Raw genomic sequence first — 136,116 nt, forward strand, 5'->3', positions numbered from 1 at the left:
CTCTGCCTCCCGAGTGCTGGGATTAAAGGCGTGCGCCACCGTGCCCGGCTGTAGGCTGATTTAATTCAGCAGTTTCCCCCGCCCACTTCCAAGCCAATGTCTCTCAGCACCTATTGATTTTTGCTCATTAGCATTTAAAGATTTTAAATTAATAAAGTACTATGTAATTTATCTCTGGGGGGGTCTTGGTTACCTCTTTCTGTTCATTAGTCATTTTCTTTAAAGTCCTGTTAGGTCTTTCTACAATTGTCCTGTAGGAGTGTAAGATAGATCTGTAAAAAACATGTGCTGGGGCATCATCAGCCTCCATCCGCAAAGGCATCTTTAGTATAGCCATCAGCTCTAATAAATATGCAGTCTCAGAATTATAATATTCTGAATTCATGACAAAAGGCCATTGAAGTCATGAGTATGGATCTGTGGTGTGGTGCACATACTTTAATTTTTCCAACTCCCACAAAATGAAACACACACGCTATTGTGTGACGTCACTCTGTGATGTCATACAATATGATTTCCCTGCCCCCACATTGATAAGCAGAATCTGTATTTTCAACTCGGTATATTATCCTTCATCTAGTAACTGATCCTTGGCGATACAAATATAATTTCCAGTTTGATTATGTTGGTTCATAGCTGAAGAGCCATTCTGTAGTGTCATCATAAGGGGCCACTGTAGGCTTTAGATTGGAGTCATCTGAAGATTCTTTATTACGGCTTAAAGCATCCTCCAACCTCTCAGCTCTATGCCCTCTAATCTAGCAATCCATTCTTAGGCCTTTCCTTACTTACGTCTACTTTATTCTGACCTTTCTTTTTAAAAGTCTTCTGTGGAGGTTTTAGATACAGGGTTTCCCTGCATAGCCTTGGCTGTCCTGGACTCGGTCTGTCCTGGACTTGGCTGTAGACCAGGCTAGCTTCGAACTCACAGAGATCCACCTGCCTCTGACTCCCTGAATGTTGGGATTGCAGGCCTGTGCCACCATGCCCAGCTACCTGGGGAGTCCTTAAAGGGGCTGGCCACAGGAGACTTGCCTCAGCTGCTCTGCTTGTCCCAGCACCAGGAAGCTTCTTGCTTGTGGCTACTAGAGCTTTCTAGTCTGGCTCCCATGGCTTGAACTCTTGGCCTAATGCCTGAATCTAGTGTCCAGGTCTTGGATTTCCCTGCCCCCACATCGGACGCCATTTAAAATGGGATTGTCTATGGCGCATCTGCTCCCAATAAAGATGCAGAGACTTTTGATGTACTATGGAAACTTGGCCTTAGCTTAGGCTTGTTCCGTATCAGCTCTTATCTTAAATTAACCCCTTATGTTACTCTACTTCCTGTCACGTGGACCCGTCACTTCTCACCTGTTTTTCCCACCTCAGACTCCTTCCCAGAGTTCCTATCTCTGCGGGAAGTCCTCTCTCTCTCTCTCTCTCTCTCTCTCTCTCTCTCTCTCTCTCTCTCTCTCTCTCTCTCTCTCTCTCTCTCTCTCTCTCTCTCTCCTGCCTTTGCTATAGGCCGTTCAGTTCTTTATTAAACCAATGAGAAGATCAGGGAGGTGAATGTTTACAAAATACAATGCAGCCAAAGCAGAACAAAACCGAAGTCTGGCCTGTGCTCGGCTCTCTGCTGGTACAGAAATCAGCGCGCGTGCCGCGGAGACACTCCTTACGCAGCGCACAAACACGTTCCTGCGTGTCTCTGAGCATATATGGTTATTTTGGGGGTACCCTTCAAGGTCTTCGACGATACCCCTGACAGTCTGAGGTCAGCCCCTGAGAGCACGCGGAGGAGCCCTCCCCTGCACCTGCCGTCTCTGCAGAAGAATCCACTTCCTCCAGAACAGAGCGCTCATATCATGAGCAGATCGGAGCTATCTGGAGCCTGGGGGGAGGGGGTGGGAGGCTCTGGTCACGTCATTGTGTCTGACGTCAGTGGATCACTGTTGTGAGTGCTGGTTCATCCGCATGACCATCATGAGCATCCTGTGAAGGGCTCGCAGGCTGCTGATGCAGGACCCAAACTCCAGAGGCTAACTCCAGCCCCTAGGGCGGCTACCAGCATAGGCCAGGCCCCTGGTCCCTCCCCGTGCTGTGCTAGGATTCCTGTGTCCCTCCACGTGGGTAGCATCCCTGAGGCGGGGACCAGGACAGAGTCCACATGAGCTGTTTGACCCCACACTGCCAGACCACTTTCTTCTTCAGTGTGTCTGTCTCACCGCAGGGTTGGGTTCGGTCCACAGCTCAACACGGTCTCCCTCAAGGATCCCCATCCGGTCCTCACACTGCGACGCTAGCCGCCTCGCCAGCCGCCTCGCCGCCCCCCACCCCGTCCCCCAACCGGTGCACACACCAGCCCAGCTCGCCCTGGCCCTGGCCTCGGCTGGCTCCGTGCCCTGGGCAAGGCCTGTTGGGTTGGTTCCCTGCCCACACTGCCAGTTTCTCCTTCAGCTTCCTCCTAGCCAGCTGCTCCTCTTCTCGGGCCATAGGGTCTTAGCTGACTGGCCAGGAACAGCTCCTGGCTGCCTGCCAGGTATTTACTGGCCATGTCCCCTCCCCTAGCAGGCCCCTACAGCTACTCTCCAACAGCCGGCTACACGAACTTCCGGTGAGCCTCTAGGGGAGGTTAGGAGCTTGGAGAATTATAGCAATCTCTGGCAAACTAACTCCTAGCTATGTACCAAAGCCTCAGCCTTAATGCGTCCTCCTCTAGGACTAGGACCCGGTCCCTTTTTCTCTGGTCCATCTCCGTGGGGGAGGGGGCGGCTCCTGCTCAGATGCCCCCTGAGTCCCCGCCCTGGGGACTGGTCATTGAGTGAATATTTGCAGAAGCCAGCAAAGGTCAGGAAGTTGGTGGAGGGGAAGCTGTGGGCCAAGGAGCGCAGGGTGAGGTCACTGGCTCACAGCAAGAGAGAAGTGGGCCACGGAGGCCCTTCCTCCCCTCCTGAGAGCCTGAGGCTGGTGGAGGGCTGGTCCCTGCCATTCCCTCCACCCTTTCCTCTTCCCCCAGGAGCGGGGCGCACAGGTGGAGGGAACCAGGTCAGTGGCTCGGTGAACCCCCATCCCGGCCCCTAGACACCACGAAGGCCGGCAGGTGACACCAGGAGGTGAGACTCAGAGCCTAGGGCACAAGACTCCAAGTGGGGCTGTGGGCTGGTTGGCAGTGTACAACAGGAGGGTCGGCAGGGAAGGTTGCCGGGACAACCATCACATGGATATGTTTGTGTCTTGGCCAGCGACAGTGATGCAGATGGTGGGGAACCTGGGCAAGTGTGTGGGAGGCAGGCCAGCCTCATCCTGGGGAATGCTTGGGAAGCACCCATTCTGCAGATGAGAAGTTGGAGGCTCAGGGACCAGGGACTCACAGGGACTTATAGGGAGAGGGAGCCGGTCAGGGGCTGTGGGTGTCCATGTCAGAAGAGCCTCAGCTGGTTGAGTTGTATTGGGGCTCACTTTGTAGACCAGGCTGGCCTCAAACTCACAGCGATCCCCCTGCCTCTGCCTCCCGAGTGCTGAGATTAAAGGTGTGTGTCACTATGCCCAGCATGGACATATTTTTAAAATCCACGGTATTCAACCGAAGTATTCCCACAGGTTGCTAGAATTGGGGCCGGCACTGGAGCAAGGATGCTGTGGTGGTGTCTCCCGCTGCTGTTGACCCTGCTCCATGAGTCAGCGAGTCAAGACCTAGCCTGCATGGTGTCCTCAAGCGATGTGGACTGGACCCAGACATTCAATGACACTTGCCTCAATTTCAGTGGCCTTGGGCTGTCCCTGCCAAGGAGCCAGCCCCTGAGGGCCACCTACGCACAAGTCCTGGACCTGTCTAGCAACGGTCTGCAGGCCCTCCCAGGCATCTTCTTTGCCAACCTGGAAAACCTGAAAACTCTGATTGTCACCCACAACCCGCTGGCCAGCGTGGACCCGTTGCTGGCCCTGCGCTGCGACCTGGAGGTCCAGGCTGACTGTAGCTGTGGGCTGGCCTCCTGGCACGCCATTCGCCAGGACAACTGCTCAGAGCAACAGCTGCTGCTGTGTCTACACCCGGCCACTGGCGCTCCACAGAACCTTTCCACCTTCCTTCAGGCCAGCTGTCCCCCGGGCTTGGCTCTGGAGGCCATCGGTGCCCTTGTAGCAGGGACTGTCTTATTGGTTCTGGCTGTCGGTGTATCTCTGCTGGTCTGGAGGCTTCATCGACGTTGGAGAACCAGTGAGGTGGGCCTCGGCAAAACCCAGAATTCACAGGATGCCCCTGGATCAGTGACGGGCTTCCTGCCACGGTACAGCAGCCGGCAACCTAGCGCTAAGGTCCCGGACACACTGCCGGACAGCTCCACACTGGTCTATGAGAATGTCTTCATTGGCCAGCCGGCTGAGGACTGCTCATGGTCTGCACCCGGGTGAGTGACCACAGATCTTTGTCCACAGTGGGCAATTACTCGGCTTCAGAGGGCCTTGGAGGCCCCGCCCCTGTCACTGCAGCCCACAGGTGTCAGAGAGAGTCAGGGCACCACTGTGCAGTCAGGTGGAGAATTTCGCCTGGGTCTTGTGCGTGCTGTGTGCCTTTCTTTGGCCCAGCAGCTTCGGGTCTCTGTTTTGGTGAGGACTGCAGGCCTAGCCTAACCTCCAGGGGTTGGGAACGGCCTCAGGGGCCAGGTCCTAACTTTGTGAGCTGCAAACTCAGTTTGTAGCTCCGGAGGAGGCAGGTGAAGTGGGACTTGGTGAACCCTGACTCTGGGGCTGTGTGCATCTCCATGCTGTGGGAACATAACCAGCTTTTCCCCGAGACACATGGGATGCCCTGCGTGGTGGCACAAGCCTGCTCTCGGGAGGCAGAGGCAGGTGAATCTCTCAGTTCGAGGCCAGCCTGGTCTACAGAGAGAGTCCAGGACAGCCAGTGCTACACATTAGAAACACTGTCTCGAAATATTAAAAAAGAAAGAAAGAAAGAAAGAAAAATAAAAAGACTGGATAAAGGCTCCAGTCTTCCCAGACCAGTGGGGTAGAGGCATCTGGAGTTTGAGGCCAGCTGGCCACATGAGTCTGCTCAAGAAACAGAGGCCAGAGGGGGAGAGAGAGACAGACAGACAGACAGACTTGGGGAGTTTGTGGGTCAGACACTGGGGCAGCGGGCCAGGAAGAGGGGGGCCTGGAAGCTGAGGCAGGAGATTTGGGTAACTCAGCTGCTGGGAAGGAGGGAGATGCAAATGAGATGCAAATGCTGAAAAGAGGAAGGGACCTGGAGGGGGGGGTAGGGGAGGAGATGGGGAAGGCGGGTGACTTAAGTTCAGCCTCTCTGTCATGGGACTGAGAGATGGCCTCCATCCTGGGCCCTGCTGCGCTTTCAGAGGACCAGGGTTCAGTTATTCTCACAGAGCCTGTCACACCGTCTTCTGCCCTCACAGAATGATAATAATGAAAAACTGTTAAAAAAAAAAAAAAGACGGGGTGGGGCTGTGTGGGGCTGTGTCAGGGCTGGGGCGCTCACACAGACATCCCCCTCCCTTGCACCATCCAAATGGAGGGAGGAGGCAAGGAGGGGTGGAGAGGTGAGTGGAGGGGGTGGACGGGAAAATCTGAGTTCAGGGCTAGCCTGGGCTACATGAGATCCTGTCTCAAAACAAAACAAGCCCGGCGTGGTGGCACACACTTTTCATCCCAGCACTAGGGAGGCAGAGGCAGGAGTATGTCTGTGACAGCCAGGGGCAGCCTGGGCTACACAGTGAGGCCATGTCTCAGGAAGAAAGGAGGGAGGGAGAGAGAGAGGTGCAGGGGTGGGGGCGACTGCTGCCTCTGGGCCTCAGTCACCTGCCCTGACATCCATTCCTCTCCACAGGAGCCCTGCCGGGGACAGCGACTGCTACATGAATTACACAGGTGCCGACCTGGACTCTCAGCCTGTCTACTGCAACCTGGAGTCCCTGGGGAGGGCCCCACGGGACGACGAGGACTGTATGGACCTGGGTCACTGAGTCCGACCTGTGGGGACAGACACTGAACCCCAAGACTGCCCCTGCAGCCCCCACGCACCTCTCACACTAAACATCAGAGGGGCCACAAAGATCCCGAGAGCAGGACAGTCCGGAACTGAACCCCTCCTCAGTGTGCATGCAGCTGGTGCTCGGGGACACATGGTGGTGCTGCTGGCTCTGAGCACAGGCCTGATGGTGGTTTCCAGAGTCCGATCTCCATGTGGATTGCCGAGCTGTTTGCCTGCACCCACCAGCCCCTGAGATTCCCCACCGGGCCTCCCTGCTGTCCTGCGGGCCCCCAGGGATTCCCCTCCTGCCCCCTCCCCTCCCCTCCCCTCCCTGCCCCTGGCCTCCAGGTCTGCATCCTGGGTCTGGGAATGCAGCCTGGGTGGTTTTCCCTGCCTCTTCTTGTCCCTCTTTCTTCCCTTCTGTCCTCCCTACCTGGGCTCACTGCTCACCAGTCAGAGATACAAACCAATAAATAAAACAGGACCGGAGAACACTTAGGTCCCTTCAGAGCTGTTCCTAGTTCTCAGCTTTACTGCATCGCCTCGGGAGGGGTGGGGTTAAGGTCGTTCGCCACCACTGCCGGCCTTAGAGACCACCTTCGACCCAAATCTTTTGGTTTTCTGAGACAGGGTTTCTCCGTGTAGCCCTGGCTGTCCTGGACTCACTTTGTAGACTAGGCTGGCCTCGAACTCACAGCGATACACCTGCCTCTGCCTCCCGAGTGCTGGAATTAAAAGCGTGCGCCACCATGCCCGGCTTTGACCAGATCTTTAAGCAGGAAGACCTGCCTTTCATTTGGACCACACCTTCTGCTGGAAATCTGTATGTGGATGCGGAAGGAGGAAGCTTTTGCTCTTTGCCTGCTTCCTCTGCCTTGCTAGCCTGTCCGTGCCTCACTGACTGACGTGAGAGCCTACTTCTTCAGGACTCCCACTGAGATGTCAGTGTGAAGACGGAGCAGCTCCTGGGTGCATGGACTCTCCACAGCGAGCACTGTTGGGTTAGTGGGCAGCTAAGTCACTCAAGTCACGCCCCGCCCCTTTCACTCAAGCCCCGCCCCCGTCCCCTTCTATAAATTCTGTCAACGCGGAGGGCAGCTTGCCACCTCTGAGGAGCCTATCAGCATCCCCTGACACAGGTGGGCTAGCTCAGTGTATTCACGAAGTTATGATGCCTCAAGCTGCTCCGGGTCCTGCTGAACCCCCACCTGCGGAGGCACCCCCTAATTCTGCATGTTAGGCCTGGTTTTGGAGGAGGACCAGGAAGAAAGTCCTTCGTTTTCAGGGTACAGCTCATTCTCAGGGGAAAGCAAAGCAGGCCTGAGGCATACATACTGCATGCTGGCTGCGCCCTACGCTCCACCACAGGTGGTTGGTCCCCCCCACATCAGCTGTCAATCAAGAAGATCCCCTCCCCCGCCCCGGGATAGCCTGGTGGGGTGTGTCCTCTGTTCCTCTTCCCCAGGTGGCAGGAGCCTAAACTTGCCTCCTGGAGCCTCATTTTCAAGGCCTTACCCTCGGCCCCGCCCCTCGCCACCTCAGGACCTTTGTGTGTCCTCACTTCTAACCCCAGCAGGTTCACCTCACACATCCCTCCTCACGTGACTTCTATTCTAAACCATCTAAGTCACCCCAGTCAGTTCACTGATAAAGGTCAGGAGAGGAGACACTTCTGCATGTCTCTGTGGACTCCGCAGTTCTCTCTCTCTCTCCTTCCCTCTCTCTCTCTCTCTCTCTCTCTTTCTCTCTCTCACACACACACACATACACACAGAGGAGGAATGTTTCTCCTGGATGGTAATGTATGGGTGAAACTTCCCCACAAATTATTGTTTCTTTCTTACTGTTTTCATATGAAAGACCAGAGGCAGCATTATCGTGGAAGCAATTGCTGGAGCCAGGAAGGGTGTTGACCTCTTCCTTGTCAGGGCCAGCAAAATTTTTATGAAATCATGAACTTGATGACCTTGGGCGTCTTATATTTGAAAAGGTGACACCACCAATGGGAGGGCCATGGGAGAGTGACTGAGGTGGAGCCAGGCACTGTCCTGGAGAAAAACTTCAGAGATAGTTACAGCGGCACAGCCTGGACACGTCATAACTCTTTAAAAGGTTTTGTGTGCTTCTTAAATTACACTGTATGGGGGCTGGAGAGATGGCTCAGTGGTTAAGAGCACTGCCTGCTCTTCCTAAAGTTCCTGAGTTCAATTCCCAGCAACCACATGGTGGCTCACAAACATCTATAGTGTGATCTGGTGCCCTCTTCTGGCCTGCAGGTGTACAAGCGGGCAGAGCATTGTATACATAATAATAAGTAAATCTTTTTTAAAAATTACACTGTATCAGGGTGGGCGGGGCTATCAAGGATCCTCCCACCATGCAACCATCTGAGTTCCCGGGAATTGAACTCACATCATCAGGCTTGGCAGCAAGCCCCTTCACCCTCTGAGCATTCCCTCGTCCACTCGGTCCTTCAGCTGATCCCTTGGGGGTCACTGAGGCTTAGGAAGGCAGGTATGCTGCTGAGGTCAACGAGACGCCCCATAGAAACCAGGCTCACGTTTATTATTAGCAGAGTATTTAAATAAATACACAATCCATCCACCCTTCCCGACCCCAATAAATTAATAATATGAATAAATACAAATATAAATAGCGTCCTGGAGGGGGGGGGGAGTGCAGGTGAGGGGCGCGACCCGGCGCTCATGCGCAGTGGCAGCCCCGGGCCACCAGGTCGTCGTAGGTCTGCAGCGACACGCCGCCGCTGTCGGTCCTGTGCATGAGCACCACCGGGGTGTAGCCAGAGGGGACGCAGCACGGGGCCGGCACCCGGTCGGGCTGCAGGCCGTGCAGGCGCGCTTTGATCTGCGCGTGCGTGCTGGCGGAGCGGTAGAGGTGGGGGCACTCGCCCACGCACATGCTCAGTTGCAACTGGCGCGGGGACAGCACCCAGTCGCTCCAGCCCAGGTCCTCGAGCGTCGCCTGCACGGTCTGCAGGTGACAGCAGCGCCCGGGACCCAGCGGGCACGAGTCTCTCGGGCGCGCGTGCGCGCTGCGTCGCCCCCTGCCGGCGGCCGCGCGCAGGTGCAGTTCCAGCCGCGCACCGCCAGAGGGCAGCACGGCCGCGTCGGGGGAGGGCGCCAGGCGCAGGCGCAGCGCGGGGCCGCGGGGCTCCTGGAGGTTGAGCGCGCGCCGCAGGGGCCCGGTGACATCCCGGGGCCGGGACGACGGCGTCAGCTGGAGCAGGGCTCGGTGCACGCGATAGGTTTCGGGGAGGCCGTGGGTCAGCGACGACCGGTTCACGCGGAGCAGCAGGTGACCGTGGGACCCCAGTCGCACTGTGGAAGGAAGCAAAGAGCCGGTGGGTCACTTGGGGTCCCGGCGCCAGTGTGCCTGGAGTGGGTGTGCCCGGAGTGGGTGTGCCCGGGGCCGTGTGCCCGCGTGCGGATGTGCCACTCCCGCCGGCCACCGGGCCTTTGCACAGGTGTCAAACAAAAGCTGCCCTGACTGCCCTGGTACTCGCTCTGTCTACCAGGCTGGCCTCGAACTTAGAGATCTGCCTGCCTCTGCCTCCCGAGCGCTGGGATCTGAGGCGTGCGCCACCGCTCCTGGATTAACTGCCCTCCCTGAACGTGGGAAACGGAGGCAGGAGGATTGCCCTGAGTTTGAAATCAGCCTGGGCTACAAAGTTCCTATGTCAAAAAAGAAATCCCGAGAGAAAGTTAATTAAATTGCCAGCAGGTTCTCGCTGCGTAGCCCCAGCTGGCCCCGAACTCATGGCAATTCTCCTGCCTCAACTTCAGGAGTGGTCGAGGGGCGCACACCTTGTCGGAGACCGCGGCAGGTCGCTCGGAGTCATGCAGCGCCTGGGGTGGGTTAGTGAGGGGTGTGGCTCAGCCGGCCTGGCCCCGCCCCCAGGCCCGCCCATCCTTGCGACTGTCACTTGCTACTGTAGCAGAGTCTTGACCAGAGATTGCGTCAGAATCCTGGACCAGTTCTTGCAAGTTCTTTCCCTCTGGCCCTCGTCCACGCCTCCTCCATCCAGGACCCTCCATCCTCCCCCAGGTGCCCCTCCTGTCCCGTCCACCGCCCCCCACCAAGCGCTGTGCACCTTCAGGAGTCACCCTGACCTCTCTGGACGCCTTTTGTCCAGCTCGGGTCTGAGGTCCCAACCTACTCTGCACGAGGGACTGCTGGCCGCCCAGGTGGGTCTTCCTGCCCATCACAGCTGGGGAAACTGAGGCTCGGGGGCTGGGCCGAGCCTCGTGGACTTGAATGTGTTGGTTAGTGGGGAGGGGAATGGGCCCCCAGATACCACTCACCTTCTGGAGTGAGTATCCGGACAGCCACGTGTGGAGTGGGTTCTGAGTTCGAGTCTGTCCGGCTCCGGTTGGCCTGCAGCCGGCTCAGCAGGTCCTGGAAGCGACCTCGTAGCTCCCGGGAGTCGAGTTGCGTCTCCGGGTGGGAGCGTCGCGCCTCGGGCACCGCCAGCGCGTCCCCTGCGGGCGGCCACGACAGCAGCAGCAGCAGCAGCAGCAGGAACAGCAGGAACCTCAGCTGCGAACCGCCTGGAGGCTGGGCTCGGGGCGCGGGCTGAGCCATGTCGCTGGTGTCCCGAGGGTGGCTTTGTGCTGAGCCCTCCGCCGCCGCCTTTATACCCACTGGACTCTGCCCGCCCCGCCCCCGTGTGCGCTGCCAACTCGGGTGACCAGGCTAATCCGGCCCGGGAATCCCAGGCTCCGAAAAGGGGTGGGGGGGCGGTACCTCTCGGGTCAGGAGGGAACCCGCCCGGTCTGGTGACCCGAGTGAGGGCTGACCGTCCCCTCAGGACATGTGATGGAGTCCAGAGTGAAGTTCAAGTGTCTTCTTCCTTCCCCCTTGGGACCAAGGCGCTCGCCCTCCTCCCCCCACCCCCATCAAAGGTAGAGATTAAACAAAAAGAAAGAGCAAGTCTGGGCAAGTCACCTTATGCCTCAGTGTCCCCGGAATAGACTTTACAGCCTTGACGGAAGAGCGGGCATCCTGCGCCTACTCAGTGCCCTCTGCGCGGCTCCTACGAACCCTTCAAAACCCGCAGCCACAGCCCCTGCCCTGAAGCCCTCACTAGCTTTGCCTGTCCAGGATGACCGGGTGCTCGCACACGCAGGCCCCTGCCGTCGGCCCAGAGCTGGCTGCCCTGCGCCCGCCTCAGTCTCCCCAGTTTGCTGTGGGCCAAACAGGAGACGCGGGCCCCTGGGTGTGGACTGTGAGCACGGTGGTGTCAGGCTGGAGCTGGCGGCGACAGTGGTCAGGGCCTCGGCGTGAGACAGGAGCGAGCAGCGAGGGCTCCGTGTCCCGCGTGCACGTGCTGCTGCGTGGCCTCTGATCCACGCGTGGGGTCACTCCGGGCCACGACGGACCAGGGGACTCCACGTCCCAGCCCGCCGCCATCCCCTCGGCCCCACTGGCCTGGTGCAGGACGGGAGGTGCAAGCGAGGAGGTGGGGGGGTTGGGGGAAAAGGGGGTGAGGGTCATGAGAGGGGGTGACCCGGACCTCTCCCCATCCGACCCCCAAGCTCCGCCCATGCAGACCCTGGCCCCTGCCCTCAGGCTCGCAATGGCGTTCTGAGGTCACTGCGCTGGGCACGGAGTGGGTGGCCTGGTGGGCACCCAGCGGTGGGGGTGGGGTTCATCTCTGACTCGTTTTCCCCAATTTTAGGCGTCAGGGTCAGGTTCTGTACCCTGGGTGAGCTGCGGATGTCTGCAGGAGCCGTCCTGGGCCACACTGTGGAGCCTCAGTTTCCCCTTCTGTGAAAGGATGCTTTGGTCTACATTTTCAGCGTGGGAGTGAGGACACGAGGTGGGGTTAGGCACTGTCCCGCGAGATTCTGTGGGACCCCGAGGATCTAAAGAAAAGAGGGGCAGAGGATCGCGAGTCACAGGTGGGGAAACTAACGCTGGGATACGGATGGCTGCGTAGATGGGGGATGTGCCCGTGGGAGTGGCAGGAGGGTCCGCGGGGCTCACGGGAGGTTATAAAGGAGGTCTGCGTGGGAGCTGCGCGCTGCCTTGCTCTCCCCGGCCGCTCCTTGCATGGACCCTAGCGGTGCGGCCCGGCGCCCCCTGGCGGCCGCAGCGGAAACGCTCAGATCCACGCGTGGAGCCACGCACGGGGCTGTGGCTCTTGGAGGCTGAGGCGGATGCCGGGGACAGGTCTTCTGTTCCTCACCTAAGCCCGCAGGCCGAGGCTGCAGCCCAGGTTGCCCCCTGCAGAAGACAAGGCGTCAGCAAGGTTTAGATCTGGGTTCCCCCAGGCTCTCCCCACAGCACACACCCGCTGCCGTCCGTGGGGTCACCACAGGCTGCTCCACAGGTGCTCTGGAGACCGCAGTGTGGCCTGAGTACACAGAAGGCGCTCAATAAATGCACCTGTGCGATTTGATGCAATCTGGACTCAGCTGTTTGTCAATAGAGATCCAGGCCCAAAGGCTCAGGTCCCTGTCAGGGTGTCTTTTGGGGGCAGTAAGTCCCCCCAAGGAACACGTTATGTCAGAGGCCTCGGGAAAGTTCCTCCTGCCCCGTGGCCCTCTCACTCTGTAACCTCAAGCCCACAATCCTCCTGCCTCAGTCTCCCGAGTGTCGAGATATCAGGCGTGAGCCACCAAGCTCTTTATCTTGCTTTATAGTAGTCCACCCTCCCTACTGAGTGGTTGCTCGGCCCATGAACGGGCGTCTGTCTCTTTAAGACCAGGACCAGTCAGCCATTTACTTTATTCATGGAATGCTCTCCAGAGGGCCCCAGAGACCCAAGGCTCCCCCACTCTCCGGTAAGCATCGTCACCCCTAAACAGAGATTTCTGGTTCACGAAATCCTGGAATGTGGCATCGTGCCAACTTGGCTTCCTTTCCCCAAAATCTTTGGCTGATGACCTCATAGCCGGTCCCGGGACCGTGCAAAGGAGTGGGGTGGCCCGTTGTGGGCAGCCAGCCAGCCATGACCTCAGCGGGCCAGCACCCTGACTTCCTCTCCAGGAGCAGTGCTCCTGGGTCCCGAGACCACACTGGGGCAGAGGTGAGCGCCCAACCCCCCCCCCACCCCCCCCCCCCCCCCCCCCCCCCCCCCGGGCTAGCAACACTGAGAAGCACAAGCCTGCACAAACCCTGGCGCCCTCGTGATCCCAGTAGATCAATTCAAAATGTCATGGGAGTCTCCAGAGGACAGGGTGACCTGCTGTCCTTCTGCCGTGATGACCCGGGAGTGAGATGGTCCTGGGCCAGCTATCTCTGCTTGGAGCGGAGTCGATGGCACTGCAAGCCCCAGGTTCACCAACCAAGATGCATCATTATTAAATTCTCAGCAATGTTTCTTTTCTTTTTCTTTTTAAAAAATATTTTATCTAACTTTAATTTATGTTCGTTGGTGTGAGGGTGTCAGATCTTAGAGTTACAGGCAGTTGAGAGCTGCCATGTGGGTGCTGGGAATTGAACCCAGGTCCTTTGGAGAATAGACAGTGCTCTTAACCACTGAGCCATCTCTCCAGCCCCAGCAATGTTTCTTTTTGTTCTTGTTTTGTTGTGTTTTGTTTTTCTAGACAGGGTTTCTCTGTGTAGCCTTGGCTGTCCTGGACTCATTCTGTACACCAGGCTGGCCTTGAACTCACAGCGATCCACCTGCCTCTGCCTCCCAAGTGCTGAGAATAAAGGTGTGCACCACCACCGCCTGGCTTTCCCCCCCACCCCCTCCAATGTTTCAAGCAGTCAGAACTCAGATAGGTTTGGGCAACCTTCAAGTTGAACTCCTATTCATCTCTTAAACCCCACTTCCGGTGCCCTGTCTTCCTATATAAGCCTTGGCATCCTGAGCTGTGCCACTTTGATGCATGACTGAACTTACTGAAATTGTTTTATTGTTCTCAAGCACGTGAGACAAATGTACTATTTTATGTCATACAGACCTCTTCCTTCTTGGGTTCTAGAATGTTCTATTCTCGCCCTGCCCCCCTTCTCGGAAAAAAGCATAGACGCTCACATCATCTCTGCCCCCGACTCCACTGCCAGGCTCCTCCAAGGCTGGTACCCTGGTCCTCCTGGCTTACTTGCCTGCACTGGGCAGGCCCCCCCAGAGCGACACATCAGCTGGCGTTGTGTGTGCACGTGCGTGTGCGTGTACCGCTCGGCCTCTGCCAGCCAGGCCTCCATGAGTGGGAGCCTGTCCTTGCTGTGTTGGATGCATTAAGAGGGAAAATGCTGTGTCATGAGGTGACGAGGAACCCTCTCCTGCCGCTGCTGTGAAAGCGCCCAGGCGTGTAAAAATGAACAGCAACAGGAAAACAGCTCCTGGGAATGGAGGCCAGAGGACTGAGGCTCGGTCAAGGTCATGGAGCCGCATCAAGGCTAGTTTTTAGGCACCTTATGACATCTTGGCTCAAAATAGAGACAGAAGAGAAGGCTGGGGCTCGCTTGACCCAGCGCCTGGAGCTCCATTGGGATGGTGCTTGTAGCTAGGTTGGTTGAGTGCTTAGGTCTTGGTAGATGTTAGGTCTCAGGCCCTCCATACGCCTAGGTGGCGTACATGACTTCTGGCCAGTAGACAAAAGCCAGCACTCCTCTGGGACTTGTGAAACGGGTCTTCTGTCCCCAAAAGGAGCCCCTGCCCTGAGCTACCCTCCTATACTCCATGATTTGTCCACCCCAGCTTTGGCAGACAGCCCTGGCCGTGTACCATCGATTGCTATTTCTCTCTGGACCCTTCCAGATGTCTCTGGATATATTCTCCCATTACCCACAGCTAAACCTTCCCTCTATTAATGGAGCAGCCGTTGGGCTGCAACTTCTGTGCTGCACCCCCTCATTTGGGGTATACAGTGTTTAGAGCTCAGTTGCCTAGGAATTGCGTGGTACTTGCGTAACATGCGCAAGGCCATAGGTTTTATCCCCAGCACCAGGAAGGTGACGCAGGGGGATGAGGAGTCCATGGTGACCCTTGCACATTAAGGGAGTTGGAGGCCAGCCTGCCCGACTCAGAACGATGTCTCAAGAAAGAGAAGTCAGAAGGTGGTGGTGAGGGTCCCTGGTGGTCCCATCCTGGGTTGTTGGGAAATTCACATTATTTGTGTGCATATGGGAGTCGTGCGTGCACATCTGTGCGCCGCATGCGTGCTGCTGCCCAGGCAAGGCGTAGGCGCCGGGTTCCTCAGAGCTGGGTAACACGTGTGGTCTCTGGGACTTGAAGCCGGGTCTTTGGGAGAGCAGCGGCTCAAGCAGAACAGCATGTCTCCACCCCTCCCGTGGGCGTGGCCCCGTGACGGATGGACCGGATCAGGACACAGGACACAGGTTCCCAGCATCCTCGGATACCCTTCGCGCCTCTGCGGCCGTTGCACATGTCCTTGGTGCACAGACAGGCAGCAAAACATTCATCCTCACAAAGTAAATCTTTAAAACATCTAAAAGGCAGAGAAAAAGACACAAAAGTCCTTCTTGCCTGGGAGTGTGTTGGTGCTCGGGATACTGAGGCAGGGGCATGGCTGAGAGGTCAAGGCTGGGCACAGCTGGCAAGAGAGGCACCTGGACGCCGGGCTTTTTATAGTTTTGGCGTTCAAGGACACTCTGTGGAAATATTAACTCATCCTGGCAGCGGAGCAGAGATGTTCGTGACCAAACTGGCCTCTGCGGCCTCGAAACCTGTCTGTGAACGTGGACACTAGTGAGTCTGTGAACGTGGACACTGGTGAGTCTGTGAACGTGGACACTGGTGAGTCTGTGAACGTGGACACTGGTGAGTCTGTGAACGTAGACACTAGTGAGTCTGTGAACATGGACACTGGCGAGTCTGTGAACGTGGACACTGGTGTGTCTGTGTACGTAGACATTAGTGAGTCTGTGAATCAAGACACTAGTGGGTCTGTGGTCATGACATTAGTGGATCTGTGGACGTGGATATTAGTGGACATCACAGCCTTGAGAATACATCTGAGAAGGCCAGAGGGTTCAGGGAGATGTGCATCCATGCCTGGGCTCAGCCCCTGCAAGTGTCCTCTGACCTTGAATTGTCCCTCATGGCATGTTTACCCCCAAATAGATGTAAGGTTTGTAAGTTGCAGCTCAGCTGGCAGCATATTTGCTTAGCTTGCACAGGCCCTTGGGTCCAATCCTCTGCCTGCGTAAAGTGGGTGGGTGGTTGGTGCACGCCTGTCGGCCATCCCTGGGGAGCAGACTCAAGAGGCTCATCCTCAGCAGACGTGCTAAGGGCTGAGAGCATGTGCTGCTCCTTCAGAGGACACGAGTTCGATCCCCAGCCCCAGGACAAGGGGCTCCCACACATGCTGTAACCCCAGCTCCCACCGATCTGACACCGCAGGCATCTGAGGGCACCTGCGCTCGTGTCTCCTGTGCAGAAATCTACACAGACACACAAACAAATCCAAATAATAAAGATAAGTAAATAACAACAGACATATAGGCGATCTGTAGTCGGTGCACTCGGACTGCAGGGAGAAAATGAAGGCTCAGCCTGCAGCAGTCGATCTCTCCCTTTTACACTGAGACATGGGGGGAGGGCGGGGGGGTTGTCTCATCATGTAGACTAGGCTGGCCCTAATGTCACAGAGGACCCCCCCGCCCCCGCCACCCCCTGTAACTCCATGCCTGGTTTAGCTGTTGTTTTTCCCAGACAAGAATCTTGATATACAGTCCAAGCGTGGTTCAAGTTCGCCATCCTCCTGCCTCAGTCTCCTGGGAGTTGGGATGACAGATACCACCATGCTCAGCAGTATGTCACTGCCATTACTCCCCCCCCCACACCCTTTTTTTTTTTTTAACCGTTATGTGTTTATGGTATGGGGATGCGCGTCCACAGGGCACATGCCTGGAGTTGGTCTCGCTGGCCCAGTCTCACCGTGCAGAGCCGGGCTGGGGCTGGAGGTCGCTGGGCCTGACACCCTGGATTCAGGCCCTCAGGAACCTGGAGTGTTGAACACACAGGGTTGCTCCCTCCAAGGGAGAGACGTAGAACCTGTTTTCCTGCCCAGAAGCTGGGAGCAGATGTGACTAACAGCCTGGTGACCTTCGCTCCTCGGAGACCCTTATGTGTGGGAAAGAATAAGCCTTGTCACAGGTGGGAGCAGTCTTGGCGGGCCAGAGAGACACCTAAGGACCCGTCCTGTGGAACGGCTACCGGAAGGTTCACTCTTTTGTCCCTTTAACCTTTTTCCTTCTTGTATAAGCTAGTTGGGTTGTATAATAAAGTTTAATTGCTAAGAAACAGAATCAACACTTATGAGTTCGTTTTTCTCAGTCAGTCTGTACAACCCATCTTTGTGAAAGTGTCACATATACTTTATGAAGAGTTCCGATGTAGTCAGGCCTGGTCGTTACTTAGTTCATGGTGTGCCTTATTGTGCACACGGAAGTGAATTAATTACCACCAGGAAAATTTTCGCCAAATTTGGTGGGGTTTTTGGGGGGCAGGGTTGGTTGAGACAGGGTTTCTCTGGGTAGCCCTGGCTGTCCTGGACTCACTTTGTAGACCAGGCTGGCCTCGAACTCACAGAGATTCCCCTGCCTCTGCCTCCTGAGTGCCAGGATTAAAGGAGTGGGTCACCATGCCTGGCACCAAATTGTTCTTAAACATGCCTAAAATGAAGCACTCTGGATCGGACTCTCAAAGTTTGGGCCGACACCGTGGGCTACTGAGTCGTAGAGAATGAGGTTACCCCCCTACTCCCCCAGATCGTTACTGTGCTGTGGTCACAGATACCCCACAGTCAGCAAGGTGAGAGAGCTGACACGCCCAGAGCGTTCTATCTGGCAAAAAGGAGTGTCTACACTTCCCTCCAGAACATTCTGTAGAGGCAATCATGGCCATAAAGCAAGTCCTAGTGAATTTAAAAATAGCAAAACCTGGGAAACATACTCTCTGGTTTCAACTGAATGAAACTAGCAGAGGGCGTGGCAGCGCACGCCCAGCACCGCACACCCCGCACCGCACACTTGGCATGGAAAATCTGACACTGCACACCCTGTACCACACCCAGCACCTGAAACCCGGCATGGAACACCTGGCACTGCACACCCCTCACCACACACCGGACACTGCATACCCGGCACCCAGCACTCCCAGGAGATGCAGATTTCAAGGTTATCCTGAGCTATGTAAGGAGTTTGACACCAGCCTGGGCTACAAGAGACCCTGTCTCAAAAGGGGGGGCGGGGCGGTGAGAATAGCTGCATTCCACAAAACCTGCATATTACATGCGGCACTCGAACAGTGCATCTAAAGAAATCACAAGGTAGTGTGGGAAGGACTTAGTCAGCCATGGATGAAAAAACTCAGTCCAGCTGTGTTGCCACAAGCCTTCAGCCCTCAGCATTTGCAGAGGCAGAGGCAGGAGGATCTCTATGAGTTCAAGGCCAGCCTGGTCTACAAAGTGAGTTCAGGACAGTCAAGGCTACACAGAGAAACCATGTCTCAAAAAACCAAGAACCGGGGCCAGAGAGATGGCTCATTGGTTAAAGCCCCGACTGCTCTTCCAGAGGACCTGAGTTCAATTTCCAGCAACCACGTGGTGGCTCACAACCATCTATAATGTGCTCTGATGTCCTCTTCTGGCCTGCTGGTGTACGTGCAGATAGAGCACTCATACCTGAAAAAGAAATATATTGCCATGTGTGGTTGCGCACACCACTTGGGAGCCAGAGGCAGGGGGATCTCTGAGTTTGCGGTCAGCCTGGTCTACGCAGTGAGTCCAGGACAGCCAAGGCTACACAAAGAGACCCTGTCTCAAAAAACCACTAAATAAATAAATGTTTTAAGAAGAAAAAAAGAAAAATCTGTATTTATGGCAAATGCAGAGCTGGGGCAGATAATCAAGAATCTGCGTAGTTGGAAGAGAGAGTGCTCACAGCTCAGGAGAGTGCTCACAGCTCAATAGAGTGCTCACAGCTCAATAGAGTGCTCACATCTCAGGAGAGTGCTCACTGCTCAGGAGAGTGCTCACAGCTCAGGAGAGTGCTCACATTAACTTCAAGGGCAGCCTGTGCTACATGAGAACCTGTCTCACAAAACAAAAATGTTGAATTTCAAAAAGTGTATTTACAGTAGCCGGAAAGATGGCGCAGCACTTACGTGAGCTCACAGCTCCCTAGACACCCAAATTCAGTCCCCACCATCTGGTCAGGTAGCTGCCTGTAACTCCAGCTCCAGTGGACCCACCCACAGCCTCTGGAGGGACTCATATACACACAGAATTACAAACAGAATGGGTCTCTTTTAAAGTCTTGAGATAATAAAGAAAGAGCTAGAATCACTAATCAGGAATCTCTCAGGACCAGGCACGGTAGCACACACCTTTAATCCCAGCACTTGGGAGGCAGAGGCAGGCGGATCTCTGTGAGTTCGAGGCCAGCCTGGTCTACAAAGGGAGTCTAGGACAGACAAGGCTACACAGAGAAACCTTGTCTTGAAAAAACAAACAAACAAATAAATAAAAATCCCAAACAGAAATTTGTTTGCTGTTGAACTCTACAAAACTTTTTTGGAAGAACTAATGTCCGTGTTTTTCCACCCTCTCTCCAGAGTCAGCACTGACATATTCTTCTTTATTTCATTTTCTATGAGATAGGATTTCAGAAAGTAGCCCAGTCGGATTTAGAACTAATCATCCTCCTGCCTGAGCCTCCCGTGGGGTCACAGGTGTGGGCTGCCATGATTGTACTTATTCTCATGCCAGAAAAGGCACGGGGTGGCATGGATCTATGGACCAGCGCCCCCATCCATATGAATGCAAACCCCCTAACCCAGCCACCAGCACACCGCAGCGACCCCCCTAACCCAGCCACCAGCACACTGCAGCGACCCCCCTAACCCAGCCACCAGCACACCGCAGCGACCCCCCTAACCCAGCCGCCAGCACACTACAGGACCCCCCCAACCCAGCCGCCAGCACACCGCAGCGACCCCCCTAACCCAGCCGCCAGCACACTACAGGACCCCCCCAACCCAGCCACCAGCACACCGCAGCGACACCCCTAACCCAGCCGCCAGCACACTACAGGACCCCCCCAACCCAGCCGCCAGCACACCGCAGCGACCCCCCTAACCCAGCCGCCAGCACACTACAGGACCCCCTCAACCCAGCCACCAGCACACCGCAGCGACCCCCCTAACCCAGCCGCCAGCACACCGCAGCGACCCCCCTAACCCAGCCGCCAGCACACCGCAGCGACCCCCCCAACCCAGCCGCCAGCACACCGCAGCGACCCCCCTAACCCAGCCGCCAGCACACGCAGCGACCCCCCTAACCCAGCCGCCAGCACACTGCATTCAGCAGCTGGATTAGCCTGTGCCCCAGTATCGGTCACCCCAGGAATTCAAGAGTGAGTCATTGTTGAAAAGCGAATTCCGATAACGAGCCACGAATAACACGAAGCGAGAAAGCATGTGATCACCTTAACTGATGCAGAGAGGCAGGTCGTAAAATCCAAAATTGTTTCCTGTTTTAAAAAAGTACATTCAGTTGGGAAAAGAAGAAAGTCCCATTCATAGTGTAAAGCACACTTACGTCACCTGGTGATAGTGGGTACTGACTCACCAGCACCTCACAAAGCAGAGTGCTTGTAACTCAGTTGTTAGAGTCCTTGTGACTCAGTTGGTAGAGTGCTTGTAGCTCAGTTGATACAGTGCTTGTAGCTGAGTTACTAACATGCTTACTTATTGCTCTGTTGCTGCAGTACTTGTGGCTCAGTGGGTAGAGTGCTTGCCTGCATTAAGCCCTGGCATCCATCCCCAGCGCTGCAGAAACCAGTCTCGGTGGCCACACCTGTCATCCCAGCAATTGAAAGGTGGATACATGAAGGTCAGGAGTTCAAGGTCATTCTCAGCAACAGAGTGAGTTGTGGCCAGCTTGGGCTACATGAGACCCTGTCTCACAGAAGAAGAAAAAATATCTGAGCGGCCGTAAATGAAAGCCAGAGCGGCGTGAAGGATTGTTTCCTCTGGAGGAAGAAGCACTGTGACTCTTTGTCACCCTCACACGGAGCTTGATGCCTAAGCAACTGGACAAGAAAATAAACAGATACAACAGAACTGGAAATGACTGGGCTCAGTCTCCATCCGCAAACTGTAGAAAACCCCGGAGATTCCTCAATAGAAAATACTTACAAGTCACACGTCCTGTGTGGAATATATTTTAAAAACCTCCGATTACTCAGCAACAGGAACACAAATAGCATCAGGACTGGAGCTAGATAGATGAGTGCAAGGACCCAGACTCCTGCTGAGTTGGCACGCCCCCAGCCCCTCACTGGGGTACTCTAGGCAGGGGCTCCACCCCTGAGCCACGCCCCCAGCCCCTCATTGGGGAATCCTAGGCAAGGGCTCCACCCCTGAGCCACGCCCCCAGCCCCTCACTGGGGTACTCTAGGCAGGGGCTCCACCCCTGAGCCACGCCCCCAGCCCCTCACTGGGGATCCTAGGCAGGGGCTCCACCCCTGAGCCACGCCCCCAGCCCCTCACTGGGGTACTCTAGGCAGGGGCTCCACCCCTGAGCCACGCCCCCAGCCCCTCACTGGGGTACTCTAGGCAGGGGCTCCACCCCTAAGCCACACCCCCAGCCCCTCACTGGGGTACTCTAGGCAGGGGCTCCACCCCTGAGCCACGCCCCCAGCCGCTCATTGGGGGGATCCTAGGCAGGGGCTCCACCCCTAAGCCACACCCCCATCCCCCCTCACTGGGGATCCTAGGCAGGGGCTCCACCCCTGAGCCACGCCTCCAGCCCCTCACTGGGGGATTAGAGACAGGGGCTCCACCCCTGAGGCACGCCCCCAGCCCCATTTTCAAAAGTTTTGTTTGAGTTAGCAAGTTAGCGGGTCTCATTGTGGTAGCCCTGGCTGGACTTGAACTCACAGAGATCAGCCATTCTTTCATTTTTTTTTTTTTTTTTTTTTTGGTTTTTCGAGACAGGGTTTCTCTGTGTTTCCTTGGCTGTCCTGGACTCACTTTGTAGACCAGGCTGGCCTCAAACTCACAGCGATCCGCCTGCCTCTGCCTCCCGAGTGCTGGGATTAAAGGTGTGTGCCACCATGCCCGGCCTGCCATTCTTTTATAATTTATCTGTTTTTATTTTATCTGCATTGGTGTTTTGCTTGCATGTATGTCTGTGTCCAATCTTGGATTTACAGACAGTTGTGAGCTGCCACGTGGGTGCTGGGAATTGAACCTGGGTCCTCTGGAAAGCAGCCTGTGCTCTCAACCACGGAGCCACCAGTCTATCCCCCATTTTCAGAAGTTTTAAGTGACTGAGCATCTGGTCACTCTTTTCTTAGTCTCAGGAAATACACTGTTTACCTCATCTCTGTACTTAGTTTACTCTCTTTGCTGTAACAAACTCTGCGAAGACTGCGGCTCGGTGGCCTTGTTCTTGGCAGTGGGACTGAGTTCTCCAACAGGAAGGGAGCTCAGGCTTGCCCCATCCAACTCCTCGCCCCCCAACCCCGAGGTGGGGTGGCAGCTGGGAGTGACTCAGCCAGGACTCCTCTGGAAAGTGTCAGCTGAGCCTCCGCAGGTCCACACGTGCCTCCCGCGGGAACCCTCAGCAAAGCAGGGCCCAACACCTGCCCGGACCCTGGTTCCCATGCCCGCCCCTGTACTCTTGTACCCACCCTGTGCATTTATGAAGTGCCTGCTGGATGCTGGGCCCTGGGTGAACTCAGACATAAACCTCACAGGCAGTTGTATGTTCAGCAGTCACCAGGGGAAACTGAGGCCCACAGCTGGGTAGACCCTTACCTGGGTCACGTCACATCTTCACCTTGACTACCAGGGTTCTCTCCGCCCTCGGTGTCCTCATGGTAAAGAGGACACCATGAGGCCGGGCAGTGGTGATACACGCCTTTAATCCCAGCAGTTGGGAGGCAGAGGCAGGGAGATCGCTGTGAGTTCGAGGCCAGCCTGGTCTACAAAGTGAGTCCAGGACAGTCAAGGCTACACAGAAGAGACCCTGTCTCAAAAAACAAAACAAAACAAACAAAGAAACAAAAGAGAGAGAGAGAGAGCATACCATGAAGGCTGAGGAATCAGGAGTTCGAAGCCACCCTTAGTTATGTAGTGATTTGTAGGCTAGTCTGGGTTATGTGGCCCTGGTCTCAAAACAAACACCAAGAAAAATAATCAGAAGATGGAGAGACAGATCAATGGCTCACTGCTGCTCCTGCGGGGGACCCAGGATCAGTTCCCAGCACCCACGTGTGGAATGACTGACAGGAATTGGTTCAGGACCCCAAAATCTAGTTTTCCGGACAAAGGAGGTTTGTCTGTCCCAACGGGCAGGGAATAAGAGACAAAGGCAGGAGACCAGGGACAAGGGGAGGAGGATTTGTCCCATAGGACAAAGGACTCAGGATAGAGAAGGAGGTGACACAGGACAAATGCCGGTTTATACAGGTAAAATGAGAAAGCCCGTGTTAGGACCAGGTGTTTAATTTTAACTGGGCACTTTAATTAGGGAGCCAAAGGGGACTTTTGATTACTGGACTTCAATACTTTGATAGCTGGTTCTTGGCAGTCATAGTCGGCCTCAGGAGGAGGAAGTGGCCCAAATAAGGAAATAGACCTTGGGGGCCAGCTCTGTTTTGTTTTGTGGTTTTTCAAGACCAGGTTTCTCCGTGTTAGCCCTGGCTGTCCTGGACTCACTTTGTAGACCAGCCTGGCCTCGAACTCACAGAGATCCACCTGCCTCTGCCTCCCAGGTGCTGGGATTAAAAGCGTGTGCCACCACTCTCAGCTCAATGTAACGGTTTTTAAGCAGGCAGAGGGAACGGGGCAGGAGAGCAAGGCCAGCCATGCTCCCAAGATTTATTCCATATGGAAAAAAGAACAAAGAGGCCCAGAGCACCCCAAGCCCTTCTCCTAAGTTTATGGTTAAGCACAGATCAAGAGTGGACAGGAAAGCCGGGCGTGGTGGCGCACACCTTTAATCCTAGCACTCGAAAGGCAGAAGCAGGTAGATCACTGTGAGTTCGAGACCAGCCTGGTCTACAAAGAGAGTCCAAGACAGCCAGGGCTAACACGGAGAAACCCTGTCTCGAAAAACAAAAAACAAAAATAACCATTGAGATGTAACAAGAATAAATTAATTTTAAAAAATTAAATAACAAGGAAAAAAAGAAAAACAAAAAACAAAACAAAAAGAGTGGGCGCGACCACAGGCAGCGGTCCTCCGTCCATCACCTCGCCTGACGGGATGCGGAACTGTGTGGAGTCTTTGCCAGAGGTAAGTAAAGCTCCCTCTTTGGCTGCTTTCAGCCGCCTCCTTGCAGCATGAGACTCCTGGGGAAATCCTAACATCTTGGGGTCCCTGTTTCATATTCTGATAGGGGAGGGAAGGGCACAGGTGTCCTTTAGACATCTGCGTCTCTGCCTGGGTGTTACCCTGGCCCGTGAAGTTTTTGGCCAGTGTCCCCACAGCTGGAAATGTCACCAGGTCCCCGGCAAACCCACCGCCGAACCGCCACATCCCGTGTCCCCACCACGGAGTGTTAGCTTATGATTTCCTGTGACTATAAAAGGTTCCAGCATGTGACAGGAATCCGTGTTCCCAGGTCAGGGTCACAAGCTCTCACTTGGCAAGACACCATCCCATTTCTTCATTCTTGTCACGCCAAGGTTGTTATCTGACCAAGGAAATTGGGGCCCTGTGGGTCCCCGGTGGGACTATAGGAGACAGGAGGCTGAGGCGGGGCTACCACTCCGAGGTTCTCCAGACCCTTAGAATAAGGCTGGGCCCCAGGGGAGCCTGTGTGAGGCGGGGGTGTGGGGCAGGGAGGAGTCCGTTCCAGTCTACTCCTAAAAGTTACACGCGTTGATTTGCTCCTTTGATCCCAGACCCTCCAAGGCTGAGCCAAGACGACAGCTCCGCTCCGGCAGTTGGAGGCCAGCCTCGTGGGCCACAATAGCAGGACTGCAGCTGCTTGAGCCTGGAGTGAGTCCCCAGTCGGTGACATCGGACACACAATGACGGGTTTCAATAACTTTATTGGTTTCTGGGCTAAAAGGGTCTCCCAGAAAGCAGCCTGGCCGACCTTCTCTTCCCGGGGCTTCCAGACACCCGGTGGGGGTGCTCGGCAGGAGCTCTGGGGTCAAAGAGAAGGCACGCTGGGCTACAGGAGCCTCAGAGGACCGACAGCCCCCCATCAAGAGAATAAAACACCTGAGGTACTAAGAGGGTCCCTTAAACCAGCCATAACCCTAACCCTAGGTGGGCCAAACAGGAAGTACTTCCTAAGGTGTGGCTGTGGCAGCTGTGAGCAGGGTCACCCCAGGCCTTGGGGGCGAAGAGCCTGGTGCCACCCAGCATTAGTGAAACCTATTAAAAAAAAAAAAAAAAAAAGGCAGGGAGTGGCAGGGGGGCCAAAGAGGCTTCAAGGGCTACAGAGTGAACCAACCAAAAAAATTAAAAGGAAAAAGCGACCCCCACATCCAGCTCTCTGTGAGTGTGAAAGCCCGAGCCAGCCGCAGTGTGACAGGGAACCGGGCAACTGCGAACCTTGTCCCACGCCAGGATGGCCCTGATGCCTGGCTCCTTCGCACAGGCAGGAATGCCCCTGCCTCCCACAGCAGGGGAGGCGAAAGTGTTTACGAAGCTATGCAGGGTATCTACCTGTCTCATTTTTCAAGATTTATTTTACTTTTAATTCTGTTTCTGTGAGACTGCCGCTGTGTCTGGGGAAACCAGGAGGAGGTGCTTGGTCCCCTCAAGCAGGAGACATGGCACATGTGAGCCACCCGGTGTGGGTGCTGGGGATGGAACACAAGTCCTCTGCAGGAGCAGCCGGAGGTCGGGGGTGGGGTGGGGTGGGGGATTATATTCCAGGCTGGCCTCAAATTCAAGCCCATCTGCCTGCCTCCACCTCAAGTGCTGGAGTTACAGTAGACAGCACCCAGCTCGGGTTCCGTCTCCTTTCTTACTCTTTAAAAGCAAACAACCCCCCCCCCCAACACACACACATTTTATTTTGTAGGTCTGTGATGTGCACACGTGCCGTGACAAGTTGGGAGGGCAGAAGACAGCTTTTGTGGGTCAGTCTCTCCTTCCACCTTCTGGATCTTGGGGATCAAACCCAACTTTTAGGTTTGGTGGCAACTTAGTATCCGCTGAGCCAACCTGCCCAGGCTTCTTTCTTACTCTCTTTTTCTGTTTTGTTTTGTTTTGTTTTTTGTTTTTCAAAACAGGCTTTGTCTGTGTAGCTTTGGCTGTCCTGAACTCACTTTGTAGTCCAGGCTGGCCTTGAACTCACAGCCATCCACCTGCCTCTGCCTCCCGGGTGCTGGGATTAAAGGCGCGCACCACCACCGCCCGGCTCTTACTCTCTTCTTGATGGTCTTTTTAAAAGGCAAAGTCTCCTGTAGTCCGGTCTCTGAATTGCTATGTGCGGGGAGGCTGGCCTTGAACTCCTCATTCTCCTGCCTCCAGTGCCCGGATGATGTGCCAGACACCATCTGTACACCCTGGAGATCCCGGCACGGAGCTTGTGACCAGTGTTCCTGAACCGGGGGACAGGCACTGCCATTAGCGACACTTAGGATTTGCCTTTTCAAACCCAGACACTGAGCTGGGTTCCTCCTCCTACCGTTGCGTGCCCTGTCCTCTAGCCCAGACACTATGCTTGGGGAAGGGGGCACGTTTCACCTAACATAGATCCCCCCCTTTTTTCTCCCCCATGCCTGTGGATGCAGAGAGATGGCGGGCTGCAGGGGGCGACCTGGGTCTGCATTTGGCCTGCTATGAGCACTCCCACAGGGACCCCCGACAGGGCCCTTGCTCTTTCTCTCAAGGCTGAGTGTGTGCTGAATAAGGCTTTGTCTCTTCGGTTCCCAGAGGGACTTCTGGGCTCAGACACTCCGAGGGGTAGGGAGGTCAGCGCCGTCTAGACAGAGGGAGGGAAGGGGCAGGGAGGAGGCGCTTTCCCTGCACACAAGCGAGGTCACCCTCGGGGCGAGGGCACAAGCAGGCCTGTGCACACAGCAGCTGGCCTGGCTTCCAGCCCAAACTTCTCACACAAAAGCACCTTGAATCTGCTTTTCCACCGCCCCCCCCCCCCCCCCCCCCCCGGCCTCCCTTTCCTGAAGGTTTTCACACCAGCCATGAGCAGACAAGAGTGGAAGGTGAGCTTCACCATTTTCGGGATGGGGGAGGCAGAAGGAATTTAAGGTCGCCCTCGGCAACAACCTGAGCGTGAAGCCAGGCTGGGCTACACAAGACCTTACCTCAAAATAAAAGAAAAAAAAATTTTTTTTCAAAAGATCTGGGCCCCACTGTGGTGATCCAGTCTCAGCTCCCTGCAGCCTTGGGGGCACTGGAGGAGCCCAGGGACACAACCTGTTGGTCCGAAAGCTACATTCCCACGCCAAGCTGACAGCGCAACTCAGACACTTCCTCATGCTGGCCGAGATCGCAGACACCATCGCTGTCGCTACATGTGTCCCTGGCTTCAACCCTATCCCAGCATTACTTCCCTTCATCCACCACTGGCCGGGCCTGGCTGTCTCCTTAACTTCACTTCAGTAAGAGCCCCGCCCTACCCCCTGAAGCCCCGCCCACAGGAGCCCCGCCCACAGGACCACCCTCACAGCCCCGCCCACTCTAATCTCCTTACCTAAAGTGAGAATGAATGGAATAGGCAGCAGGGCTGGGGGTGACCTGGTCCTCAAGGGTCAATGTGGCCAGTCTAGGCTGCCACCTGGCAACTACAGACATCCTCCCCCATGAAGAAACAAGGGAGAAAAGGTAGAAAAATAAAAAATGCTTGGGCCAGGGAAGGGGGTGTTTAATGGATGCCTAAATATATATATAGGAGACCAGCGCCATGTCCTGGACCCCCTCAGCTCAGCAGAGGGAAATGGAAGACGGCACACACAGCCTCTAGGGTGACCAGAGCGGAAGTCCTGCCTCTGAGCAGAAGGGCGCGATGCTCCTGGTGCAGGTGCCCGAAAGGGACTGTGGTTTGCAGCGCAGTGGTTGCACCTCCCAGTCCTTGGGCCCTTACCCACCCCCACCCCCCTTACCCGCTTCCGGGGTCCTGCCTGCGGCGACTCTGAGGAATTTGAAAGAGGCGCTCAGACAACCTGCTAGGCTGAGGTAGGAGGATTGCCACAAGTTGGAAGGCCAGCCTGAGCTACGGAGTTCAGGTAGAGATACCCTGCCTCAAAACACAAACATCGAGCAAAGCTGTGGGAACAGAAACTGGATGCAGTGGCACATCTGTGTCACCTCAGGAGGCTGAGGCAGGAGGATCCAAAGGTCTACGGGATGTCTCAAAGACCCAGTGCTCGGGAGGATCCCTTACTCCTGAGCCCCCATCCACAGAAGAGCCACACTTGTGCTCAGCCAGGAAGTGGGGGGTGGGGTGGGGTGGGGGATCAGCTCTCCCTTTGGGAGGGGCTGCAGAGCCCTGGTTTTTTAAACAGCTGACCACACCCACAGTGTTTGCGGGCACAGCAATCACCCCAGGGAACTCCCACCCTTGAGATTTGGAAGGAGCACACAAGAATGCGGCTTGAGGAGCAAGGGACATTTGAGCTTAAAAGTAGCCGGGCCGGCAGGCATAGCGTCAGCCCTGCGCTGGGCAGTCCGAGGTAGGAGGGTCAGGAGTTCGAGGTCAGCCTCACCTACACAGTGACTTGGAGGCTAGCCTGGGCTACATGAAACCTGTTTCACAAACAACAAAAAGACCCAGAGATGAGAAGTAGCCCCCAGAATCAAGAGCCAGCCAATCGCACTTGGGGACAGTGAGGCTTCCCTCCACAAAACAGAAGGTGCCGTCCAAAATATACATGGCTTGCGGTGGCAGGGACTGTACTTTGTCTTGGACGGACCCAACCCCGGCGGACAGCACCTCCCCCCGCATGAAAGTTCAAAGTCAGCTGGAGACAAAGGCTGGCTGGAGTCCCAGGCACACTTCCAAACACAGTTCCCTGTGGCTGACACAACATGCAGGGACATGCCTGGGCACCACAGCCTCTGGTCCCAGGTCCCTAAGGGGACACTAGAAGCTGTCTGTTGGAGAAAATCCACAGATGCCAGGTGACGGTTCACACCGTGAGGGTCCCAGGTGGGCCACGTGTGGTGGCACTTAGGAAGTCGAGGAGGGAGGGATCAGGAGTTCAAATAAGGCCAACCTGGATTACAGAATAAGTTCAAATGGCCAGCCTGGGCTACCTGAGTCCCTGTCCCAAAAAAACGACAACAAACATTCTAAATTTTAGAGTAGAAAAAAAGAATAAAAAATAAAAAATAAAAATAATAAAACAAAAGAAGAAAGGTCACAGCAGGGTCAGCTCCCCACAGGCACCAGAGGCCACTCTGGCCAGGTCCTTGGTGGCCTAGCAGCCCGCTCTTCCGAGCAAAGGAGACCCACTATGGGGACCCAACGTATGACGGTATTTTCAGGGCAGAAGGCAAAAAGAGGCCCCAGGAGAAAGAAAAGACATTTGTTGGACCCGCCTGAAGTTTTAACAATGGAAATATAAATTACTCTGTTCCCTAATCTAGACTGGAGAGGTGGGGGACACGGGGACAGACAGAGACAGAGAGAGGAGAGAAAAGGCAGCCAAGTCCCAGGTGGCTTTGCCAGGGACGTCCAGGGTTTAGGGACATGGAGTAGAGCCAAACTCCTTGACAATAGTTTGTGAGACCCCGGCCAAAGGGAATGCTCCAACGTCCACAGACCTGGAAAAGCAGTGTGTCAGGGTCACGGCAGCGGCATGGCAGGTGGTGTGGGCCACCAGTCTCTGGCCATCTCACCCTGGCCCTGGCCTCCCATCACAGCAGCTGTGTCCCCAGACAGAGCGCTCTCCATCCACCCGCCTGTGGTCCGGCAGGAGGAGTTGGGACCTTCCACAGGCGCAGCTGTGTCCTCTCTTATGGCCCCCAGGTGTGCTTGGCTATCAGTGCTCGTGGCAACAGCTGATGTCGCCCTCTGCCTGCTCCAGGACGCCCAGCATCTCCTCAATGATGGCCCGCAGTGCCCGGCCGAGCTGATTGGCGTTGTAGGGCTTGCCCAGCGGGGGCACGTGGACGAAAGCTGAGCGGCCTCGGCCCTGGTAGAGCGAGGTGTAATAGGTGAAGTCACATAGGTACCTGGGGAGGGGGGGCAAGGACAGACTGTGGTCACAGAGCCGGTCTCAGGCCAAGGCCACCCCATTCTCTGCAGAGTCTTTCAGAGCCTGAGCTAGGTGCGCAATGGGAGGTGTGTGGGGAATCAAAGGGTCAGAGGAATGTGGAGGACCCTGGCAGCTTTCTGTTTCCTTGTTTGTTTCTTTCTTTTTCTTTTTTCTTTTTTTGGTTTTTCAAGACAGGGTTTCTCTGTGTAGCCTTGGCTGTCCTGAAGCTAGCTCTGTAGATAGACCAGGCTGGCCTCGAACTCATGGAGATCCACCTGCCTCTGCCACCCGAGTGCTGGGATTAAAGGTGTGCACCACCACCGGCCTTCTAAACACTTATTTTGCTAGGCATGATGGCGCACACCTTTAACCCCAGCACTCAGGAGGCAGAGGCAGATGGATGTCTGGGCTGAGGAGGACACCTGCTGTGCTACCCGAGACTCACTGCTGTGGCGGGGAGAGGGGGTTGGGGTGGGGTTGGGGGAAACCCCATGGGGTGCCCGGAAGCCCACCTGCCAGCATCCTGGGAGATGGTGACAGACACGTCCAGCCCCAGAGTGGTCACCCGTTTGCACACGGCATCCATGTCGATGATGGAGTCGATGCTCTCCGGGCCGTCCTCCACACAGCACTGCGAGCCGGGGCAGAAGCGACAGTTATCCAGGCCTTTGTAGCCTTTGTTGTGTCCACATTTCTCCAGTGTCACTGTGGTGGCCATGCCTGACACCCCGACATGTACCACAAGCTGGGGACAGAGGAGGGGCGGGGCTTAGCAGGAGCAGACACCCACCCACACAGAGAACGAAAACCCAGCGAGCCTTGTTTGTTGTTGACACAGAAAGAGCTGTTCCAAAGCCGAAGCTGGGCTGCGTCTCTCTCTCTCCTGGCGGCCTGTCTGCTTCCCGCCCTGGTGACCCTGGGAGACTGAGCTCGGCCCTCCCTCCAAGTCAGACACTGGCTTTTATGGGTGGCGCTGGCCACGGGGGGCCCCCTGGCAGTGACAGTAGTGGCTAAGCTGGTGGGGGCAGGAAGCGCCCCTGCGCCCGCTCACCTGGGGGCTGTGCTTCTCCCACAGCGCGGGGATGAGCCTCTGCACGGTCTGGTACTCCACGGGGATCTCGTACACGTGCAGGTCCACGCTGTCCCCGAGGCCCAGCTTCTCCAGTTCCTGGGACAGAAGACAGGGGGTGTGAGAACAAACATGGGGGGCCACAAAGACCTTCAGACAGCTCAGCGAATGGGGTACATGCACGCTGGTCACCCCAGTACTTGGGCGATGGCGGCAGGATCAGGAGTTTGAGGTCCTCTTCAGCTACATAGAAAGCTACGAAGGCAGCCTAGGCTACACGAGAGCCCCCCCCCACCTCAAAAAAAGGTACCGACCGAGCATCGGAGGCCAGCAGCGACCTGAGCACTGCAGGGGCTGCTGGGAAATGCCTTGCTGCTGGAGCCTTGGGTCTTCAGAGACCCGGAAGCACCCGCTGGCCCAGGAGGACCCCTATTCATCCATTTCTGCAGCGGTAACACAGTAGGTCAGGAGGTTAAGCAAGGTACCACTATCCTATTCCTGAGGTGCCTCAACACTTGAGAAACTGAGGCAGGAGGATTACTCCTACACTAAGGCCAGCCTCCTCTATATAATGATTTCTAGCCTAGGTTACATAGTGTCTGAGATCCTGTCTCATACAAATAAGAAACAAAAACCAAAAGAAGTTTGGGGCTGAAGCTCAGCTGGCAGAGTGCTTGTGGTTGAGTGGGTAGAGTGCTTGTGGCTCAGTGGGTAGAGTGCTTGTAGCTCAGTGGGTAGAGTGCTTATGGCTCAGTGGGTAGAGTGCTTGTGGCTCAGTGGATAGAGTGCTTATGGCTCAGTGGGTAGAGTGCTTATGGCTCAGTGGGTAGGGTGCTTGTGGCTCAGTGGGTAGAGTGCTTGTAGCTCAGTGGGTAGAGTGCTTGTGGCTCAGTGGGTAGAGTGCTTGTGGCTCAGTGGGTAGAGTGCTTGTAGCTCAGTGGGTAGAGTGCTTGTGGCTCAGTGGGTAGAGTGCTTGTGACTCAGTGGGTAGAGTGCTTGTGACTCAGTGAGTAGAGTGCTTATGGCTCAGTGGATAGAGTGCTTATGGCTCAGTGGGTAGAGTGCTTGTGACTCAGTGGGTAGAGTGCTTGTGGCTCAGTGGGTAGGGTGCTTGTGGCTCAGTAGGTAGAGTGCTTGTGACTCAGTGGGAAGAGTGCTTGTGGCTCAGTGGGTAGGGTGCTTGTGGCTCAGTAGGTAGAGTGCTTGTGACTCAGTGGGAAGAGTGCTTGTGGCTCAGTGGGTAGGATGCTTGTGGCTCAGTAGGTAGAGTGCTTGTGACTCAGTGGGAAGAGTGCTTGTGGCTCAGTGGAAAGAGTGCTTGTGGCTCAATGGATAGAGTGCTTGCCTAGCATGCAGGGAAGCCCTGGGTTCCATCCCAGCGCCACATAAACCAGGTGTGGTGGTGCATGCTGTTACCCCAAACACTTGAGAGGTGGAGGCAGGGAGAGCAGGAGTTCAAGGAGACCCTGTCTCAACAAACAAACATGATAAACTCAAACAAAACACCTGAAGGAACTAAAAACCAAGACTAGTTTCTTCCGGACTGTGCTGGGGCAGGGAAAGTTCGCCACCTGCTGGGTAAGCAGGGAAGGGGCGAAGGGCAAGCTGTCACCATGGTAACTGCATTTGATGGGCTTTCCAACATCACTGGTTTCAAAGTAGGAAAGCAAACACACACACACACACACACACACACACACACACACACACACACACACACATACACACACCACACACACCCAGCAGAGCAGGTGGTGTCTCTGGCATTCAAGAGACCGAGGCAAGGAGATTGCTCTGAGTTCCAGGAAAGCCTGGACTTGCCTCAAAAATCAAAATGAAGGCCGAGGAGATGGCTCAGAGGGTAAGAACCCTTGCAGCTCTCCCAGAGGGCCTGGGTTCAGTGCCTCACAGCCATGGCAGCTGGCTCCCATCACCTGTAACTCCAGCTCCAAGGGAGCCCCCGGCTCTGCCCTCACGTACACATGCTGCCCCCCAGCAGGCGTTCACAGTGCATACTTAGAATAAATCTAATTTAAAAACTCAAAATAAAACAAAAGAACAGGCCTGGCATAACATTCCATCACCCACAGGGATGCAGAGGTGAAGGCGGGAGGGTCAGGAGTTCAGGGTCAGCCTGGGCTAAATAGTGAGTGAGGTGGAGGCCAGACTGAGCTACAGAGTGAGTTCCAGGACACCCAGGGTTACACAGAGGGACTGTCTCTAAAAAAGCAGCAAACAAACTAATGAACAACAACTAAAGTAATACAGCAAACTACAGCCTCTCGCCCCAGACCCGTTCTCAGGGTTCGCCCATGAGGCCTGGCCGTGCCCAGTCCTGTGGGCTGTGATTGAGTCAGGTTGCAGATATGTGTTTAGGAGAAGCAGGAGGGGCCACCAGGGCCCAGGCACCAGGAGGAGAAGCCAACACGGTTCACCAACGTCATAACTCTTCAAGGTGTGCTCTCAGGAGAGGACAAGGCCACCCCACCCATGGGCACACACATAAAGCCACTGCGGGTGACCAGCACTGGGGACTATAGGTTTTGAAGCCGTCCCTGCACATACCCGCCATGCCAGCTCACACCCGCCATGCCTGCACACACCTGCCATGCCTGCACTGGTGCCTGAGACAGGGAAACAGGGTGTGGTCCATCCTGGGCTACTGAGTGACTATGTCCCATGCCACCTAGGCCTCCTAATCCTCCTGCCTCTGCCACCTTGTGCTGAGACAGTAGCAGTGCACCACCACACCCTGGGTATCTCAACTCCCTGAGAACAAATGTGATGGCACTGGGGTCCTCAGGAGCCTGTTAACCCTGCTGTGAATGGCTGCCCAGCCTACAGAGGCTCCTTGTGCGGTTTCCCCACAGGATCCACACTGTTCCCAATGGTAGCCCAAAGCAAGATGGACGGACAGACACATGACAGGATATTAACAAAGGTGACAGTGAGTTTGAGGCTAGCCTGGGCTACTTGAGACTCTGTCTCAAAACACAAAATGCCAGGCATGGTGGCGCACAGGAGATGGGCAGAAAGAATCTCTGAGTTCAAGATCAATCTGGTCTACATAGTGAGTTCCAGAATAGCCAGGGCTACACAGAGAAACCATGTCTCAAAAAGCGGACAGAAGACACCCAGGTTTGCCTGGGTGGTAGGAGCTCGCCCTCCGGTGGCAGCACTCAGGTATGGTCGGGATGAGCAGCCTGGAGCCTGGGGCCCTCAGCCTCCAGCAGACTCAGCCCTTTCTGTGGGGACTCTGTGGCTGACAAGGACAGTATTGTGGGGACAGAAATGCAGGTGGTAAAGGAGAAACATGTTTTTTGTTTAGATCACAAGTGGGGGATGAGAAAAAGACTTGTGAGGAGCAGGTGATGTTTATCCCCTTAGAAGTCGAACCACCGTGTGGGGGAGATTGGTTGTTAATCAGCTGAAAAACATGCTTGAACAAATTCAGGTAGGAGATATAAATGTGAGCCAAAAACAGGAGGCAGGGCCTTTGGAGACTTGGGATAGTTTTGGCTGTTCATCGCTCCACTTCGAGACGCTCCTAGAGAGAACTGCTCGAGGGAAGGCTTCGGGGCTCTGGCTCCTGCTGAGGTTCCAGGTTCTGGTTGTTCCAGGTTCCAGCAGAAGAAATCCTGCTGATTATGCCAGGAAAACCGTTCCTTGGAACTGATATCCTTACAGTTTCATTATTGTATTCTTTAATCTTCTTTTCCTATTGTTTAGGTTAGTCAAGTTATAAGTGAGATACTCTCGGTTAATAAGTTTGTAATAAAATATATTTGTTAAGAAAATTGAGCCTAGCTGGGCATGGTGGCGCATGCCTTTAATCTCAGCACTTGGGAGGCAGAGGCAGGCGGATCGCTGTGAGTTCGAGGCCAGCCTGGTCTACAAAGCGAGTCCAGGACAGCCCAGACTAACATAGAAAAACCCTGTCTCAAAAAACCAAAGAGAGAAGAAAAAGAAAAGAAGAAAGAAAGAAAATTGAGCCTACAAGGTGACGTCAACCTTTATCTGGCTCTGCCTTTTGCCCCTGGTCACATGGTTCCAACTGTCCAGGGAGAAGGGGGCCGTGAACCCCAAACCCGACTCCGTGCATCCTGGCTCAGTGCCCAGGCAGGGGGTGCAGCTGTGTCATTGTTCAGGGGCAGCTACCTGAACAGCCTGTCACAAAAGCAGGCAGGACTGCATCGGACCGATTTCCTTGACTCTCCACAAAGCCCCTCTTTGTTTGGCGAGACCCTTAGCAGGTCTGTCTAGAGTCATGGGGGCAGTAATTATCCAAGGTTATCACCAGGTCTGTAGCCCACTCGAGGACAGACTGTGCAGAGACAAGAAGCCAGAGGCAGCCTGCCTGGCCCTTGACACCTGCCCAAACCTCCTGGGAAGCAGCCTTTCACCCCAGAAAATAAAGAAAAGCTGGGAGCGAGGGCACCCTCTGTGATCCTCACACTTGGGAAACTGAGGCAGGAGAATCACCTTCAGTTTGAGGCTAGCCAAGACTACAGAGTGAGGCCCTGTCTGAAAACTAATCGATTAACCAATCAACCAAAAGAAGGAGACCCGATGGTGCCTACCTGTCATCCCTAAGCTGGGGAGGCTGAGGCAGGAGGTCAGCCAGGATGAGACCTGTCTCAAAACTTAAAAAAAAAAAAAACAACAGTAAGGTCTGAGGAGACGGCCCAGCCTGACAACCCAGGATTTAGCCTGGGGACACACGTGGTGGGAGGAGAGAAGCCGGTCCAGCAAGCTGCCCCCTGGCCTCCACATGTGTGACATTGTGACACTCCACACATACCATAAACAAATGCATAAATAAATTTTAAAAACATTTTTTTTCTGGGATAAGTTGAGGAGCAAGCAGCCTGGATCTCTGCACATCGCGGAGTTTCCCCTCGGAGCCCCAAAGCTCCAAGAGAATTCCCAGAGATTGTTTAATTGATTTTCCTTCCTATTTACATGCAGACGGTGGTGTCTGGGGCCCAGGAATCCAGACGCTGGCTTTGTGTCCACTGAGCCCGTGAAGCCTCCTGTCTGTAACTCTCACAAAGCCAGACACACAAGTCTTCAGAGACACACTGGTTCTTTTTGTCTGGGGCTCCAGGGAGCTGGTGTGTAAGCAGGGGCCCCCAGCCACACTCCCATCTGCAAGGTCCCGGGGACCTTGGGGTCCTCCATCCGGCCTGCAGAGCGCAGGTGGGGAAGGAAAGGGCGGCGGTGGTAAAGCAGCTGAGACTTCTGAGGTCTGCAGTGCGGGGAGGGGTGACAAGCAGGTGGGGAGGGGGCACGTGGGAGTCTGGGGTGAGGAGAGGGAACCCTTAAATCACACAGCTAATGGGCTAAAATTAATCCGGGCCCGGCTGCCAGCTCTGCCAGCTGATTTATCGAAGAAGCAAACGTCTGTCTCTCTCGCCACTCAATTGTTCCCTAGCCTGTCTGTCTGAATGTCCCATCTGGCCAGGAAACACAAGTTACTGGAGTCACTTCTAGGATGGGACTTTGGGAAGGGACAACCGCCCCCCCCCCCAGGCTCCCAGTGCAGAGGCTGAAGCTGAGGGTCGCTGCCCTTCAGGCTCCACAGCAGCGCTGGCTGGGACACACCCCACCTTCCCCAAGATGGGTTGGTTTTGTTTTAGCCAAGGGTCTCAGTGTGTATCCCTGGCTGTCCTGGACCTCTCTCTCTGTAGAGCACTCTGGCCTTGAACACACAGATCCGACTTCCTGTGCCTCCGGAGTGCTGGGATTAAAGGTGTGTCCCACAACAGCAGGCCAATGGTAAAGCGAGATGTGGTTCTAACACTCAGGGCTGAGGCAGGAGGACCATGAGTTTAAAGTTAGCCAAGTTGACATCTTGGCTTAAAAGGAAGAGCTTTGTTTTGGTTTTTTAAAGCAGCGAAGGATGAATTTACATCTGAGATGTTTGTTTGCAAACACATGGAAAGACACTCAGCTCCGGCTGGGCCCCCCCCCCCAGATCAGAGTTACCTGGACAGCGATCCAGCTGGCATTCACAGTATGCTCCCCAAAAGGGCCGAACCCTGAAACAGGGAAAGAGATGTTACTCTCTCTTCCCACCGCAGAGTTCCAGAACCTTGTCTCTGACAGACCCCATCCGAGTTTCTCACCCAGCCCTTCCCAGATTGCCCCACTACAGGCCGTGGCCTGCGCTTGCGGAGTGCTGGGATGCCGGGCACAGGCTGCCATGCCTGGCTTGCTTGTCCCCCTTAGGACCTCACACCTGGGAGCACCCTGAGAGACGGGAGCCTCTCCGTCTTCACTGCTTTGTGCTTCAGCCAAGACTCACCCCACAGTTAGTTGCTTTATCACTATCTGGCTCGGGCTGTCTCCCACTACTTGAGGGTTAGCTCCCTTCCATACAAGGCTACCTGGACAGCCAGCTACTTCTGGTCAGTTCAACCTTCAGGCCCCATTTCTGACCAAGATAAGACTCCCTGAGGCATTGTGGCATTTGGCTTCGTCCCCTCTGAAGACAAGGCTTCAGGGCCTGTCGTGGGCAAGGACTGAGCAGAGAGAGCGAGCTAACTTGATCAGGCCACACAGCAGCAAAGAGTGAAGGGCTTAAGTAAGGTTCAAACCCTACTTAGATGAGCTGCTCTCTCTCTCTCTCTCTTTTATTTTCAATTTCTTTTTTCGAGACAAGGCTTCTCTCTGTAGCCTTGGCTGTCCGGGACTCATTCTGTAGACCAGGCTGGCCTCGAACTCACAGAGAACCCCTGCCTCTGCTTCCTGAGTGCTGGGATTACAGGCATGCGCCACCACGCCCAGCTGGTTTTCCTTTTTTGTCTTCTCAGTTTTTAATTTATTTTTTATTTTTTACTTTTATTTTTTATTTTTTGGCAACTCAGTGGCTAGAGAGGGAGGCCAGCTCAGCTGGTTGCGGTGGTGCACGCCTTTAATCCCAGCACTCAGGAGGCAGAGGTAGGAGGATCTCTGAGAGGCCAGCCTGGTCTACAGGATAGCCTGGGCTATCTGGAGAAACCCTGTCTCAAAAAACCAAAAGGAAAAAAGAAAAACCAAAAACAGCCCACTTGGCTCTTCACAATGGATGATGGGACTGCAGGTGTGTTTTCCACAGTACCCAGAGCCAGGAGCCGAGGCAACACCTGCAGAGGCAGCAGCTGGGAGCTTCAGGCCAGCCCAGGCTACATGAGACTTCTTCAAAATAAATAAATAGAGCCAGAAAAATACCTCAGTGAGTACAATGTTGAGATCTCCAGCACCATACACAAGGACAGTGTGGTGACACACAGGCCAATCCCAGGGTGCGGTGGACCGGCAATCTAGTCCAGCTGGCAGGCCAGGTGAGTCTCAGCCTTCCCAGTGCCGCCACCCTTTATTTTTATTTCCACTTCATAACTGTAATTTTGTAACTGTTACAAATAACTGTGTTTCCCCATGGTCTTAGCTACGCACAAAGGGGTCAGGACCAGCAGGCTGAGAAACACTGCCTGAATGCATCCCAAATGAGAAAAAACTCTCTCGGAACTGAGGCAGATGGAGTCTGATAAGTGACACCCAAGGCTGACCTCTGCGAATGCGCATGCGTGTGTACACACACACACACACACACACACACACACACACACACACACACACTTCTAAGAACCTGGGTTAGAGCAACTCAGATGAAAAGGTCCCATCTGCTGCCCGTGTTAAGAGAGGGCCACCACACCTCCGGACAGCAGGTAGTGGGCACCTCATCATGGTGGCACATGGTGGCACTTGGAAAGTTGATGCTGAACAATCACCCTGTGTTTGTAGCCAGCCTGGGTCACAGAGTTAAAGCTCCAGGTCGGTGGGGCAGAGCAATAGAATGCGACCCACGCTGCAGGGGACCAGGGACACAATCACTCACACCTGGCCCCAGCAGGGAGCAGCTTTCTCCAGTTCCTAGGGATTACAGCCCCAACCTTCCTGTTACAAAACACCTGTAGGAGTTTTTCTGGCTCGCTCCCCTGGACTCTCCAGGCAGAGGTTACGGAGGAGTGCCCTCCGTCCTCCAAGGCCTGGTGGAGTTGACTCCACCAAGCGGGCCCCAGGCTGAGTCTCAGGAAATAAGAACAGTTGGCTTCCGGGGGTGTTAGTGACACTAGGAGCTGGGCTCATGAGTCCCTGGGCCACTCTGGGGTCAGGTTGACGCAGGCCCAAAACCTGCCCCAAAGTGGGCTGCAGGCCCCCCAACAATGCAGGCTTGCCAGGAGCGGAGGCTGGGCGGATCATGTGTCACCCGGACTTTTCCTGGCCGTAAACCCGCCTCTGTCCCAGGGGGGCAGCGGGTGCGAACAGGCCGGATCTCCGGAGGGGCGTGGAGGGACTGCAGCGCGCGAGGGGACCGGTCTGTATCCCAGTCCCCGGGCACCCCTAACTCCCAGCCGCGGGACCCCAGACTTTTCAGATCGCTGGGACCAAACGGTGCTGTCGCCGGCGGCGACAACTGCAACGCTGAGGCTACAGCGAGCACCTGCCCCGCCGCCCCCGGCCCAGCCGCACCTACCGGTCACCACCACCGCCTTCCGCGGCTGCTCCATGGCCGGACTCGCTCACCAGGACCTTGGCGGCGGGGACTGGAGAGGACTCCGACCCCCCGAACCCCGCCCGGCCGTCAAGCCCCGCCTCCCAACGCTGGGCCTGCGCGGCCACGCCCCGGCCACGCCCCCGAGCAGCTGTGCTCGCCCCTGCGCAGCCCGGCTGGTTCCGCCGAGCCCCAGAGCCGCCTCTAGTCCCCAGACCCCGAGCCCCCGCCACGCCGTTCGATGCCACGCCCCTCAAGGCCACACCTCCACACGGCCCCGCCCCGAGCTTTCTAAAGCCCCGCCTCCAGGTCCTGCTTGGGACGGGACGCGCTCCCAGCCACGCCCCTAAGCGCCACCACGCCCCCGAGCCTTCCAAAGTCTCCCTCAGGCTGGGGTCACGCTCCAGGCAGGCCCCAACCCATCCGTGAGGCAACCGGGCCCAGGTCACGCACCCCAGCGCGCCCTCCCCAGTGCAGCTCCGCCCTGAGCCTTACAAAGCCCCTCCCCGGCCCTGTCCACGTCCCCACCTACGACCCAGGCTAGCCCCGGCTCAGGCCACGCCCCCCAGAACTTCTCCCCTCTCAAATCTAGACCCCGCCCCAAAACCCGCCCACCCACCCTGCGCAACGAGCCCCCCCCAACCCCACCCCCTTTCCCCATCAGCCGCTGAGATGCTAGGCGTGGATTCCGGGCCTGCGTCTAGGCTCCCGCCCCAGGCTACCCCCGCCCCATCCCCGGTGGCCACTGGGCGCTCACGCCTTCCTGGAGCCATGCCCCGCCCCAGGCCCAGCCCGGCCCTGCCCAGCCCGTTTGTTCCCCAGCGAGCCCACGCCCACCTTAATCCAGGACCCTCCCCCTTGTTTTTTCAGCTAGCTCCGCCTCAAGCCCCGCCTCCAACGCTTGAGCCCCGCCTCCAACGCTTAAGAGGGCAATGGGCGCCTCGCCACCCTTCCCAGCCTCAGTTTCTCTTCCTGTATGAAGGGGACGTTTAGCGGGCGGTGGTGGCGTACGCCTTTAATCCCAGCACTCGGGAGGCAGAGGCAGGCAGATCGCTGTAAGATCGAGGCCAGCCTGGTCTACAAAGCGCGTCCAGGACAGCCAAGGCTACACCCAGAAACCCTGTGTCCAAAACCCAAAACAAAAACAAAAACCAAAAAAAACCCCGAAGGGGACATTTACTTGCTAGGGTTTTTACAAGGGCTTCCCACTGAGCACGAGTTGATCTTTTATTTATCACCATCCATTAAGCACCGACTGTATACCTACCTCTCAGAAAGGTCTGGACGGTGGAGAGCGCAGAAAGCTTTGATTCTGTTCTCTCATCACAATTTACAAGGACACTGGGGTGGATCTGAGCGCTGCTCCCACTGGATCACTCCAGTAGGGGGCTGAGCGAAGCTCGCAGGAGGAAGGAAAACCCACCCCTTCTGCTCTCTGCCAAGAGGCTAAACTGGCCACAGGGACCACTTCCTGAAAGTGGGTCCCGGTGGCACCCCACCCCAGGGCCTTCGCTCAGCAGCACACCTGGTTTTCACTGTCCTGACTTCCTCCTCCAGCAGGGGAGTCCCCTCCTTTCCAGCCCACCTGGACCCCTTTGGCTCTTCTTTTCCCTGGCTGTCCCCTCCTGGGGGTTTCTGTCCTCTGTGGTCTACCCATCCATTCTCTCTTAGAAGCCCTAGTTTTCTAGTTTGTTTGTTTTTATCTTATTCCTCACTGTGGTGTGTGTCATTTCCTCTGCCTCAGAGGTTAGCCTCCCAGGGCAGGAGCTTTTGCTGAAGGGTAGCGTCTGACCTGCTGCCTGAACCACCACTCTGCCTGCACCTGGGACACCCCCTGCCAACCCTGCATCATCTACTGTGATTTCTGCAAAACACCCAGAAAGAGAAAGCAGAGGCCCTGGCTGTGTCCCCAGAGGCAGGGTGGGGCCTAGGACTGAGCCCAGAGCATCATCATGAGCCACATCCAAGCAGCTGTGACCCCCATGTTCCAGGACACTGGGGAGGACTGACTGGCTCCCCTGGACCAGCCAAGCACCCTTTCCCTGACCCCCCACCCCCAGTGTATAAACAGAGCATGCCTGTAGACTCAATTTTCTTAACCAGAATATTTTATTAACAACTTAGTGACCGAGCCTACATCAATTATAACCCGATTTACCAAAACAGTAGGAAATAGGAATTAATGGACACAATAACAAAACCTTAAAGATATCAGTTCTGAGGAGCTGCAGGATTTCTTCCACTGGAACCTGGGGGTAACCAGACCCCAGAGCCTCAGCAGGAGCCGGAGCTCTGAAGCCTTCCCTTGTGTGGTTTTCTCTAGGAGCCTCTTGAAGGGCAGCAATGAACAGCCAAATCTATCCCAAGTCTTCAATCCGCGCCCTCCGCCAGTTCTGGGCTCATTTATATATCTCCTCCCAGAGTCAGTTCACGGGATCTTTTCAGATGGCAGCAATTAAGCTCCTGCACGAGGTGGTTGCTCTTCTTGTGAATTAACATCACCTGTTCTCTCAAGAGACCGTTCTGATCCCACACTTGGGATCCTAAAGAACAGGTTTCTCTCCTTCACATGCCGGCTCCACTGTGTGTGCTGAGGGAGCCGGAGGAGGACATGGCCAGGGCTGTCTGTGAGAGAGGGGAGAGTAGCAGGGCACAGAGAATAGAGAACACAGAGCAGAGAGAGAGAGAAACACACACACACACAATACACACACACGGAGGGAGGGAGGGAGGGGGCTGAGATAGCAGGGTCATAAGGAGGATGAGCAGCTGGGGGAGGGAGGGGGAAGGGAGGGAAGGTGGGGGGAGGGAGGGAAGAAGGGGGAGGGAGGGAAGGAGGGAGGGGGTGGAGGGAGGCTGTGAACTGGATGGAGTTCAGGCTGGGGAAGAAGATGGGAAAGGCTGTGAAGTGTGTGACAACCTGTGATCCTGAGGGAGCCTGGAGCCCAGCTTTGCTCTGACACGCTGACAGCTGTCACAAGTGGCCACGTGTCCCATCTGCCAGAGAAAGGGGAACAGCTCCTTTCAGTCTCCCAAGTTCCCGAGGAACACTGGCTTCCCCTCCCCCCCTTGAGACAGGGTTTCTCTATGTAGCCTTGGCTGTCCTGGACTCACTCTGTAGACCAGGCTGGCCTCGAACTCACAGAGATCCACCTGCCTCTGCCTCCCGAGTGCTGGGATTAAAGGCATGTGCCACCACTGCCCGAATGCTGGCTTTTATCTCACTGCTAGAAGTACTCCTATGGGCCAGCCTGAGGCTGTGTCTGGGTATCTGGATGGCCTTCTGAGGTCCTGGAGACATAGTTTCTTTTGGACATGACACCTGTGTCCCCTGTGCAAGCCTCTGAGGTCCCCAGTCAACACAGCCGTTTGGGCTCTGACTTCCCAAAGCCAGGTTCCCAGAGGCCTCCAACCAACTGTGGAGCAACAAGGGCCAGTACGGGGACATTGCCCCCACAAGCCTGAGGGCCTGAGTTCAAATCCCTAAACCTACAGAAGTAGCCATGTGTGGCTGTGCCCAGCAGCACTAGGGTGGAGACCAGCAGATCCCTGGCCTCACTAGCCAGCCCGCCCAGACAGTTGGAGAGGTCTGGGCTCAGGGACAGACTCAGGCTCAAAACCAAGATGGACATCAAAAGCAGAAGATGCTATATTGACCTCTTGCTACCGTGTGCACACACAAAAAATCCTCACCAGGGAGAGCTTAAAGAGAGGACCGAGGGCCGGGCGTGGTGGCGCACACCCTTAATCCCAGCACTTGGGAGGCAGAGGCAGGTGGATCTCTGTGAGTTCGAGGCCAGCCTGGTCTACAGAGTGAGTCCAGGACAGCCAAGGCTACACAAAGAAACCCTGTCTCAAAACAAAACAAAGCAAAGTGAGAGAGACAGGGGGAGGCCGGAAGGAGACCCAGAGCGCCTGCAGAACTCCAGACACTTTGTGCCTCATGGAGAGGGAGAGGAGTCGTCCTCAGAGGGCCAGCTGCTGGTGGAGCGGCCTTGCTCCTGTAAGGACCCTAACTGAACTCAGTGGGTCACAGGGAACTGAAGGAGAGAGAAACATATTTTTTGTTTAGATCACAAGTGGAGGATGAGAAAAAGACTTGTGAGAGAGCAGATGATGTTTATCCCCTTAGAAGTTGAACCACCGTGTGGGGGAGATTGGTTGTTAACCAGCTGAAAAACATCCTTGAACAGGTTCTGGGAGGAGATATAAATGTGAGCCAAAAACAAGAAGCGGGGCCTTTGGAGAGTTGGAATAGTTTTGGCTGTTTGCCCCTCCATTCGAGGGAAGGTTTCAGGCCTCTGGGCTCTGGCTGAGGCTCTGGGTTCCAGAAGAAGAAATCCTGCTGATTATGCCAGGAGAATTGTTCCTTGGAACTGTTATCCTTATGGTTTTGTTATTGTATTCTTTAAACCTTTTTTCCTATTGTTTAGATTAGTTGGGTTATAAGTGAGGTACTCTTAGTTAATAAGTTCATAATAAAATATATTTGTTAAGAAAATTGACCTTGGGCTGGAGAGATGGCTCAGCAGTTAAGAGCACTGACTGCTCTTCCAGAGGTCATGAGTTCAATTTCCAGCAACCACATGGTGGCTCACAACCATCTATAATGTGATCTGATGCCCTCTTCTGGCCTGCAGGCATACATGCAAGCAGAGTACTTCATTCATAATAAATAAGTAAATAAATTCTTTAAAAAAGAAAAAAGAAAATTGACCTTATAGAGAACAAAGGAAAGTAAAAAAGGGAAGGGAAGGAGGGAGGGGAGGAGAGAGGGAAAGAAGGGAAGGAGGGAGGGAAGGAGAGAGGGAGGGAAGGGAAGGAAGGGGGAAGGAGAGAGGGGAGGGAAGGAGAGAGGGGAGAGAAGGAGAGAGGGGAGAGAAGGAGAGAGGGGAAGGAAAGAGAGAGGGAGGGAAGGAGAGAGGGGAGGGAAGGAGAGAGGGAGGGAAGGGAAGGAGGAAGGGAAGGAGAGAGGGGAGGGAAGGAGAGAGGGGAGAGAAGGAGAGAGGGAGGAAAGGGAAGGAAGGGGGAAGGAGAGAGGGGAGGGAAGGAGAGAGGGGAGAGAAGGAGAGAGGGGAGGGAAGGAGAGAGGGAGGGAAGGGAAGGAGGGAGGGAAGGAGAGAGGGGAGGGAAGGAGAGAGGGAGGGAAGGGAAGAGAGGGTAAAGGAGAGAGGGGAGGGAAGGAGAGAGGGGAAGGAAGGAGAGAGGGAGGGAAGGGAAGGAGGGAGGGAAGGGAAGAGAGGGTAAAGGAGAGAGGGGAGGGAAGGAGAGAGGGGAAGGAAGGAGAGAGGGAGGGAAGGGAAGGAGGGAGGGAAGGAGAGAGGGAGGGAAGGGAAGGAGAGAGGGAGGAAGGAGGAAGGGAGGGAAGGAAGGAGGGAGGGAAGGAAGGAATGCAGGGAAGTCAGTTGGCCTAGATGCAGGAGGGGCCTGGGCACACCCAACAGTCCCCTGGGAACAGGCCTGGACTACCAGGGAAGGAGGCTGCTGCCCAGAATTGCACTGTGTGCCAAGCCCTGGTCTTCAACAAGCCCAAAAACAGAAAAGAAAAGGCTGGGCTGTGGCTCAAAGGGAACAAGCTGGCACCTGACACCTTGTCTCAAAGCAGCGGCAACAATAACAATAACATTATTATAAATAAAATAACAAAACAATAATAAAATCAACAGTATTTAAAGATGGCTTAGTCAGGGTCAGGCATGGAGACACACACCTCTAAGCCAACATTGGAGAGTCAGAGGCAGGGGGATCTCTTGAGTTCCAGGCCATCCTGGTGTACAGAGTGAGTTCCAGGACAGCCAGGCAGTGCTGGAAACTGACCTGAGAGATCTCATGGGAAGCCTGGGACATGGGGCAGTCCCAGGGATCCTTGTCTTCCCCTCTAATGGTCACTCTGTTGTTTTTCTGATGTAGAATTAAGACAGCATTTTATGTGCTAAGGATAGTGTTGAGCCTAAGCAGCTGAGGGCCTCCTGACTCTCCACCTCTGGGCTGAGATGGCAGGCTCTCCCAAGATGCCCAGCTTTGTTTTGTTTTGTTTATTTTTATTTATTTATTTATTTATTGGTTTTTCGAGACAAGGTTTCTCTGTGTAGCCTTGGCTGTGCTAGACTTGCTTTCTAGACCAGGCTGGCCTCGAACTCAGAGTGATCCGCCTGCCTCTGCCTCCCGAGTGCTGGGATTAAAGGCGTGCGCCACCACGCCCGGCTTTGTTTTGTTTATTAAAATTTTTTTTTTTTTTTTTTGGTTTTTTGAGACAGGGTTTCTCTATGTAGTCTTGGCTGTCCTGGACTCGCTTTGTAGACCAGGCTGGTCTCGAACTCACAGCGATCCACCTGCCTCTGCCTCCTGAGTGCTGGGATTAAAGGCGTGTGCCACCACTCCTGGCTGGTTTTTTTTTTTTTAATTAGATTTTTTTATTCGTTTTTTCCCCCTGTTTTTTACTTGTATGAGTGTTTTTCTGTTCTTTTCTTGCATGTGTGCCTGGCACCTGTGGGCCAGAAGAGGGGAACAGATCCCCCTGAAACAGTTACAACTGGTTGTGAGCCCCTGTGTGGGTGCTGGGAGTCTAACTCAGGCCCGGAAGAGCAGCAGTGTTCTCTCAGCTCTGTCACCTGTGCTGGTCCGGGTGAGTGACAGCCTAGCACCCAGTGGCCACTGATGTTAACCTCAGGACAGACTACCATCTCCAGTGTGGGGTTTGCCCCCTCTCTCAGCTTTCTCTCCTGGTCTGGCCTGTTGGTCTGGTGTGTCCCCTCCTGGGTGACACTCAGTGGAGGCTCAGACCACACAGAAGCATCAGGTGAGGTTTTCTGAAAGCTGGGTACCCCTGCATCTCATTTGGGAGGAGCCGGGGGCCCCCACACCTCCTGGGTAATGCCCCACTCTGATGAAGGCATCAGCTGTGTCCTGTGCGGGGCCCGGAGCCATGTGTGCCATTTGGAGGCCTTGGCCCTCAGTAGGAAAACCAAATCACTTATGCCTAGGCCAGCACATTCCTGGGGCATGGGCCAAGGGACACTGGCTGGGGGTGGGGCAGGCCAACGGGAAGGCTTGTGTGTTTTCTTATTGGTTTTGTTTTACTGAGACAGGATCTCGTGTAGCCCAGGCTAGCCTCAAACTCATTATGTAGCTGAGGATGCCCTAGAACTGATCTTCCTGAGCCTGGGATAGCAGGTGGGCCTCCCCGTGGTCAGGGCTAGGTCAGGGGATAGATAGCCCGAGTCACGCCTCTCTTGTTCTTTGCCCATAGCTGTTCTCTGAGCCAGTTGACCTGTGAACTTCCGGCAAAGTCCGCTGTCTCCTCAGGGATGCTGGGATTATAGCCGTGTACTGCATATCTGGCTTGAACTCACTTTCACCTGCTGAGCCATCTTCCTGCCCCACCCCCAGCTTCTCCAGAGAATGCTGCAGGGGCCTTTGATTATATGTGTGGGAGACGTTGTGCACACAGGCAAGGTGCCTGAGGCCAGATCAGGGCATCCGATCGGATCCCCTAGAACTGGGGTTAGTACAGGGGATCGTGAGCCAGTGTGTGGGTGCTGGGAGCCGAACCCAGGTCCTCTGGAAGAGCAGCCAGTGCTCTTAACCCCAGAGCCATCTCTCTAGCCCTGCAAAGGTTTGGGGGGTTTTGTGAGTGCAGGTATCAGTTACCTGTTTTCTATACTTCCATGTGCGGTAGAGACAGACACAACCCCCCCCCCCCCCCCCCCGCGCAGTGCATTGCCCACACATGCTAGTTCCCGGCTTAAGCCCACTTCCCTGTGAACAAGCAGTGACTTTGGGGCTCTCAACACCCTGGGTGGCATCAGTCAATCGCTCCCCTGGAGGCCAGGAGCCAGACCACACCCCGGACAGCACCCGCCATCTGGAACATTCTGTGAACACCCTGAGGAAAGAGGACAAGTACAGCCAGCAGCGGCACCTCCAGGGCCTCAGCCCGGCCTGCTCAGGACATAGTATAACAGATTTTTGTGTGTCACAAACCCTGGCAAGAGCTGAGGACCCCCAACTTCACCCCCTCCATTCTGGGCATAGACCAGCTCCCCGAGTTTGACAGCAGATCAGGTGTCTTTACTCACCGAGCCATCTTGCAGCCCCCACTTTTTTTTCATTTTCCTCCCCCCTCCCCAGGATTTCTCTGTGTAGCCTTAACTGTTCTGGATCCCTTCTGTAGACCAGGCTGGCCTCGAACTCACAGCGATCCACCTGCCTCTGCCTCCCGAGTGCTGGGATGACAGGTGTGTGCCACCAGGCTCAGCTCTTACTTTGTTTTTTTTTTTTTCTTACTTTGTTTTTGAGGCAGCTTCTCACTGCATAGCCCTGGCTGGTCCAGAGCTTGCTGTGTAGATCAGGCTAGCCTCGAACTCACAGATCCACCTGGCTCTGCCTCTAGAGTGTTCAGGAGTAAAGACACGGCCGCCATACCCACCCATCCACCCCATCCTTCCTTTCTTTTTCACTCTCCCTTTGTTTTTAAAAGTGTTTTGCTATACAAAGCAGGCTAGCCTGGGACTTGGAGCAATGCCCTTGCCTCTGCTCCCAAAGGCTGTAACCAGGTAAAAGGATACCAGGAGTATGGCCCACACCCACACACCGTTGGAATTCTTCGTTTGTTACTTTTGGCTCTGGTTATGTTGAGGCAGTTTTGCTTTGTAGCAGAGGCTAGCCCCTACTTTATGGCAATAAGCATCCTCTTTCCTGGGTGCTGTATTAGCACTCCGGACGGCTTCTATGGCGACACTCTCATACACATCTGACACGTTTCCACCACATCCTTTCTCTCTCCCTTTCCTTCCCCACCGGGTCTGGGAGCTCCCCAACCGCGCACACACGTCCTCCCCTGGAGCAGGACTCAGACTTTTTGGCGAGACCCGTGGCTATCACTCTGCTATTGCACCGATGGGCACCTGTGGCTGCTAGCCCCACCCCCTCACTGATCCCCGTCTCGTGTGTGTGTCAGTGCGCATGTGCTGAGCTGGCAGGTACACTGGTGGTCTTGTGTCAACCTGACCAAAGCTAAAGTCAACCTAGAGGAAGGGGCCACAGTGGAGGAGATGCCTCCATGAGATCCAGCTGTAAGTAAGGTGCGTGCGTGCGCGTGCACGTGCGCATGCGTGCGTGCATGTGTGTGTATAGCCCTGGCCTCACATTGTATAGTCCAGACTGGCCAGCATGTGCCGTGTAAGCAAGAAGCCCATGTAAAAGGCACAGCCGCACACGGCTCAGCTCTGGGGAGTCTGAGGCAGTGGGCTGCCAGGAGCTCACTGGCCAGCCTAGCCAGAAAGGCAAGCATCAGGTTAGATAACAGATTCTTCCTCAAAAAATAGGATGGAAGAGACACACGTGGGCACAAGTACCCTCCCCCACATGTGCATACAGGACACAAACATACTACAAAACAAAGTTTAAAAGTTGTCCTTTTAAATGTAAAAAATTTTTTACATTTTTCTTATTTATCTGAGGGGGGAGGGGGGCGTCCACTATGTGGGCGTCAGGGACTGAGCTCGGGTCATCAGTCTTGGGAACTAGCTCCTTTATCTGCTGAGCCATCATCTGGCAGGGCCGGTGGTTCTGAGTTTGGAACCATCCGTCCCCAGTTGGAAGAGGTGGCACAGGAGTGCGCAGCTGCAGCGCCCAAGCCACTCTCGGCGACCTCGGCGCTAGCTGCTGGACCGACCGCTTGCGGGCATCTTGTCTATGAGCTGTAGGCGCAGGGGAGCAAGGCGTGGGGGGGGGTCGTTTATTAAGACTGTTGCTGGCTTTCTCCCCTGGCCATCATGCACACAGGACCCAGGTCTGGCCAGTCAGAGGGACCTTTCTCCACCCGCAGTGATGGCTTTATCTAACCCTGGACATAGCCCCGCCCCATACTTCCTGGAACTCACCTGCTATGACCCCAGGGCACCCACTAAAGGCAAACTTGCGAAAAGCTCACTAGGTCACGCAGGCGCTTGGAAACCCCAAGTGAGGGGCTGGGGTCGTGGCTGGGGGGTGGGGTGACAGCCTAGACTCCCAAAGTGTGGGCGATGGGGCGTGGCTTATGGGTGGGATGAGGCCTGAGATTTCATCCAGGCTGCCGAGGAAGGGGTGGGGGGGGGGGTAGGGGAGCGGCACCAGGAAAATAGAGGAGTTATCTAACCCAAAGCTGAAGAGACTCGATTGCGCCACGCGGGGCGCCCAAGCAAAGGTTTCCAACTAGAAAAGGGAATATTGGAACCGGTCGAGGAAGCCTGCTCGGGAGAAAAGTCTAGAAAAGGCACAAAGCGGTGGCCTACGATTTTTCTCCCTGCTTTACCGCCACACTGACGTAGATGTCCTGTGTAGCCACGAGGCAGCTTTGCCCTGGTCCCTTGTCGCCGAGCTTCCCCGCGGCACCTCAGGTCTCAAGGCGCAGCGTTGAGTTAGCCAAGGCTCCCGGTGAGGGCTGACGTTAACTTTGCTAGAATTCAGCCAGTCTTACTGTTTGGGTGTAAGGTCGCCATCGTGGGGTGCTCCTTCCCTGGGTGTCCCAGATCCTCACCCCCACAGGAGACATCGTAAATCCTTTGTCCCCATCTCAGAGCCAGAATCTGGGGTGCCAGGGACTCCCTAACCTAAGACATGAGGTCACTGGGTCCCCTGCCGCCACATTTTTGTTTTGTTGTGCTTTTTGGTGACAGAGCCCCGTAGACCTGCAGATGGTGACCTTGAACTCCTGACTCCTCTGCCTCTACGCCCTCAGTGCTGAGATGACAGCCACGCTCCACTGTGTTCAAGATTTCCTCTTCAGGATTTACTGGGTTTTATTTTCTTGTCAGCGGGGCGGGGCCAGAGCTCAGGGCCTCTCACTTCATCAGTCAGAGCCCCGGGTCCTGTGTGTTGCCAAGGGAGTCTCCTGGGGCAGAGGATCCGCGCAGGGGCAATCTCATCACTGACATTCTGTGCCAGGGCCTTTCAGCAGCTCGGTAACGCAACTGCCCCAGTTGGGGCAGCTCAGGGTGGAGCTGCCATTCCATCCCCAGCAGCCAAAGAAAATAAAAATAAATAAAAGGGCCGGCGAGATGGCTCCACACGTAAAAAAAACCTGAGTTCTCAAGAAGGCCACATTAAAACATGGAGCTCTGCTGGGCGTGGTGAGTTCGAGGCCAGCCGGGTCTACATTGTTTCAGGCCGGCTAGTGCTGCACTGGGAAATCCTGTCTGAAAAGAAAATGATAGTTACAAAGGAAAAGCAAGGGGCCGGTGCGGCGTGGCAGCACTAAGGAGTCGGGATAGGGCTGCTGCGGGCTCAGGTCAGCCTGGCCTCCACGGCAGCCTCAAGACAGCTCTGGGGGCTGGAGAGATGGCTCAGAGGTTAAGAGCACTGCCTGTTCTTCCAAAGGTCCTGAGTTCAATTCCCAGCAACCACATGGTGACTCACAACCATCTATGAGATGTGATGTGTACTGTATACATAATAAATAAACAAATCTTTAAAAAAAAATAAATAGAGACCGATCGCCAAGGTGCACCCGGGGCGGCTTTCCCTGCCCCTCGCCGTGCACTTGCTGTAGCCGGCTTCGCCCACGGGGTGGCGCCCGACCAGGCCCAGGAGCGAACGTCTGCGCAGGCGCCATCTCCCAGCACGCACCGGGAGTGGGAGCGCGGGGAGCCTGGGCCTTTTGCGTCGCTCCGGTGCCTCGCTTTACGGCCGCCCCCCTCAGTCCCACGGTGTGAATACGGCGCACCCGGCCGTCGTGCGCCATCAGGCACCGCCCGAACCGCGACGATTGGGTTGAGTGGCCCTGAGCCCCTCGCTGATTGGCCAGAGCCTCTGCCAGTCATTTCCAGGCCCGTGGCGCGCGGCGGGCCGCCGGCGGGAGCGCGAGCGGCTGAGCAGCGGCGGAAGTGTCTCCGCTGGGAAGATGGTGAGGGCCGCGGGGCGGCGGCGCGCGCGCTCGGGGGCGTCGGGCTGCCGAGAGCTGGGGGAGACCGAGGCGGAGGCCGGGGCTTCTCCAGGCTCTCGGCCCGTCGCCGTTGGGGACTTGTCTCTTTGGACGGACACGTTTTTGGTTTTTTTTTTCGCGGCCGGAAGAGGGACTGTGATCGCTTCCGGGATTTGTCCCCGGTCATTGATGGGAGCGCTGCGTTTCCGGGAAGTGGGCAGGGCTCGGGGCTCACGTGGCCTCCTTAGCCGACCCGAACTTTTATCTAGTGTCTGACCTCAGCTGCCCGCGCCTTTTGCTGAAAATCCAGCCCCGGGAGAGTGATGCTTGTCCTCCAGGGATGCACTGCACGTCCTAGGAAGGAGGAGGAAGTGCTTTCTCCTGGTTCAGACCCCGCCCCCCCAGCCCTGGGTGACAACGTGGTGGCGTAGAGGAGGGCGGGTCCCCCTGTTGCGCCCATTGTTGAGGGCGTATTGGCCCAAGTAGGCCGAGCCGGATATGCCCATCTTCCCCTGTTCTTCATGCTAGGATGGTCAGTTCTGTTTGTTGGTTCGGTTTTCTGGAACTGGACGTCATGTAGCCCAGGCTAGCCTCAAATGCATGATTCTCATGCTGCAGTCTCTAGAGTATGGAGAGGATACGTATATACCTCCACACCGGCTGGGTACAGGACAGGAGGCACTGTCTCGTGTAGCCCAGGCTGGCTCTGGACTCCCTATGTAGCCGAGGATGACCCTTACCATGCCTACACTCCATAGTAACACCTGGTTTGTGTAGTGCGGGAACTCAGGGCCGCGAACGTGCGGGAGAAGCACTTGTTACTGGGTGCACCCTAGCCCTGCCCTTCCTGCAGGGGCGTCCCGACACCCACCCGAGCAGTCACAGACACTCCTCAGGTCTCTGGTCAGCCCGAGACAAGAGTGTCCCAGCCGAGCGTTCCTGAACTCAGAGAGCCCCAGGCCTTGGTCCTCCACCCATTTCATCCCAGCGCTGGACTCCAGAGAGTCTGGACGGTGGCCAAGAAGGAATGTCCTACCCTGAAACTGGCTCCTTGAGTGGGAGAGACTGGGACTGGAGCCCAGAGCCTGTGGCTGTGACACCTGCTGGTGCTGTGTGGTGCTATGTCGTTCCCCCCCCATGCCCCCTTCCCCCCCCCCCACCACCACCAGAGCCAGGCCCCAGCTGCCCTGTGCACCCTGGCCCGTTTCACTGTGTAAACACCTATTTTTTGTATTGTTATTTTAGGGGGCCTGGTTCTCATACCACAACCCAGGCCTTCCCAGCCACGGCACTGACTCAGTCCCTTTCCCTGAACCCCACTTGTTCCATTCCTGTCGCCCCCTCCACACTCACCCAGTGGCCACCACAGCCTTTCAGGGTTGTGGGCTGGAGGTGACATCCTGTCTCCACAGCTCGTTTACCTTACCTGTGGTGCTGGACAGGATGCACCTGTGCCAGTTGCCCCCGGTGGCCAGTGTCCCCAACCCTGTGTGTTCAGCAAGTGTTTACTGCCCCTCTCCACCTCAGCAGAGCCCACACCCACACTGATCTCCTGTCTAGCCGGGGAGACTGGTGCTAATCGCCCCATAATTACAGAGCGGCCTCTGCTGCGGTGGGTGGAACCAGGCTGGCAGCCCAGGGTGGCCATTAGGGGCCAGGCCAGAGGAGGATGCGCTCAGCAACATTGGGCAAGGAAAGTCTGGGCGGTGGCTGGGAGGGACAAAAGTTCAGCAGGAGGCTGGGCCTCACCATGGCCACCTGGCAGCAGTTCCAGGCCTGTGCTGGCCACAGCAGCTCCGCGGGAGCTGTGTGTGTCTGTCGTTTTGCAGTGAGCCCATGCTGTTGCTTGTATTTGAGGATTTAACTGTTCTGTTTGTTCCATTTTTTCTTGTTTTTTGTTCGTTTTTTTGGGGGTGGGGGGGGCTCGAGACAGGGTCTCTCTGTGTAGCCCTGACTGTCCTGAACTCTCTTTGTAGACCAGGCTGGCCTCAAACTCACAGCGATCTGCCTGCCTCTGCCTCCCAAGTGCTAGGATTAAAGGTGTGTGCCACCACGCCCAGCCTGGTGTTTGCCTGCCTGTGTGTCTGGGTGAGGGTGTAGGATTTCCCGGATCTGGGGTTACAGTTGTGAGCTGTGATGGAGGTGCTGGGAATTGAACCCAAGTTCTCTAGAAAACCAGCCCGTGCTCTTACCGCTGAGCCATCTCTCCAACCTTGTTTCTTTATTGAAACAGCGTCTCATGTAGCCCAGGCTGGCCCCACGCTGTAGCCAAAGATGATTGTGCCTCTGCCTCCCTGGAGCTTAGTCACAGGCTGTTATGCTGCGGCTCTTTTTTTTTTTATTTTAGGGTCATCCTGGACACTATTGTCACTGATCACCATGGCCAGTCACCCACCACCCATTTTCATCAAGCCTATCCATGCCCTGCCCTCTGCCCTTCTTGGAAGCCTCTGCAGGAAGTGGGCTCCAGCCTTACTTCCTGCCACTGAGGCCTCCCCTTCCTTGTCAGGAAGGGCCACAGGCTACAGGTCACCCAGGCCCCTCATGACCCAAGTCAGCATGCTGGGCATGACAGCCCTGGTCTAAGTATTTTTATTTCCTATGCATCGTTGCATTGGTGTTTTGACTGCATGTGTGTCTGTGCGAGTTTGTCAGATCCCCTGGAACTAGAGTTTCAGGCAGGTGTGAGCTGCCATGGGGGTGCTGGGAATTGAGCCCAGGTCCTCTGTAAGAGCAGCCAGTGCTCTTAACTGCCAGCCATTTCTCCAGCCCTTGTTTTGTTACCCCTGCTGGCCTGGAACTCACAGAAATCCACCTGCCTCTGTCCATCAATGCTGAGATTAAAGAAGTGTACCCTGAGCCCAGTTGTGTTTTGGGTTCTGTGGGAGTTTTGGAGACAGGTCTCGCGTAGCCCAGGCTGACCTTAGACAGTAGTTGAGAATAATCCTCTGCCTCAGCCCCCAGGTGTGTCGCAGCGCTCCTGGCTTGTGTTGGGTTTTGTGGTGCTGGCACTGGAAGGCAGAGTGCTTGTTACCAGCTGCTCTGTCACTGGCCCTGCCCCGGCCATGCCCCAGAGACCCTTCTGGAAGCACAGGGACTGCCGCACAGCAGAAACAGCAGGCAGGTGTGTAGCACTGGACGTTCAGACCCCTGGGGCCAGCCTGGGCTGTAGGACAAGACTGCCTCAGAGAGCAGCCAGACAGGGAGGTCTGTCACCGTGACCCGATCACAGGCATGGGCATTGTGGGGAGCCATGCCATGGCCGTCCCTGCATTAAGCTCCTCACACTGGTGTTTGCCTTCCAGCTCCCCTTGTCGCTGCTGAAGACAGCGCAGAATCACCCCATGGTAAGTCAGCCGGCTCTGAGCCTCCTCCTTTCATGTGTCCACACCCCAGGCCTCCGCAGGGCTAAGAAGAGCAAGTCACGCAGGGAGGATGGCAAGATGGCTCAGGGGGTAGAAGTGCCTATTACCATGCCTGAGGACCTGAGTTCAAAGCTAGGGTCCACAGATGATGGGAGGGGGGCACTGACTCCCTCAAGCTATCCTTCCCTCCACTCACAGCCTCCCTGCGTACAGACAAAATGACATATGTAATAAAACAGGAGCAAGGCATCCAAAGAAAGCCTTAGAAAATAACTGCAGGGTGACGCACAGTGCGACTCACATGACCGGTCCTGGACCCAGAGTCCCAGCACCCGCCATCCCAGGTGTCCTGCCACCGATGCAAGGCCAGCGCAGCCAGCTCTGGAGACTGTCTCAGGAGTGTGAGGTGTCCCAGCATGCTCTGGGCCTGGGTTCCATCTACAGCACCACAAGAGGAAGGCTGTTCTGACATGTAGTGTGTTCGCAGGCTCACACAGCCAGAGCCCAACCTGTCTCCTCCCAGAGCATTCTTTTTTGTTTTGTTTTGTTTTGTTTTTTTGTTTTTCGAGACACAGTCTCTCGGTGTAGCCTTGGCTGTCGTAGACTTGCTTTGTAGACCAGGCTTGCCTCAAACTCACACTGATCCACCTCTGCCTCCCAAGAGCTGGGATTAAAGGTGTGCACTACCATGCCTGGCCTTCCAGAGCATTCTTAGCACCTCAAAGTCGACTTTGTTTCCCGCAGACCTGTCCCGAGTCATTCCCCCCCCAGCCCTCCTATTGTGCCCGCCGTGGCATCTTATAAGCATTTCCTCCGAGTGAGGAACGTGGCATGCTGTGTCAGTCAGCAGTCTTGAGTTACCTACCTTTCTTGGTTGTGTAATATTCCTCCTGTAGTTGACCAGACTGGGCTTGCCCATTGTTTCCTCCCTGTCCTCCTGCCTTTGCCTTCAGAGACCTGGAGTCACAGGTGTGCCACCATACCCAGCCAGTGAGGAGTTTTATGTTTATCCGTGCATTGAGTGGGGAACTTGGGCGGTGCCATTCATCACAGTATTTGCATATGAGTGAGACTTCAGCCTCTAAAGGTTATGTTTAGTTGCACAAGAGGCTGCAGTTTCAGGGTGAGAGAGGCCAGGTGTGTCTGCGTACTGTGGCGGGGGGAGCGGGTGGGCCCGAGTGGGCCCGGCTACTCAGGCTGGGCTTACGGGGTGTCCGCAGCTGGTGGAGCTGAAGAATGGGGAGACGTACAACGGGCACCTGGTGAGCTGTGACAACTGGATGAACATCAACCTGCGGGAGGTCATCTGCACGTCCCGGGTGAGTGGCCTCACCGGAGGGCCCGTGGCTGGGCTGGGTGGACTGTGACGGCGGTGACACCTCCCCTCCACAGGATGGCGACAAGTTCTGGCGGATGCCTGAGTGCTACATCCGCGGCAGCACCATCAAGTACCTGCGCATCCCTGATGAGATCATTGACATGGTGCGGGAGGAGGCCGCCAAGGGCCGCGGGCGAGGGGGACCACAGCAGCAGAAGCAGCAGAAAGGCCGCGGCATGGGCGGCGCTGGCCGAGGTGGGGACTCAGCGACAGGAGGGAGGGACACCCGGGCACTCGCCTCTCTGCCCTGCACTGTCGCCATGAGGGGCATGGTGCTGTGGGCCTGTAGGCCAGTGAGGATCTGGGGTACCAGTGTGGGCCCTTTCCCGGGGCTCAGCACAGCCTGGACTCTCCACAGGCCACAGAAGGGAGATGCTCATCCCTGCGCTGGGAGACTGCAGTCTTAGCTCCTACCTCTCTGACCCCTGCAGGTGTGTTTGGTGGCCGGGGCCGTGGTGGCATCCCGGGTGCAGGCCGAGGCCAGCCGGAAAAGAAGCCAGGGCGGCAAGCAGGCAAGCAGTGAGTGGCCGCAGCGTGGACAGAGCCCAGGACGGTGGGCAAGGCCTCTGGGCACCTTCCAGTGAAGCCCCACTCAGCATCTGGTCTAGTGAGGTCCTGGCCACTGACTCGGTTTCTGAAAGAGTTTTGAATTGCCTCTGGTGCCCTGTGTGTCCTTTGGAGGGCAGCTCTGCCAGGCTCTTTGAGCTTCATGTTGGAACCACACTTCAGCACGTGGCGGGCCTGCCTGTCCCTCCCCAGCCTGACCCCTGGCTTATTCTGTTACCTGTTACAAAAATAAAGGCGAGCACCACGGGAGGGACAGCCCTCCCACCGCCATTGCCAACCCAACTCATGGGAACAATTCCACAGACTTCTGTTTGTCTGTCTGTCCGTGCGTCTGTGTCTCCTGGTCCTGCTAGCCAGGGTGAGAGTGCAGTAGATGCCACACTTAGAATGCTGGGGCACGAGTGCTGGGGCACGCCTGTAATCTCGGCACTCGGTCTACAAAGCAAAGCCGGGACAGCCAGGGCTACACAGAGAAGCCCTGTCTCAAAAAACAGAGTTCAAGCCAGCTGGCTGTGAGGGTCTGTGCTGTTCTGTGTCCCCTCAGCTGGAGCCTGAGCGTCAGGCTGCTGGTGGCCTTGGCATTGTGGCCTGGTCTTGGTGCAGTCTCCCAGATGGGCCACCCTTCCCACAGCTAGGTCAGTCCTCTGACAGCACGTAGGACACACTGCACCAGGCCACCATGGAGACCTACCCTGGGGTAAGGACTTCGGCAGGTGTAGGCACCCCAGCTCCAGGCATGGGCTTGCCCTTCCCTGTGACCACACTTCAGATCTCTGAGCCACCTGGTGTGCCAGTGGGGGGAGGAGTGCGTGAGTCCCTGACTGTCCTATCACAATGTTGCTCAAAACACTAAACATGGACAATCTACCATTTGCATTTTTGCTGTTTGTTTTTGGGACAAGTTCTGGCTGGTCTGAAACTCAGAGATCCTCCTGCCTCTGCCTCCCAGAGTGCCGGGATTAAAGGGGTGCACCATCACTGCCAGGATATCTGTAGTTTCAATGACATCAGCTCCTTCACACTGTCCTCCAGACCCCTCCAGGTCCCCTGTCTCAGTTTGCTTTGCTGAAGGTCAGGGCTTGTCACAGCCCTCAGCCCCTGGGCCCCTCTGTTCACACCTATGCCTGACCCCCCCCCCCACCCCACACACACTCCTGCAGTACAGGACATAGAACAGCCACTTTGCCTCCTTGGTCATGCACCCTGGCTTAGGTGCATTGGCTTCTAGAAGCTTCTGAGGCAAGTGAGGTTTCTGTGTTCTTCCCAGTGAGTTCCAGGAACCCAGCCTCAGCCCCTCAGAAGACAGGAAACCAGAAGACAAACCGAGTTCCCGAAGGCTGCTGCCTTCCAGATCCTTCTGTCTGAGCCAGGCTTGCTGGGCTGCTGTCTACACCCATCGCCTGATCTCAGCTGCTCTCCCGTGGGCGGACCTCCCCCGGGACCTTGCTGCAGGGTGACTCACCCAGGTCCCAGGTCCAGGGACTGCGGAGGGGCCGCCTTCCCACTGTTTGTCCCAGTCCCACTCCTGGCTCCTTGAATGCAGACCTTAGTAAGCTTAAGAGGCACTGGGCGAGGCTGCGGGCACACAGGGGCCATCCAAGTGTGGGAGCCTGGCACCAGGCCAACAGCAGAGCCCTTGGGGGCGGGGGCCTGCCACAAAAGGGACAGATAGGGACGAGAACAGAGCAGGCCAGCTGAAGAGGCAGCCAGGGAAGAGGCCAGCAAGATGGCTCTGGGTGGAGGTGCTTTCCGCCAAGCCCAACAGCCGGGAGTTTGATTTCCAGGATCCGAAGAACGGATTACCACAAGTTGTCCTCTGAGCCCCACATGCCAGGGAGGCCTAGTGTGCAGATGCGTGTACAAAGCTCTGTAGGGTGGCTCTGAGCACTGAACTTGGGGGTGTGTGAGAGAATCACAGGGCCAGCATCCTAGGGAGTTACTGCACCCTGGGCAAACAGATGAGGAAGAGGTGCTGGGTGGAGGAGACTCGGGGAGGCCCACCCTTCAGAGAGGGGCTGCTTCCAACAGCTCTCCCTGCGCATGGCAGACCCGGGCTCCTCCTCGGCCACACACACCGGCAGGGACCGAGACCCAGGCTGGGCCTGCTCAGCTCTGGCTAATTCCAGTCCACTTCCTGGGGCCTCAAATGGAGAAATGAGGACTCCTGGGTGAAGGCGTCTACCTAACTGTCCTCATGGCAGTGCAAGGCCCCTGAGACCACCCACGGGGAACAGCGCACACCTGGAGCTCTGTTAGCACAGGCTAGCCCAGTCTACGCAGTGAGACCCTGTCCCAAGAAAAATGACAACACGCACGCCATGCACACACACACACACACACACACACACACACGTACACACACCACACATGTACACACAGCCGTTGGGTGGCAAAGCTCCCCTCTCTCGCCTTCTAGAACTTGACCAGCTTCGTCAAGCAGACAGGAACTGGCCAGAATTAGGACAGTGAGGTCCTGGCTCCTGCTAGTCAGTTCATCCCTGTGGGCTCCTCTGCCTGTGTGGAGTCAGCTGGGCTTTGCAGTGATAAACTTGCAAAAAAAAAAAAAAAAAAAAATTTTCCTCCCCTGGGCAGGGGTGTGGCCCTCAGCCTGTGTGCAGGCCTGGGGTTACCTTCCCAGCACTACACAGCAAAACAAGGTCTTTCAGCCTAGCAACGGTGGCCAGACAGGCCTGGAGGCTTTTGGTAAGGTGCCTGGACCAAGTCAACCTCACTGTGCCTCAGTTTCTCTGCTGTACCTGCAGTTCAGTAAGCACTCAATAAATAGTATGCCGATCGCCCTAGGGCCGGCCAGGTATGAAGTAGGTGTCAGTAAGTGCACACTGAGGGTGAGCCATTTGTCTAGTGTCCAGCAACGGTGTGGCACGGTGGTCATCACCCCTGGCACCAGCCTGGGAGGCAGCAGTTGCTAAATACATGTATGGTGTGGATGAACCATGAACCTTGTGCACAGCAAGGACCCGGTAACCATGTGGCACGGCGCCATCACGGTGACCATTTTGGCATATGGCAGGTGCTCAGTATAGCAACCTCCCTAAGGCCAACCTGGTATGCAACAAGTGCTCAATAAGTGCACAGCATGGTAATCACCCTACAGCCAGGCTGGTATAAAGTCAGGACTAAGTACTCAGTAAGACCCCTCAATGTGTCCAGACCTTAGTTTTTACGTGCTATGGAGTCAGTTTTATAACTAATAATAATAAATAATAAGATGCCAGGCAACAGATATTAGATGAGCTTATTAAATGAGCATGGGGCGAGAAGGAAAGGGGGAAGGGGGGTACCCCAGAGAAAGGCAGGTAAGAGAGCACTGTGAGCCGGGCGTGGTCCCAGCACTCGGGAGGCAGAGGCAGGTGGATCTCTGTGAGTTCGAGGCCAGCCTGGTCTACAAAGTGAGTCCAGGATGGCCAAGGCTACACAGAGAAACCCTGTCTCGAAGAACCAAAGAGAGAGAGAGAGAGAGAGAGAGAGAGAGAGAGAGAGAGAGAGAGAGAGAGAGAGAGAGAGAGAGAGAGAGAGAGAGAGAGAGAGAGAGAGAGCGCGCACTGCCTTGTGAGGTGGGTCTGTCCTTTTATATGACCCTGGGCAGGGCCAGGTAGGCGATGACGTCACAGGCAGGCGGAGTCCTGGTCCGCTGGGGACCCGGGCAGTTTCCCGTTAGGCTGAGCCTCGGCGGGGTCCAGCACCAGGCCGTGGTCCCCGCGTGAGCCCTGCAGGCTCCGCCCTCGCGGGCTCGCAGCCACCAGGCGGTGACTCACGCCCTCCGTCCCATCCCGCCTTTGCTGGAACCAGGCTCTCAAGCAGCCACCCCGCCATCTTCGGGAGGGGCGGTGGACATACTTCAGGGCTTCGTTCAGCGCCTAAAAATACCCGCGTCCTGCAGCCTCGCCGCCGCCGCCGCCGCCGCCGCCGCCCTCCCGCCCCGCAGGGCCGGGCCGGGTCGGGAGTGAGTCCCAGGCTCTTAGCCTCCTGGTGCCAGCCCCATGTCCCCCCGCAGTGGCCCCATTCTGTCCCACAGCCCCAGCCCCAGAGCTTTCCTGACTCCTCCATCCCGCAGGCACGGGCCCAGGCTCCCGGCCAGCCAGAGCAGCACGTGCAAAGGCCCCGGGCTGGCACAAGCCGGCTGGGCGCTGGCTCGGCTGCCACTCAGCAGGTGCCCGGTCGGGTCAGGCAGCACCCTGCCCCACCTGCCTCTCCCCGAGGGAGGGTGAGTCACCCCAGACAGTGCAGTTTAGACAACCGGCCTCCCTGACCCCGGCTTCTGAGCAAGCTCAGGCTTTGTTTCATCACATTTCGCATTTACTAAGTAAATTATTATTATTATTATTATTTTTTAATATGCTTTATTTCTGTGTAATGCCTCTGTGGACGCATGCGCGTGCCCAATGCCCAGAGCAATCTGGATCATTCTGCAGGAGGCCTCCACTTCGGTTTTTCTCTTCTTTCTTTTCTTTTTCCCCTCGAGACAGGGTTTCTCTGTGTAGCCTTGGCTGTCCTGGACTCGCTTTGTAGACCAGGCTGGCCTTGAACTCACAGCGATCTGCTTGCCTTTGCCTCCCAAGTGCTGGGATTAAAGGCGTGCGCCACCACTGCCCAGCTTATTTGCTTTTTCAAGTGCTGGAGTCCGTTCTCTCCTCCTCCCTGTGGGTAGCAGGGAACTGAACTGTCTTCTGGCTTGGTGGCAATCGCCTTTAGCTGCTGAGCCATCCTGTCTGGCCCAGCTTTTCTCTGAGGTGAGGTCTCCTGCTGCTCTACAGTTTGCCAAGTAGGGTTGCCTGGCCTTGCAGGCCAGTAAACCCCAGAGCTGGGGTGACCCAGAATTCAGGGATCAAATTCAGGGCCTCATGCCCTGGGTGTCTAGGTTGAGACAGGGTCGCTCCGTAGACCAGGCTGGCCTTAAACTCACAGAGAACCCCTGCCTCTGCCTCTGCCTCTGCCTCCGAAGTGCTGGGACTACAGGTGTGCGCCACCACACCCGGCTTTGTTTTACTCTGCTTTGTCTGGAGACACGGTCACTGTGTAGCCCAGAGTTCTTGGCCGCAGCCTGCCAGGCGCCATGTCCTAGGACTGTACGCTCTAAAGTTGGGAGAAGACAGACCAAGAAATCAAGAATGACACCCCAAAAGGCCAGAGGTCCTTGGGGCAACTGGAGATTCCTGGGGTGGGAATCAGCTGATGTGTCTGCAAGTGGGTGGATGGATGCTGCTGTGGCCGTGGGAACCTGAGGGGTGTGGGGGCGTGGGCGGTGGGAGGACAGGGACAAAGAAATGAGGAATATGGGCAGGGTGTTGGCCCGCGGCAGGTATAGGTCGGAGTGGCCACAAGATCACCCAGCACAGACCCCCCCACCCTGACAACACTACAGCAATGAAAGGGTGGACAGACAGAAGGACAGATGGGAACATCGTGGGTGGTGGATGAGTTGACGGAAGGTCAGGTGGATGGTCGTATGTGTGTGTGTGTGTGTCCTACTGGCCCCACTCTGGCCAAGGATGTGAGAAGCCACACAACATCTGTCATCTTCCTGCTGTGACCAGTGTCTGGAGAGCGGTCTGTGCCTTCTCCCTGCCCCCACGGTGACCCTGGTCCCCTGCAGACCAGACGCAGCAGGGTGGGTGCTGGGCAGGATGCTGGGTGCTGGCCAGGCAGAGGCGGGCAGCCGGGTACCAGATGCCTACCTGCCTCTGCCTGTGAGTCAGCATCACCATGGCAACAGCTCTGCCGGATGCTCTTGGGCCTCAACATCGTCACTGCAGCCCTGCCACCGTCATAGCTGCCTCCTTGGCAGGGGGCACAGATATTTTTAGTACATTTCGGGCATCACTGGAGACAGGAAGTCTTAACTTCTGAACGCTGTGTCCACCTCAGTCTGCTGGAACAGGTGGCGTGTCTCATGGGGCCGGCACTCCTGCAGGGCTGGGTGACCATACCACAGGACGGCACGGCTGGGGTTAACGGGGTTATGCCCAGAGCTCAGAGGGGGAAATACACACTTGGGGGGGGGGAACTGAGGCAAGGAGGGAATTTATGGGATGGTAAATCTGGGGACCCCCAAGGATCACTCCTCCCTCATGCCCTTCACCCCACTCCAGGTCCCCTCGTTGGCATCTGTGCGTTCTGAGGACCACTCTGACCCAGGACCTTTGCTCAGGCATAACTTTCCTTGAGCCTTCTGGAACTATCTCTGCATTATCCACCAATGTGATGGAGCCTGGGAAGCCCCCTTCCTGTTCTTCTCAAGCTATTGGTGTCACCACTCAACTCTATAGCCACCTGCCCTCCCCTCCCCTGCCACCTCTCTCAGGATGAGAGGCCGCAGCCTGGGCTTCCCAGAACCCGGCTGGACCCTGCCTTCTCTTGCTTCTCTTGCTTCTGGTGCCAAGGCCAGGGAAAGACAGGGGTGCCTGAGGCCCCTGGCCTCAGCCCAGCTACAGGGACAGACCAGGCACAAGGGGGGAAGTAACTCCCTGTGTGGAACTTGGCGGCAGCCTCCCTCAGGGCGTGTCCAGAAGGCCACATGCTGAGAGTTGTGGGCAAGCACAGCCCCACACACCCATCCATGGCTTAGTGCTTTGTTGTTGGTTGTGCTTTGTTTTTCCAGACAAGGTCTCCCCGTGTAGCCCTGGTTGTCCTGGAACTCACTCTGTAGACCAGGCTGGCCTTGAACTTACAGAGATCCGCCTGGCGGCAGGCAGCACCACACTGGCTCCAACAGGGCCACCATTTGGTTTTGAGCTCTGTGTGAATTTGGGGCTCCCCAGCACACTCCAATGTTATCTACCTAAATGTGGGGTCACATGAACCCCCTGGAGTTACGGGCTTCCTCTTTTTGTGGGAGGGGCTTCAAGGCAATGGGGAGGGGTCTGAAAGTCATATTGGAAGGGACACAATGTGGACTCCCGTGTCACTACAGTTTCCCAGCAAGGCTTCAGGCAAGGGCTTCAGGGCCCCACCAGCCAGCTGCTCACTGAGTGGATGCTTGTCCATCTTCTTGTAAAATTTTTTGGGGGTACAGAAAAAAATGGACACTGAGGCTTTGTGCCAGGAAATCCCTTACAGGACAGGACTCACACCCAAAGGCACCAGGTTCTGAGGTTCCTTTTGGTAGCGATGGAATTTAGGGCCCCCCCGGGGGGGGCTCTGTAAGTCACTCCCTCTCTTTAGTGAGGTCACCAGTGTAGACGAAGCACTCAGCATCCCAGCCTCGGGAGGCAGACCTGGTAAGCCGGGCTGACTGGGAAACATCAGTGAGTCTGATACCATCACCATCTGTCTGGCCAACAGAGGGATGGCCCGGGTCATACGGTTCCCTGATTTCTTTCTTTCTTTTTTTTTTTTTTAATTAATTTATTCTTGTTACATCTCAATGCGTTCCCTGATTTCTAACCATCCCAAGGTTAGCCAGCCATCACTGTCCCTTGTTAATCGTGCCCCACAGTCAATCTGTCAGCTGGGACGCAGAGAGCCCCGTGGCTGCAAATGCCAACAGGCAGGGTGGCTGGCCTTGGATGGTGAAGTGACATGCAGCGGCATTGCTAAATGGTGCCATGACCACAGCATTCAGTCCAGAACCCCACGGTGATGCTGGCACTACACGCAGGCACGCGTGGCAAGAAGGCTCGGATTCATCCCAGGCTGAGCACTGCTGGAATCGGGTTGAAGTGTCAGGCCAACAGCCTGCTTTCCCTCTGGGACAAGTTGGCACTGCCCTTAGACAGGTGCATTTGTCCCCTGTCCCCTGCAGCCAGCCTCTCATTGGCCCTAGCTTTAGGGCTCCCACTGCTGGGCACATGCCAGGGCAGCTGAGGTACATTGTTTTCAGCTCTCACCTCTCAGGGATGCTCAGCTCCATAGTGGCCTCTCCCTGAGGCTCTAGAAGTGTTGGTTTTTCGAGACAGGGTTTCTCTGTGTAGCCTTGGCTGTCCTGGACTGACTTTGTAGACCAGGCTGGCCTCGAACTCACAGCGATCCACCTGTTTCTGCCTTCCGAGTGCTGGGATTAAAGGCGTGCGCCACCACGCCCAGCAAAAGCGCCATTCTTCTTGGGGGACAGTGAGGGTCGAAAGTCTTGCTTTTGGCTTTTTTTTTTTTTTTTTTTTTTTTTGGGTTTCTCGAGACAGGGTTTCTCTGTGTAGCCTTGGCCATCCTGGACTCACTTTGTAGACCAGGCTGGCCTCGAATTCACAGCGATCCGCCTACCTCTGCCTCTCGAGTGCTGGGATTAAAGGCGTGCGCCACCATGCCCGGCTGCTTTTGGCTTCTTAAAGTCAAGAACAGCTTGCCCATAGGAGCCATTGCTCCCACGGCCCCAACCCACGGGAGTCACAGCACAGTCAGGAACGCAACAAGGGGACAGGACCCTAGTTACCATGACTTGTCTCTGAGAGGAGAAAAATTGGGCAAGTGACCACAGAATGGTCTGCTTTGCTGTATGCCATGGTGTCAATAGGCCTGTCCCTGACCGTCATCCCGGTGCCGTGCTGCAGTGGCCAAAGCTACATCATCCTGGGTGGGTGGGGGGTCGTAAGGTCAGCAGTACCCAGAACCATCCAGGCTCACCCCTGCTGTCCCAAGTCTGGTCATTCTCTGACCTCAGTGGCCTCGGTGGTGGCAGTGAACACATGGCCGTCCCAACCTCACCTCCGAGTAAGGTGGCACTTCCGGTAAGGTACTTGCTGTGCCCCGCCCAGCCCAGCATCTCCCAGGGAGTGTCGAAGCCAATCCCCACAGGCGGCACAGCAGATCCCCGCGCCCACGCTCTCTCTCACACATTTCGTAGTCTTCCGCCTCAGTCTGGCCCCCTGGCTTGGTTACCCAGTAGCTTTGAAGCAGCCTCTTACAGTCACCGGTGCTGATGCCGAGGAAGCCTCAGACTGTGTAGTTTGTGGCAGAAGTCTCCCTGAAGCTGGCTGACCGAGGCTGTTAACCCTCCACAGAGTCCAGGTAGCCTCTGTATGCCAAGGCAGATGTAAAGAGAAAGGCCGAGGCTCTCCTTGGCCTCTCATGCAAACCACTCAGGCTCTGTGGGTCCCTGGGCCAACTGAGGCTGCCCTCATGTTCAAAGCCTTTCTGCCTCCAGTCTTCTTCTTTGTGGCCAGGCATGGTGGTGCACGCCTTCAATCCCAGCACTCGGGAGGCAGAGGCAGGCAGATCTCTGTGAGTTCGAGGCCAGCCAGGTCTACAAAGTGAGTCCAGGACAGTCAAGGCTACAGAGAGAGACCCTATCTCAAAAGACCAAAAAGAAAAAAACAAATAAATAAACAACAAAAAACTCTCAAAACAGCCATCACTAGGGTTCCAGCTAGGGTTGGGGGTGGCTCGGGCGGGGGGGCAGGGATGGAGGACTAGTTCTTGGCATAAGCTTGCACATCCATTGTCCCTTCCGAGCAGTGCCCCCACCCCCAACCATCTCAAAGCAGCCGGAATAACTCCTGGTGTCCCTCAGTGTTCAACAGTTAGGACGGTCAGTCCACGCAGGCTGGTGGGCCAGTCATGGCCTGAGGGTCTCAGTGAAGAAAAGTCCTTTTTCTAGCTCAGGAGTTCAGCACCGGTGGAAGATTCACATACGAAGGTGAGCTGGGGCTCCTGTACCTGTCCCAGTACAGGCACCTGGGCTTTGCAAGGCACCGGGGCATGTGTGCAGAAGGAGTTTAGGACAGGTCTCTGGTCTCCTGTCAGGCTCCATGGCGAGAGGTGGGGGGGTGGGAGAATGGAGTGGGGGGGGGGGGGGTTGGTTGGGCAGCCACCGTGCAGGGAACACGGCAGGGAATGTGTGTCGCCAGGGCCATGATGGCCTAGAGAGGGTCACATCTTGTCAGTGGTGTGTGGAGAGGATCTCTCAGGGGTCCCCAGGACTCTAAAGACTCTTAGCCAGCTCCTTATCAAAAAGGCTCCTGGGGGGTACACCCTGGTTAGGGGGAGCCAACTTAACAACATAAATTCCTGAACATATGTTTATAAAACTCTAGAGTTTTGTTTCTGTTTGTTTGTTTGAGACAGGGTTTCTCTGTGTAACCCTGGCTGTCCTGGACTCACTCTGTAGGCCATGCTGGCCTTGAACTCACAGCAATCCTCCTGCCTCTGTCTCCCTTAGCATCTGCTGGGGCTGTGTAAACCCCAATGTCAGAACCTCTCCGAAGCGGGCCATAAGGGCGTTGCCATGGATCCTTGGCCTAGCTGGGACCGTCTCATGATGCCCTTTACCACACTCACACATCCGCACCCCCAGCCTGCCCGGTGCCTCAGAGCTTCCGTTTTAGGAGACAGCTCTGAGTGGTGATCAATCAGGCCGCCGCTCAGGGGCAGGCTGCCCAGTGCCAACCCGGTTCTTCCCACTTGCCCTGTGCTGGTTCCCCAACCTTCCAGGCCTTGCTTTGCTCATCAGAACCAGTCCTGTCCCGTCCCCGTCCCCCCTCCGCCCCCCCGCGCCCCCGTACTGCAGGGCTGTGACAGAGTCATGCATATGTGAGCACGAGAGAGGGCACCCGCCCCCACACACCACACACACACCCCACCCCACCCCCACTAACCCAACCCACCCCCCACCCCATCCCTGCCCCACCTCTACCTCCACACATGCTGACTAGGCCATGCAGCTGTCCCTACACACCCCCACCCCCCAAACCCCGCATCCTGGGCCCCACACATGCTGACTATGCTATGCAGTTGTGTCATGTGTGTCTCCTCCCTCCCTCCCCCCGCGCCCCCGCCTCTCCCCCACGTCCTGGGCCCCACACAGTCACAGTGCGCGCACACCTTTCGGTGCCAAGGGACAGGCACTGTTGCTGTCTCTCCAGGTGCACTGACCCATCTGGAAGCTGTGCGATGATGGGCCTCAGCCCCGGCACTCCGGTTCCTCCCCTTCTGCCCGGATCTCACCACAGCTGGGCACCAGGCCAAGGGCACACACACTGCAAACAGGGAGCCCAGAGCCTTCTAGGCCCTTCTGGCATCACAGAACCTGGGTCAGGCCTGGGCCGACTGCTTGCCTGACCACCTGCCCGACCTCTGCCAGCTGAGTTGCACATCTGATCTGCTTTCTTGAGTCCTAGGTGACGCTGAGCTCGTCCTGAGGGGACTTCCCGTTGGTCCCATGAGATCTCTGTTTGATATTCCATGCCGTCTACACAGCGGAGTTCATGTTTCTTTAAAGTCTTAAGTCCTCCAATTTAAAATTTAAACCGGCCGAGTGGTGGTGGTGGTGGCTGCACATGCCTTTAATCCCTTTAAACTCAGCAGGCAGAGGCAGGTGGATCCCTGTGAGTTCGAGGCCAGCCTAGTCTACAATGCAAGTCCAGGACAGGCAAGGCTACACAGAGAAACCCTGTCTTGAAAAACCAAAAATAAAATAAATAAAAAAAGAAATAAAAGAGCCGGGCATGGTGGCACATGCCTTTAATCCCAGCACTTGGGAGGCAGAGGCAGGCGGATCGCTGTGAGTTCGAGGCCAGCCTGGTCTACAAAGTGAGTCTAGGATGGCCAAGGCTACACAGAGAAACCCTGTCTCGAAAAACCAAAAAAAAAAAAAAAAAAAAAAAAAAAGAAATAAAAATTACACTGAAAGCTGGCTGAGGAGGCACAAGCCTTTAGTCCCAGCACTTGGGAGGCAGAGGCAGGATGCGCTCTGAGTTTGCGGCCAGCCTGGTCTACATAAAAAAAAGACCCAGGTCAGCCTGGGCTACATCGAGACCCTGTCTAAAAAAAAAAAAAAGAAAGAAAAGAAAAGAAAAAAGAGAGAGGCAGGTAGATCTCTGTGAGTTTGAGGCCAGCCTGATCTACAAAGCGAGTCCAGGACAGGCAGGGATATTACACAGAGAAACCCTGTCTTGAAAAACAACACACACACACACACACACACACACACACAAGGAAAGAAAAAAGAAAATAAAAATGCAGAGACTGGTCAGTGTTCACACTGGTCAGTCACCTGACTTGACACCTGACATTTCAGGACCATCCACCTCCTCCTCTCCCAGAGCGGCTGTTGTCCAACCGCACAGGCTAACTTTCTAGTTTCTTTTGTTAAGCTTGGCACAGGCTAGACTAGACACATGCTGGCCAGCCCTGGTGTGTGTGTGTGTGTGTGTGTCGGGTGCAGGTAGCTGGGCACAGAGCTACAGGCTGTCTGGTTGTTTTGGTGTTCTCAGGTCAGGCTCCCAATACTGTGCTTTATTAACTGCTGTGTCTGCTCTCCTCAAAGAGGCCTGGTAAAGGCCCCCAGTTGTGTGGGAACCATTTCTTTGGGGAACTTGTGTGGGAAGTTCTCAAGTCTGGAGTTCAGTGAGGGCTGCTACTGAATCTGAGGGTGGGTTTCACACAGGCCTGTCCCATGGAGGCCAAAGACCACAAGAGAGGCTGGGACCTGAGGTGCCTCAGCCAGCCAGGGTGTTCTGTGCCTTTTTTTTTTTTTTTTTTTTTTTCGAGACAGGGTTTCTCTGTGTAGCCTTGGCTGTCCTGGACTCACTCTGTAGACCAGGCTGGCCTCGAACTCACAGCGATCCGCCTGCCTCTGCCTCCCGAGTGCTGGGATTAAAGGCGTGCAGACTTCTCTCAAATGTTATTACTTTTAACCATGTGTGGGTGTGTTTGCACATGTGTGGGTGTGTATGTGTATGTGAGTGTGTAAAGCCTTAGACCCCAGATCCCCTGGACCACAAGTTACACACGGTTGGGACCCACCATGTGGATGCTGTGAACTGAACCTGGGTCCTTCTGCAAACGGTGCTTTTTACAGGCAGAGCTGTGTTTGGCGTTATCGGTAATATTTCCGTAAGAGCCGACATGTTTGGTATTTTCCAGCAATACGAAGACAGGAAATATAAGTCACCTGGCTGGTCCTAAAGGGCCGCAGGAGAGCGGAAGGGTAGCTGTGGTGGTTAGGTCCTGGTCCACACAGGCTCCAGGGTCTGCTGCAGGCCGGCCAGGAAGACAAGGCCGCCTCGAGGGACCTTGGGCAGCTTGGGGGCACGGTTTGAACCCTAAAGCCCTGGCTCAGGCGGCTCAAGTTCTCGGAAGCAGCCTCCTGATCTGCAAGGGATTGGCTGCTTTGAGGAAAGGCGGGAAAGGAGGACAAAGAACTGTGCAGGGAGGAGGGGGCAGCGGGGGAGAGGAGGGAGGGAGGAGGGGAGAGAGAGGGGGAGGGAGGGAGGGGGGCTGGCTGCTGCTGGCAGGGTCAGGAGTTCACAGGCCCGACCCTCGGGGATCGGGTCATACGCTGGCTCAGGGGGCTCGGATTGACTGTACAGACCAGGGTCCTCCCATCACTCGCGGTCCCATGCAGGTCCCCAGGCCCCGGTTCTCCGTGCTGCCCCTCCCCCCACCCAGCGCTGGGTTCAATTAGCAGCCGGCTGGGGCTGGGGCGCTGTGGCCGCAGTAGAGGTAGGGACCCGCGGGCCTGCTGTAGCCTCCCTCTCTTCCCCCTTTCCCGGTTACGCTGCCCACCGCCCAACCGCTGGGCCACTGCGCGGCAAGGGAAACTGAGGCACATACTGCTCAGCTGCGGCCACGCGTGGATCTGGGTAAGGACGCATCTGCGCTCTGAGCAGACCCCCCCCCCCAAACTCCGCAAATAAACCCGAAGTTGGTTCGTCCCAGCCTTGGCTGAAGACTGGGGGGGGAGGGAGGGTGAGACAGGATAGGGCCCTGTGCCTTGGTTTCCCCGGAGAGGCCCCACCCCTTCCATCCTGTCATCCTTTTATCTGAAGTTAACCCGCAGCCACCCAACCAGGCCACCTGCTTCCCTACGTTGCTGAGGTCCCATTGTGTTCAATGCTAGGCCTCTTCGTGTTTGGTTTGTTCTGTTTTTTTCCAGACAGGGTTTCTCTGTGTACCCCCTGGCTGTCCTGGAACTCGAACTCAGAAATCCGCCTGCCTCTACCTCCAGAGTCCTGGGATTAAACGCTTGTGCCACCCGCCGCCCCGCCAGCGACTCAGTTTGTAGCTTGGTCTGGCCTTGGCTGAGGTTCACCACAGGACGTTTTCTCCACTACCTCCTGTGGCCTCTCTCTCTCTCTCAGTTCCTCCCCAGGCAGAGTTGTCCTGGTTGAGGGGCGGGGTTCTCTTTACCAAGAGACCCCAGAGCTGGGTTCTACAAACACCTGCCTCCCAGCTCTTCAAAGGCAGGAGGAGGTCTGTGTGCACAGCAGCCTCAGTTTCCCCCATTCACTGTCTTCTCCACAATCTTTCAGTGCTACCCACTCACACACCACAGGAAGTCTGTCACTGCCCCCCCCCCCGTGGGTGGGGACAGCCCTGAGGCCTTCAGGCAGAGGCGGAACTTCCTGCTCTCCAGTGGGGGTCCTCAGCCCAAAAGTGGGTCAGCACTTGAGCAAGGCCAACCCCTTCCTTACACAGGTCACACCACCACCCTGGAGGCTGGGGCTCACTCAGACAGTGACTGAGTCCCATACACCTGCGGGGAGGGGACAGGGGCGCCTAGCTATATAGGGCTTTTGTTTTGAACACCACCCCACGTGAGGTCCCAGCCTAGGCCTGATGCCCAGTCGTGGTGTTTGTAGTCTTATTTATGGCAAGAGACCTGCCCTTTCAATCCTGGTGATCCAAAGAGTACTAAAAAACCAAAACCAACCAACAAACCAGAAAAGGGATGAAGCTTGGGGGGGGGGGGGGGAGAGAGAGAGAGAGAGAGAGAGAGGGAGGGAGGGAGGGAGGGAAGGAGGGAGAGAGAATGCGAGCCAGACAAAGTAGTGCGTCCCTTTAATCCCAGAGCTCGGGAGGCAGATGCAGTTCAGCCTGATCTACAGAGTGAGTCCCAGGATGGCAAAGACTACACAGAGAAACTCTGTCTTAATAAATAAATAAATAAATAAATAAATAAATAAATAAATAAATAAGTAAGTTGGGGGCTTACTACAGAACACTTTATTTTGTTTTCGTTTTGTCTTTTGCAACAGGGGCTCATATAGCCCAGGCTGCCCTCCTACTATCTAGCTGAGGCTGGCTCCGGGCTCCCGTTGACTGAGACGGGTGCGCCCCACACTTACTGCTCCCTTCTGGCCCGCAGGACGGCACCAAGACTGCGTTCAGTCCCCAGGACCCACATGATAAGAAGGCAGAACCAACCAGCTGTCACAAGTTGTCACAACTCTGACCCCCACGAGTGGGCTGTGAGAAGACAGGATGGACCAAGCAACAGGATAAAACACGCGGACAGGCCCAACTCAGCCCGACCTGGGGACACAGCACCTGGGGACACAGCAGGTGCATTTTAATGCACACTTGCGCTGCACAGGTTGGTTCGGGAAGGGCTGACTCTTCTCGCAGAGACACCCGGCCGGTGAGGAAGCTGAGGGTGCGCTTCATTTCCTCATTTGAAAAGGGTTTTATGAGACTGGAGGGAGCTGGCGGCAACCCAGAAAACAGGACGTGGGTCTCTCTGAAGCTGCGCAAACACCTGCGGTCGCGGCCCCCGGCGCCGGCGGAAGCAGCGGGAGGGGCGGGAGGCCGCGGTCTTCCCGGTAACCCGAGCCTCAGGAATGCGGCCGCCCCACGGGCCCTGCCACCTGGGGACCCTGCCCTCGAGCTCTGGCCCCCGCCCACTCCACCCCACCCCCACACACGGGGGCAGTCCCCTGCCTCTGCCCCTCCCAGGGGCCCCCTTCGGGTCTTTCCGTTTTCTGAAGCTGATGATCGGTTTCTGAGGGTTCCAGACTGGGAAACTCACAGCAGAAATGTCAAAGTTATCTTCGCGCGGCCAGAGTCAGGCCCAAGAGCTTGGGGACTCGAACCCGGGCCCAGGAGACTTCAGGTTCAGTGTGGAGGCTGCGCAGTCTCCAGCTGTGGCGCCCCAGGCAGGTCACTTCCTTCTCCAGACATTGCCCAGGGAAGACAGAAGCGAAAACAGAGTCCCGAGTAGGCGCTGTTACTGCCACCGACGTGACACATTGCGCCGCCTCCAGCCCAACCCGGCTCCCTGAGGTTTTGAAGGTGGAGTAGGAATTTTTTCGAGAAGCAAAGGGCACTCCAAAACCGTGGACGGATGGGGTGACGAGATGGCTCTGCAGGTTCACAGGACCCACAAAACGGGAGAGCACAGACTGCAAGCTGTGCTTCTTCATGTACCTCTCAGCAAGCTCTACCCCCACAGAAATGCAATTAAAAAAAAAATCAACCCAGCCAGGTGGTGGGAGTGCACCCCTTTAATCTCAGCACCTCGGAGGCAGAGAAGCAGGTGGATCTCTAAGTTCGAGGCCACCCTGGTCTACAGAGTGAGTTCCAGGACAGCCAGGGCTACCCAGGGAAACCCTGTCTCATAAAACAAACAAAAAATATTCAGGCCTTACTATTTCTTCATACCCTCCACGTAACTACAAACTGCTCTCCGAGGGAAACTGAGTCTCACAGAGGTCTGCCTGCCTAGAGAAAGGTTCCTAACCATCTCCACCGGCGACGCGGCCTCCAGAGCGCTAGACCATCCCCCACCCGCCAAGGCCAAGGCCCAAGGTCAGGGCGGGGCCACCCGCGCCTCCGCCCGCTCCGCACCGGCCCCGGGGAGAGGCAGGCCTGGCGCCCCGGGCCGGCTGGCTGCGGGCCAGCGCTCGCTGCCTCAGCCCTCCTGGGGGGCCCAGGCTGGGATCCCACGTGTGTGGTGCGGGGAGGAGCCCTCCCCATCTTTCTGGATGATCTCTTGGCTACAGAAGGGAATAAAACCTGGGTGTGGGGCTCCCTGAGGCGACAACTGTGCAAGGCTGGGCGTGGGGGGGGGGGTGCGACCAGGCAGAGGCCCCAGTGGCCTGCGCAAAGGCCCTGAGGTGCGGGGGAGCCTAGGACCCCATGCTTTCGGTGGCCAATGGGTGAAACAGGGATCATGGGAGGGGCGGGAGTCTTCTGAGGGTGGCAGGAGGCTGCCGCCCAAGGGTCTGCTGTATAGATTGTGCTGGGCCGCCTCCCTCCCACCTCTTCCCCCCCCCCCCACCCCTCCACCTCTCCCACCGCCTTTCCCAGCAAGCCAAAAACCCGGCCCATCAGGCCTGGCGGGCATAATGTACTAATTAAGGGGGGTAATTACCAGCCAGGATTTTTGTTTTGCCAGCTCCACCCTGGGACCCACCTCAGGCCCTGGCAGTCAGGGTAAGAATGTTTTAGGGCCAAAGCTGCCCAGAGGCCTAGCACCCTAGCTCTTCTGTCCATGGGAGAGCGCTCAGGTAAAATAGGTGTGTAGGGACCTGTGCTGGTGCCTGTCTGTCTTTCCAGCACTCAGGAGGCAGAGGCGGGAGGATCAGTTCTGAAGTCTAGCCTGAGCTACAGGAAATCCTGTCTCAAAACAAACCAACAAACAAAAAAACACAACACAAGGTCATTGCAAACTCCCATGCCATTGCCACTAGCTGGAGGTCAGCCTGGGTTACAACTTTTGCCTGGTGACCTTTAACCCCAGCACTTAGCAAGATCCAGGCAAGCTGGACTGTCAAGTGACACCCTCTCTCAAAACACTAAAAACTCAAACAACAAGCCCAAGACCCAAATCCCATGCTGGGATGAGGCGACTAGGCCTGTCATGCCAGCAGCTGTCAAGCTGAGGCAGTGGGATTGCCCCGAGTTCTTGGTTGGCTAGTGTATAGCAAATCCTAACCGTGGAAATGACACACAGATGGGAAGCCAGGCTCAGTGGCACACACCAGCGGGGAGTTCCGGATGTCAATCTGGGCTACAGACTGAGAGCCTGTCTCACAACACCCCAAACCAGAGCCGTGGGGCCGGCTCAGTGGGTAAAGGTGCCTGCAGTCAAGCCCGGGGATCACAGTGGGAAAGAACCAATCCCAGCTGTCCTCAGACCTCCAGACACATGCGCACGCACGCACACACTCACAGACACACGCTCACACCACACACACAAACATGTAAAAACAAAAGCGGGAAATTCAGGCTGAGGTGGAGAGGCTCAGGCCTGCTATGGCAACACTTGGGAAGGTGAGACAGGGGGATAAAGCTGAGTTCATGCTTAGCAGAGGCTGCAGGATGAGATCCTGTCTTAAAACAACTCAAAAACAAAGATTTAAAAAACTTTTTTAAATTTTCCATCAAAGATCAACAAAAAAACCCCACAACGGCTGGCGGCTGGCTGTCCGGAGCCCTGGGTCGGCTGGGGTCCACACAGCCCATCCTCAGTTTCTCCTCGGAAAAGGCAGGAAGTCAAGTCCCACCCTGTGAAACTGACAGCAACTTCTGGGGACTCTCCAAGGGACCCTCCTCTGCCCTCCCCCACCGCGCCGGACACCTGCCAAGCACAGAGCCCAGTCCAGGAGCGCTGGCGGGCGCCCAGCCCTCCGGGGGGCGTGGCCTGTGTGGGCGTGTCTGGGGCGGGACAACGCCGAGGGCGTGGGCTTGTGAGGCCCCGCCCATCACGCCACGGACACGCGGAGGAGCGCGGGTCGGAGAGATACACGGAAGAGAGATATAAAGAGAGAAGTCAAAAGGGGAGGGGCACGGAGAGGAGAAAGAAATGGAGGAGGTAGGGAGGGGGGGATGGAAGCCCAAGCCTGCCCAGCAGTCCACGATGGGCGTGTGACCCGCGAGGCCGCGTTCAGCCCCGCCCCCATGACGTCAACCCACAATGCAGCGCGTTGTTGTGCCATGTAGCGAGCGTCGCCCCTGGCAACTGCGGCCGCAGCCACCACGGAGTGAGGGCGGCCAGGCCCCGCCCCTCTTATGCAAATCTACGACGTCACTTCGGGCCAATGGCGAGCGGGGGCGGTGAGCTCATCGCGGGGGCCGAGGCTATAAAGGGTGCGCGCGGGTCGCGCGGGCCAGAGCGGCCGGCAGCGGAGCCGGGCAGTACGGGCAGCGGACTGGGGGGCGCACGGGGCCCCCCGGGGAGGCCGCGGCCACTCCCCCCGCCCCGGGGCCGAGCGCGGCGGGGGAGGCGGGGATGGAAACGCCCTTCTACGGTGAGGAGGCGCTGAGCGGCCTGGCTGCGGGTGCGTCGAGCGTCGCCGGTGCTTCTGGGGCCCCCGGTGGTGGTGGTGGCGGCGGCTTCGCGCCCCCGGGCCGCGCGTTCCCCGGGGCGCCTCCGACGAGCAGCATGCTGAAGAAGGACGCGCTGACGCTCAGCCTGGCGGAGCAGGGAGCGGCGGGATTGAAGCCCGGCTCGGCCACTGCACCTTCCGCGCTGCGCCCCGACGGCGCCCCCGACGGGCTGCTGGCTTCCCCGGATCTTGGGCTGCTCAAACTTGCGTCGCCGGAGCTGGAAAGACTGATCATCCAGTCCAACGGGCTGGTGACCACCACCCCGACCAGTACGCAGTTCCTCTACCCGAAGGTGGCGGCCAGCGAGGAGCAGGAGTTCGCCGAGGGCTTCGTCAAGGCGCTGGAGGACCTGCACAAGCAGAGCCAGCTGGGCGCGGCCACCGCGGCCACCTCCGGGGCCCCCGCGCCCCCCGCGCCCGGGGACCTGGCGGCCACCCCCGGGGCCACGGAGTCCCCAGTCTACGCCAACCTGAGTAGCTTCGCGGGCGGCGCCGGGCCCCCCGGGGGCGCGGCCACTGTGGCCTTCGCCGCGGAGCCAGTGCCCTTCCCGCCGCCCCCGGGCGCGCTCGGGCCGCCGCCACCTCCGCATCCACCGCGCCTGGCCGCGCTCAAGGACGAGCCGCAGACCGTGCCGGACGTGCCGAGCTTCGGCGACAGCCCTCCGCTGTCGCCCATCGATATGGACACGCAGGAACGCATCAAGGCGGAGCGCAAGAGGCTGCGCAACCGCATCGCCGCCTCCAAGTGCCGCAAGCGCAAGCTGGAGCGCATCTCGCGCCTGGAGGAGAAAGTCAAGACCCTCAAAAGCCAGAACACGGAGCTGGCGTCCACTGCCAGCCTGCTGCGCGAGCAGGTGGCGCAGCTCAAACAGAAAGTCCTCAGCCACGTCAACAGCGGCTGCCAGCTGCTGCCCCAACACCAGGTCCCCGCGTACTGAGCCCGAGCGCGGGGCGCATGCGCGGACTCGCAGCGGTGGGGGGGCGCCCCGGACTCCTTCGAGACTCGGCGCCCCCGGACTCGACAAGCCGGACCCCTCTTAACTCCGGGTGGGGACCCCGAGCGCACGACCCCGCCCTCGCGCCGCCTCCTTCCCCCCAGCCCCGCGCGTGTTTCACAAGCCTGCGCCCCGGCAGCCCCTTTGTACCGCCAAGGAGGGACTCCGAGGGGCGCGCAGCCTCACGCTCTGCCTCCCCGCCCCCTTTTGGAAGAGAGAACAGGAGTGTCCGATTCCGCCCTATTTATGTTTCTACTCGGGAACAAACGTTGGTTGCGTGTTGCGTGTGTTTCCTTGTGTTGGTTTTTTAAAGAAACGGGAAGAAGAAAAAAAAAAAGCTACTCCCCCCTCTCCCCCTCCACGCTCTCTCTCCCCTCCCGACACCATCCCTCTCTTTTTGTTTGGTTTTGTTTTGCTACGAGTCCACATTCCTGTTCCGTAATCCTTGGTTCGCCGGTTTTGTGTTTTCAGTAAAGTCTTCGTTACGCCAGCTAGGCTGTCCGCCTCCTTCTTCCCCCGCCCGACCCGGAGTAGGCGGGGCCTGGCCCGCTCCCATCCATCCCCCCTCCCTTCCCTTCCCCTCCCTCCCAGGCCCGGCGTGGGCGCGGGCCCAGGCTGCACGTCTGCTGCGCAGCGAGCGAGCGCCACCTAGGTGCACTCAGTCCGCTCGGGTCCAAGTGGCACCCTGACTGTGGGCCCCTGGGCTAGCCTATGCAACTTTGCTGGTGTATTCTTTGGGGAAGGAGGGCGTTGAAACTGGGGAAACGAAGTGCAAGCATGCTTTCCTAACCCCTGGGGGGCCTCAGTTCTTGGGAGGCGTCATTCTTACAGAATGGTGCTGGGCTCACTGTCTGCTCAATATATTTTATTCGCCTTTGTTGGTTTCAAGAGGTGCCTCGGGCCCAAAGCCTTCTCTCCAAGACCATGAGGAAAGTGGTAACATTTAAATATTTACCTGGCATACAGCCTTCTCCCAGCACCTGCTCCCAGCCCCTTTTTTTCTTTTCTTTTTTCTTTTGATTTTGGTTTTGGGTTTTCAAGACAGAGTTTCTCTGTGTAGCCTTGGCTGTCCTAGACCTGGACTCACTTTGTAGACCAGGCTGGCCTCGAACTCTCAGAGACCTGCTTGTCTCTGCCTCCCAAGTGCTGGGATTAAAGGCTGTGGCACCATCTGAGGCTGCTCTCTTATTTTGAGGAAATTTACTCTTCAGAGACATTGTGCAATGAGCACTTGGCTTGAGTCATACCTCCCTTTTTTATTTGTTTGGTTTTTTTTGTTGTTTTGGTTTTTTTTTTTTGGACAGGATCACTCCATGTAGTTTTGACTATTCTAAAACTTGCTATATAGAACAGGCTGGCCTTGAACTCACAGAGATCCCCTGCCTCTGCCTCCGGTGCAGCACTATGCCACCACGTACACAGCTTTTGCACTGTATTTTCAGTGGTGTAGACAGAGCGCGAGCGCCTAGAGCTTAGAGTACACTAGGAAAGGCCCTCCAGCTCAGCTCCAGCCTTCTGCCTTTGAGGGGACATCTGACCCTGGGTCGTGGGATCCAGCCTCTGCTCATGGGTGCTAAGATCACATGGTAAGTCCTAGTGGAGGACAAGTGTCCACAGACAGTCCTGCAAGCCACTGGGTACCACTCCTTGGCTACAAAGTCTGTGTTTTCTCTCCTGGCGCCTTTGCTCCCAACCTGCCTGCCCACTCAGAACGGAACTTTTGTTAAGTCCAGCTTGGTGGTGCCGGCCTCATCCCAGCACTGGGGAGGCTAAGACAGGAGGCTCCCCATCTTGGACCATCCTGGGATACAGAACGAGACCTTGTCTAGAAAACCAAAGGCTACTGATGAGAAAGGCACTTGAGCAGAGGTTTCCTGGGTGCTGGGAGTGTTAGCCCATTTATGCAGCGTGGGCTTTGTCTATTCTCAGCAGGCATCTCCTCAGCTGCAGGCACTTAGCATCCCAGCCTGGGTACTATTTAGCTTTGCAGCAGCCACATGCTCTAACTTGGCATGCTGTGCAATGGGAGTGTCCTGGCCTCGGCTCCCTCCTCCCTAGTGCTCTTGGAAAGGGCCAAGATCAGTGTATTCGTGTTACAGAGCACCCGCCCAGGGAGGCCAGTGGCTCACACTGTGAACAGCCCAGTAGGAATGTGAACTCTGACTTCTCCCTTGGCCTGAGGAGTGCTGGGATCCAGTGTGCCAGCGTCCGTGGTGTTCTGCCTTGTAATGTTGGATGGGTCTTTGTAAAGATCTGTATTGAGATGGAGTGTGTGTGTGTTGGGGGGGGTGGTCTCACTATGTAGCCCAGGCTAGCCGTGGACTCAGTTCTGCCAGCCTCTGGGACTAAAGGAGTGTGCTATCACGCGGCCCGATTACGTTTTTTTTACGCTGGGAGTGTGTTTAGTCAACTGATGTGAGCAAGGCTGGGTAACAGCAAGCGTGTGTGTGACTCAAGCACTTGGAATGCAGAGGCCGAAGGATGATTTCCAGGCCAGCCTGGGCTACTAGGGAGCCTGTCTTAAAACACCAAGGACTCAGTGGCAGAGTATGTATGCGCCTAGGGTGCCCGGGCTCTGGGCTCTGTTCCCCGCCAATAAGAGGCTGGTACTGCAGTTCAGGTGTATCTCTCAGTTTCCCCATCTGTCACACAGGCTATGACTACCTAGGAGTGTAATAGGCTCACCAGAAGTGCTCAGAACAGCTAATGGGCAGAGGAGAGAGGCCAGGAAAAGCCGCAGGGTTGTGTGGTCTGCTCCTTGCATAGAGACCTTGCTCTGGCAGCCTCTTGGACAGGCTAAGTGGTTCTGGCTTGAGCCTGCTGTGTATAGGCCAAGGTGTGTGTCAGCCTTGGCCTGTGCAGCTGTGACTCATGTTGGGTGCTAGCCCAGCCTGGGGAGGTGGCCCAGAACATTGGCTTCACTCCACCTACCCCCTCCCAGGGCTGTGGCTCACAGGCCATGCCCACTTTTTTTTCCCTCTCCACAGGCTCTCCATATGTAGTCCAGGCTGGCCTGGAATTCAACAGCACCCTCCTATAAACTCCAGTGTGTTTGACTGCTATGGGCCATGTGAGGCTTTGCATGTCTTTTCATGACCTGCCAGGGCATGTGAAGATATCTTGTGGTCTTAGCAGATAACACCCCCCCACACACACACCAGGTGGTGACAGACCTCCCTCCAGAAACAAGGAGAGAGGCGGGGTGGGGGTGGGGATCACCTCTATGTTCAGAGCCCAAATTTTCATTCCGGGCTGCGTTTTTGTTTTTCGAGACAGGGTTTCTCTCTGTAATGTTGGCTGTCCTGGACTCCCATTGTGGACCAGGTGGCCTTAAACTCACAGGGATCCACCTGCCTCCCGAGTGCTGGGATTAATGGCTTGAGCCACCACCACCCGACTCATCATCCGCTCAGATCACCTTGTCCTGTTGGGAGAGGGCGAGGGCCTAGTTCCACATTCTAGAACTTTCCCACTCCCCTCTCCCTCCCACTCCGCTGGGGATTGGCTGGAACTCAGCTGTGAGTCATAAAGACATTCAGATAGTAGGGTACCAAGGCCGACCGTTGGGGCTGGTGGCTTCAGCTCTGGGGACAGGTAAGTGGCTTGTGGGGTGCCACTCTCGCCTGTCACCCAGCTCTTGCCAAGAATGTCTATCCTCTGGGGAGCAGGGTTTGGGGTCCCCTAAGCCATGATGTCACTCTGTCCCTTGGGCACCAACCTGGCAGGTCTGTTTTTCCTTCTCCAGCACCAAGGTAAAGTGGGCTTGCTGTGCGTGAGTGGCAGGGAACACAAGGTCTCAGAGATGTGCTCACAACTGCCCCTCGCCTGCCCTGGTGCCCATCCATTTTCTATTCCCACCCCACAATACTGCTTCTCTCTCTCTCCTCCCTCTGCACTCTCTCACCAGGTCTTATATCACTTGGTGGCTTTTTAAAATTTTTTAAAAATAGGGTCTCGGGCTGGAGAGATGGCTCAGCGGTTCAGAACACTGACTGCCCTTCCAGAGGTTCTGAGTTCAATTCCCAGCGACCACATGGTGGTTCACAACCATCTATAACGTGACCTAATATGCACTCTATACATAATAAATAAACAAATCTTTAAAAAAAAAATAGGGTCGCATGTAGCCCAGGCTAGCCTTGAGCTCATTGTGTGTGGGGATGGGCCATGAATCCCTGATCCTCCTGCCTCCCACCACATCCGGCTTTGTAGCCCACACTGTCCTGGAACTCACAACACTCCCCCTGCCTCACACCAACATGCTTGATTTTACGGGGTGCTAGAGATGGACCCTGTAGCCTCTCACATACTCACTGACGCTCTGCAGCCCCGAGCCACAGCTGCATGCCCACATCAGCTCCTCGTCTGAGCCCTCTGAGTCGCAGGCACTCTTTCCTGTGATGGGAGCATCACCTCCTGTGATGACAGTTACTGATTGTGAGCTTACCAACAGCCCCTCCCAGCATCTGGGGGTGCCTCCCACAGCCCTGTCCCCACCCCCACCCCCCACCCCGCCACTCCACACAGATGACTTCTGGGATTTGAATAAAGAGGATAGTTTGGGTTGCAGGGTACAAAGAATGGGCACTCAGTTGCTGACCCCATGCTGGCTCGGTGTTGAAGCCAGGGGTGTCTTGAAGACCCGGGGGACACCGTGACCACCCCAGGACTGACGGCACCCCTGGGACCTGTCTTGAAGGTGAGGGCTGGTGGTCACCCTTGCTCCCTGGACTCAGTGAGCCAGGTTCTGCTGTGGACCCTATAGTGATTGTGACTAGGTTAACTATAGCTCTTTTACTTGGTTTCTTTTCTTTCATTTTCCTTAGACAGGGTGCCACTGCGTAACCCAGGCTGGCCTCAGACTCAGAGGTCTGCCTGCCACCACACACCCAGCGCCTTTTATGTGTTCTAAGGCTGAGAACAGGTGTGGTGTGCCAGCGCAGTACAGGAATTCTGTTCCCACACTCTGTTTGCTCCAATAATCAATCAGAGGCCTTTGAAAGCCCCCCTGTACAGCTGCTGCTGGTGCACTCCGGGCTTGAGAGAGGGCTCAGCGCTGCTCAGGACTTACGGGTTCCCAGCACCCAAAGCAGGTGGCTCTCAGCATCCTGTAACTCCAGCTCTGGGAGCCTTCTGCATTCCCAACGCCCACAAAACCACCTGAGCAATTGCACACGTGTGTAACCACAGCAGTCACACATACACATATGCTCACAGGTAAACATGTAAAAAAATTAAATATAGCCAGATGTGGTGGTGCATGCCTTTAATCCCAGCACTCAGGAGACAGAGGCAGGAGGATATCTGTGAGTTCTAGGTCAGCTAGGGCTACAGAGAGAGACCCTGTCTCACAAAGAAAAATGGATTAAACCCCTCTAATTCTGATTGTGGATTAGTCTATCTTTTTCTTTTCTTTTTTCTTTCTTTTTTTTTTTTAGTCTATCTTTTTCTTTTTTTTTTAGTCTATCTTTTTCATAGTACCGGTTTTTTGCTTTATGTGTTTTGTGGTTGTGTTATTAGGCCCAGATGTGTTCATTGTTGCTCTGTCTGAGTGTATCTCTTCTGTGGGCATGAGACTTACGTCCCTCAGACGGGAACACAGCCGTGACCACACTCGGCTCTCAGCCCTTCACCTGGTGTGTTTGTCCTTGTTCCTTTATGTCCAACACAATCACCTTTGTGTTTAAGGTGCGTATTTGACAGTAAAATTGAAGCAGGATCATTGGTCTGACTATAGTTTATCTGTGTAGACAGGGTCTGCAGCCCAGCCCAGGATGGCCTTGAACTCACAGAGATCCTCCTGCCTCTGACTCCTCCTGAGTGCAAAGATTGTGTGCTGCCAGGATTGGTCTAGTTTTGTTTTTGTTTTTGTTTTTTTAAGATTTATTTATCTGTTATTATACAGTGCTCTGCCTGCATGTGCACCTGCAGGCCAGAAGAGGGCATCAGATCACATTATAGATGGTTGTGAGCCACCATGTGGTTGCTGGGGGTTGAACTCAGGACCTCTAGAAGAGCAGTCAGTGCTCTTAACCTCTGAGCCATCTCTCCAGCCCATTGTTTTGTTTTCTAAATGATATGTTCTGGTGCTTTACCTGCATGTGTATGTGTACACCCCATGTATGCCTGGTGCCTACAGAGGCCGTCTGATCCCCTGGGATTGGAGTTACAGACTGTTGTGAATTCTCCTATGGGTGCTGGGAACTGAACCCAGGTCTTCTGCAAGAACCTTGACTGCCCTTAACCACTGAGCCACTCTAGCCCTGGCCTAATTTTTTTTTTTCTTTTTTGAGACAGGGTTTCTCTGTGTATCCTTGGCTGTCCTGGACTCGCATTGTAGACCAGGCCAGCCTTGAACTCACAGCGATCCGCCTGCCTCTGCCTCACGAGTGCTGGGATTAAAGGTGTGTGCCACCACTTCCCGGCCTAATTTTTTTTTGATTGACATGTATTAACTTGTGTGTGGAGAGGCGCATGCGCTAGGTGTGTGGTTCAGGGGAGAACCTGTGTCATCAGCCTTGGCTGCAGTCACTCCCCACCCTGAGCCAGCTCCCAGCTCTGCACGGTGTGCTGAGTGAGCGAGCGTGCCCTGGATGTGTGTGTTCAGTTCCCACCCTTCCCCACATGGGCACCCGCCCCACTCCACCCATCCCACATGTGTCCTTGGGACCCTCCAGCAGAGGAACATTAGTTCACAACATGGCTGCTCTGGAAATACATCACATCTAAAGACCTTCTAGGTCTGTGTGATCCAGCTGGAATACAGACACGCCTTTAATCCAGGAGACGGAGGCAAATAGATCTGAGTTCAAGGCCAGCCTGGTACAGAGCAAGTATCAGGTAAAGAAAAGCTGAGGTCTAGGTGAGATGGCACATGTCTCTAATCCCAAAGGAAGGTAAAGTTAGTTTGTAGAAGGAAGCACCCATGTTTGAAAGTGATGTCTAATTGAGTGGCAAAAAAAGTGACGAATCAGAGAAGATTTGACAGAATGGGATATGTCGAACTCTCATGAGAAGAGAGAGGAAAGGAAAGCTACTTAAAAAGCAGTTTTTTCAGAGAGAGGAGGCAGCTTTACTAGGACAGTCATAGAGAGATGGGCTGCAGAGAGAGAACTCAGGAGAAGATGGAGCCAGAGAGTGAGAAGGAGCCAGAAGATTAGAGCAGATTGCTGAGTGCAGGTTCAGTTTTCTTAACCAATATATTTTATTATAAATTTATTAACCGAACAAACGTCACTTGTAACCCAACAAACTAAACAATAGGAAAAGGAGTTAAAGAATACAATAACAAAACCATAAGGATATCAGTTCTGAGGAATGATTCTCCTGGCCTAATCAGCAGGATTTCTTCTGCTGGAACCTGGAGCAACCAGAACCCAGATCCTCAGCCAGAGCCCGGAGCCCCGAAGCCTTCCCTCGAGCGGTTCTCTCTAGGCGCATCTCAAAGTGGAGTGATGAACAGCCAGAACTATCCCAAGTCTCCCAAGGCCCCGCCTCCAGTTTTGGGCTCATTTATATATCTCCTCCCAGAGTCTGTTCACGGGATCTTTTCAGCTGGCAACAATCAAGTTCCTGCATGAGGTGGTTTGTCTTCTAGTGGATTAACCTCACCTGTTCTCTCACAAGACCATTCTGATCCCACACTTGGGATCATAACAAAAACAGGTTTATCTCTCCTTCATCTCCCCCTTTCTATTTAATAAAATAAGCTATATACAACAAAATAAGAATTATCTATTAAGTCACACTTTGTAGTTAACAATTAAGTCCATTTGTAGTTAATAATTTTTAAGAAATTATTCCACTATCCTATGCTACTGATTCTTATCCTAATATCTAATGTTTTTTTTAAAAAACTAAACTTATATTAATACTGTGACTATCTACTCTTCAACCTCATCAGAGATCCCAGAAGGAAAAACTATCTAATATGAAGGAAGTGCAGGCAAGCAACTTCCAAAAGTATTGACAGCACAGAGAGCTGACTGGACAGTCACAAGTTCCTCTCCATTGTCGGGGCATCCAGTCTTCAGCCAGCCGGCCCACGGCATCTGACAGACTGCTTCTGCACTGTCACAAGTTTCTCTCCATCCTAGGTACATCCTGCCTTCAGCCAGCCCAAAGCATCTCACAGACTGCTCTGAAGCAGGAATCCTGAAGGACTGGCCCACCTAATCTCTGCAAGGCTGGGCAACCAGATTCTCAGTATCAGGCTTGATCATAGTGGACGGTCAGTCTGTCATCAGCAATAGAGATGAGCAAAGTTCCTCAGACCAGTGGCTATCTGCCACTAGTGTTCCTTGATGCCCACATAATTAGACTGGAGGTGCTGCCAAGAACGGATGTGTCTCTCTGTCATAAAAGCCCTTTATTATTAAGTGCTATTTCCTGTGGATCTCTGAAGAGTTTGAAGACCATCTATCTATCTGTTCTATCCATCGTCTATTCCTTTGAAAACATATACAAAAACTAAATAAAGCTTATTCTATAATTAAGTAATTTAGTACCTAGTAAAATTTATAAGTGATCAACTACCAATTTCTATCTCTGACCATCCTGAACAAGTTATAGCAGTTATTTTTCACCTTTTCAAATAAGTTGTACATGTATAATACATTAAATAAATGTCAAACAAAATGATTTTAAGTTTCTACCAATATACAATTTAAGTTACCACTAACATATCATATACAATACATAAAGCAAAAGTTGAAAAAGGAAAAAAAGCTTAACATTTCCATCAATCCACAATACCAATGTAAATTATTTGAGGCTAGAAAATTCAATAATCTACTTTTTATTCTATAAATATATATCCTCCCTTATCTCCTTCTCTTATATCTTCCCTTCTTCCCCCCTTTTCCCTACTGTTAGATAAGATAGAAAAATAAAAGAAAAAGAAGGATAGAAGAAAGGAATCCCTAAATGAAACTTGTATTAACTTATAACTAACGCCCCCTAGGCAAAAATGAACATTGATAATCCACCAAAAACCACCACCCCACCTACTGGGAATGGGGGTGTCGTTCTCTCAAAATTACTTTTTGCTGTTTGGGGGAAAACATCTTTTGGGTACCCTTAGAAAAATAAGATATTGGCCAAGTCCTGCAAAAGCTAGCTGTATCTGTTTTGTCCAGTCTTTTTTTGGATCGATCCTTGGGGCTAGGCCTTTTTATTTTAATTTTTAATTTTTGGTTTTTCGAGACAGGGTCTCTCTGTGTAGCCTTGGCTGTCCTGGACTCACTCTGTAGACCAGGCTGGCCTCGAACTCACAGCGATTCACCTGCCTCTGCCTCCCGAGTGCTGGGATTAAAGGTGTGTGCCACCACGCCCAGCTGCTAGCCCTTTTTAAAGTTGATATGCGTGCAATTTCTTCAGGAAACAGTAACTCAAGCAGTCTTTGGTGCTGAATTGCCTGGGCCACCTGCTTTGTCTTCATAATTTTTTTTCCTCTGACAAAACTTTCACAAGTATTAGTTTAAATATATATATATATATACATTATACATATAATATTCAAGGTGTACAAATTATTTAAAGATTAACGTCTGCCCTATTTCTGAGCAGGTGTAAGCCGTTTATGTTATATTATCTGTTAGAGCTGTAATATCCAAGCTGTAAGAAAGAATGTCATGTTATGAGGACCAGGTCTCCCTCATTATTCCCTTGCTGTACGAACACACTCATGTGTTATGTACTTAGAGGTCTTTCCTGGTCAGATCTAATCTTTATAACTCTTGTCGGCAACCATATTTTTTCACTCCCTGTAGAAATATAGACATCGCCTCTGCCCCATCTCAAACTGTTGCAGGGTTCCAGTCCATGCCCAATTAATCTTTATAGTAAATTGGTTGTCCTAATTGCTCAGTGTTTTCTATAACCCAATGTCTCTCAGCTGCTGTTGTTCCTTCATCCCCAACATTCAGAAAATTTAAAGTCAACAAAGCATTGTTTAATCCGTCCCTGGGGTTCTTTACCCTTCCTTTTTGTTTAATAAGCATCTCTCTTAAAGTACAGTTAGCTCTTTCTTTCTTTCTTTTTTTGTTTGTTTTGCTTTTTGTTTTTGTTTTTTCAAGACAGGGTTTTTCTGTGTATCCTTGGAGGTCCTGGACTCGCATTGTAGGCCAGGCTGGCCTTGAACTCACAGCGATCCACCTGCCTCTGCCTACCGAGTGCTGGGATTAAAGGCATGCGCCACCACACCTGGCCACAATTAGCTCTTTCAACAACTGCCTGCCCTGTTGGATTGTGTGGTATACCAGTAATATGTTTAATATTATAACATATAAAGGTTTCTTCATCTTAAGGGACACATATGCAGTAGCATTATCCGTTTTTATTTGTGCAGGTATCCCCAGAATTGCCATTATCTCCAATAAATGAGTACATAATCAGCCCTTTCAGAACTTAGGGCAGTTGCCCATCTAAATCCCGAATAGGCATCGATAGTATGGTGTCCATATTTTAGTTTTCCAAATTCTGCAAAATGAAACACATCCATTGGCCAGATTTCATTCCTCTTTGTACCTCTAGGGTTAACCCCAGCAGGTAAAGGGTTTTGATTATAAAAAGAACATATGGGGCCCTATTAATTATTTCTCTGGCTTGTTGCAAGTGAGAGGGAACCTTTCCTTCAAACCCTCACTGTTAACACGATGTTTCTCATGAAATTTTGAGGCTTCAAGCACATTCCCTGTTAATAATTGGTCGGTTTCCTCATTTCCTTGCACCAATGGACCTGGTAAACCTGTTTGGGATTGAATATGAGTAATATACAAAGGATAGTTTCACTTCGGATGACCTGTTGCAGTTCTATAAACAATGTAGTCAATTCAGAGTTATAGAATTCAGAGTTATAGAAACTTCAGCAGTTTCTATATGCAGAATGACTGTTTCTGCATACTGAGAGTCAGTGATTATATTAAGAGACTCCGGAAAATCTAACAATACCAGAAGGATTGCATATAATTCTGATTTTTGGACAGAAATAAATGGGCTTTTGATCACCTTAGTTATTTTATCAGACTTATAACCAGCCATATCCATCTTATTTGCATCAGTGTAGAAGGTGGGTGCCCCTGCTATTGGTGTCCTCTTTACAATACTTGGAAGGATCCAATTAGTTTTAGTTTAGTTTAGTATATGTTTGCTTTTTTGGGTATTATTAATTTCTCCCAAATAGTTACTACAAACCCTTTGCCAATCTTCACTAATTACCCATAGTGACATAATTTCAGAACTAGTAAGAGGCACCACATTTTCCGCCGGGTCTGTCCCTGATAGTTGACACAATCTTATTCTTTCCTTTGATATCAACTCAGAAAAAATTTTGATATACGTCTTCAATTTCTTACTTTGTTTATTGGCTAGAAAACCCCATTCCATGATCCTGTCTTCCCTTTGCATAAGGAGCCCAGTAGGTGAATGTTTTGAAGGCAAAATAACCAGAATGCAACCAAGTTTAGGATTGCTCTACCAAAATTAACTCCTTTTCTGCTTCAGCCGCTAAACATCTTGGACTGTTTAAATCTGAATCCCTTTGTAACGTTTGAAATAAGTTAGTTAATTCATAGATAGCTAGTCCAATTGTAGGCCTTAACCAGTTAATGTCTCCCATTAATTTTTGAAAATCATTTAGTGTTTGTAATGATCTCTATTGATCTGTACTTTTTGGGGTCTAATTTTTTGTTCAGTTATCTAGTAGCCTAAATAGGTAATTGAATCTCCTCTTTGTATTTTTTTATGGCAATTTTTAATTCCCAGCATGACAGAATGCTTTGTACTTCTTTAAACATTTTTTTCCTAAAGTCTCTGAATCAGAATCAGCCAACAGAATATCATCCATGTAATGGTAAATGATAGAGTTAGGAAACTGCTTATGAATTATTTCTAATGGTCTTCTAACAAAATTCTGGCATAATGTTGGGCTATTCAACATTCCCTGTGGGAGCACCTTCCAATGGTATCTCTTCCTTGGACCACTACTGTTCAGTGTAGGTACTGAGAAAGTAAACCTTTCCCTGTCCTTCTCATGCAAAGGTATCATAAAAACCAAAAACAAAACAATCTTTTAAACTGATTACTATTATAGGCCAAGACTTGGGTATCAGGGAAGGTAGAGGAATTCCAGGCTGTAAATGACCCACTGGTTGGATCGTCTTATTTACTGCTCAAATCTGTTACCATCCGCCATTTTCCTGACTCCCTTCTCACCACACACAGGGGAATTCCAGGGGCTGGTAGACTCTTCTGTATCCTGAGCCTCCAGCTGCTCTTGTACTAAATGGTGAAGCGCCTGCAATCTTTCCTTTGTTAAGGGCCCCTGCTCTTGCCACATAGGGCTGCTTGAAATGCATTTTAGGGGCAAGGCTGTTGGTACATCACCATGGCCAGATGGTCCTTGCTCTGCCCTATGAGCATCATGTACTCCAGATTGAGTGCATCTGTTATTTTGAGGCCTGAAACTTTTAACCGTACAGTTTCTTTGTACATGACCAATTCTGCTGTGCTTAAAGCACTGAGTGTTATGATATCTGGGACTTCTGGCTATAGCTTGACCACCTATATGGTTCTGATGTTCTGGAAAGCTAATATTAACTGTCTCTCTTACCCGTTCATCTAATGGCGCTCCTCTTTCCTTTAAGGGTCTGATTGCCCTCTTACATTCTGTGTTAGTATTCTCATGTGCCATAATGAGTTTCAGTGCCTGTTTGGTGTCATTATCTGCTATTGCTCTATCTGGCGCTGGTCCCAATCTCGGCAAAAATTCTGTGAAGGCTTCCCCAGGCCCTTGAAATATCTTAGTAAAGGGAACAGTTATCTTACCAGGATCCTCCACCATGTCCCAAGCTCTTAAGGCTGCAGCGCGGCATTGTTCGATCACTGTATCGTCATATCTGACTTGTTGTCTTAAGTCAGCACATCGCCCTTCACCAAGCAATTGCTCTTTACTGACATTTATGTCCCTTCTCCTATTTTTTTGTCCTATTCATTCTGCCTCTCTGCACCCCCATGATAACCACTGCAGCTGTTGTGCGGCTTCTAATACCACTGAAACCCAACTTTTCCCATCTTTGGGAACAAGTCTACGCTGCGTGGCCCAGCTGTTCAACATTTCTTTGACGAAAGCGGAATGTAGTCCGTACCTGATGATAGATTCCTTAAAATGTTTTAAATCTAACATATCTATTGGACTCCATGCCATTTCATCATAACCCTCAGCTCCATTCTGAGCAGGCACATGTCTTACAGTAACTGGAAAATCTGGTGGTGATGGTGTGACTCTTGGGGGTTTCTCTATGAGAATATTTTCCTCCAAAGACTGTTTTGTTTTTCTGCTCTCCTGTTCCTGTGGGTTTTTTGTTTTGTTTTTGTTTGTTTGTTTTACAGCCTCTCTGCCCCCTTCCACATGCTGGTGCTCTGACCAACTGGCCTGTGGAGCAGGGCAGGGCGGCAATTGTGGAAAACACACGCTCTCAGTTATCAGGTTTTTCTCCTTTATCAACGGTGCCATTTGTTTTCTATTTGCTTCAACCTCTATCTTTAAATTTTCTAGTTGTACTGCCAACTCTGCCATTTTTTCCAGAAGGATAGAATTACTGACCCTTCTGGTTTTTGCATCTTATCGGTCTTTCTTCCAAACCTTTTAAATATGTTATTCAGTAAAAAGACAAGAAAAAACAAAAGATTCCGTCTGGGTATAAGGCAGGAAAGGACTTTGTAACAGCAGCTACGATTTTGCCGACACCCTGAAAAAGCATTACTATCTCTTGAAAACCATTATCTTCCTCTACAACATTAGAAGTTAAGTTACTCATGATTCCCAAAGCATGTTGGCTCAGTTTTCTTTTCTTTTTTCTTTCTTCTTCTTCTTTTTTTGGTTTTCCGAGACAGGGTTTCTCTGTGTAGCCCTGGCTGTCCTGGACTCGCTTTGTAGACCAGGCTAGCCTCGAATTCACAGTGATCCGCCTGCCTCTGCCCCCCGAGTGCTGGGATTATAGGTGTGCACCACCACGCCCGACTGGCTCAGTTTTCTTAACCAATATATTTCACTTATAACCTGACTAACCTAAACAATAGGAAAAGGAGAATAAAGAATACAATAACAAAACTGTAAGGATATCAGTTCCGAGGAACGATTCTCCTGGCATAATCAGCAGGATTTCTTCTGCTGGAACCTGGAGCAACCAGAACCCAGATCCTCAGCCAGAACCCAGAGCCCCGAAGCCTTCCCTCGAGCAGTTCTCTCTAGGAGCATCTCAAAGTAGAGCGATGAACAGCCAAAACTATCCCAAGTCTCCAAAGGCCCCGCCTCCAGTTCTGGCCTCATTTATATAATCTCCTCCCAGAGTCTGTTCACAGGATCTTTTCAGCTGGCAACAATCAAGCTCCTGCAAGCAGGAGGTGGTTTGTCTTCTAGTGGATTAACCTCACCTGTTCTCACAAGACCAGTCCCCATCCCACACTTGGGATCATAAAAAGAACAAGTAAGGGCAAGCTTATTCAGCAGTAAGTCTCAGAGGCTAAAGGATTCTAGGCCTAGATTAGATTGTGTGGAGGCTAGAAGCTTTCAGGACTAGGCCAGCAGGAGGCAGTGAACCTCTGACAACAGTTGAGCCAGGAGAATAAAAGTTACTTTTGCCCTAATCCCTGTTATGCAGACACCAAGTGCAGGTGCTAACCAACAAGCAACACTGAAGTTGTCCTGGGCTCTTCCTGTGGGGTGTCCTTGGTCCTGCCCCCTCTGTCCTCTCCAGGCTGTCCTGCTCTACCCTGTCCCTCACCATCCTCCCCGCTCCATCTTCATCTTTGCCTGGCATGAGTCACAACCCCTGTCCTGTTGCTATTTCTGACAGAACCAGCCCAGAGCACTGCTGTGTACATTTCTTGGAATGAAGAACTGAAGGTGGCCTCCTCTTACAGGCTGGCTTCTGAGATCACACCTTCTGCTCCTTTTCCAACTCCATGACCTTCCAAGGTGAGGGGAGATGGCTGGGGCTGCCCTGAGGAGCGGGGCCCTGCCACACAGGTACATCATACCCAGGTTATAGGTCCAAGGGCTGCTGGGTAGTGTCCCCACTCTCTGCACCTGCTGTCCTGCAGAAACCCACAGGTGTCCCTGGATTGTGCTCTCCTCTTCCGCCGCCACGCAGTGAGCCACCCACACACACTGCACACTGCCACCCACTTGTTAACACACTCACCCACCCATCACTTTTCAAGCCCCAGCCAACTGTCCACCACCCTCCTCATGCACCCAAACACTCACCATCCACTCACCCATCAATCCTTCCATCCGTCAACCCACCCACCCTCCTGTCTGTTTACCCATCCCTTTGTCTGTCTGTCCATCCCCCCCCTTACCCACCACACCCCACCCTATGGCCCCCTCCCCCCAGGCTTTGCTGCCCCGCTCAGGAATGGCATCAATGCAGCCGGCAGCTCAGCTTCAGTTCCTGAACCTTACGTCGTGCCTCTCACGGCCTCAGCCGAGCCCAGTTCACCAAGAGAAAGTGGCCAAGCTGTGTCCTCAGACCCAGAATGACTCCCATCTGCCCAAGGAACTGCTGTCGGCATCGCCATCACAGCAGGTGCCTCGCCTGCGGGCGGTGGTGGAGAGTCAGGCCTTCAAGAACATCCTGGTGGACGAGATGGACATGATGGTGTCACGGGCGGCCACCGTCATCCAGGCGAACTGGAAGGGCTACCGGCTGAGGCAGAAGCTCATCTCCCAGATGTCAGCGGCCAAGGCCATCCAGGAAGCCTGGCGGCGCTTCAGCACACGCCGCCTGAGGCACTCCAACAAGCTGACCATGAGGAAAGCCAAGGAAGAGGAGGAGGGCGACATCCCCTACCACCCGCCACAGCAGGTGCGCTTTCACGCACCCGAGGACCAGCCACCCGTCATGGTGAGTAAGAAGACCCAGTTCCCGTCCTCCGACAACTTGGTCCCCTCACATGCCCCAGCAGCTCCAGGTCCCTGTGCCAGCAGAGTCCCCAGAGGTGGCCTCCAGCCACAGCAGTCAGTGACCAGCAGACACACAGGTCCCAGGTATCAACCCAGCATCATGACCAAGACTGTCCGGAGCTCCAGTCTGATCAGACACTTGGAGGGGGACTGTGGGAAGAGCAGGCACGTGCCTTCCAAGACCATCAAAGTGGGGACCCTGGATTCAGCAGCATCGGGGAGATATGGCCAGGCCACCCTTGGATCCCTGAAGACCCAGGCCCACGCTGAAGCAGGTGTCCCGAGGGTCCCACCACATACATATCCAGTCAACAAGACCCCTACCAAGGTGTCTCCAGTGCCTGCTACCGCCCCTAAGTCCCCAGCTGCAATGCCCACGGCACTGAAGGGCGCGCCACCGATGTGCCCCACATCCCCAGGGACAGCCATGAAGATGCAATCACCAACCTGCCCGATTCCCCCAATGACCAGACCCCTGGCTCATGTGAGACCCAACCCTTCCCTCTCTAGCACCATTCCACAGGTGCGTTCTGTGGCCCCCATGGCCAGGGCACAGCCCCCAGGGTCTGCCGTGACCTCCACAGGCAAGGCCTCACCACGTTTGGGGGCTCCCGTCAATAAGGCCCCAGTGCAGACTGGCCCCGGGCTCGCGGCAACGAAGACCCTACCCCAGACGCGTGTAGTGACGAAAGGTCAACCTCAGACATGTGCAGTGTCCACTCCATCTAAAAGCTCCTCCCAAGTGAGCCCCCAGGTCAAGCTCTCAGCCCAGACGCGTCTGGCAGCCATGATAACCAAGACCCCAGCTCAGCTTCGCTCCATGGCTGCTGTGCTCAGGACTCTGTGTCAGGTCCCTGTGGCAGGAGCCTCAAGTCCGAGGGGTTCACCGCGAACTTCGGTGACTCAGGGCATGGCCAATATCCCATCCCAGGTCCACCTGAGCATCCCAAAGGCCAAGGTCACCGTAAGCAGCAAGCAGACCACGACAGTCATTAAAGTGACCTCTCAGTCACACTTGGCCAAGGGGAAGGGCAGGTGTGGCCCTCACGGACATCCAGGCCCCGTGGCTTTTAAGTCTCCAGCCAGGTCTCCATTGGAAGTAGAAAAGATGAAGCCTGGGCCCCCAAGAGCCCCCAAGAAGGAAGCATCTCCCAGGACTAATGCAGTTGTTTCAACCAGGGCTCTGTCTTGGACAAAAGTGACAGAAGACAGCAGCAAGCCCCTGCCTCAGACCCAGCAGAAGGCAGGGATTGTAAAAGTTCACTCTAAGGTGTGCATGCCTGAAGAGATGGGTGTGACCCTATCCCAGGGCCAGCTGGCTGCCCCCCTGACCAAGACCTGCTCCCCAAAGCAGCCACCCCGACCACCGCCGTCCTCACCTCTCTGTAAAGCTGTATCCCCCAAGTCTTGCATGTCATCCGGGCTGGCCACTGGCCCACCTGGAGGACGGTGTCCATCTGGAGGTCCCTCTGCTTCCCTGCCCTCCTCGACACGGCCTGCACACCTGATGTCACTCCCAGCCCAGCCCCAGCCTTCTGGTGACCAGGCCAGACCTGTGTCTCGGGCTCATATGGCCACGCCGTACCCAGCTGTGGCCTCCCCGTTGACGTGTTCCCTGGGAGTGACCTTTGTCCCGCCTGAAGGACACCTAAGAGCATGCCCACCGACCTCTGCTCCTGAGCACCATGGGGCCTCTCGCCCGACAAGAAGTTCATCTCAGCTGCACCCCCCTGCCGAGCATGCAAAGACTGCAAACAGCAAAGCCACCAGGACCACGGGCCAGGTCTGTCCACCCACTAAACTCAGCAAGGCTCCGTCCCTGACCCAGCTCATCACATGTCTGGCCAAGGTTCCACCCCAGGCCCATCTGCCCATGGGGCTGACAAAGGCCCAGTCTCAGGCCCAGCTGGTGACCGAAACGGCCAAGTGCTTCTTGGCTGCTCATGCTGCCACTGATCTCAGTGGCAAGCCTCAGTCACAGTTCCTGAGCACTTCCAAGGCGTCTGTCCAATTGTGGCAACATTTTGGGACATTGAGCACTGGACCCCATGCCGAGCCAGGTGACAGGAATGTGGCCCAGTCCCAGCTCCATAGCCATGCACAAAACAAGACCACGCAGAACCCACAGTCGCTGGCCACAGATACCCAAGACATGCTGGGAACTCTGATGACTCCCACTGGACACCCTGTGTGCAATGCAGAATCCTGGGGTGACAGTGGACGGGCAAAGACCCCACCCCCGCCCCCTTCGCCCACCCAGTCAGTGTCCTGCCATGAAGACCTGGCAGCATCCATTGCATCCTTATGCTCAGACCTGGTGGCCATGGTGGGCTCCCCCGAGGACCTGCGGGCACTCCTGGCCAAGACACTTTCTCAGGGTGAAGTAAGGACAGCACTGAGCCAGGCCCTGTCCCGGGAGGTCCTGGGACCTTCTGTGGTCAAGGCTCTGCCTCAAGGCATGCTGGGAATGGCATTGATGAAGGCTCTGTCATGGGGTGAGCTGGGTGTCTCCCTGTCCCGGGCCCTGTCTCGAGGTGAGCTACGTCCGGAACTCAGCAAGGCCACACAGGGCAAGCTGGCCGAGGTCCTCCGCAAGGCCTTGACAGAAGAAGAGAGGGCCACGCTTAGCCAGGCGCTGTGCCAGGGTGAGCTGGGTGCTGTCTTCACTCAGTCATTGGCCCAGATGGCCCAGAGGACAGGCGCCTTCCCCAAGGCCACCTCGAAAACGGTGGGGAGTCGGATGACCACAGCACCTGCCTCAATGGAGCTGACCTACAATGGGAGCCTTTCAGTGGCGTGGGGACCTACGGTGGGTCCTGTGCAAGCACGGTGTAGCAAGGTCAGGCCACTATGGGAGGGCTTGCCCTGGGGACAGCCTGATGAGATCCTGTTGGGGAAAAATGAGGGGGCCACGTTGGAGAGGCCACCCTGCTCGCCATGGTCCCCCACAGGGGGGGTGGTCACCAGCACTTACCGGTGCCCCTTGGTCACGATGCCCACACAGTTCCAGGAGCTTTACCTGAGGCTGTTGGATCTTGATACCATGGCATGTGGTGAGGGTCCCCACGTCCCCACGAGGCCTTCCCAGCAGCCACCTCCTGGTCCGTGGCAGCCACTTGTCGCCAATGGTGCAGGCCCAAGCAGTGGCCAACCACCAGTGACCAGTAGCACAGGCCCAAGCTCCCACCAGCCACCTGTGGCCAGCAGGGCATCCTACCCAGGGATGTCATACCGAGAGGGGAGCTGGGCAGCCAGCAAGTACTCAGGCGGTGTGAGTGGTGGCAAGTCTCCCATGTCCCAGCGGTCCCCCACCGCCTGCCAGGGCAATGTGTGTCCGTGTCCAAACCAGGGGATACAGAAAGTGACTCCTTGTGGCCATTGCTCTTCCAAAGTCAGGAATCGCAGCCCATCGCCTAAGGAGATGGTTTGGCAGGTCCTAATGTCAGGGCACAGACTAGACAATAAGGAAAAAGCTGCTGTATCGAGAACCGTAGCAGACGAACAGCATGGTAACCGGCCGGCACCAGTGTACCTAAACCCTAAGCTGCAAAGTGTCTCCAGCAAGCCCACCCCCAAACAGGAGAGGCACCCCCAAGCGCCCTTGACCCCATCCCGCCCCCAGACTCTAGCTACCGGCCACCACGTGTCCCTTCTGGATGAGTTAGTGGCCACACTCCCTCAGCACCCGCAGACCGTGCTAGCCAAAAGCTACTCGGGCAGCTCCGCAGCCCGCTGCCAGGCGAGCAGTGGCTCCCACAGCTCCCTGCCGAGTAGCGGCTACTCAGCCAGCTTTTCCACATCGTCTAGCCTGCCTCCTTCAGAAGTCCTAGAAGATTGTAGGGAGGGCGGCTTGCAGGACCCCAAGCCAGTGTTGAAAGAGGCTGAGAAAGCAAAGCACAGGCCCCAGGGGCAGCTGCAGAAAACACGGCCCGCTGCCCTCCAGCGGCCACCCCTGGGCCTTGAGCCTTTCCTGTTCCATAGCACCAGCCTCGCCCTGAATGTCCGCTGGGACTCGGATAGCGAGTCTGAGTACAGCAACTGTGATCTGTCTGTGGGGCTGTCCCGGGACACACCTGCAGCCCAGCATAGGAGGAGCCAGGTCCAAGCCAGTGACCAGAAACCGAAAGGAGAGGTCACTGGGCTGGATCCGGCTGGTGCGGGAGTCCCAGGCTCTTGCCAGGCACCTAAGGCCAGTGAGGGATCTCCGTGCCTAAGCCAACAGTTAGAGGTCACTAGACAGTATCCGAGTTCATCTCATCCCTCAGGGTCCACTGCTGTGTCCCCAGTCCTCGCCCACCCATCCATGGACAACAGGGCATCTCCAAACCTGACAGAACCATTGATGTATTATGGGCCACCTACAAAGTTTAGTCAGCCATTTTTCTACTATGGTGGGTCTCCAGCCTATACCCAGCAACACCTGGTTTCTGGAGTACCCTCAGACTTTATCCAGACACCTACTACTAGCCTAAGTAACCAGGCAGCAACCACCATGGCATCTTCAAGCCAGGCCCACCCACCCACCACTATCCACGGATCCCCAAGGCCCACTCAGGTTTCTGTGGGCAGCTGGCTGCCACCTGGCTGCTGTTCCATGCCCACACAGGGTTCAGGGCATACAGACTCAGTCCAGACGTCTGTAGCCGCTGGGGTGTCACCAAACTTTCTCCAACCATGTGTGCCCTACAGCATGCCTTCACACTTGACCCAGCCTTGTATGGCCACAGTCGTAACCCCAAACTACGTGCAGCCACCCATGACCCACAGCGTGTCTCCAAGCCTAGCCCAGCCTTTTGTGGTCAGTGTTATGTCCCCACCCCTGGCCCATGTATCTCTGGCCAACAGGGCACCTCCAAACCTCAGTCAGCCAACCACAGGTAGCAGTGTGGTCCCCGGGGTGCTCCAGGTGCCCCTGTCCAGCAGGGCTCCCCCAAGCCTGAGCTCCCCATACTTGGCTCCTAGAATATTCTCTAACCTCCCCAATGTGCCTGTGGCCAGCTTGGGAGCCCTGAGCCTATTGTCACCCGCCGTGGTGTGTGGTGTGGGTCACGGGGTCAGCAAACCAACTTTGGGCCCACAGCAGCACATACAGGGAGATAGCAGTACAGCTCAGAACCAGACCTCCAGGCCCAGTCCATGTGCAGTGAGTACAGCAGGCCAGCCCTCTCTGGGAATCTGCGGCAGCCCAGGGGACAACCCTCTGATAGATACCAAGAAACAGCCCATAGCTCAGAATTCCACTGTCCACTCTGAGTCAACCCAGGCCAGCAAGGGGTCCCCAAGCCCCATGGCTCAGCCCACGCCTGCCTTATGCCAGCCTTCTGTGGCTTCTGCTGAGAACAGTGGCCTGACTTTAGGGGCCAGTGTGCCATGTCAGGCTTGGTTCAGGGGCATAGCCCCAGGGATGCCCCAGGGGCCTCTGGCTACAGGACTGTACTTAAGTGTGTGTCAGGGGGCCAACCCATCACCCCCCATGGCTGCCTGGGTCTTGCCAGCAGATGTCCACTGGACTCAAGAGCAGGCTGCCGTGGCCGCAGGTGTGGCCCAGGGCCCGTGCCCAGCTGCAGTGGCCAGTGTGCAGATCCCATCTGAGCTCTTCCCAAACCAGCTGGGCGCCAGCATCCCTCAGCCCTGCGCCCAACTTCCTGTCACGGTGGACCCCCAGCTCCTTTCTGCGACCACTGTGGTCCCACCCAGTTGCCAATATGCAGGTCTAATTATTCCCGACGCAGCAGTGTGCGCTGTGGGTGCAGGCCTGGTCCAAGGTTCTGTGGATGGAAAGGCGCCCTTGACCCTGGTCCCCAAGGCCACGGTTGAAAGTGAGACTCTCAACCTTCCTCAAGTGTCTGTGATCAGGGGTGTAGACAAGAGCATTCCCCCAGAGTCCAGAGCAGATGGTGTGGCCCAGAGTGTCGCCTCAGAGTCCAAGGCAGGTGGCTTGGCTCAGAACCCACCTCCAGAATCAGTCATTAACAGTGAGACTCAGAGCCCCGACAGAGGCCCTGTAGTCTGTGGTGTGGCGCTCAGCCTCCCTCAAGGTTTTGCGGCTAGCGGTGCGACCCCCAGTCAACCTCAAGAGACTGATGATGGGGAGAAGCTGAGCCTGGCTGTAGACTCCTCACCAAGCTCCCACTCTCAAGGCCACCACCCGAGTTCTGTGGCCAGTGGGGCAGGCCCCACTGTGCCTCTCAATTCTGTGGCAAGTAGCGTGACTCCAGGGTCCATGCTGGTCGGAATCAGTCCGCGTCCCTATCAGGCACAGTCTTGGAAGGGTCCCCATGTCACCAGCCTGTCCATGTCACCAGAAGCCCAGAGAGTGGCTCAAGCCCCACAACACTTGCCCACAGGTTTTTCAAGTGACCCACAAGGTAGCCAAGACCCTGGGCTGGCAAAGCCTGTGGCTATGGACAACCTGTCCCTGCCAAAGACAGGGCAAATAGATGCCATGGTGTCTAGCAGAGAGTCTGTCAACCCAGGGGTGGGCCTCTGTGCCTCAGGAAGTGAGAAGCATGGACCTCAGGGCCTGGCAGCTGAAAATGTTCTCAAAGACCAAACAGTCTCAAAGGCCCAGTTGGGAGAGGAGGCTCCCGGCCAAGGCAGCAATGCGACCGCTGTCCCTGAACAGGGTATAGGCAAACACGCCACAGCCAAGAGCATCACCCCTGTTCAGTCCTTAGCCTCAGAAAGCAACAGTGGTCCCCCCAGCCTCCCCCCTGCTCCGGGAGTCCAGAGCCTGGAGGAGGTACCTGTGGATGGTAGTTCAAGCCAACCCCTGTCTTCTAATGTCCCAGTGGCACCCCAAGTGAGTCCTGGTGGTGCCAAGACAGCCAAACCTCAGGACCACAGCAAGGGTTATCACCAAGAGCCCTGCATTGTTAAAAAGCCTGCCCCACCTTACCAAGGCAGCCTTATCTCAGAACTTCTAGAAAGTTCCATTAACAGATTAGCCCCCTCTCGTCCCCTGACACCAGTATCTCAAGTCTCATCAGACAGTCACAAGCAGTCCTCAGGGCCACCCACGGCAGGCATCAAACCCGCCATCCGTGTAGGGGATGGGAGGGGACCGAAGGTATGCCTGAGCGTTCGAAAGGTGTCTCTGGGCTATGAGTCATCATCAAACGGCTCCCAGAGATCCCTTAACAAGGCTCCCCAGGACACCAGACATGCTGGCCAGCGAAGAACAGTGCTGGCCCCCACCTCACACCAGGGCCAGAAGCCCTCTTTTGTCACAGACCCCAGAGTTAGCTATAATGGGGGTTCCCTGGCCTCCAGCACGCCCCATGGCCAAAATGTTGAGCATGTCACCAGCCCTGAAACTGGCTATGATGGGGGCTCCCGAATCTCCCCTGCACCCCACGGCCATAAACATCATGCCACAGTCGCTAAAACTAGCTCAGATCGGGGTCCCGAAAGAGCCCACACCTTGCTCAATGGCCACAGACTTCAACATACCAGGATGCCTAAAAGAAGCCTTGGTGGGCATTCCCAGGCCCCCAAAACTACACCTTACATCCAGAAAGGCCATGTCACAAGCCTCAAAACTATCTTTGATAGGGGCTCCCAGGTTCCCACCGCACCCCACGGCCACAGACCCCATCCTGTTACACACCCTAAAACTGGCCATAATAAGATATCCCCACCCCCCACTGTACCCCAGGGCCCTGTGGATGCAGGCCTGGCTGCTAGCCAGTCATGGAATTCCAAAGTCCCCAACGTATCCGTCAGAGGCACAGCACGCGCTGGGGCACCCCGAGGCACGTGGCATCCCAGCAGGGGCCACAAGCCATGGGACCCCTCGGGTGCAGAGGCAGCAGCGCTGGACCACAAGCCCTCGGCTGAGCTGCTGGTGTCGGTGTGGGCCATGGAGAGAGTTGTCGCGCAGGCTGTGGTCACCATCCAGGCGTGCGCACGCGGCTACTTCGTGCGCCGCACCGTGAAGGTGTGGCACCACTGGGCCACCATCATCCAAGCTACGTGGCGCGGTTACCGTGTGCGGCGGAACCTGGCAAGGCTGCTCAGAGCCACCATCATCATCCAGGCTGCCTGGCGCAGCTACTGTATTCGCCGGGCCCGGGCCTGCCAGGTGCTGTTCCCTATCGCGTGGCTGGAGCCCCGTGGCAGAGCCCAGGGGGACTTGGACACCAGGAACAGCTCCGAGCATCGCTGCTTCCTGTCTTGTCAGCCAGACATCTGCAGCGTCTGCCAGTCCCTGGGTCCCCGCGTAGAGAGTACACCCAGCGTCGTGATGCTCGTGGGGTCTCAGCCACGCACCTGTCACGTGTGCGGCCACACACTGTCCACGCGCGTGGTGCAGGGCTTTGGCCAGGGCGTCTCAGTCCGGGCTGGCGCTGGGCGGGCCTCTGCGCGCCATCAGAGTCCCCGATCTACACAGCAACACAGAGCAGCCACGGTCATCCAGGCGGCCTGGAGGGGCTACAGGACCCGCCACCAGCTCAGACAGCAGCAGTCTGCCGCCAAGATGGTCCAGGCCACGTGGAGGGGACACTATACACGAAGCTGCCTCACCACCGACGCGCTCCTGGGAAAAGGACGCCCGTGGAACTTCTCCAGCAGCGCTTCACAACACACCTCAAGGGCTTACTCTCTGCACTGGCCTAAAGTCTAGGCTCCTGGCCGTGGGCAGAGACACCATGGTGGCCATGTGGCACCGTGACTCTTGTGAATAAAGCATGGTACAGCCTGACTCTGGTCACGGGTCTTGAGTTAAGGGAGGGACCAGGGGAATTCTAGATCCTGCCAGCGGCAAGGACTCCTGATTGCCCGTGTACCTGTAGCTAGGGTTTGGGAACCTCAATTCCTTTCCAGGGGCCACATCAAGGAATCCTGTGTGTCACATGGCTAATGACCTCCCTTTTAAAATGTCACATCTGGGATCAGTGTTGTATAAAGGTGCTTGCTGCTAAGCCTGTGTGCTTGATCACTGCGACCCACATGCTGGGGAGAACTGACTTCCACAATTTGTCATCTGACCTCCCCAAACATGCATGCATGTGCGTGCACACACACAAATACACACATACACACATGTGTACACACACCAACACACATTACACACATGCACACATATGCACATGCACAAACACATACAAATAAACACACATGCATGCATACATACACATGCACACACAGGAAATACAGCTAAATAATTAAAAACCTGTGATGGGCAGTGGTGGCGCATGCCTTTAATCCTGGCACTCGGGAGGCAGAAGCAGGCGATCGCTGTGAGTTCGAGGCCAGTCTGGTCTACAGAGTTGAGGAAAGCCAAGGCCCTATCTCGAAAAACAAAACAAAACAACCCGTGACAGGCACACATCTGTCATCTCAACATGGGTTATCTGAGGCAGGAGAATCACCAGGAGTTTTCCCCTAACCTGGGCTACACCGCAAGATCTTATCTCAAAAAACAAAGATTAGCAACAAAACCTGTGAGGACCTGCCTGCTTGCGTGTACACCAGAGTACCTCTTTCTGAAAATGCAAGAAGGTTCTAGTTACATCTTCAGTGGGGCGAGGTGCTAAGCCCATCTCCGCCTAGCGGGAAGGAGAGGGCAGGGCATCCTCGGGCCCAGCTTGAAGCAGCCAGAGAGACCAGGGTTTGGGGTGGCCACAGAAAAGGTATCCTTGAGTGACCAGGGCCAGGGGGGACCGCGTGTTCTGAGGCAGCCTGAGAGCTTCAGGAGCACAGTTCAGCCACAGGCCCAAGCAGGCGCTGGGGTCCTCTGGAGGAAGGGAACCCCAGAGTCCTGCACACCCCGCCCTTCCTGCGGTCTGCCTGCAGCGGGCGGGGCGCTGTCGCCTGGCCGCACACCTGCAGCCTGGCCAGACCTCAGGAATGGCAGGCTCCACGCTGCTGCCGCTGGCGCTGGCCCTGTTACTGCTAGCAAGACCCGGAGACTCCTCGGTCATCCTTGCATTATCAGGTAAGTTGGTGGAGGGAAAGGGCGTGGCTCCGGGGGACAGCGGGGCTGGAGACACAGGGCTCAGACTCAGCAGGGTTGGTGCCAACCTCTTAGGGCCACCTGAGCCGGGACAGAGGCTAGTGGCTTCCCTGACATTCCAGGGGCTTCTAGCGCAGCCCATGCCCTTGCAGAAAGTAGTGAGGACCCACCCTCCCCCGCCGTGCGACGGGCCAGGGATCCGGGCTCACTTTCTGTTCATTGACTAATCCCCTCCAGTTACTTAAGACAGTTGAGTTTATGATAGACAACGGTTTCAATACGAAAATCCCACATTTATCCCTGGAAGCACACTGCCCAAGTGCCTCTACTCTTTTTTTTTCTTTCTTCCTCTTTATTTTTTCTTCCATCCCTCCCTCCCCCAGGCTTTTTGAGACAGGGTTTCCTCTATAGAGCCTTGGTGAGTCTTGGAACTCGCTCTATCAACGGGGCTGGCCTCGAACTTATACTGTCCTACCTCCGGCTCCCCGAGGGCTAGGATTAAAAGCTTGCGCCACCGTGCCGGGCTCCACTCTCCTTTCAGTTTAACTTTCCAGTAAATCATGACGACCTGCTCGGTGCTAGGTACTTAGTAGGGCTGGTGTTTGCCACCACCTCCTCTTTCAAAACTCACTTGTTCCAGCCTTTCGCTTAAAACCTTATTTTACTCCAAAGCTCTGTTCGGCTTGGAGCCCACTATGGCACCTGCGTCAACTTCACTTCCCCGGGAATTTCTCACAGTGTGCTTTCACTTTCCTAGATTCCATTGCTGCGGGGGTGGGGGTGGGGCGAGACTGAGGTGTGGGCAGGTCAGCTCAGTGCCCCCTCCCAGCACCTCAATGTTATTTCCTCATATCTACTGTGGTGGTGGTGGTGGTGTGGGGGGGGGGCTGAGGCTAGGAAGGAGCGGTGTGATCACCCCTGGACCAAAGGCTGTGGGCGGGGCACGCAGCTGATGAGTGACCTTGTGGCCTGCACACCTGGTTGGATCTGGGGAGGAAGTCATACCAGGAGGTAGACCAGGAACGATTTCCATGGCCTCTGAGCTTCTCTTGCGGCGGGAAGTAAAGCAGGGAGCCCGAGGGAGGGTGTGAGTCAGAGACCTGAATCCCGGAATGGGCAGAGTTGGGCGTGGCTCAGAGGCAGAGGGTGTGGCCAGCATTTGGGGTAGAGTTCAAGTCCTAGTCGAGGTCTGGGCTTCCCAGTACTCAGGGTTCTAGAAAGTTCTGGATGAGGGTGTGGGGTGTGTGTGTGTGTGTGTGTGTGTGTGTGCCTGCACCCGAGGAACAGAGTTAAGTAATGCTTCAACTCACTGCGACTCAGTTTCCCCTTCTGTAAAGCGGAAGTCACAGGTGGCGCTTGGGAGCCTGGCTCTTCCGGAGTCAGGCAGGGTGCAAGCTGGGCGCAGGTCCAGGTAAGAAAGCTAGGCCTTGGCGTGCTGGGCACAGCTGGAGAGGGCCGTGAGCCGCAGCAGCCCAACCCAGGTTGCACAGACACACACCCCATCTTTCCGTCCCCCCCAGGTGTTGCTTTTACACTGTTATGGGAGAGGTCAACAGAGACAACAATAGAGCCGCACTCTGACTCCACCACCCCAACCTCTGGCTCCACCACCCCAAGTTCAGAGCCGCACTCTGACTCCACCACCCCAACCTCTGGCTCCACCACCCCAAGTTCAGAGCCGCACTCTGACTCCGCCACCCCAACCTCTGGCTCCACCACCCCAAGTTCAGAGCCGCACTCTGACTCCGCCACCCCAACCTCTGGCTCCACCACCCGAAGTTCAGAGCCACACTCTGACTCTGCCACCCCAACCTCTGGCTCCACCACCCCTAGTTCAAAGCCCCACTCTGATTCCACCACCGCAAGTCTGGAAACCACCTCCCCTCCAGACTCCAGCTCCGTAGAACCAAACCCAAGTTCAGCCTACACAGAGCCAGAAACAGCCTCTCTCCCCAGCTCTGGCTCCCCCAGTTCTGTGCTGACCACCGCATCCTGGTCCACGCCCAGTGCGCCCAGTCCTGGCCTAGGTGAGTGTAAGCTAAGGATTGGGGCAAGTTGGCTGGAACCTGACCTGACAGCAGTTCTGGGACCAGTCAGCAGGGGGCGACACAGACCTGGGAGTGTGCGGGCAGCCAGGTAAAGCTGGTTACCATACGGCTGTCTGACCTGGTTAACTGGCTAGTGTGTGATGGCTTCTGAGGACACAGCCATGTGCAAGAGAAACAAATTGCATTATCTAGTTGTCACTGTGTGTGGTGGCCCAGTTTTGTATTCCTAAACCTAGGAGGAGGAGATAGAGGGTTAGAGGGTTACCTCAAGTTTAAGACCAACCCGGGCCACATGGTAGGTCCCTGTCTTTAAGAAGAAAAACAAGCCATCTGGTTGTGGTGGTGCACGCCTTTAACTCCAGCAGAGGAGGCAGAAGCAGGAGGGTCTCTGTGAGTTCCAGGCCAGCCAGGGTCAGAAACTTCAGAAACTTGTCTCTTGATTAAACAAAAAAAAAAAAAAGAAAAAAAAAAAAAAAAAAGAAAGAAAAAAGAAGGAAAAACAAATAAAAGCTACATGAAATTATATAGTTGCTTATAAACAACTTAGGTGGTGCAGTGACTCAAGGGTTGGAACCACTGCCTAGAATTCCCCAGTGAGGGGCTGGGGTGTGGCTCTGGGGTGGAGCCTCTGCCTAGGATCCCCAGGAAGGGGCTGGGGGCGTGGCTCAGGGGTGGATCCCCTGCCTAGGATCCCCAGTGAGGGGCTGGGGGCGTGGCTCAGGGGTGGAACCCCTGACTAGAATCCCCCACGGAGGGGATGGGGTCGTGGATCTGGGGTGGAGCTCCTGCCAAGGGTTTGGGGGCGTGGCTTAGGGGTGGAGCTCCTACCTAGGATTCCCCAGGAAGGGGCTGGGGGCGTGGCTTTGGCCAGGGCTGACCCCTTCTTCTCCCCAGATGCAGGCAGCCAGTGGATCTCCACATCACACAGGAACCCAGGCGTAGTGATCGCTGTGTGTCTGCTTGTGTCTGCCTTACTCATTGGCTCTGTGTTCACCGCTGTGAGACACTGTAACCGAGACGTGCCATCTTTTCATAATCTGGATACCGTATCCATGGTGAGATGGGTGCAGGCAGGGTCAAGGCAGGTGCCTTCACACTCCTGCAATCGAGCTGAATGCTGACCCGCGCATCTTCCTCTTCCAGAGCAGTGTGAGCCAGAGGCTGCCGTTCGCTGACCGCCTGCAGTTGTGACTCTCAGAGGCCTAGATACCGTGTGGGGAGGACACCTAGAAAGAGCAGCTGCTGGAAAACTCCCCACTGTGCTGACCTGGGGATAGGCTTGTGGCAGGCAGATGCTGGAGCCCAGGAGTTTCAGGCTTGTTTGTACCCAACTCAAAAATTAAGCCAGTTCTGGGGTGATGGAGCACACCTGTCATCCCTGCACTTGCAAGGAGAGACAGGAGGATCAGGTGGTCAAGTCCACCTTGAGCCAAATAGGGGGTTGAGGTCAACCTGGGCTACATGAGATCCTGTCTTAAAAAGGGAAACAAAAAGGAGGCCTGGAGAGATGGCTCAGTGGTTATGAGCGCTGGCTGTTCTTCCAGAGGTCCTGAGTTCAATTCCCAGCACCCACGTGACAGCTCACAACCATCTGTAACTCCAGTCCCAGGGAGACCGATGGCCTCTTTTGGCCTCTGCAGTCACCCTACTCGCTGGTGATACACAGACGTCCATGTGGGAAAACACATAAAAAATATATATAACTATAAATCAGATAAAGTCCTCATTATTCAAAGATGCTTTGTGAGTCATTCATGTGACCAACAATAATCAGGCAGTTATCTGCCCTATGCTGGAGTCACTGTCCACCCTGTGTCTACTCTCGGGGGAGATGGGAGATCATTTCAGATGGGGCCTGCTGGGTCAGAGGGCAAGGCTGATGTCATCATCCCCAAGGGGCTTGTGTGACCCAGGATCCTGGCAGGACAGAGGCCACTCTCTAAGGAGCTAACTGACGTAAACTTAATGGGAGGCAGCCTGGGGGAAAGCCAGGAAGCCACATCACCCAAGTGGCCCTTGCGCGGTGTGAGCCGAGGCCCTGAGGCAGGGAAGGCACTGGCTTGTTTCCCACTGAGGAAAGCGAGGCCTAAGGCTGTGGCGGGAAGAGGAGATTTTAGCTGTTGGAAGGAGATGGAGTTCTCCAACAAACTTCAAACTCTTTTGGGGGCAGGAGAGGTGCCAAGTGGCCTGTGCAAAGGTCGGGGGCAATAGGTGCTGGCTGCCCCTGCTCCTCTCTGCCCCACCCCCGCTTACCTCCCCCTCCCTCGGCTCAGGCTCATAGCTGGGGACCCTCCAGCCTCCAGACAGCCAGCTTCTCCAAGATGCCTCTGGTGTCTGCAGCATAAGGGGACAGAGAACCTGCCCTTGTGTGTGTGTGTGTGTGTGTGCGTGTGTGTGCGTGTGCGTGTGTGCATGCGTGCGTGTGTGTGTGTGTGTGTGTGTGTGTGTGTGTGTGTGTGTGTGTGTCCCTGTGCTGTGATGCCTGTCAACATATTGAAGTAAACCACCCCCTCTCCAAGGCAGGTCACGCTTTGATGACCCATAAAGTACGTGGTGGGAGGGCAAGGCCTCCTGGCCAGTCTGCGGAGGTAGGGTGGTAGGGTGAAATATTAACTTGCTTCAGACCAGAGTGGCCTTGGGATCCCCTTGGCCCAGGCCACAGTCCCTCTCCCAGCCCCAGTTCCCTGGGATCCCTATTTCTGACTGCAGCTCTAACCTGGGGGTAAGGCTCGACCAGAGAAGGTCATTACTTGCCTGTAGCAGCACAGCGTAGCAGACTAGCTTTCCTAAAGCCTTGAGGTGTCTTGGTTGGTACTCCTAAATACTGAGGTACCGTCTGGGTCTTAGGCTATTTCTGTCCTCTGTGAGGTGTAAACACATTAACAGTCAAGCCTTCCGCCTGACCGCTCCCCACCCCCTCCCACGCAGCCTTGCTGCATTTGGTCACACATACCTTCCTGGCCTGCGGTCACCCTGCGCTTGCTGGCCCCCTCCGCCAATCCTGAGGAGGGTGCCGTCTGGCTCAGGTCAGGTCTGCTACAGGTAAAAGACTCTGCTGGAGGTGGGACAGGGCTGTCTGTCCTCTGCTGGCCAGGGAAGTCACAGAACACAGGCAGCTCAGGTCCCCTCGACAGCAGCTTGCGGAGTAAGTACCAGATCTGTGTGAGAGAGTCCTACATCTGGGAAACTGGGGGCTCAGGAACCCCCACAAATGCCAGAGCCCCCCTGGGAGCTGAAAGGATTTCTCAGGTGGCCTTGAGGCAAGGTTCTAGTCTCTAGGGCTGGCCAGGGGAGGGAGCGAAGGTGGGGTCTGGTTACCTGCAGCCATTTCTCCAGGCAGCTGTGGCTTTGCTGCCTTCCTGATGTGACTCTAGGCTCTGGGCGAGGGACAGGGCCTGGGGGATGTCTTAGCAACTGCCTGCCAAGCACTGGAGTGTCTCACTGTCCCCTTCCTCATCTAGAGAAGCCTGCACTATGAGGCGGAGTGGCACAGCCCTGTCCTTCCTGCTGAGTGAGGTGAGCAACACAGCACTGGGGTCAATGGGAGAGGCAAGGCCTGAGGTCTCTGGTCTGAAAGGGCTAGAACTGTCCCCCACAGGGGAAACTTAGGTAAAACAAGGTTATTAGGGATGCTGGGGAGCCACTGAGTTGAGCCCACAGCCAGAATGAAACATAGTTGTCATTATTTAACAAAATTTTAAAATTATTTTATATGTATAAGGAGGGGTTCTGCCTGAACCTCGTGGGTGCTGTGCCTACTCAGGGCCAGTAGAGGGAGTCAGATTCCCTGGAACAGGCCATAGGGCCAGTAGAGGGAGTCAGATTCCCTGGAACAGGCCATAGGGCCAGTAGAGGGAGTCAGATTCCCTGGAACAGGCCATGTGGGTGCTGGAACAGAACCCTGATCCTCCCAAAGAGCAGCTGGTGTCTTAACCACTGAACCATCTCTTCAGCTTCTTCCCCTTAATTTGATTTATTGTGTGTGTGTGTGTGTGTGTGTGTGTGTGTGTAATTTTTTTTCTTTCAGTGCAGTAGGGTCTCATGTAGCCCAGGCTAGTCTCAATCTTTCTTTCTTTCTTTTTAATAATTTATTTAATTTTATTTTAGCGTGAGTGTGTCAGAGCCATTGGAACTAGGATTACAGACAGTTGTGAGCTGCCATGTGGTGGCTGGGAATTGAACCCAGGTCCTTTGGAAGAGCAGACAGTGATCTTAACCACTGAGCCATCTCTCCAGCCTCCTCAAACTTTCAATGTAATCAAAGATGACCTTGACCTCTGGATCCCAGTGCCTCCACATCCTGAATACTGGGACCACAGGCTGAGGGCTCATGGCTGTGTGGTGTTAGGGATGGAGCTAGGCCTGCCCCTGGAGCACAGTCCATCACTGAGCTGCAAGCTGCCTGGAGCCCGGGAACAGGAAACAGGAAACAGGAAGTGGTCAGGAAGAGGCTGCATGGAGGCCGGGATGGGGCATGGGGTGGGACGACCCACGACGTGATGGATTGCAGAGGGATGAGAGAAGAGAAGGAACTGGAAGGAGGTAGAGGTATGAGAAGAGGGCGTTCAGTGCAGCTGGCAGCCCCAGCAAGCCTACAGGCCAACCAGCCTTCGAAGCTAGTTAAATCATCTATTTACTTTCGAGACAGGCTCTCACTATGTAGACCAGGCTGGCCTTGACCTTGCTATGTAGACCAGGCTGGGCTCAAATTCATCAACATCCACCTGCCTCTGCCTCTCTGAGGGGTTAGAGACTCAGGCCTCCGTGGCTAGTCATTTTTAAAAATTACATTTATTTACCTAGTGTGTGGTGCCAAGGTGCCATGGTGCGGGCTGTGGGGTCAGAGGACAACTTCTGGGAGTCACTTTCTCCTTTCACTGTGTGGGTCCCAGCAATGGAAGTCAGGCCCTCAGGCTCGTGTCACACACTTTACCTACTGCGCCTTCTCCGTAGACGTTTTCTATTTTTGGACTTACTTTTTAAGTGATATTTTACTTATGTACTTTATGTGTGCACTCAAATGCACCCCTGTCTCATGTCTGCGGGTGTCTGTGCCATGGTGCAGACATGCAAGAGTCAGTTCACTCCTCCTACCTGAGAGAAACAGAGTTTGAGTTTGAGTTGTCAGGATTGCAGGACTGGAGGCAAGCCCCGTTAGCTGCTGAGCCCTCTGACAGGCCCGTATTTTCTGTATTAAAACATTTTCAAAATCAAAATAAAACCTGATGGTGGTGGCACACACCTTTAATTCCAGCATTCAGGAGGCAGAGGCAGGTGGATTTCTGTGAGTTGGAGGCCAGGGCCCAGAGAACAGCCAGGGCTACACAGAAAAACTATGTTTAAAAAAAAAAAAAAAAAAGGTGAGCCTTGCTGGGTCTGCCTTAAGGAGTGGACTATGACTTGGCAGTAGGAAGCAGTTGATGGGAAAAATGGGGGGAGGGGGCTTCTGGAGGAGCACAGATAACTGCAGAGACCTCCAGGCAATTTAAGGAGCAACTAGGAAGCTGGTGAGGCTGGGAGGGAGAGGCAGGAGAAGAGGGGACACAAGGCTTTGAGGGGACGGGCAAGGAAGGGAGCGGATTTTCTCCTGGGGCCTAGAATGTTCTGGGATGGTGAGGAACATAGAAGCAAATACGTTCGAGGTGAGTCATAGGATAGGGTTTGGATTCTGAGAAATCACCAGCACACAAAGGGATCTGATGACAGCCTAGTCTACCAAAGACTGTCACCCCCTGGCTGTCCCCATCCTAGCTGTTCCCACCCCTGGCTGTTCCCACCTGAGGCTGTTCCCACCCCTGGCTGTTCCCACCTGAGGCTGTTCCAATCCTGGCTGTTCCCACCCTGGCTGTTCCCACCTGAGGCTGTTCATACCCTGGCTGTCCCCACCCTGGCTGCTCTCACCTGAGGCTGTTCACACCCCTGGCTGTTCCTACCCTGACTGTTCCCACCCTGACTTTCCCCACCCTGGCTGTTCCCACCCTTGACTCTTCCCCACCCTGGCTGTTCCCACCTGAGGCTGTTCCCACCCTGGCTGTTCCTACCCTGACTGTTCCCACCCTGACTTTTCCTACCCTGGCTGGTCCCACTCTGGCTGTTCCCACTCTTGACTCTTCCCCACCTAGGCTGTTCCCACCTGAGGATGTTCCCACTCTAGCTGTTCCCACCCTGACTGTCCCCACCCTGGCTGTTCACACCCTGGCTGTCCCTACCCTGGCTGTTCACACCTGGCTGTTCACACCCCGGCTGTTCACACCCTGGCTGTTCCCACCCAGCTGGAGCAAGCCACTGTCTGCAGTCTCACGCCCTGCCCTCCACCAGAAGCTGAACTAGGCCTGGTCAGTGCTCTCAGATACTTCCTGCCTGTTTCCTGTTCTGGTGCTGGAAACTGGACCTGTGGCCTGGTTCCTGCAATCCTGGGCAGGGCTGTGGGCAGAACCTTGGCCTCACTAAAGCTCTGCCACCCAGGGCTTGCTCAGTACTGTTTTGCTCGGCTCATCTACCTCCTTGCAAGATTTTTCGTGGATGAGTTCTCACTCATCTTAAACACTGATCACTCTAGAATCCTCACACCCACCACCATCTCTCAGCTTCCAAACCACACCCCAAAGGTCTTCAGGTACAGGTCTTGAGCCCTGCAAAACAGAAAACAACAAAGTCTAAGCTAACCTTATGGTTTTGTGACTCCTCAAAGGAGAACCTTGGGGAGTGTTGCTCATTGGCAAACTGTTTGTTTAGTGTGTGCAAGGCTCAGGACAACACTCAGTAGACAGAGGCAGGAAGATCTCTGAGTTAAAGGCCAGCCTGTTCTACAGAGAGGGTTCCAGAACAGCCAGGGCTACACAGTGAAACCATATCTAGAAAAACAAACAAACAAAAAATTTAAATAAATAAATAAAATAGTATTCCCAGAATAAAATACTGAATTGAACCTGAATCAGGCTCTCTCCTGAGCTCCGCCCCAGACCCCGCCCTTTGAGCCCAGTTTCTAAGCCTCACCCCTGGCTTTTCCCCTGGGCGCTTTTTAGATTTCCTCTGCCCTGGCCCCGGCTTTCCCTGGCCCCGCCCTAATCTTTTCAGCGGCCCCGCCCCAGGATTTCCCCTGGTCCCGCCCCAAGCCCTCTGCTGAGAATAGCTGTCCCTCACGGGAAGTCCCACAGGAATCAGACCCGCACGTGAAGCAGAGTCGAGGGCATCAGTTCCGCCGGCATGACTCGGAGGGTTCGGAGCCTTGTCCTGCTCCCGACCCACTTCAAGGCTCAACCACTGTCTGTTCTCACCACTCCGGCCCTGAGGCTGTGGTCTCCGGCCTCAGTTTCCCCACTTACTCTTCTGATACTCGATGTTGACCCTTAGGAAGCTCAGGAAAGAGCTGAGGCGCCCGGTAGTGCCCACGGACCTCACTTCTCTGGGAAGGCTTAAGATTGAGGGACAAGCTGCGGTCAGCACTGGACAGCTCCCCCGATTCCCATCCGTCTACAGCCCAAAGGAAGCTGAGGGTAGAGCTCATGGCTCCCAGGGCCCTGCGTTCAAATCTCAGCACCTAGTGACCATGAGTGAGGGGCAAGTTGTAGTCTTAGCACCACATTAAAGAAAAAAAAAAAAAGTGTAGGGTTGACAAGATGGCTTAGCAAGCGCTGGCCTGACGACCTGAGTTCAATGCTCAGGGCTTGAAGAACAGCTGTTCTCTGACCTCTGCTTGTGTGCCGGGTGGTATGTGTGTGCATTTAAAAATGCAACAAAACCTTAACATCCATGCACACCCCCTGACACCACACACGTGGACCGAGTCCCTGAGGGTGGGGAAGCCTGGCTGGGAAGAAATGGGTGAAGCCTCTGGCGACACCCCTGCAGGAGGAGGAGCTGCTCAGGACTTCCTGCTGTCTCTCCAGCACGTCCGGGAGCCAGCGGATTCTGGAGCAGCCCCTACCAGCCCCCTAGGTGGGGGTATGATCCGGAGACGTTTCTCGGGGACCCTGCTGCTGCCTCCACTGTCCAGCCGCCTCGGGTCCTCTGGGGAGGCAGACCCTGGTGCCCGTGTGGTTTTCACCATCGGAACTCGAGGGACAGAGAGAAGCCGGGGCTCAAGCAGGTGAGGCCAGGGAGACAGTGAGTCTGCTGCCTGAGCTTTTCTGCCCATAGTTTTGGAAAGTAGGTTAATAAATAGGTAAGTGCCTACTGTGTACCAGGGACACGCTGTGTTGAGGGAGAAGAAGCAGCCATGCTCACGCTGAGCACAGAAATCAGGCCATGTGTGGCAGAGAATTGAGTACCTAGCAGGTGGGACAGAAAATGCCAGAGATGTCTGGGAGGGCCTGGGGACGTAGGAAAGGGACAGACTTCACAAAACCATATTGCTCTTTGCTTTGTTTTGTTTTTTGAGACAGGGTTTCTCTGTGGAGCCTATGCTGTCTTGGACTCACTTTATAGAGTAGGCTGGCCTTGAACTCACAGAGATTCGCCTCCCAAGTGCATATCTGTATATATGCTGGTGGCTCAGTGGGTAAATGTGCCTGCCACCAAGCATGACAGCCTGAGTTCGATCCCCAGGACCCACATGGGGGAAGCTCTCATAAGCTGTCCTCTGAGTTACTCATATGAATTATGGCATGTGCCCCCCATGCACACAATAAATAAATAGATGTTGTTTATTATTTAAAATGTAAAACTCTAAGCCAGGTGTGATGATGCACACCTTTGATCCCAACACTCAGGAGGCAGAAGCAGGCAGATCTCTGTGAGTTCAAGGCCAGCTGGGTCTATACAGAGTTTTCCAGGACAGCTAGGACTGTTACACAGAGAAACTCTGTCTTGCAAAAACAACAACAAAATTCAAATTAAACCTCTGTCTTAGTCAGAGTTTCTATTGCTGTGACAAAACTCCATGACCAAAAACAACTAGAGTAGGAAAGGGTTTCTTCAGCTTATGCCTCCATATTGCTGTTCATCGCTGAAGGAAGTCAGGACAGGAACTCAGGACAGGAACTCAAGTAGGACAGGAACTCAAGTAGGACAGGAACTCAAGTAGGACAGGAACTCAGGACAGGAACTCAAGTAGGACAGGAACTCAGGACAGGAACTCAAGCAGGACAGGAACTCAAGCAGGACAGGAACTCAGGACAAGAACTCTGACAGGGACTCAGGACAGGAACTCGGGACAGGAATTCAGGACAGGAACTCAAGCAGGACAGGAACTCAAGCAGGACAGGAACTCAAGTAGGACAGGAACTCAAGTAGGACAGGAACTCAGGACAGGAACTCAAGTAGGACAGGAACTCAGGACAGGAACTCAAGCAGGACAGGAACTCAAGCAGGACAGGAACTCAGGACAAGAACTCTGACAGGGACTCAGGACAGGAACTCGGGACAGGAATTCAGGACAGGAACTCAAGCAGGACAGGATCCTGGAGGCAGGACTTGATGCAGAGGCCATGGGCCATAGAGGGTGCTGCTCACCGGCTTGCTTCCCATGGCTAGCTCACCCTGCTTTCTTACAGATCCCAGGACCACCAGGCCTGTTTACAGCCTGGTCTTATGGAGTTATTTACTTAATTGAGAGTTCCTCATTTCAAATAACTCCAGTTTGTGTGTCACGTTGACGTATGAATAGCCAGCAGAGACCACCGTAGGCCTGTGGTTTGCTTGATAAGGTAACTGTTTAGCCACATGTAATGTCTATTTGATCTTTGCAGTGAGGCCAAGAAGCCAAGGGACCATGTTTAAATCCCCACTTCCCAAGATAGAAGAAAGAGTTTTGGGACAATGCTGTTTAGCACTGCTAGCCTGGGATGGGGCCAACAGTGGAACTGAGAGACAAAGCGGTGACTGAAACCTTCAGTAGAGTCAGGGAGGTGGTGTGTGCCTTTCCCCCCAGCACCCAAGGAGCAGAGGCAGGAGGGTGTCTGTGTGTCTGAGGCTGGCTTTGTCTATATAATGAGCTCCAGGCTAGCCCAAGACACAAAGTGACACCCTGAGTTAGTCACCGTTCCGTTGCTGTGAAGAGACACCGTGATGACCAGGGCACCTTTACAAAAGAAAGCATTTTATGTGGGGCTTGGAGTCCATGACCACTATGGTGGGGCACCTGGCAGTAGGCAGGCAGGCATGGCCCTGAGCTTACATCTGGTCCTCAAGCTGGAAGCGGAGAGATGGAGAAAGACTGGCATCCACCTCAGTGACTCGCCTCCTCCAGCAAAGCCACACCTCCTAATCCTTCCTAAGCAGTTCCATCAACTAGGGACCAAGCAAGCATGCATATGAGCCTGTGGGGGCCATTTTCTTCCAAACTGCCACAGGTCTTGTCTCAAAACCAAAAACCAAATGAGAGAGGGGGGAGGGAGGGAGGGAGAGAGAGAGAGCACAGAGGAGCAGCAGAGCTATGCTTTCACCATGTGGGACCCAGGGACCAAGTTCAGGTCATCAGGCTTGGTGGCAAGTAAGTGCCTGCACAGACTAAGCCATCATGTCTTCAACTTGGGGACAAGGACAGTACTGGGGATAGCTTCCATGCCTCATACCCTCATAAGAGCTCCTGGGTCCCGTTTTTGCCGGTTCCTTCCCAGCACAGCAGCCTCAGGGGACCTCCACCAGGCTCGGGGCATGGCACTGCCCTGGCTATCTCCTCTTGCTCCATGCCCCACCCGGCAACGCTATCCACACACTTATGGTTCTGCTAATTAAGATGGAAAATGTCCTCGAAGCGCTCTGCCACTCTCCGGGAAATTCCCCCTGAGACTAGGAGGGGTGGTGAGTAGGAACCTGAGTTTTCTAGAACCGGGAGGGAAGAGATCAGCTGGAGGTTTGGGCAAGAATCGTGGTTGCAAGGTGGAGCCCTGGGGTGTCTCGGAGCCAGTGACATCATGAGTTGTGCGGAGGGTCTGAGCCTCGTGGAAGGTATAAAAGCCTGCGGGTGTCTGCAGTGTCGCGCTGGCTGCCCTGAGCTCACAGGCAAGGTGGGTCTTCACTCTGGCTCTTTCGGCCCATGGGGTGGGGACGCTCTTAGAGCCCTTGGCACAGTAGGAACGCTTGCGTGAAGTGACTGGCATCCCTTCTGTGCCCTTGCGATCCCTGGCCTGTGTGTGACTTGTGTGCATATGTCTGGGCGGGGGACACTCCCAGTTTCGTCGTCTTTTTGGGACTGCTCTTCTGCCCCGCCAGGGCTGGACCTCCAAGCCTGCTTACTCGGGGTGTGCTGCAAAACTTGCTCTGTGTCACCAGGGACCAGATTCTGAATCTAGGCTTCTCAATCAGGTGTCCGGGAGCGTCGGCGACCCGTGGGCAGAGGCTCAGGTCTGAGTCTTGGGAGCCAACTCGCCTGGCTACAGCAGCTCGGACAGGGCGGCTCTGTGGGGTGGGAACCCGCGCGCCTCCCTCTGTGCACAGCCCCTCCCACCCAAGGTCTCTCTTTCCTTTTCCTTGACTTCGGGGCGACGCATGGATACCCGGCTTGTCGGCCCCGCAGGGGCCCTCCGATCCCCGAAGCACCTGTGGGGGCAGCCACGGTGCCCGATCCGCATCCAGCGTCGCTTCCACTCGGACCCGGAGCGCAGAGAGCGGCCTGGGCTCGTGAAGTCCGGGCGCTCGTGGCCCAGTTCCTTCCACCGCCGGTAGGTGACTGAGAAGGCGGGGTCTGGGGCGGGGCCTGCTTGAAGAGGTGACAGCTACTGAAGGGGCGGGGCCTGGCGAGTGGTGAGGTTTACAGGAATGGGTAAGGGTCACCCTTTGCAGGGTGAGGGGGAGCAGTTCGACTACTTGCAGAAAGTGGGCGGAGCCTGAAGAAGATGGAGTGGGCGCTGTCTGTGGTGGGTGGGGCTGGGTGTCACGTGAGGGAGAAGGTCCTGGCGTTCAAGAAGGCAGGGTGGTAATCCCAGCAATCTTGAGGCAGAGGCAGGTGGGTCGCAGTGAGTTCGAGGCCAGCCTGGTCTACAAGAGGAGTCCAGGACAGCCAAGGCTACACAGAGAAACCCTGTCTTGAACCCCCTCCCCCGCAGAAAAGAAGGCAGGGTGGCTGGGCGCGGTGGTGCACTCCTGTAATCCCAGCATTCTAGGAGGCAGAGGCAGGCAACTCTGTGAGTTCGAAGCTAGCCTGGTCTACAAAGCGAGTCCAGGACAGCCAAGGCTATACAAAAAAGGAAGGCAGGGTGGGTGAGGAGCCTGGACCAGTTGGGGCGGAGCACAAGTGGGCGTGGTCTGCAGAGGCCGAAGGGCGCCAGGAGTGCAGATGCATCAGATCAGGAGATGTGGCATGGGCGGAGCCTGGAGTTGGTGGGCGGAGCCAGTGGGCGGGGTGTGAGATGGGCAGTGGGCGGGGTGTGAGATGGGCAGTGGAGTGTCCTGCCTCTTCTGCAAGTGTGACAGGGGTCTTGGCCCGGAAGTGATGGTGCATAGTCTGTGGGGGCTGGGTCTTCTGTGGGACGGATCGGACCTGTTGTAGGCTGGACTGCGCTGGGCACCCTGACGCTGGGCTGGTGGGTGCGGAAAGGTCGGAGTTCCCCTGCGGACTGCGTGGGGAGCCTTAGGCACTGGAGCGCACCTTGGAGGATAAGCTCTGTCTAGCTGAAGAGGCCTTGGTAGTGGGTGGTGGTATAAGGTTTCCTGTGGAAGCCCAGTGCCGTGGGCTTCTTGTGCGTGTGTGGCACCTGCAGGCCGCAGTCCGAACAGTGCCCCATTGCAGGCTGCAGTCATCTCTTGTCTCCCATTGGTCCCCACTCCAGTGTGTCAAACGCAGTGTGTGCTGAGTGAGTTTTCTTTTGCATGGCCACGGGTGTGTCAGCAGCTGAGTTGGGCTGTCCTTGCCTGTCATCTGCTGCGATTCAGCAGGGAGTTTGCAGGTGGCTGGGCCTTGCCAATCCCTCCCAGCATCTAAGTGGCCTAAGGCCACACAGCCATGGTGCTGGGAAGCAGTTCGCCCATGGCCTGCCACTTGCTGCAGCCCTTGAGGGATAAAACACAGGTCAGTTCTTGCATTTAAGAAGGAGTACCCAGCCGGGCGTGGTGGTGCACGCCTTTAATCCCAGCACTTGGGAGGCAGAGGCAGGAGGATCTCTGTGAGTTCAAAGCCATCCTGGTCTACAGAGTGAGTTCCAGCACAGCAGGGCTACACAGAGAAACCCCATCTTGAGGGGAGAGAGAGAGAGAGAGAGAGAGAGAGAGAGAGAGAGAGAGAGAGAGAGAGAGAGGCCCTGAGGCTGTGGCTGCCTTGGTTGGCAGATCACTCACCTACCATGCTTAAAGCCTGACACCTCAGCACTTCAGATCTCGAGGCAGGAGGATTAGTTCAAGATCATCCACAGCTGCATAGCATGTCTGAGGTCAAGCTGGGCTACTTGAAGCTGTCTGAGAAGGAAAAAGAAGTGGGGCTTGTGGGCTCTGCTTCTAGAACAGGCATAGGGGGTGGATAAAGGATAAAGTCAATGTCCGTGTGTGTGTGTGTGTGTGTGTGTGTGTGTGTGTGTGTGTGTGTGTGTGTTCAGTTATGGCTCTGTCCCCAGGGCCAGGCACAGTCATCCAAGAGCCACAGGACTCCTTGGGTGGGTCTAGGAAGAAGTCTCAGGCAGCAAGCTCCCAAGTTAAAGTGCAGCCTTGGGGACCTAGACCACATCACTCCCCTCTCTTAGCCCTGTTGTACCCCATGGACCCCTCATTGCCACAGCCTGCCTCGAGCACCCTGGAGAGCCTCAGCTCAGAGGACGGGCCTGCCTTCCCAGGTGACCCAGCCAGGCCTCCCCCACCCTTTTCAGTGACATGTCATTTGGGCCTCTCTGGTGGGGGAAGTGGAGGCTCCACATGGTTCGGACTCTGGAGCGAGCTTTGCGTGGCCCCAGGAGGAAGGCCTCACCCCGGGGAGTCAAGTTCTTGCTGGGGAACTGGGGGATGGATGTTCTGGCCCCTAGGCTGGGCGCAGGAAGGCCAGGTATGAGGCACCCACTGTTGACCCAGGTGTGGGCTGCGAACCTACAAAGAGGGCCACACAGGTCGGCTGGTGGAGATGGCTCTGGGAGCTTCATGGCTGAGTCCCAGGGTGAGAGGCAGGCAGGTGCAGCTGGAAGCCCTGAGCTTGGCCTGGAGCCACGTGGAGTGAATCCAGACAGGTGTGCTCAGCACGCGGAACAGGGGTATCAGACCGGCAGGCGACGCTGGAGAGTGGGCAGGCCGCGGGCAGCTGCCAGGCTCTCTGCTCTGACCTGTGGGCCGGCTGGATCCCGACTGAGCAGGCTGCATAGGGCTGCGAGTGCGCTGGGGAGCCACGGGAGGATCTGAGGAGGGGCGGCCCTGCTTTAGCTCCCAGGAGCATCTGCAGCCTCCACCCTTGGTCTCTCTGCCTGAGCCTTCCCAGGGGACTTGGACATGTCCTTCCTCTTCCCAGGACCTCAGCAGCATGGACAGAACAGTGTTTAGTTTCCCGGTCTCGAGGCCTCTGGATAACAGGAGAAACGCGCTCTCCTGGGAGAAAGAGAATTCTAATAGAAAGAATTGAAGGCTCTGGAGTGTCCAGGCACCAGAGATTTCTGGGCACTCCCCGAAGTCACAAAGCAACGTAGGGTCAAGTCCAGATAGGGCCTGTACATCCCCCCCCCCACTGCAGCCCCCACTTACCTAGCAGGACCCTAGCTCACAGGACCAGACATTGAATGTCCAGTCCAGGCTCTGTGGCCACTTCTCCACTTTATATTTATTTGTTTGTTTGTTTGTTTGTTTACTGGTTTTTCGAGACAGAGTTTCTCTTTGTAGCCTTGGCTGTCCTGGACTGGCTTTGTAGACCAGGCTGGCCTTGAACTCAGAGTGATCCGCCTGCCTCTGCTTCCCGAATGCTGGGACTAAAAGCGTGTGCCACCACATCTGGCTCCACTTCTCCATTTTATAAGCTACAATAACAAATGACTGTTGCAGCCCTAAATGAAATAACAAATTTGCCTGTGTGAGCGAGACAGTGGTAGTACAGTCCTTATGGCGTTAATGCTAGGCTGGCTGCTGGGACTGAAGAGGGGTGGATAAATTAGTTAATGAATTAAATGCAAGTGGCCCAGACGGCAGAGTTCACTGACCTGGGATCCTGTGAACATTCTGCCATTCATAGCTGTGTGACTTCAGGCAAGTGGCCCAACCTCTCTGTTCCTGTCAGCAATTTTGGCACTACACCAATCACATGGGTGTCTTCACTTTTCCATTTTCCGTGCTTTTGAGGGCGGGACTAAATCCCCCTGGAACCCAGTTTGTCTTTGGGGACCTGGGGCCATAGTGATCTTCCCTCAGGCCTGGAGTGATGTCAAGATTGCTTGGACCCTGGCTGGCGGCCCCTCGCCCCAGGCAGGTCCTGGCCGCCTCTGCTCCCTGGGGACCAGCTCTATTTAGCTGCAGCCTAGCAGCTACAGATGCTATTTTCATCTTGGGCTCAGTGAGGTTTTTCCCACCAGGTGTCAGGTTGGACCTCCTGGCCCGGCTGAGCCTCCCCCACTCGGGGTGGGGGCCATGTGGCCCTCTGAACCTCAGAGTTCTTGTCTGAGCAAGGGTCACAGCTCAGTTTTGGCAGTACTCCACCCCTGCTCCGTGGCCGCGCACCTTAGATCCCCAGTGAGACTGGAAACCTGGGTGTCGCCTTCCCAGTGACACAAGGGGCAATGACTGTGCTGCAGGGTGTGTGTGTGTGTGTGTGTGTGTGTCCCATGTCACCGGCCTCCATCTGAAGTCCTTTCCTTTGCCTGGGGCCTGTGTGAGGCTCAGTTTCCCCTTCTGTCCAATGCGACTGTGTGCCCCAGCATTCCTGCAGGGCACCTGGCGAAGATCCCAGTGACTCCTGGAGATCCCACTCGCCCCTTTCGTGGGCTGGGGACATGAGGAGCAGCGGGGCGGGGGGAAGGCTCTGCTGGCAGGCGGATGTTTGTCGGGAGTCGCAGACTATTGAAATGGTCCAGACGCGCAGGGCCTGGGGAACGTCAGAGCGATCGGGTCACATGGGGACCTGGGGCTGGAGCTGCGCTGTCACCCACCGGCTAGAAAGCCCCGTACCCCGCACAGTGCCTCAGTTTCTTTCAGCTGGAAAAGGCTAGACAGTTTGTCATTCTGGGTCCGACCCTGGGGACGTGGTCACCCAGGAACGGACCTGAATCCACGGCTGCGAGGCCCGGTTCTTGAGGGAGCTAGCTCCTACGGCTCGACATCCCTCTCCCGTCTCCCACATGAATCTTTTTGAGGCAGGGTGCGTCGCACTCCAAAGTCCGGGGTGCTCTTGTATTAGTGGTAATCCTCCTGCCTCAGCCTCCCCTGCGATGGAATAGCAGGTGTGCCCGACCACACCTGGCCTCATCTCACTCTGAGGCAGTTTACAACTCAGTCACCCACACCAACCCTTAAACCAGGCTTGGTGGCATACACCTATCTTTCCATCACTCAGCAGGCTGAGGAAGGAGGATTACCATGAGTTTGCAGTCAGCTTGGGTTACAGAATGATTTCAAAGCCAACCTGAGTCCCTCGTCTTAAAAAAAAAGAAAGAAAGAAAGAAAGAAAGAAAGAAAAAAGTAAATAACTATACAAATAAAAATAGAGTTAGAATCGTGGGTATGCTGTGCCTCAGTTTCCCCCAGGCGCCAGAGCGGGAGCTGCATAGGGGTGGGCGGGGCCTGGCCCTCAGCCCTGTCCTCGGCTCCGCCCCAAGCATCTAAAAGGTCTCTGCTTTTTGGATCTGGCCTCAGCCCAGCCATGCAGGGTCCCGCGGCGCCTGGCTCCCCCCGGGGCTCCCCGCGGGGCTCCCCCGCACTCTTCAGGAAACTGCTGGTGAATCAGAGCATCCGCCTGCAGCGCCGCTTCACGGTGGCCCATCCGCTGTGGTGAGAGGAGCGGGATGCGGGACAGGGAGCGAGGGTGACAGCGGCGGCAGCCGCGCTGGGGTCCGGCGCCCGCCCGTCCCCCCTACGCGCTGCCTCATCTGCTGACGGTCTGTCTGTCTGTCTCCGTCTGTCCCCTCCATTCACTGCTCCGAGGCACGCTGAGGGACCCAGTCCACTGTCCCCGAGGTCCCTGTGCGGTCCTGCACGCCTTGTCTTGACGCTGCTGGCCTAGGGCGCGCGGAGGCGGGGCGCCTATATGCACCCCTCGGCGGCCGCGCGGGACGCTGTGGATCTCGTGGGGATCCTGGCTGCGAGGTCAGACGGGGCCTGTGGGGCAAGGGTGAAGTCCCCAGGTACCGTTTCAGGTTCGAATCCCGGCCTGTGCTAAGGACATGCGACTTCATGGGCTGTGGGTTTATGCAGAGTCAAGGCGGAAACCGGTGGGGGAATTCACTCTGAGCGAGACTGCGTGACGGCCGAGTGTAGCAGTCCCTTCCCCAGGTCACACAGCCATTTAGTGACGGCAGGGGGCGGGGTGATCCTTGGGAGGAGCGGTCCTGTTCCAGACAGTCGCACCAGGACCACAGCCTTCAGCCAAGAGAGGCCCCTCTCCAGCTTGAATAGGGAGTACCCCACCTGGCACCCAAAAAACGAGAAGGGCAGATCCTCAGCTGGTTGGACCTGAATGCTGGTCTGAGGTCTCTCTGTGGCTCGGGGACTCAGTTTACCCGTTTGGCACACGCGCCGTTCCCACAGCCAGGACATGGACCTTGCCGGGTGCTGTTCGCGTCATGGAACGGCCGCCTGACCCCGCCAAACCCCAGCTAAGTTTAGAGCAGAAAGAAAAGCAGCCTCCCCGGCCCCAAGGAGTCGCCAGCCAGACCTTAACCCTCGTGCCCGAGGGCGGGACTCGAACCCAGCACCCTGAAGTTGTCCTTGCCTCAGTTTTTCCAATCGTCCTCAGGTGGGACGGGGAAGGGGGCCACTATCCAAAAGCCTTGAGATGGCGAGTTTATGGCGATCACAGGGACACTAGGGCGGTCCTGGGCCTGGGGACAGAAAGGCAAACAAAGCCCCGCCCCACGTGACGTCACGAAACTGTCTACGCTGTGCCCTCCAAAAACCCGAGGGACTCTGAATAAAACGAGCGCAGCCGAGCTCACCCGAGTGAGGCAGGACTGGGTGGAGGATGCACGAACCCATCCGAACTCGCCCAAGGCTCGTCGGAAACAGCCGAATCGAGCCGAGCTCACCCAGCCCAGCTGGCCAGGACCCCGACATTTAGGGCGCAGCGGACGGTCACGTGACCGCATCTCCGGCTTGCGGGCCTCGGAAGCTGGACATTCTCTGGTCGCAGACCTCCCCAAGGTCGCCATCTACCCCGGCGCCAACTCCTGCCCCTCACGCCCTCTGTTTTTAGAGGGTTCGGCTGAATGTGCGCGGGAGCCGGGGCTGGGGAGTGGGGTGTGTGGGGGCGTCGCACCCCAGATCCGAGTCGCAGGCCTGAGCCAGTCACGTGGGGAGCGACCTGCACCCCAACATCTTCTCTCTAACCCCGAGGAAAGGAGCTCAGACCCGACCCAGCAGAACCTGGGACACTTGCAGCAGGGGCGTGGTCACCGGGAGGGGCGGGGCCTGCGATGGGGGCTCCAGGGACCACGCGGCACACGGACCGACGGACGCTGCTCTGAGGTTGCCTCTCTGTTCCTGCCTTCAGCTTTGACCTGGAAAATGGGCTCCCGAGCGGCAGGGGGCCCCTGGACCCCCCGCCCGGGCCGGGTCTCGGTCGCGCCCTCCAGCCTCCTGCCCAGCACGGCCAGCGGCGCGAGTCCTTCCTGTACCGCTCGGACAGCGACCACGAGTCTCCCAAGGCTGTGTCCCGGACCTCCTCGGTGGCCAGCGACCTGTGAGGCCCGTTTAACTTTAGTGGGGTTTTGCACTTGAAGTAGGAGTTTCCCAGAGTGTTGCTTACTTTGTTAATGTGCAGAATGTCGCGGATACACGCGGTCGGCGCTTGTTTGACCTTGGGGGCAGATTTGGGACCGAGTGGAACACTAAGGCCGGTGATAGAAACTGCACAAATAACTTTTATCTGAGCTTCCTAGTAGCTGTGATGAAAAGGGAAACAATTTTTTCTGTCCTGGTTGTGCTAAGACCCCCTACTGTCCTCAGGACTCAGTTTCCCCGTTTTAGATGTGGGTAGTGTGGGGGACTGGTGGGAGAGCCTGCAGATGCCCTCAGTGATGGCCTCCTCCTGCAGACACGGAGAAGACATGATCGTCACGCCCTTCGCCCAGGTGGGTGTCCCTCACCTCCCTCCGGCCGCGAGCGCGCAGGGGGAGCTGAGACTCCCCCAAAGCTGAGCGCCGCCCTCGCCACAGGTCCTGGCCAGTCTCAGGACGGTCCGCAGCAACGTGGCCGCCCTCGCGCACGGCCCGGGCAGCACCACCAGGTACAGGGAGGGGCGGGGCGGGACGGGGCCTGGGGTGCAGGAGTGGTGTGGAGGGGTTTCAGGGCGGGGTGGGGGGTTCAGGGTAGTGGAGGGGGTGGGGGTGGGGGACAGAGGATGGGGGAGCGGGGCACACGTGAGCACCGGTCAGGGAGGATCCGGCCAGGTGGCCCCTCTGACGTCCCTGTCCGCAGGCAAGCGCCCCTGGGAACCCCTCCGCGCGGCAGCCAGCCTTGCGCCCCCGCAGGTATGCACCCCACCCCAACCCAGGGCAGCTGTGCGAGCCCTCGCGTGCGGCCCCTGGACTGGGGCTCACTGCAAGCCGGTGGTACCCCCAAACCCACCTTTGCACTCAGATCCCCCCACCCTGCCCGCCCACTTTACAGACCAGAGAGGGTCATGGGCCTGTCTGGGGTCACACAGCCACTCGCAGAGGCCCTGGGCTCCGGGGTGGAGGGCACAGGCTCCCTACGGCGGGGTTCCATGCTCACCCGCTGGGCCCCCAGACGAGGCAGGGCTGCAGCTGGCGCGGGAGACGCTGGAAGAGCTGGACTGGTGCCTGGAGCAGCTGGAGACGCTGCAGACACGGCGCTCGGTGGGGGAGATGGCTTCCACCAAGGTGAGCACGCCGCGGCCCCGCTCGCCGTCCTCCCCTGCCATCGCTGTGCTCCCTGCTCATCTTCCTCCCGGCCCCGCAGTTCAAGCGCATGCTCAACCGCGAGTTGACGCACCTGTCGGAAACCAGCCGCTCAGGGAACCAGGTGTCGGAGTACATCTCGCGGACCTTCCTCGGTAAGCCCCGACCTCCCGAGCTTGTAGGTTAGACCGGCAGACGCCATTGCAGCCCCTGTGTGGAGAGACAGAGGTCTCACCCCGCACAGTTGGCCAAGGCTGGAGGAGAGGACATGACAGGTAGGGTTTCGAAGCACCAGTAGGAGTTTGCCAACTAAGACACGGGGAATCTGTGTGACCACGGTCACATAGCAGAAGCGGCTGATGGGAGGGCAGGAAGGGGAACCCCGAGTGACAGACGGGATAGTGGAGTCTTGAGCGACCGCCCCTGCAGACCAGCAGGCCGAGGTGGAGCTTCCCAGGCCGCCCACGGAGAACGACGACCCACGGCCCATGTCCCAGATCACTGGACTGCGTGGGCCCCGCCCCGCCAGCCTCCCCACAGCTGCCGTCCCACGCTTTGGGGTCCAGACAGACCAGGAGGGGCAGCTGGCTAAGGTGGGTCTCCTCAGAGCCACGGGCCTCAGTTTCCCAGCCTGTACGTGGGGCCAGCGGGGCTCAAGGAACAAACGCGGTGGCGCCGACGCCGTTTTGTCACCCTTAGGAGCTTGAAGACACCAACAAATGGGGACTCGATGTGTTCAAAGTGGCTGAGCTGAGCGGGAACCGGCCCCTCACAGCGGTCATATTCAGCGTCCTCCAGGTGCTTTCCCTGCTTTGGCTTTGGGGTGTCAAGGCCAGGATTGGCTGACGGGTCCCTGACCGGTACGGGGGAGCGAGGGATAGGAGAAGAGGGCGACGACAGAAGGAATGCAGGATTGCGGCGGCAGCGGGGCATCCGGGAAGAACCGGCTTTGGAGGATGAATAGGAGTTCAGGAGAGAGGAGTGGGGCGGGGGAGGGGGGCAAGGCGAGCGGGAAGGGGGGGGGTGAGGGAGGGCGCGTGTGTGTGTTGGGGGGCGAGCCAGGGGCCCAGAGCCGGGTCTGTGATGCGCCAGGAGCGGGACCTGCTCAGGACGTTCCAGATTCCCGCGGACACGCTGCTGACGTACCTGCTGACGCTGGAGGCCCACTACCACGCCGACCTGTCGTACCACAACAGCTTGCACGCCGCGGACGTGGTGCAGTCGGCTCACGTGATGCTGAGCACTCCGGCTCTGGAGGTACCGCCGCCCACTGAGGACCGTGGGGTGGGCGGGGCAGAGCGGCCACCCTGCGCCCTGACACCTGGGCCCCCGCCCAGGCCGTGTTCACAGACCTGGAAGTCTTGGCGACCATCTTTGCATGTGCGATCCACGACGTGGACCACCCCGGGGTCTCCAACCAGTTTCTCATCAACACCCGTGAGTGAGGTGACCGCAGACAGAGCCGCCCCGGGGCACCCTGGCGAGCAAACTCAGCCGGTGTCAGGGCCTTGGGTGGCTTCCTGTAGGAAGGGGCATTAGAGCTTGGGCTTCGCCGCATATGTAGGAGCTGGCCAGTGGCATGCCCTCCCCAGCTGCGTTTGGGTGGAGTGGGGTCGAGGCCCCGGCTGTCCCCACAGACTCGGAGCTGGCCCTGATGTACAATGACATGTCGGTGCTGGAGAACCATCACCTCGCGGTGGGCTTCAAGCTCCTGCAGGCAGAAAACTGCGACATCTTCCGGAACCTCAGCGCCAAGCAGAGACTGAGTCTGCGCAGGATGGTCATCGACATGGTGACGTCACGGCACCGGGCGCCGAGGCCCTCCCTCTCACAGCTGGGGATACTGAGGCACAGAGGGTTCCAGAGGCTCAGCATCGGCGACTTCATGTCCCGCAGGTGCTGGCCACAGACATGTCCAAGCACATGAGCCTCCTGGCAGACCTCAAGACCATGGTGGAGACGAAGAAGGTGACGAGCCTCGGCGTCCTGCTGCTTGACAACTACTCCGACCGCATCCAGGTGTGACATGCGGGGCCGAGCCTCAGTCTTCCTGTTAGCTGCCTGGGAAGCAGTCATCCTCCTGCCTCCGGCGCTCACCACCACAGCCGGCTCAGGGATAGGGCGGAGGTGCAGCCTCCTGAGCCCCCCCCCCCCCCCATGCCCGCAGGTCCTCCAGAGCCTGGTGCACTGCGCCGACCTCAGCAACCCCGCCAAGCCGCTGCCCCTCTACCGCCAGTGGACCGAGCGCATCATGGCCGAGTTCTTCCGGCAGGGCGACCGCGAGCGCGAGTCCGGCCTGGACGTCAGCCCCATGTGTGACAAGCACACAGCGTCCGTGGAAAAATCCCAGGTGTGCGCGAAGCCCGGCTGGGGAGGGGCCTGAGCCCACTGCAGCGCGCAGCCTTTCCTTTCCTTTCTTTTCCTTTCCTTTCCCTTCCTTTCTTTTTTGTTTGTTTGTTTTGTTATTTCGGTTTTGTTGTTTTGTTTTGTTTCCAGACAGGGTTTCTCTGTGTAGCCTTGGCTGTCCTGGAACTCACTCTGTAGACCAGGCTGACCTTGAACTCGCAGAGATCCTCCTGCCTCTGTCTCCTGAGTGCTGGGATTAAAGGTGTGCGCCACCAGTCTGGCTTAGGTGGACTTTTGATTTGTTGTTTTGAAGATAGTGCTATTTTGTCCCCCTGGCTGGCTAGAAGTCACTTGCTCCAGATCAGCCTGTCTCAGTTTCCTGATTGATGGGACCCGGATGAGTTTATACGAGAGGGTTTGAACGACGAATAGGAATTGAGACATGCACATTCCGGGCAGAGGACCCGCATGCCATTGGGCTGATTCTAGGGTTCGCTGTGACTCACTTGCCCCTTCTGCCGTCACCCTAAGGTGGGATTCATTGACTACATCGCCCACCCTCTGTGGGAAACATGGGCCGACCTGGTGCACCCTGACGCTCAGGAGCTATTGGACACCTTGGAAGATAACAGAGAGTGGTACCGCAGCAGGATTCCCCGCAGCCCCACACACATCGTGGGCCCCGACCGCTTCCAGTTTGAGCTGACCCTGCAGGAGGAAGAGGAGGAAGAGGAGGACAGTGATGAAGGGCAGAGCTCAGCCCTGAACAGGTCCTCAGAGTCACCCAGCACTTAACTCCTGTCCTCCAAGGCTAGCCCAGAGCCCAGGGTATGCTGTATCCGGCAAGATTTTGGGCTAGCCTGGCATGGACCATTGAAGTCATATGACCGGGCCCTGTGGGCACCGGTGATGACTTCTCTTTCCACCAAAGTGGACAGCCAAGAGTGCCACACAGACTAGTCAGGGGTCCACTGTGACCACAGGCTCGGCAGGAACGGCGCCGGTTTGGGGAGGGACGGGTTGCTGGACAGTGTCCCCTCCCGCTCCATTTCAGTCCGCACGTAGGCTATGGTAGCAGGCTCTTTCCATTTCGGTTTGTTTGCCATCTTTTGGGTGCTGAAGACAGAAGCCCAGATCCCCGCAAGCTCTGTGAGCACAGTGACCGCAGCCCTGACATCCACACCCTGCACTCAACAGTGCAACACTGCGGTGTCTCTTGATACCAGAGGCTGCACAACACTCTTCCACCTAGAGGCCAGGGACCCTCCTGGAAGACTCCTGCAGGCCTCAGAACTGCTCACACAGATCACTAAACACCGCTGGGGGGGATCAGTGCGGGTCCGTCCCCCCCCCCCCCCCGTAGTAGCCTGGAGATGGGGAATGCCACAGTTCTGCCATAAAACCCTTTGCTGACAAGACACCTCTTCTCAAACTGCGTGCTGGAGGGCCTCAGTGCTCTCATCTGGGTACCCAGACTTGGGGGCGGGGCCAGGGGCGGGGCCGGAGCCAGGAGCTGGTCCAGGCTGGGCAGCACAGACAGGAAAGAGGGCTCCGCTTGGTGGCACACACCTTTAATCCTAGCATTCTGGAGTCTGAAGCAGGTGGATCTGTGTGAGCTCCAGGACAGCCAGGGCTACGCAGAGAAACACTGTCTCTATAGACGGAGGAAAAAAAAAAGAAAGAAAGAAAGAAAGAAAGAAAGAAAAGAAGGCTGGGGGAGGCTTTGGTCACACTTGGGAAGCGTTGCTCTGCAGAAATGGAATAACCTTGTCATGGCTTGTTCACTTGTGGGGAAGATGAGACATAAGCTGTCCCTCCTGTGTTTGTTTTTGTTTTTTGTTCTTGTTTTTTTGGTTTGTCATGATAGGATTTCTCTGTGTTAGTCTTGGCTATTCTAGACTCACTTTGTAGACCAGGCTGGCCTCGAACTCACAGCAATCCCTCTGCCTCCCGAGTGCTGGGATTAAAGGCGTACACCACCACAGCCGGCTCCCTCGTGCCTTCTCACAGCTTCCACACAGAGTGGGTGCTGGCTTCTGGCTGTATGACCGATTCCCTGTTTATTGTTATTTTTCCCTCACGTCCCGACGTCCGACCGCACTGGACTGATTTTCGTGGTCTCACCTTCCAAGTTTTTGGCTGGGGTGACAGGGGCGCATGTGTGCGTCACATGGCCGGTCCCCTCCCCTTGCCCCGTTCCCTGTGGGCCTGGACCTCTGCACCTAACCAGGGCCTCCAAGGAGACAGGGTGGCAAGAGACTTCCTCTGTAAATATTATGGTTCCAGCTATTCCTCCCCCGGAGGCACAAAAAGCCATCTGGGGTCACGGGCTGAGCTGCTTCCTTCTTCCAGATGTTTTAAGTGGTGGCCCTCAGAGACTTCCTGGTAAACACACTGCTGTGGGAGACTTTGGGAGTCACACGATTTTACAAAGCTAATAAGTGATCGGGCCAGCGAGATGGCTCAGCAAGCTAAGGTGCTTGCCGCCAAGCCTGATGACGTGAGTATCATCCGTATGTCTCCCCAGGTTGTCCTCTGCACTCCCCCGACCCTGTTCCCACACAAATAAACGAGAGTCACTTTAAAAAGATGCGCTGGTTCCCTCTGTTCCTTCTCTCCTGCCTGTGTGTTCATTTTCCTAGGCCGTTAACACACATTTAGTTTTTTTTTTGAGAAGGGGTCTTCTTGTGGCCCTGGCTGCCCCAGAGTGAGGACCAGGCTGGCTTAGACTCAGAGATGTCCACGTGCCGCCGCCGAGCCTGGCTGTTTTACGCACATTGTGAGCCAGAGTCTCACTTTGTGGTCCTGTATGATCAGGGTTAACCTCCTGCCTCAGCCTTCCAAGTGCTCCGATGACGGCCGGCCGATTGCGCCCCTCGCCACCAGCTGAGCTACGCGCTTTCTACTCAGGAGCCCCAGCCCGGCAATGGGGGCGGCTTGGTTCCTCCCCTGACCTTACCCCTTGGGCATAAATCCCAGCGAGGCTGGGGTTCCCCCCTGCACCCTCTGCCTGGTCCCTGGTCCCCACCGTAGCCTCCGAGTGGGACAGGCGCTCCAGACATTAACAAATTGGTGGTCGCTCCTTGTCTGCACCCTCACCCTCTCCACCCCCCACCCCTCCCACCCCGCCTCCGGAGCGCGCTCTCTGGTGGGGGTGCGGGTGGGGGTGGGCAGAAAATAAGATTCCCCAGGCGGCCCCGCAACGGGCGGAGCTCGCAGGCTCCTGGCGGGGGTGGCGAGCATCCAGGCGACAAGTTATTCTGGTCCCTCGGCGCCTTCGCAGCTGGCTGGGCGGTCTATAAACTGGGCCAGGCCAAGTCCCCAGTTCTGCCTCCTACGGGGATGGAGGCGGTGGGGACCCTCCTGGGCTTCACGAGGAGGGACCACAGGACAGGACAGGATTTCTAGCTTGGTCAGGCGGATCTGCAGGAATGTGTTGTTGGATCATTGTCCAGAAGTCTGCCTTTGTGCGCCCAGCTTCCAGAAACACGGGGTCGCCTGGGCCCAGTGTCCACACCATCAGGGGTGTGCGGTGGCTGCTCTGGAAGCTTCTCTGCATCTTGGGTCTTTTATTGCAATTTTGGAAGACTTAGGGGTCAGGACATTTCTGAGCCTTAAGTGCTCAGGGAAGCAAAGGTTTTGGGGGGACTCGTCAGACCCTATCTTCTCCCATATTTCTCTGGGGGGGCGGGCTGTGTTTATGTGGATCAAGCTGGCGCGAAACGGAGCATGACCTGGGACGTCACAAGTCTCCCTTCCTTTTCCTAGAGCAGGACGCCAGGATAGAACTCTGGGTTTCTGCTGCTATGCAGGCTCCCCACCAAAATGAGTTATATCCTCAGCCCATTAAAAAAGAGAGAGAGAATTCTTTCTTTTTCTTTTTCTCTTTCTTTTCTTTGTGTTTTCAAGACAGGGTTTCTCTGTGTAGCCTTGATTGTCCTGGACTCGATTTGCAGACTAGGCTGGCCTCAAACTCACAGCGATCCGCCTGCCTCTGCCTCCTGAGTGCTGGGATTAAAGTCGTGTGGTAGCACACGGATGATTTAGCTCTTTAATTTTGTGTTTATGGGTGTTTCCTTGTGTATGGTGTATGTATTTGCACGTCTGATGCCCAGAGCCAACTCTCTAGCCCCCTCAGCCCACTTTTTTTTTTTTTTTAATCTAGAGAGGGTCTCATGTAGCCCAGGTTAGCCTTACAAGGTGAGGATGAGCACTAACTTCTTCTTCTTTTTTTTTTTTTTTAATTTATTATTATGTATGCAGTGCTCTGGCTGCACATACACCTGCAGGCCAGAAAAGAGCCTCAGATCACATTATAGATGGTTGTGAGCCACCATGTGGTTGCTGGGAATTGAGCCTAGGACCTTGGGAGGAGCAGTCAGGGCCCTTAACCTCTGAGCCATCTCTCCCACCTGAGCACTAACTTCTAACGCTCGCTTTTAAACATGCTTACTATGGAGGTGAAAGGGATTTTCCATTGTGCCTTTCTTGGCAGCGCCTCTCTAGACCCTATTCTTTATAACAACTACAGAAATCTGAAGATAGGTCAGGGCCTCCACAGCTCCGCCGCATTCTTGGGGTGTAAACAGGACTCCCGCACACTGAAAATATCCCTTTGCTCCCCGTCTTGTATTTGTTTGTTTTTGAGACAAGGTCTGACTGTGTAGCCCTAACTGCCTGGGAACTCTTTATGTAGACCAGGCTGGCCTTGAACTCACAAAGATCTGCCTCCACCTGCCTCCCAAGTGCTGGGATTAAAAACTCTGTTTTAGCTGGAAGTCTTTAGTCCCAGCACTCAGGAGGCAACAAAGGTGACACAGAGAAACCCTGTTTTGGAAAACAAAACAAAACAAAACCTCTACCTTTTCTTTAATGGTTCTTCTGAGCCCTAAAATGTAGTAAGCAAGGTGTACATCTGTCACCCCAACATTTGTGAGGTGAAGGTAGGAGAATCAGGAATTCAAGACCAGCCTCTGATAACTTGATAAGTTCGAGGCCAGCCTGCCACTTGCGACCCTTTCTTAAAACAAAACCTAAGCTCCTGGGTGCTGTCCAGAATGGTCCTGGACATTTCTAAACCAGGGGCTGGTGACTTCTAACTCAAGTTCCCAAGGAGGGTTGGGTCACGGGCCTCTGCCTCTCCGCCCTTCAAACCCCTGGCAGTTCCCATTGGGCCGCCGAAGGCGTAAGAAAATACTGATTGGATAGACGATCCGTCGCTCGAGAGCAACAGCCAATGAGGCCTTCATGTCTCCTCAGAGCCCCGCCAGCCAGTGCCTCGCCAGGCTCCTCCCCTCCCTGGACGACGCGAGCCAATGAGGGCCCCGGGAGTGCCAGTGAGGTCCCGCCCCTTGTCGTCACAGCCTCGTTTGCATAGAAAGCCCCACCTCCGGCTTTGCAGGACGTCAGCGAGGACTGCAGGGGCCCGAGCCTCCGCCGCCGCCTGCAGCCCGGCAGCCTCTCCTGGGGCCCGATCGCCAGCTCAGTCGCCAGTGTCGCCGTCGCCAGCGTCGTCTCAGCTCGGAGCGGGCAAGGTGAGCGCAGCCCAGGGCCAACGCCGCGAAGCCCGCGTCCGATTGACAGCCAGGGAAATAGTGGGAGCGCGACACGGGTGCGGTGGCTGCGGGTCTCGTATTTGGCATTTCGCGTCCCGCACCCCTTACCCTTCACCCTTAACTCGGCACCCGGGGCCCGGGCTCTGCGACAGAGGGGGAGGGGAAGGCCAGGCTTGCGGGAGGTTTGTGCGTGCTCGTGCACGTGGGTGAACACGCGTGTGCGCGCCCGCTGGGCATGAATAGGCTCGCGTGACCTCAGGACGTGCACCGTGCACGCTTGTGGAACCTGTGCGTGCGTGGTGCGCGTGCGCGGGTGCGCGTGGGTCTGAGTACAAGGATGCGCTCACTCGCGTGTGGGGCCATGCGCGTTCGTGGTGTGTTCTCGCCGATGTACACTGGTTGGTGCAGTCGTGCATGGGTGCAGGGAGCTGTGTGCTCGCATGGGCGTGTTTGCGTGTTTCTCCTGCTAGTTTCCACTCTTGGACACAGGGCAGGGGTTTGGGCCTGCCTGACCCGGATGCTTCGTCGTTGCGTGTGCATGCCTGTGAGAGGGATTTTGGGGCATGTGAGCGCCTGTCTCTGTCACGTGAAGCAGCTATCTCAGGACCTCAGCTCTTGCAGGAAAGGAATAAATATAAGGAAAAACTGGGGATCTTCGTGTACTCGCGCTCCCGTGCTCCCCCGTGGGTCTCTAGGGTAATGAAAGACTGATGGGAAGGTGGGGCTGGCCTCGGTCTCCCTTCAGGTTCAAGGGGGTCTGGCTTGCTAGGGACCTGCAGGGGTGTCCCCTTCACAGCCTCCTTGAAACCTTGGGCCTGTCAAGGTCACAGCCCAGCCTGTTCTGGGAGGGCCTACGTGACACTGGGGGTCCTGGTGGACCGAGGATGGTCCCCTTGTGCAGTGTCCATCCTGTGCGTGGTCCTGCTGTGCCCCTCAGGTCCTCTGTGCCCCCCCCCCCCAGATGGCGTCGGCCACAGACTCACGCTATGGACAGAAGGAGTCCTCAGACCAGAACTTCGACTATATGTTCAAGATCCTGATCATCGGGAACAGCAGCGTGGGCAAAACCTCATTCCTCTTCCGCTACGCGGACGACTCCTTTACGCCGGCCTTTGTCAGCACGGTTGGCATAGACTTCAAGGTCAAAACCATCTACCGCAACGACAAGAGGATCAAGCTGCAGATCTGGGTGTGTGGGGCCCGAGGGGAGAAGTCATCCCCTCCTGCTGTGGAAGGGGCGGGGCTCGGGCGCCACACTGTGTGAGAGGGAAGCTGGGTAGCTGAGGATGATGACCATCCTTCCCCCCCCCCCCCACTCCCCCCACCCCCATCACCAACATGACAGGCTTCCCCTCAAGGGTAATTTTGAAATGTTTTGACTTTTTGGGGGAGGGCGGGGGGAAGAGACAGGATCTTTCTATATAGCCCAGGCTATCCTAGAACTCTTTAGAGCAGGCTAGCCTCCAACACAGAGATCTGCCTGCCTCTGCCTCCTGAGTGCTGGTTTTAGAGGTGTACGCCACCACCTCCCAGCACCAGTTTCTTGTTTTCTTGCTGGTCCTGTGAGTCCCCACTTGGCATTTGGGCAGCACCCAATGAATGATTGGTCATTGAATGAATGAATGATTTTGCAGTGGCCCATGTGGGCACTGGCCACCCAGCCTGCTTTTCCTGACCCACTGTCCCTGGGCATCAAAGGGGCTGCCTGGACAACGCCCAGCACAGTTCCTCTCAGAGGGGCTGCTGTGAGGTCTTTTCTGACCACTGCACCCTTCCCCCCAGGACACAGCAGGCCAAGAGCGGTACCGCACCATCACCACAGCCTATTACCGGGGCGCCATGGGCTTCATCCTGATGTATGACATCACCAACGAGGAGTCCTTCAATGCAGTGCAGGACTGGTGAGCAGTTCGCCCAGTCAGAAAACAAAAGGACTCGGACACTTGCAGCTCAGTTGGTGGAGTGCTCCTAGCTCGGGAGAATGCTTGTGGCTTGGCTGGTGGAAAGTGCCTGCTGGGCTCAAATAAACACCTGGAGTTCATCCCAGCACATCCAAAAAACAGCAAAGAACAGGAGTCGGGTGGGATAAACCCTGTGGGATGTTTCCGAGGCTTGGGTGCGGAAGGAAAACAAGGTGACCAGTAAGCTGTAGCATTTAAATGTTCTGGGTACCCAGGCACTGGCAGGCCAGGTCTGTGGTCCCTGGTACTTAGGAGGCACTTGTCACTCAGCTCCGTGGCCAAGCACTTGTTTATCATGTGTGGCAACCTGGGTTCCACCCACAGTACCACGGATTCCGTCAGATCCCAACGTCTGACGTAGCGGAGCACTGGATACCATCCCAGCCTTTGGGACTGAAGCAGAGGGATGGAGAGAGAGGTCCAGGACAGCTGGGGCTCATGAAAAACAGGGGGAGGTGGCCTCGCTATCAAGGGGTAGACACAGGGAGAGGGCCGGGTCCTCTGACCCCTGCTCAGCCTCCCGCTGCCTCCCGCAGGTCTACTCAGATTAAAACGTACTCATGGGACAATGCCCAGGTGCTGCTGGTGGGAAACAAGTGTGACATGGAGGACGAGCGAGTGGTGTCGTCAGAACGTGGCCGGCAGCTGGCTGACCACCTGGGTGAGTACCCAGTGCTCTGGCCCGCATCAGGCTAGACCCCTGACAGCCGGTGCCCAGGACCTCAGGGATGGGGGGCCTGGGCTTGAATCCAGGTTGTCTGCCATGAGCAGGCCTGCAAAACCTTTTTTTTTTTTTTTTTTCCCCCTTTTTTGTTTCTTAGAGCAGGCACAAGCCTGGGGTGGGGCGTAGGGTGGCAAAGACTAAGGAAGGGCCGAGTGGGACATGACTGCCCCCTAGAGATGTGGCTGTCACAGTGTGCTGAGTCGCCAAGAGGCTGGGTGGCCAGTCCCCTTGGGAGTCACAGTGCCTTTAGAGGAGTGGAATGGTCCTCAGAGACGGGGCTGTGAGAGTGTCACCTTCCCTCTCCCCAATGCAGGGTTTGAGTTTTTTGAGGCCAGCGCCAAGGACAACATTAATGTCAAGCAGACCTTCGAGCGTCTGGTGGATGTGATCTGCGAGAAGATGTCGGAGTCGCTGGAGACCGCTGACCCTGCGGTCACGGGCGCCAAGCAGGGCCCCCAGCTCACCGACCAGCAGGCACCTCCTCACCAGGACTGCGCTTGCTGAGCCACCCCACCCGCCAGGGGCAACTCTCCCCTCCCTATCACCCTATTTATTACCGTAGCTATTTATTTATTTATTGAGGATGTGCCCTGAGCGCACCCCTTCTCTGCCCTGTACATATCCCCACCTCCGCTCTGCTGTGGTGTATTGTGGTCACTGCTCCCCCTCCTTTTAAGAGCCCCCCATTTTTGTTTTTGTAAACCACCCCACCCACAGTTGTCGGTTGTGAAGG

The 136,116-nt window shown here is 55.7% G+C and overlaps 10 protein-coding genes across 10 annotated transcripts in view; 8 read left to right on the top strand and 2 right to left on the bottom strand.

The window, feature by feature from the left end:
* The first annotated feature begins 3,602 nt into the window (after positions 1-3,602).
* On the top strand, positions 3,603-5,960 carry Lrrc25 (leucine rich repeat containing 25). The gene is made up of 2 exons (XM_051169704.1): positions 3,603-4,388; positions 5,825-5,960. The coding sequence occupies exons 1-2, from the start codon at positions 3,616-3,618 to the stop codon at positions 5,958-5,960; spliced, it is 909 nt and encodes a 302-aa protein (XP_051025661.1). The 5' UTR covers positions 3,603-3,615.
* Positions 5,961-8,309: 2,349 nt separating this feature from the next.
* Gdf15 (growth differentiation factor 15) lies at positions 8,310-10,608 on the bottom strand. The gene is made up of 2 exons (XM_051169918.1): positions 10,291-10,608; positions 8,310-9,306 (listed from the first exon to the last, which is right to left on the bottom strand). The coding sequence occupies exons 1-2, from the start codon at positions 10,568-10,570 to the stop codon at positions 8,672-8,674; spliced, it is 915 nt and encodes a 304-aa protein (XP_051025875.1). The 5' UTR covers positions 10,571-10,608; the 3' UTR covers positions 8,310-8,671.
* Positions 10,609-29,888: 19,280 nt separating this feature from the next.
* On the bottom strand, positions 29,889-39,832 carry Pgpep1 (pyroglutamyl-peptidase I). The gene is made up of 5 exons (XM_051169878.1): positions 39,692-39,832; positions 37,162-37,214; positions 31,156-31,272; positions 30,617-30,849; positions 29,889-30,081 (listed from the first exon to the last, which is right to left on the bottom strand). The coding sequence occupies exons 1-5, from the start codon at positions 39,723-39,725 to the stop codon at positions 29,889-29,891; spliced, it is 630 nt and encodes a 209-aa protein (XP_051025835.1). The 5' UTR covers positions 39,726-39,832.
* Positions 39,833-51,521: 11,689 nt separating this feature from the next.
* Positions 51,522-56,936, top strand: Lsm4 (LSM4 homolog, U6 small nuclear RNA and mRNA degradation associated). The gene is made up of 5 exons (XM_051169554.1): positions 51,522-51,593; positions 54,917-54,958; positions 56,197-56,295; positions 56,369-56,549; positions 56,786-56,936. Exons 1-5 carry the CDS (start codon positions 51,591-51,593, stop codon positions 56,875-56,877), a joined length of 417 nt encoding a protein of 138 aa, XP_051025511.1. The 5' UTR covers positions 51,522-51,590; the 3' UTR covers positions 56,878-56,936.
* Positions 56,937-75,718: 18,782 nt separating this feature from the next.
* On the top strand, positions 75,719-77,024 carry Jund (JunD proto-oncogene, AP-1 transcription factor subunit). The gene has a single exon (XM_051169565.1). The coding sequence runs from the start codon at positions 75,826-75,828 to the stop codon at positions 76,858-76,860; it is 1,035 nt and encodes a 344-aa protein (XP_051025522.1). The 5' UTR covers positions 75,719-75,825; the 3' UTR covers positions 76,861-77,024.
* Positions 77,025-92,336: 15,312 nt separating this feature from the next.
* Iqcn (IQ motif containing N) lies at positions 92,337-101,510 on the top strand. The gene is made up of 2 exons (XM_051169563.1): positions 92,337-95,723; positions 100,542-101,510. The coding sequence occupies exons 1-2, from the start codon at positions 92,337-92,339 to the stop codon at positions 101,508-101,510; spliced, it is 4,356 nt and encodes a 1,451-aa protein (XP_051025520.1).
* Positions 101,511-102,736: 1,226 nt separating this feature from the next.
* Positions 102,737-106,081, top strand: LOC127210153 (putative protein TPRXL). The gene is made up of 4 exons (XM_051169825.1): positions 102,737-102,824; positions 104,573-104,869; positions 105,785-105,945; positions 106,034-106,081. The coding sequence occupies exons 1-4, from the start codon at positions 102,737-102,739 to the stop codon at positions 106,079-106,081; spliced, it is 594 nt and encodes a 197-aa protein (XP_051025782.1).
* A 10,090-nt stretch (positions 106,082-116,171) lies between these two features.
* Positions 116,172-124,339, top strand: LOC127210154 (cAMP-specific 3',5'-cyclic phosphodiesterase 4C-like). The gene is made up of 5 exons (XM_051169826.1): positions 116,172-116,493; positions 123,429-123,617; positions 123,972-124,008; positions 124,093-124,208; positions 124,327-124,339. Exons 1-5 carry the CDS (start codon positions 116,321-116,323, stop codon positions 124,337-124,339), a joined length of 528 nt encoding a protein of 175 aa, XP_051025783.1. The 5' UTR covers positions 116,172-116,320.
* A 251-nt stretch (positions 124,340-124,590) lies between these two features.
* Positions 124,591-128,021, top strand: LOC127209923 (cAMP-specific 3',5'-cyclic phosphodiesterase 4C). Its single transcript, XM_051169566.1, has 10 exons — positions 124,591-124,779; positions 124,859-124,952; positions 125,227-125,390; positions 125,497-125,595; positions 125,890-126,054; positions 126,135-126,234; positions 126,435-126,589; positions 126,694-126,816; positions 126,965-127,147; positions 127,675-128,021. The coding sequence occupies exons 1-10, from the start codon at positions 124,765-124,767 to the stop codon at positions 127,936-127,938; spliced, it is 1,362 nt and encodes a 453-aa protein (XP_051025523.1). The 5' UTR covers positions 124,591-124,764; the 3' UTR covers positions 127,939-128,021.
* Positions 128,022-132,508: 4,487 nt separating this feature from the next.
* Positions 132,509-136,116, top strand: part of Rab3a (RAB3A, member RAS oncogene family) — a 3,638-nt gene continuing 30 nt past the window's right edge. Inside the window, exons 1-5 of the mRNA XM_051169568.1 lie at positions 132,509-132,677; positions 133,660-133,887; positions 134,481-134,599; positions 135,196-135,320; positions 135,697-136,116. The exon at positions 135,697-136,116 is cut by the window's right edge and continues 30 nt beyond it. Of these exons, the coding sequence (XP_051025525.1) occupies positions 133,660-133,887; positions 134,481-134,599; positions 135,196-135,320; positions 135,697-135,887 (663 nt within the window). The 5' untranslated portion in view covers positions 132,509-132,677 and the 3' untranslated portion in view covers positions 135,888-136,116. The remainder of the gene's footprint in view (positions 132,678-133,659; positions 133,888-134,480; positions 134,600-135,195; positions 135,321-135,696) is intronic.

The sequence above is a fragment of the Acomys russatus genome, chromosome 27 (assembly GCF_903995435.1).
Source record: "Acomys russatus chromosome 27, mAcoRus1.1, whole genome shotgun sequence".
NCBI lineage: Eukaryota > Metazoa > Chordata > Mammalia > Rodentia > Muridae > Acomys > Acomys russatus.

Bases quoted from the DNA above. Each gene is read 5' to 3' on its own strand.
- Lrrc25 (XM_051169704.1), top strand. From the start codon at position 3,616: ATGCTGTGGTGGTGTCTCCCGCTGCTGTTGACCCTGCTCCATGAGTCA. The intron at 4,389-5,824 runs GTGAGTGACCAC...TCCTCTCCACAG, and splicing joins TGCTCATGGTCTGCACCCGG to GAGCCCTGCCGGGGACAGCG.
- Gdf15 (XM_051169918.1), bottom strand. From the start codon at position 10,570: ATGGCTCAGCCCGCGCCCCGAGCCCAGCCTCCAGGCGGTTCGCAGCTG. The intron at 9,307-10,290 runs GTGAGTGGTATC...TTCCTTCCACAG, and splicing joins CCGGATACTCACTCCAGAAG to TGCGACTGGGGTCCCACGGT.
- Pgpep1 (XM_051169878.1), bottom strand. From the start codon at position 39,725: ATGGAGCAGCCGCGGAAGGCGGTGGTGGTGACCG. The intron at 31,273-37,161 runs GTAACTCTGATC...CTTCTGTCCCAG, and splicing joins CCAGCTGGATCGCTGTCCAG to GAACTGGAGAAGCTGGGCCT. The intron at 30,082-30,616 runs GTGGGCTTCCGG...CCCCCTCCCCAG, and splicing joins ATCTCCCAGGATGCTGGCAG to GTACCTATGTGACTTCACCT.
- Lsm4 (XM_051169554.1), top strand. The intron at 56,296-56,368 runs GTGAGTGGCCTC...TCCCCTCCACAG, and splicing joins AGGTCATCTGCACGTCCCGG to GATGGCGACAAGTTCTGGCG. The intron at 56,550-56,785 runs GTGGGGACTCAG...TGACCCCTGCAG, and splicing joins CATGGGCGGCGCTGGCCGAG to GTGTGTTTGGTGGCCGGGGC.
- Jund (XM_051169565.1), top strand. From the start codon at position 75,826: ATGGAAACGCCCTTCTACGGTGAGGAGGCGCTGAGCGGCCTGGCTGCG.
- Iqcn (XM_051169563.1), top strand. From the start codon at position 92,337: ATGGCATCAATGCAGCCGGCAGCTCAGCTTCAGTTCCTGAACCTTACG. The intron at 95,724-100,541 runs GTCAGGCCACTA...ACTGTACCCCAG, and splicing joins TGCAAGCACGGTGTAGCAAG to GGCCCTGTGGATGCAGGCCT.
- LOC127210153 (XM_051169825.1), top strand. From the start codon at position 102,737: ATGGCAGGCTCCACGCTGCTGCCGCTGGCGCTGGCCCTGTTACTGCTA. The intron at 102,825-104,572 runs GTAAGTTGGTGG...CCCCAAGTTCAG, and splicing joins GGTCATCCTTGCATTATCAG to AGCCGCACTCTGACTCCGCC. The intron at 104,870-105,784 runs GTGAGTGTAAGC...TCTTCTCCCCAG, and splicing joins TGCGCCCAGTCCTGGCCTAG to ATGCAGGCAGCCAGTGGATC.
- LOC127210154 (XM_051169826.1), top strand. From the start codon at position 116,321: ATGGATACCCGGCTTGTCGGCCCCGCAGGGGCCCTCCGATCCCCGAAG. The intron at 116,494-123,428 runs GTAGGTGACTGA...TCCTGCCTTCAG, and splicing joins CCCAGTTCCTTCCACCGCCG to CTTTGACCTGGAAAATGGGC. The intron at 124,009-124,092 runs GTGGGTGTCCCT...CCCTCGCCACAG, and splicing joins TCGTCACGCCCTTCGCCCAG to GTCCTGGCCAGTCTCAGGAC.
- LOC127209923 (XM_051169566.1), top strand. The intron at 125,391-125,496 runs GTGGGTCTCCTC...TGTCACCCTTAG, and splicing joins AGGAGGGGCAGCTGGCTAAG to GAGCTTGAAGACACCAACAA. The intron at 126,817-126,964 runs GTGTGACATGCG...CCATGCCCGCAG, and splicing joins ACTACTCCGACCGCATCCAG to GTCCTCCAGAGCCTGGTGCA.